At 39.7% G+C, this 133,256-nt stretch overlaps 1 protein-coding gene, 1 long non-coding RNA gene and 1 other non-coding gene across 10 annotated transcripts; all 3 read left to right on the top strand.

Annotated features, from left to right (window-relative positions):
- The first annotated feature begins 10,825 nt into the window (after positions 1 to 10,825).
- GAS1 (growth arrest specific 1) lies at positions 10,826 to 13,949 on the top strand. Its single transcript, XM_039875615.1, has one exon. The coding sequence runs from the start codon at positions 11,638 to 11,640 to the stop codon at positions 12,670 to 12,672; it is 1,035 nt and encodes a 344-aa protein (XP_039731549.1). The 5' UTR covers positions 10,826 to 11,637; the 3' UTR covers positions 12,673 to 13,949.
- A 50,658-nt stretch (positions 13,950 to 64,607) lies between these two features.
- On the top strand, positions 64,608 to 64,726 carry LOC120613017 (5S ribosomal RNA). Its single transcript, XR_005655593.1, has one exon. It is a non-coding gene; the product is annotated as a 5S ribosomal RNA (ribosomal RNA).
- Positions 64,727 to 72,468: 7,742 nt separating this feature from the next.
- Positions 72,469 to 120,220, top strand: LOC120612931 (uncharacterized). Of its 8 annotated transcripts, XR_005655560.1 has the most exons (10): positions 72,469 to 72,504; positions 72,963 to 73,173; positions 90,351 to 90,497; positions 107,264 to 107,523; positions 111,218 to 111,327; positions 111,489 to 111,565; positions 112,062 to 112,197; positions 113,612 to 113,671; positions 116,252 to 116,317; positions 117,155 to 118,747. It is a non-coding gene; the product is annotated as an uncharacterized LOC120612931 (long non-coding RNA). The 8 variants fall into 8 exon arrangements; XR_005655561.1 differs by lacking the exon at positions 72,963 to 73,173; XR_005655566.1 differs by lacking the exons at positions 72,469 to 72,504; positions 72,963 to 73,173 and adding an exon at positions 119,523 to 120,220 and having other exon boundaries at positions 90,341 to 90,497; positions 117,155 to 119,108.
- The last annotated feature ends 13,036 nt before the right edge of the window (positions 120,221 to 133,256 follow it).

Here is a 133,256-nt window from a genome sequence, read left to right on the forward strand (position 1 = left end):
CAGAATTCATTAATTTTGTCATTCTAGTAAGAAATCTTATTTCCCTTTACAAAAGGTATTCCTTAACACTTTTTTTTTTTTTTTTTTTTAAACAATTACTGACCAAGTGGAGGAAAACTATCAGAAAAGGCAAATGTCCATAGTCATCTTGGCACTGTGCTGGGCTTTACAGAAGTGAGGTGGGATGACAGCCAAGTTTGACGAGCTTGGGACTTTACTTTCTGGTTGTTCTTATTAGTTGGTGATGTTGGATCATTTAACCTCCTTAAACTTAAGTGTCTTCAGTCTTTAACTTATTAATTTTCAGTAGACTTAAATAATAATGTTTGTCTTATATACAACAAGAAAAATTAAAATTAAAGCTACAATGAGATATAATTTTCACATATCAGATTAGCAAAGATCCAAAAGTTCAGTAACATGTTATATTTGTGATAATGCAAGGAGACACTCTCATACACCAGCACAATTTATATGGAGAACAATTGACCTATCATAGGTAGATAGAACAACTGATCCATCAGAATTTAAAATGTACCTCCTTTTTGACTCATAATTCTATTTCTAAAATGTATCCTTTAGCTGTATTAAAGTGCCTATGAAGTGACAAATGTGCATTATTCACTGCTGCACTGTAATAACAAAAGATTCTAATTTAAATATTTATCAATGAAGGACTGGTTAAACAATTTATGAAACACCCAAAACAGAATACTACGCACTCATCACAAGGATAAGCAAGTAATATTTTAGCACTTTATGAAGTCATATGGAACAGTGTCCAAAAATATGTACTGTTCACGAAAAAAGAAAGATCATACATATATATATATATGATCATATATATATGAATGCATATAGTAAATTGATGACAGTGGTAAATTGAGGAAAGTGAGTACCTGGATACAAAGGTATATCAAAGGATGCTTTCTGGACACCATGCACTTTTTTAACCTGTGTGTTTTGTTCTACAGTTGACGCTTGAACAACGCAGGGGTTAAGGGTGCCAACTCTCCATGCACTCAAAAATCCTGTTTAACATTTGACTCCCTGAAAACTTAAGCCAACTGTTGATCAGAAACCTTACCAATAACATAAGCAGTTGCTTAACATATACTTTTATGTTATATGTATTATATACTGTATTCATACAATAAAGTAAGCTACAGAAAAAATGTTAAGAAAATCATAAGGTCGAGAAATACATTTACAGTATGAAAAAATAAATTAAAAAATAAAAATAAATAAATACAGTATGTATTTATTGAAAAAAAGCCCACGTATAAGTGGACCTGCCCGCTTTAAACCCATGTTGTTCAAGGGTCAACTGTATATGCATGTATTTCCTATTCAAAAATAAATTAAAATTTTTTTTAAATAAAATAAACTGGAACACACGCAAAAAAGTGAAAGGGGCTTTGATAATTAAATATATGTTTATGCATGAAGGAAAGGTCTATAGCCACCTATCACAAACTTCCCTGATCAGGGAAGTTATCCATCCCAGAAATATTTACTGACCCAGGTAAGAGCTCAGTAAATATTTCTGGGATGGATAACTGACTATACGAATGATTATATCAAAATAAATGGTTCATCATTTGGGGAGATTGTGTACAACTTTTAGATACAAAATGGCATGTATGGCCTCACTTTATTTTTTAATGGACATAAAAGAAATACTCAATGTGGAAGCTTTAAGTAATGAAGCAATAAATGAAAAGATTTAACTTAAGGCCCCTTCTAGGTTGACACAGAATGTTTTCAGGAGGTTTTCAGGGTAGTTAAACCATTCTGTGTGATACGATGATGGTGAATACACGACACTCATCAAAATTCATAGAATGTACAACTCAAAGAGTGAACCCTAATGTAAACTATGGACTTCAGTTAATAATAATGTATCAATATTAGCTCATTGATTATAACAAATGCACCACAGTATTAAAAGATGTAAATAATAAGGGAAATTGTACAGGAGGAAGTGAGAGGGGATACGTGGAAACTCTATACTTTCCAACCAATTTTTCTATAAATATGAAAGTGTTTCTAAGAAATGAAGGATATTAATAACTGAAAAAAAAAGGGGGGAGCATGAAATTATAAGACAAAAAAAAATTGCTTCAGCTTCCTAGCACATATGGCAGGCTCTCAATAAATACTTGTTGGTTTTAAATGAATCAAATTCAGTGAATTATGAGCAGATAAGTATGAAAACTGATTCAAAATGTAGGAAGAGTGTGGCCAGCGATGTGTTTGATAAAGTCCTAGGATACACATTTCATGAAAAAGAATTAGATAACTTGTCATCTTTATCAGTTGATAAGATCATAGGTTTTTTTCCCAAGATACTTTATGACAATTATATACTTTCAGCAAAAAAGATGTAAGCAGCTCTAATATGTTTTCCCTAAATTGTTTGAGAAGCATTAACTGCACACTTACAAATTATACCAGCTTGTTGATAGGTATTTAAGTATTTTTTGTTGGTGACAGCTTTTTCTTTTTTTGTTTTTTTTTCGTTTTGCTTTTTTTTTTTTTTTGGAAGCCTATTGTCTTTATATAGATCTCAACAAGATAAAAAGCTAAGTTTTAAAGACAATTCATAAGTTCATTTATAAATTGTGTTATTTTTATTTAGAGAACAGTTTATCCAGATTTATGAAATAGTTATGAAAAAGTTTCTTTTTGATTTCAATCGTGAAAAACTAGATCTTAACACCAGGCCTGGCTTTGAAACATTCTACAATACCTATTGTAGAATTGGCCCCGATTAACTTAATGTCCAAAGGTGTACAAGGTTTGAACTTGGGAAAAATTACTCTTTGTAGTAAACTGTACTGCCAACTGTAAGCCATGGCAGTTGAAGCCTGTTGTGCCTCAAATGGTCTTTGCTATTTGGGCTTTCTATCTCTGTTTCATTAATATCTCTTTTTCACAGAGTATGAAAGTCAAATTTCCTGAGAATTGGAGCCCCTACTGATTTTGTGGGATTTCCTCTTGTTATTAGATTTTGAAACCCAGCCAGGATCTTGATCTCCAGAGTCTCAAAGCAATAGTGTGGGGCGTGTTTTTCTGCCCCCTAGAGAACAGCTGCTCTGTCTGTTCCTGTGCACATCACTAAAGAGAAGTTGTGCTGTTACTTTGCATCCTGGAGTTATTAACGGCATTCTTTGAAGAACCAAAAGTCTGTTTCTTACGTTTTTATTAATCTTCGCATAGTAGTTAACCCTTAAGTTCCTGCATCTAACAATTTGTTTACTTTTTAAACTGAAGAAAATAACTACTGGTAATATACAGCACAGCACGGGGCTTCTCCAATTATCTGTGGTGAAAGACCAGATTACTGTTACCATCTAGTACAGATAGGTACTTTAAAAAAAAAAAAACGGAATAAAAACAAATTACCAAAAAAATTAAGTGATACCTACAAAATAGAAGCCCCAATTTTTATTAGATTCAACAGACAAAAATTACTCTTCCAAATTGCTATAAAAGTATCCAAATACTGACTCTGACGTTTTCATGAGCCAACGCAGAGCAATCCATGGACCAGCTCCAACCCACAGAACAGACTGGTAGATCCCTGGTGCAGTAGATACCTTTCTTCTGATGACAGCCTTGGTCTCCCTTCAGGGAACATCCTCTGCCTCGCTCCTAGGCACATGGGCACACAACCAAATGAGGTTCCAGGACTTTGCTTAGAACTTACTGGGGGAAAAAATAATTATTTCTATTGAGATTGCCAGAATATACACAGCACTCACATTTTAGGCAACCTAGTGGGTGCTAAAGTGGTATCTCATTGTTTTCTAATTTCCTTTCACCTGCCTACTAACATCATTTTGCTTGTTTGTTGACATTTGAATTTACATTTCGGTGTATTGTCTATTTACATCTTTACCCCATTTTCTCTTAAATTATCTTCTTCTTATAAGTTTGTAAGAGCTCTTTGCTTATTAGAAAATCAGTCTTTTGTCACCTACTCTATAATATTATTGCTATATCCATATGTCTATTAACTTTGTCTCTGGTATATTTTCTGTATACAACTTCTTAATTTTTTCATATAGTTAAATATGTTCTTCCATATCTTTTGATTTTCCAGTCTTGATTATAAGAGTGTTCCAAAATTCTAGGTTATATATGTCATAGTGTAGATTTCTTTACTTGATTTTTTTACATTTTTTGAATTTAAGTTTTTTTCTGAAATTTATTTTTACATTTCCTTCTAAATGAATGGTTAGTTTTGCCAGCATCATTTATTTAAAAGACTATATTTTTCCCACTGATTAAATCACAACCTTTGTGAAGTTAATGTATGACAAAGGTTATGGTTTAATTGGCTTTAATAATTAATTTAATATAGGAATATCATTCTATATTTAAAAACTTCAGAACTTTTCCATATTCTTTGACCTCTCAAGGTCTCTGTTCCCTTTTCTATAGTGTAAATTATTTGGACTAGTTCTGAGTTGACTGATTTAGAAGACAAGGAGTAAGTTTTGATTTTCATTCATCCAACTCATCAAATATTTTACTAACTGCCTGTGATTGGCTATCAGTTGGATATGGGATGTAAAGAAAAGGAAAGAGTCTTTAACCCAAGCCATTGGATATGATGGAAAACATATGTGATTATCTACTGTCGCATAAAACTTAGTGGCTTAAAACAACTCTCTTTGTTATTTCTCAAGATTCTTTGAGTTGCCTGGACTAAGCCGTACTGTTACTGCATGGGGCAAAACCAGAACTAGGTTTAGGTGAGTCAAGTGTCTAGGATACAGAATCTAAGGAGGCACTCACTCTTGAGGTCTCTGTAGTAAGCAACCACTATGAGAATGTGTCCTTAAATTTTATACCTAGGTACCTCGCTCACCTTACCCTATCTGACTCTGACCCTGAGTTGGGCTTTCTCTCGTGTATTTTCCATCAGATGGCAGCTGGTACTGGAGTCATCTGAAGCTTCCATTAGGTTGGACATCCAAGATGACTTCTTCATTCACGTGGTTGAAAAAGCTAGGAGCTGACCAAGTATCTCTTTCTCTTTCCATATATCCTCTCCACATGGCAAGCTCAGCCTTCCTCACAGCATGGCAGTTTCAAGGTGGTCAGATTTCTTACACAGTGAATGGCTCGTCCAAAGCAAATAGACCAAGAGGCCCAGGTAAAAGCTGCAAGGCTTTTTGTGACCTAGGATGGAACTCACAAAATGTCAATTATTATCATTACATTTTATTGGTCAAAGTCACTAAGATCTGCCCTAAATTTAAGGAGAAGGGAATTAGATCCTGCCTCTTGACCTGAGTAGCATGGACATAAAGGGAGAGAAGAAACTGATGAAAAACAATTTTGGAGAATGTCTACCACAGAAAGACAGAAAACAAATAGGTTTGAGGGGTGGGAAATTATAAGTGCCCTTGAGGCAAGTTAAGTTTGCAATGTCCGTCAAACAACCAAGTAAGTATACACACGTGAAATCAGAGAAAGACTGGAATCGAAAATATCAAATTAAGAGATGTAATTTAGAATCAAGGCACTGGATGGGATCACAATCACTAAGGAGTCAGTTTAGTGAGAGAAAGAGCCATGAGGAAGTAAAATGGGAAACAAGGAAGTTTGAAGCCAAATGAAAAAGCACTTTGAAAAGAAGAGATGATCACTCATGGTGTTGAAAGGTCAGGTAAGATGAGGACTGAGAAGTGACCATTGAGTAGAGCGAGATTCAGTCATTAGTGACGATGATAAAAATGGCGGGATGAAACTTGATTATAGTGAATTGAGGAGGGAATGGAAAAATTGAGTAAAAGCAATTTTTCAAGGAGTTTTCATAGAAATGGAATAGTAACTGATTAAGGACTTGGTATCGAAGAAGAGTTTGTTTTTCTTTGTTTTGGGGTTTTTTGTTTTAAGATGGGAGAAAGTATAATGTATTGTAGGTGAATGGGAATGAATGATGTAGTAGAAAGGGAGCTGAGGCAGCAAAGGAAAAATTGCAAGGCTAAGTCTTAAGTAGCTTAAAAGTGACAAGATTGAGATAGGAGAACTAGAAAGATAGGAGGTGTTGGCCAGTGAAATAATGTTCAATTCATTTTGAACATTAGAAATTTTGATTTAGAGATTTTAGGTATGACATGATTATGTCAATGCCTAGGTCTAGAGTAAGATTACAAGTTGGTGATTGAAAGTGAGGAAGTCAAAAAGCTAAGAGGCCAAGTTTGTCATGAATGATGAGCAGTCTGGAGAGAAAAATAGCCAGCAAGACAGATGCTGAAACAGTGAGGAAGTACACACCTGAGAAAAGTAAGCCTAAATGCCCAAAGGGATCTGTGGTGGCCTGGTACTATGTCAACGGAGCTGAGACAGAATGATGTTTCCCAGAATTCTCCTCCCCGCGCACTTCTGTGTTAGCCACAGGGTAAATTTTGCATCAGATTTGGAAGAAGTGAAGCAGCAGCCACATTATTTTTAGCCCATGAAGGTGGTAGAGGGCTCCAAGCACTGTGACAGCCTGCACCAGTCTTTGTTGATTAAAAGTTCCTCTTTGTTGGGATGGGTCAGAACCTGGACCTGACTTTCCCCAGCTGCCTCCAGCTCTCTTCCTTCAGCTTCTCCAAGTCTTGGACAAAGTGCATGTCAGCTCCACAGTGAAGGGTGCCAGCTTCCCCTGAGGGTCACCTCCTTTGACACTAAGGTTGGAAGTGATGAGGGAGACACCAGTTCCAGTTCACCCCAACTAGTGCTAGTTTTCTGGTTGTCTTACCTCTCCTTCGCAACTGCCTGTCTGACAAATCCATAGTGAATTTAGGCTCAAAAACAGAGGCAAAAGTAACAGACCACACTACTTGCTCTCCCAGCTCTCACAATTGTGGGAGGTCTCCTCTCCATAAGAAATCCTTCATCTACCTACTCACAGACTTCTATGGTCAAGCTCTGGCTGATACAGCATCCACTGTATGTGGTAAACTGACCACTCTCTTCTGTGTCCAGAGTGGTGGTGTTTATGTACCATCTTTGAGAAAATTAAGGAAACAGGCACTCATTCTATTTTCTTCTTCTGTGGTTCTCCTATGCAATACTGGTTGAGAAGGGCTATAGATGGAAAAAAAGTCAGTAGGTGACTGTTGGAGCATGCCATTCAAGGAAGCTTTACATTTCCAGGGAGGAGGTAAGAGAATGGTTTGGAAGTGATAATAAGAGATGAATGAGAAACCTGTGTATCCCACAGGTCTGGTGGGATGTGGGTTATGGAAGAAAAATCAGACAAGACTGAAGAGGGCTAAAGTAGAAGCCGTGTCTACAAGGGCCAGCTGGGTTGTATTTGAGAAATAATTGACATATAACACTGTACAAGTTTAAGTGTACAATGTGATGATTTGATAAACTTATATATTGTGGAATGTGTACCATAATAAGGTTAGTTAAAAGATCCTGGACTTCACATAATTACTATTTTGTTGTTGTTATGGAAAGATGAAGGCTCTACTCTCATAGTAACTTTCGAGTATACAATACAGTATTGTTAACTGTAGTCGCCAAACTGTACATTAGATCTCAGAACTTATTCATCTTATAACTGAAAGTTTGTACCCTTTGATAAACATCTCCCCATTTCCCCAAACCCTCAGTCCCTAGAAACCACCATTCTACTGTTTCTATGAATTCAGCTTTTAAAGACTGAACATATAAGTAAGATCATACAGTACTTGTCTTTGTCTGACTTATTTCACTTAGCATAATGCCTTTAAGGTCCATCTATGTTAACACAAATGGCAAGATTTTCTTCTTTTTATGGCTGAATAATATTCAATTACATGTATATATTTTCTTTATTATTCTCCATCCATCGATGGATACTTTGGTTGTTTTTATATTTTGGCTATTTTGAATAATGCTGCAATGAACCTGAGAGTGCAGATATTTCTTCACGTAATGATTTCATCTCTTTTAGATATATATCCAGAAGTAGAATTGCTGTATCATATGGTAGTTCTATATTAATTTTTTGAGAAACCTCCTATTTTCATTGTGTACAAATTTACACTCTCACCATCAGTGCACCAGGGTTCCCTTTCTCCACATCCTTGCCAGCATTTCTTATCTTGTTTTTTGATAATAGCCATTCTAATAGCTGTGAGGTGATACTTCTTTGTGGTTTTGATTCATATTTCTTTGATGATTAATGCTGTTGAGTACCTTTTCATGTATTTGTTGGCCATTTGCATGTCTTTGGAAAATTTTCTGTCCATTTTTTAATTGATTTTTTTTTTTTTGGTATTGAGTTGTATGAGTTCCTTATATTTTTGGCTATTAATCCCTATCAGATACGTGGTTTCAAATATAATATATTTTCTCATTCCATAAATTCTAGCCAGGTTTTAATTAGGACAAGAAGGTGAAGATCCAGCTCCAAAAGCAGGTTCGGGATATGGAAGGTTTTGCTGAGAACAAATTGAGAGCTCCAGTGAAAGTCAGGTATTTTTGTTTGTTTTTGGTTTTTGGTTTTTTATTTTGTGGCAGGGAGGACTCATACTGGGAATTAAGTCAGTTTAAGAGATGTACAGAGTGATGTGGGGATTAGCATCTGGGTGATGAGGGATGGCTTGGCGGTCTGGTAACTATCAATGAAAACCTAGATATGAAGCATGGCGTTACTTATGGTCCCTGAGACTTATGGAGAGGGGGGCTCGTTTGTTCTATTTCATCATAGATTCCTTCTCAGGCCTATATCAAGCACCTGATAACCCAACAGGCCTGACATTTCATGAGACTGGGGTGCCGAGGTGTTCTGGGAGCACACAAAACTCTTGGCCCTTCCTTAAATCCGTCTAAGAGCTGTATCAAGGCCAGGATGGGGCAAGTTTTACAAATAACAATAAAAAAAAAATGTGGTCCTCTAGAGCAGTGGCTCTCAAAGTCTGGTCCCCAGACAAGCAGCAACAGTAGCAGTATCCCCTGAAAACTTGTTAGAAATGCAGATTCTCGGGCCCCACCAGTCCTCCTGCATCAGGAACTCCAGGAGCAATCTGGGTTTTAACAAGGCTACCAAGCAAGTCTCATGCTCACTAAGGTTTGAGATTCACAATTCTAAAGGAACTCAACATTAGCTGAAAGAAATGCAACTGAATGTTGACTTTGTTCTTATGAGCCTAAAATCACGGAGCATTAAAGATGAAAGGGCTTCTCCAAGTGTCTAGTCTAGCCTTGAGCCTTACATATGAAGGATCCAACTCACAGAGAAGGAGTGTGACTTGTCCAAGCCCTTCTGGCAGCTGGCAGGACTGAGAATACAATTCCAAATAACAACAACAAAAAAGAAACAAACAAAAAACCTGAGACATTGGCAAATGGTTGTTTAGATGGGCCACACAGCGGCAGCCTTTCTATTTTTTTAAATATAGATTGATGGGGGGTGTGTGTGTGTGTGTGTGTGTGTGTTTCTACGATTCAAGTCAATGAGAAAAACCGATCTGCCTTACCTCAATCTGGTTCTTCTAAGGTTTGTTTTGTTCTGGGGATTGCAGGGGTGCCGCTTCCTAAGGCAGACTCTGCGCCTCTGAGGAATGCAGCAGCCTCCGCAGGAACAGGAGGCTTTTCTGTAGCCTAATGTCTGCTGAGGCTCTGTTCTCACTTTTGCCATTTCAAATTCACTTGGCCTCCGGGTAGAAGTGGACAGCCCAACTCTGTGAGCGCTAAAGCCTCGGCTCCCTCTGCTTCTGGAGAGGAGATTTAGCTTTAATTTTTGTGACAGATGGAGTTGATAGTCTCTCCACGGAAAGGGGAGGAAAAAAGCGCCAGTTTTTGACAGGCCACAGACGCCCGGTGCCTCTGGTGGTCGTAGGCTGCGTTGCGCCGCAGTTAAGGTAGTTCGCAAACTCCCGCGCCTGGATTGCGGAGTCCACTGTGACCCGGCGGCTTCCTTCAAAACGCGCCAGGGATTGAGACACACACTTTAATAGAAACCTTGGTGCATCCCAGTTTATCCCCTTCCTTTATGTTGTGACTGCGTCTGGATGGTATTGCTCAACATTCCTAAAGATGTTTAAATACTATCATCATTTTTTCATCACTGATCGCGTTAGTAATTTATATTCCTAAAAAATTAATTTGATTGATTGGATTTCTGTCTTGCAACTGACAACGATGTCTGGCTCATACCTGCCAAATTGGCAAACTGGGGCAGGAGAGCTTGCGGCGGGGCAGGGAAAATAGTGGTTGTAAATATCTCATCAGCAACCCCTAACTAAAGTGTGTGTCTCTTTTTTGTGCGTACTGTTTTTTTCTTTTTAAGTTTCACAGTCTTCACATTAAATTCTCTGATTTCCCCTCGCCCCGTGATGATCAGGACACAAAGATGGGGAACTCGAGAAACAAACCGAATTCTGAACCCAGTCGAAGGCACAGATGGAGGCCAGGGACAATTAATGCGACTAGCCCCCACTAACCCCCTCCCACCCAAAAAAGTTAAAAGAACCAAAAAAAAAAGGCCCATGGCCGAGCCGGATGCAAACAGCTGCCCTTAAGCCCTGCCCGCTGGTGGTTCTGAGAGTGAGCTGGGGCTCCATCCGGGAGCTCTGTCAGGCTCCTTAGGCCCTTCCCTTCAACCCTGAAAGCCTGAATGTGAGCTGCCCACCACCCTCCCGCCCTCCCCACTCCGCAACCCCACTCCAGCGGCTTGTAAAAAAAAAAAAGAGAGAGAGAAAAAAAAAAAGGAAAAAAGTTTCAACAACAACAGGCAGGACCAATAGCATCTCGAAAAGCCGGGAAAGGGGGCCGAGCAAAGAGCGAAAGAGAGTGGAGAAAGGAGAAAGCGGGCAGGCTCGGAGAGCGCGGGGCCGGGGTTCGGCGAGCCGGAGGAGCGTTGCTAATGTTTTTGTTTGTTTGCTTTTCCATGCATGCATAATGAGGGGGCACCGCGGCACCACGCGGGGGCTCCCGGCCCACTTTTGTATTTAAAGCCTCGCTGCGAGCGAGTCCGCAGCCGGGCTCAGCGGATCCGCTCCCCGGGCTCCTTGTCACCCGAGAAGCCGCCGCCGAGGGAAGCCCCGGAGCCGCTCCGCGGCCGCACCGAGTTTCTTGCTCTCCCCGCGCCGCCCAGAAAGGGCTCCCCGGAGCTCGGCCGAAGCCGGGGTCGCCGCGGGCGGAGGGGGAGGGGACGCGGGCGGCCGAGCCGCGAGAAGGCGGGCAGCGCACAGACACAAGCCAGGAAGCGGCGCGATGCGAGAGCCCGCGGCGGCGGCACGGCTCTAAGCCCGGGAGGAAGGAGCCGCCGCGGTCGCACAACGGATTTGCAGGCGCGGAGCAAAATGCACCCGCGGCACCCCGCAGTCCTGCAGCCCCGCCGCGGCCTCGCGGCCCGCAGCCCCCCGGGACGGCAGTGAGCGCCTCCCGCCACCGCCGGGGGCCGACCGGAGGTGCTCTTCGCGGCTGTGCATTTCTAGGAAGCCACCGCAGCCCGAGCGAGAGCCGACCTTCTGCAAGCAGCGGGGCACCAGCCAACGGCGCGCATGGATTTATGAAAACACTCATGCAAGAAGTTGGCAGTACTGGGGCAAACTTTTCCACCGGCTCCGTGTCCGCCGCTCCCCGCGCCTCGTCTCCTTTCCCCTCCTCGCCCAGCGGCCGCCGCTGCCCGCGATGGTGGCAGGGCTGCTGGGCGGCGGCGGTGGGGCCCGCGGGGGGACCGTGCCGGGCGCTTGGCTCTGCCTGATGGCGCTGCTGCAGCTGCTGGGCTCGGCGCCGCGGGGCTCGGGGCTGGCGCACGGCCGCCGCCTCATCTGCTGGCAGGCGCTGCTGCAGTGCCAGGGGGAGCCGGAGTGCAGCTACGCTTACAACCAGTACGCCGAAGCATGCGCGCCGGTGCTGGCGCAGCGCAGCGGGGGCGACGCGCCGGGGGCCGTCGCCGCCTTCCCGGCTTCGGCCACCTCGTTCTCATCGCGCTGGCGCTGCCCGAGCCACTGCATCTCGGCCCTCATTCAGCTCAACCACACGCGCCGCGGGCCCGCCCTGGAGGATTGTGACTGCGCGCAGGACGAGAACTGCAAGTCCACCAAGCGCGCCATTGAGCCGTGCCTGCCTCGGACCAGCAGCGGCGGCGCAGGCGGCCCGGGCGCGGGCGGGGTCATGGGCTGCACTGAAGCCCGGCGGCGATGCGACCGCGACAGCCGCTGCAATCTGGCACTCAGCCGCTACCTGACCTACTGTGGCAAGCTCTTCAACGGGCTTCGCTGCACCGATGAGTGCCGCACCGTCATCGAGGACATGCTGGCTGTGCCCAAGGCGGCGCTGCTCAACGACTGCGTGTGTGACGGCCTCGAGCGGCCCATTTGCGAGTCGGTCAAGGAAAACATGGCCCGCCTGTGCTTTGGCGCGGAGCTGGGCAACGGCCCGGGCAGCAGCGGCTCGGACGGGGGCTTGGATGACTACTATGACGAGGAGTACGACGACGAGCAGCGCGCCGGAGGCGCGGCCGGCGAGCAACCGCTGGACGACGACGACGGCTTCCCGCACCCGCCGCGCCCGGGCGGCGGCGCTGCTGCGGCAGGCGGCCGCGGAGACCTGCCCTACGGGCCCGGGCGCAGGAGCAGCAGCGGCAGCGGCTGCTCCGCGCCCCAAGGCGCCTGGACCCCGCTCGCCTCCATTTTGCTGCTGCTGCTCCAGCTGCTGTTTTAGCCCTCGCGCCCCTCGCCTTGGGCTGCAGGAGGGTCCGCGCCAGGGGGCACCTGTGGCTTGGGGTCAGAGGGGAATGGCTGGGGATATTTGCCAAAATGTTTTCAAAGTAGACTTGCCTAGCTGATCTCCCCGCTACTGCTCTTGGCACTTTCCCCATCTTCTCTTCCGAGCGTTACTTCTTGGACATCCTCCCCTGTCCCCATTCCAGGCTCCAGAAATTCCTAACTCATCTGACCTGCAGAAACTGGCCTAACTCTATAGAGTTCAGGACGCCCGGCATGGAACGGGAGTTGGGGGACAACACCGTAGTCCTGGACTCCGAAGAGAGGATGATGACCAGTGGGCCTTAACAGTTTCAAGGGACTGGGCTTGGAGCAGGGGTTCAAAAGGGGATTTATATTTGCAGAGGCTGTCTGTTTAGGAGCATTTTTCCTCTGAGGGGTGAAAAGGGGACCGGTATCGACTTTTATTGTGGCCAGTGAGGACATTGCAATCGTAAGTAATCAGAGAAGTCCCACTTACCGGTTCATACATTTACTTTTGGTACTAGCGCCCTGATTTTTATTTTATTCTATTTTATTTTTTTTTGGAGGGAAGGTGGGGATGGGAAGAGGTTATCCACAACTTTGAGCCATTGACCTTAATTTCATTGCCACCAATCTGATGTCTTAGCACATTTCTTAGGATTAAGGGTCAAAAAATGATCTAATGAGTTGACTAGTGATGTTGAACAATGTAAGTTTGTATTAAATGAGCTCTGCACTGCCATCTATGAAAAGCCTCTTCATGACGTTTGTTTTGTTGTCATTTTTGTTCTTTACATCAAGAAATTGTATGTAAAATGCGGAGAACATTTATTGCTTCAGCTTTTATCAGGGTACTAAACCCTGGTACTTCTTATATAAAATGTATTAAAACTGGATTTGTTACCAGTTGCTGTACTTTGTATATAGAATTTTTATAAATTGTATGCTTCAGAAATAATTTATTTTTTAAAAGAAATTAAAAATTTTAAATCTGCATCCATATTACACCTTTCTTCCCTGAAATGTATAGAATCTCTTTGTCACCAGGGATCGAAACCCACAGTTCATTGTACAGAGTGCTCTATCTAGAATAGTCTTAAAATGTACAGTGTATTTTATAGATTTGAAGTTAACGTTCTTATTTTCAAGAGAATTTATGGACATGTAGAAATGTATAAATGCATTTCCAAACTGCCTTAAACATTGTATTTTTATAGACATCCTTTAAAAAAAATTCTTATGTTTAAGTAATTATGGCTTTGTGTATTTCTTTTTTTTTTTTTTTTTTTTTTTTTTTTTTTTTTTGGTTATTTGTCTTATTAAAATGTGTACATCAGTAAAGAGTTTTAAATAATGAATATGGTGTACTTACTTTCCAGAGTTACTTTGTGGTTAACCCAATAATGGGTGAGGAGGGGTGTGGAGGGGCCACTGGGAATCTATCAACCATCAACTGAAATTAAAATATAGTACAAGACAAGAAATGAGGGCTATTATTTCTGCCTTTAATTTAATGAACAATTAGACATCTGTAAATGAGGCAGCTAAAAAGATATAATTGACTGGCCTCCACTGGTTTTTATGTTTGTGGAAAGCACAAAATAGTGTCTCTTATACATAATCTGGGGGTAACCCAGACATCTCTTTCTCCTCTCCCTTTTCCAGTGGGGCACCCCCACTCCCACCTCCAGGAGTGTCCTCCCTGGTTACTAGACATTCTCATACAATCAAACAGGCCAATAACATCTGTTACCAGTAGGTATTAGGAAACTTGCAAGAGTCAATACTTCATTTTCACACTTTGAGTGAAAAAGTACAAAATTTTGTTACGAAACATTAAGGAGAGCGAAAGTAAACACACTGGGGAGTGGAACAATTACCAGAACTTGTATTATTGTTGTGAGGAGTTGTTTAGCAGTGGGCTGAAGGCTGGGTTCCTGCCAGAGCTACTGATCTACACTCAGACGCCCTTAGATAAATAATTACACTCTTAAGCTGTGTCGAGTGCTGATACACTTGACCTTGTAAATAGAAATGTTTGCAGTAGGAATAAACTCCGGCATTGGAAAATCTTTTAAACATTAACACAAAAGAGAGCGCTCTGTCCTCTGGGGATTTGAGTCTGAACCTCGCCAAGCTAGGCACTTGCAAGGGGGAAAAAAAGTTTATTTATCTTCTATTCCTGGTGTTTATTTAAAGCTTTTCATTTTAAACGCAGTGATTGGAAGGCAAGTCAGGAGTTTAAAAGTCACCACAAATAAACTTTGTCTGAGGGGTCGACAGATTAGCAAGATCTCGTGTCTCTTTATATGATATTAACATGTGCTGAGAAAACATAACCAGATTTCTCTGCTGCCTGAGATAATTAACAAAGCTATGGCCCCCTCCCAACTTCCTCCCACCCACTCCCACCCCCTAATTTCAAGGTTTCTTTTCCTCTAACTCACTCTTTTCTCAGCTTTTATGGAGGGCTTCGAGGAGCTTCTTGCTGGATCTAAAACCAAGAGATTCCTATATGCGTGGCATCAGAAAGTCTCAGATAGTTGTAGTGGCAGAGAAGAGCGGTGTGTGGCTGAAATTCCCCTGTCACCTGAATGGTTGAGTAAACATATTGTTAAAACAAAGTTGAAAATGTTGTTTCTTTGGGAAATGAACAAAGGGTATTCCAAGAGACTTGTAAATGAAATCAGCTTTCTTTACAAAACGTGGAGTTAGCAATGCTCCTGCATTTGTCCTTAAATATATTTAAATCATCTCCATCTCATGTTACTTTAACACATTCTTGATTAAAAGTTAAGTCTTTGTCCCAGTAAAAAGGCCCAGTTTTCCCCAGTAAGAAGTAAAAAGGCATTAGCACTAGAAAAGGCCTGATAATTAACTGCTACAATAAACTCACGACTTGATTTTACAGGGTCCTGTCAAAAGCATCTGCCTGGAATAAATCAACACAGCTCACTCTTAGCTCTTGGGGAGAGAGGACACGAGGCTTTACACTTTCTTCCTTGAAGAGAGTGAACATAGATCTGTGGTCCATTTCAATTTAAACAATTCTACACTGGAGCCCAGGAGCCCCCTCATCCTTTTACAGACCTAGTAGATACCAGAACAGGTTGGTGAGATGTTAGGACCTTTAGTTTTGGTTATGGGATTATAGGTTGCCATCTGCTCAGAGACAGAAAGGATTTTTACAGATGTTGACATCTGTAATATCTCACACTCTCTAGGGAGCCTATTGGAATTTTGGACACGTGAGGTAGAAAATGCCTGGAAGTGCCATTACTGGAAGAAAAGATATCTCTGACTTTTCCTGAGGTTTATCAAAAAGCACCACACTTCTCACAGATGTCTTCCAGGGTGAGAGCACCTCCTTTTGGATTTCATGTAAAATCGTGGATTTTCACAGCTGGTCTCTTTTCCCCAGTTAGCAGGTTTGCCTTCTCAGTGACAGTTTATTTGTCTTTGGAGGCACTTCAGTGACAAATGTTTAAGGGAGTGTGGGACAATGGTGGAGAACAAGGAGGCAGTTCATTGAACTGACAGTGACCATACAGTAAATAGAAGGAGGTTCAGGCTTCACTGCTCACCCAAGCACACAGCAACGCTTTTGTATATGACCACAATGGGCATAACATAAGGTCTCTGTTTATTTTTAACAATATATAGCAATGTATGTGAGCAATATCCATGTGTAAAGTGGAAAAATGTCTGGAGGGAATTGAATTCTCATGCTAAGTAGCAGGACCTCCCTTTGCTTGAGCAGGTGCCCTACAAGTATCCAGAAGTAAGGAAGCAGCTCCTGATGTCCACTGCCACAAACTTAGGGCTTCTAGGCTCTGACACATCTGGGGTGCACTGAAGCTCTCCCAGTGGGATCTGTGTGAGGAAGACACAACTCATTTTCTTTGAAGAGTCAAGAGAAACCTCATGGAGTGGGATTCCCTTCCTCATCACTCTCTACGTTCCCACTCTGAAATGCCACGAGAACTTTCGGAGCCATCAAACTCTGCACTGGAAATTTTTCTACTTTAACCTTTGGCTTTGCGTTACTACCTTACGGGGTTCAACTGTGGAAGTCCTCAAACAAAATTTAACGTATCCCTTTCAAGCCTATGAAAAGAAAAGCATAGATTATTTGTTTTTTGACCTCTTACACCAAGGAACACAAGGAACACTTGTCAGCTGACCCAGCTTCTCCCAGCTACCCAAAGCAAGGTTGTTGGGAAGCATCACATTACAAATGCCCGGGTTGCCAGTGGGTCTCGCCACCTTGTGAATTAAGTAAAGTTGGACTTTACTGTACTCTATATGAGGGCTAGCCTCTGCTGGACAGTTGAAAAGGTTCACCCTTGACTATCTGAATGACATAAGTAATGTGCTATTAGCATAAACACCTTCTAAGGCATCCATTTAATCAATTTCTTAAATCACAGAATGATCTACTACAGAATAGTGGACTGTATACACTATATTTTGGCACAAAGATGGTCATTCTCCCACTAGTAACCAGGGGTTCTAAATAAATGATTTCAACAATGTTTTATTAAAGGACGACAAGAGCCCTCGAGCTGCATTAATCGGGGAGAAGTCGAGTGGCACTTTTGTTATGGAAATGTTAAGCACATAATAGCACTACCGAACAATGTGCAGCCACTTCATTCTTTCAGCCATGCTGACACCTCTTAAAGAGGAACTGCAGGGAAGGATGTGGGAAAGATTTGCTTTCCGAGGAAGCTTTCAGCTAATATTTTAGAGAGCTACCTCCAAACCTTGTGTATTATGTATGCAACAGAAGCGAGAAGGGCTGCTGAAATGCAGACAGTATTTTCTTCCCTTATTTTGGTAGCTTGAGTTCCATAACAAAACCAACGCCTACATTTTTTGACTTGGCATTTGTCAAAACTACATGTTGCTGATTTTGTAGCACTACAAGCTCAATTTTATAAAGTGGATCAAAGTTTCAGTTACTCTCAATAGTGTTGACATACTACAAATAGCTTTGACAAGTGCTCCTCAAGCAAACAGAGTGTGTCTTAAAGTCTGCAAACAGGTAAATACACACAATGTCATAAAGGACATCTTCAATCTGTAACAAAAAATAAAATAATACTGTTTCTAGACTTTATAGACACCTAATGTTTCTTGTTATCAATATCTATTCTTACAATCTAATTTCTATGTTTAAATTTTATAAGTTCTATAGGATATTTATGGGTTCTTGGATGCCAGAATGCAATTATATCTCACAACTAAATCTTATTGTATATTTTATCACTGGTCAGATGTTCCTAAACACCAGAATGAGGAACATTTCAGTGAGGTTTGAGGCCTTTCTCATAAACATCTCTTTTATCAAAATGCCAGTTATCTAAACTTCAATTTTAACTACCATCACGTTTTACCTGTTACTTAGTTGCACCTATTTGGATCATCCTCTGTAGCAAACACTGAAGTAAGCTTTTATAATGACTAAAATATGTCTGTAATCCTGGACAGTTGAAGAGGGGTGGAGCAAAAAGAGTCCATTTTGGTTCCATGGGCATCTGTTGAGGTGTGTGCAAGGACCAATGTGAATGTTTCTTGTCCCAGGACAAGCCAGTAGACAGGATGGGAGACAGATACACAGATACTTTCAACATCAAACGGTGAGCAAAGAGGAAGATGACTGAATGCTTTAGCCTAAGACTAGATTTAAGAAAAGCTTCTTGGAGAAAATAACACTGAAGCTAAGTCTAAAGACAGGAATGGGAGTTAGCAAGGAGAAAGGTGGAGAAGACATTTCCGTCAAAGGAAACCACAGAGGGATGGAACAGCATAGTGTGTGTGTATGTGACCATTCATTACCGCCAAAGCATAAAGTAGGAAGCAGCAAGGGTGGAACTTAGAGAAGGGTTAATACGAGGTCACAGCAACCTTGAACTTCATGCTAGGCATTGACGTTAGCCTGCACAGTGTACATGATGAGAAACCTCTGGGAAATCTCAGCTTCTAGCTCAAAAAACTGGGTGGATAGTATCATCATCAATCCTAGAAAAAGTGAGTTTAGAAGGCAAGTCGTGTTTGAGGATATACAAAATACTCAGTGGGCAACGCACTTCAGAAAACCATGTCTAAAGTTCAGGGCAAATGTCAAACTTGTATAGTGGTCACCTTGAAAACTCAGAGTGGCATACCTAACAAGAGTGCAGAGGGAAAGGAGTGAAGTGGGCAGAAAAGGAGGTGTCCAGAGAAGGAATCCCAGAAAGCATAAGAGAACGCCAGAGAGGTCGGAGATGGAGCAGGAGCAAAGCATAACAGAGTTTCTGGTCAGGACTCCTAACTATTAAAACGCTTAGGAGACTAATACTATGTATAAATCTTTTTTTGTTACATATTTTTTAATTTGTGTAAATCTTAAAGATCAAGACAAATTCACTGAATTTCTAAGAAAATATAAATGAGCAAAAGAGACTTCATTATAACAATGGTAGTAATCATCACTGGAATCACAACAAAAATAAAAATTACCAAAATTATGCCATAGCATTAAAATAATAGTAATTATAATAAGTAATGAGAGTTAACATTAGTGAGTGATTATTACATGTCATACGTAGTGCTGAGCATGTAATATATATTACATCATTTCATCATTACATCTTTGCATTATTTTTATTATCACTGTTTTACAGATGAAAGAACTGATGTTTAAATAAGCTGACCATGGTTATTCAATGACTAAATTGGTGAATATATAATCTAGGTTTGCTTGTGTCAAGAGATTGAGATCATAGCTTTTATACTATATTGATTCTCAAAATGTAAAAAACCTAAATAGGACATGAACTTTTGAAATATTGTGCCAAATTCAAATGATTTTCTCTAACCATCTATCTATTAGTAGGAAATTTGCAAGTGTTAGCAGTGCTGGCATTGTCGGTAATTACCATTTCCTTCCCAAGTTTTATTAACAAATATATATCACCCTGCTTTTGTAATTAAAATGTTTTTAAATAATACTATTCAGAATCATAGGAAGAAATAAGAGGGTATAGGTTCAGCACCTGTGATCACTGCTTCCAGTTACCCACACTTCAGAGGAACATGCCCTCTTTTCCCTCATTTATTCAGTGTACCTCAAATTTCATGAAAAAGAAGTGGTATGTTTTGGAGCCTAAAATAATTCAAGCTGTAAACTTGTTCTATTCGAAAAAGATAATAAGTCATAAAAACAGAAAAATGTTAGAGCAACAAGGGTCTCGAAAGATCTTTTATTCATCCATTCAGGTTTCCTTTCATGCAAATGTTTACTGAGCACTTACTATGGGCCATGTGACTTGCTAAGCACTAGGAGTAGAGCATGAACCAAAAAGTGAAATTTCCTGCCTGCAAGAAGTATGGGCCATGCTAGAAGCCTGTTTTCCTGACTCTCATTCCCTGTGTTCTGTAACAAGACCATCCTTCCTCCAGTAAAGAATGATCACGCCTTTCTCTTAGTCTATATCTGTTCATTAAGCTTTTTGTTTATCTTTCATTTCTCAAAAAGTGTTCATGTCTCACGGACATGTGTGGGAAAATATAAGCTGTCATATATATGACTGATCATCTTGGTTTTTTTGTCTTTTACAAGTGGAAGAATTAAATCTTATAATTTTTCAGTTCATCGTATAGTTGTCTTCTTCCAGCAAAGTTCTGATAGACTAACTAAGGCAAAAATTGTTATGGCATTTTTAGGAACTAAAATGTGCCCTGATTCTTGACATGTGCCTAAATGAAAATGAACTGTTCTATTCTAGAACAAATTATCTGTAATGACTAAATTAACCATAAAATTGCATATTGCATACTATTTTAAAAATAAACATCAGTGAGCTCTACATACCATGTGACCCATAAATCACATTGCCGGTCTTCCTGGTATAGGCAGCCCCCTCCCTAAGTTGTGGCCAACCCCATCTTAAATTACATCTTTTCTATCTCGTTAGCCCAAGACCTCCGAGCAAACAAAAATTACCTCCTAGAAGCTGAGGGCAAAGGCCAGGCAGACAGACCTTTTGTTGGGTAAGATTAACTTCTTTACGACATAGTGGGTTATGTATATACCTGTTTACTGTATTAAAAATTAAAGATGATAAATTCTTAAACATATAATAATTTAAAAATAATGAACCAATTACACGTTAACATAAATAATATATTTTTTATGAAGAAGAAATCTGTTTTCCAAAACAAAAAAATTTAGTGAGAAGGCAGCTGGATTTTTATATCTGCTTCTGCATTCACTCTGTTCTAATATGATATATGTTATATATATCATATTTATATATATATTATAATATTATATATAATATTTATATATATACTTAGAAAAGGCATGAATAATTTAATAATCTTTTCTGATACTTGTGGACTTTTTTTTTTTGATACACAACAAGACTCAGCAAGCGGTAAATTTTTTAAGGTTAATCGTAAAGTTTGTCTTTCAGTCATTTTCTCACATAAAAATGGTCTTCCATGGAAAAAGTGGCTAGCTTAGTTCATTATTCAAACAACAAGTGTTTTTTCCTTGAGATATAGTAGAAATGCCTTAAGAATATTTCCCATTTCATCATACAGAATATTTAAAAGACGTCTACTCACAGGTCAAGATTAAATACAATTTTTATTGTTTTATTGACGCCATTCTTAGTGAAACTGTCAAATTTTTATAGTGTAAGTAAATTATAGTGAAGAACTAAACTACTGGAAGAGTTTTGTTGACTGCCTTGATTTGTGATAAATCACCATCAGTTTTCCTCACCTCTACCTTTGCTCCAACAGTGCCAACAAATGTCAACACAGAGCAAAAGGAAAATAGTGACTTGGGATTATTATAAAAACAGTTTTGACCTGTCTCGTGGATGTTCTACCAGTCTATACATCATTCTTTGAAAATTACAGATATATTTTTTCTTTCTAATATTTATAATATTTGCCTCATCATTACTTTTCATGTCGTATCGCCCTGGCTAGGATTTCTCCTCCAGTGTTAAATAAGAAGACGTGGAAATATGTGGCCATTCTTCTTGTATTCTGCCTCTGGGGATAATATTCTTATGTTTCTACCGTGATGCTTGGTATAGGTTTCTAGTACTTGCTTTATTAAATTAAGAAAATTTCTTTTCAGTTTCTCTTTTGTTTATTGGTCTATTAAGGAATTCTACTTCTGGAGCTATTGTTCATGATTTATATTTTTATAAAATAAAATCAATTTCATTTAGATTTTCAAAATATTACTATTACATTGCACAAAAAATTTTATTTTTAATCTTAAATTCTGTGTTTAAATCGTCAGTCTTAATCTTTTACATACCTTTTTCTTTTGAAGTTTTGTTTATATTATTAGTCTTTCCAAGCAACAAATTTTGAGTTTCAGCTATGAAATCGACGCTGGGATTAATTATTTCTTCTGTTGTTCATTTCTACTGCACAATTATTGATTTCATTCTTCATTTTTTTATTTGTTTGTTGTTGTTTTTCTTTTCTTGAGCTCCTGCATTTAGCTCATTTATTTTTATTTTTTATGATTTCCAGCACGTTGATTTCTGGATACTATTTTTCATCTGTGTAACTTTTAGATCACATCCTACAGAATTTGATGTACTATTCTCTTATTGCAATTTATTTCCAAAGAGTACATACTTCTTATTTTGATTGGCTCTTTAACCTCAGAATTATGTATATTATGTTTTTAAGTTTTTAGGTGTTATTTTCTCACTTTATAATTTTAGTCAAAATCATTAATAAATATTGCCTTTTCACAACATAATGTTATCTCATTTATAAATATTAATGTGATCAAATTTTGTATATACTTTAGACACATTAAAAAAGTGTAATCTCTGATTTTGTTAGTGTTCTTTTTTACAACAGTATATCAATTTTCTACATTACCTTTTCTGTTGTTTTCTTAAAGAAATATATTAAAGTCTCCTCTTATGGATTCTGTTGAAGTATCAGAATTGATTCATCAATTGATTGATTCATCAAATTGATTCATCAATTTCTCCTTTTATTTCTATCAGGTTTTGCATATGTATTTTGAAAGTAAGTGTTAAATGCATTTTGTTACATGACCATTTTATCTTTATGGTAGAAAACATAAAAACATGAAACAGAACTGTTTGCTCTTATAATAACTTTTGTCTTTAATTCTATTTTGTCTCATAATATTGTTGCTGTACCTGCTTCTGTTTTGCTAATGTATGCTATTTTTTTGTAAAATAAACTTCAATTTGCTTTTTTTTATTACAAAGTCATATATACACATTGAAAATTTAAAAGATATAGTAAATCAAAAAGAAGAAAATAAAAAGCATTCATAATAGTAACACCTAGACATAATCTATGTACATTTACATATAACCTTCCAATATTTTCTATATATTTAAATCAAAATGTACATTTTATTTTCTAATTTGTTTCATTATACTCACATACTCTTTAACACTACTTCAGGGAATGATATAGCGCTAGTCTTATATCTCTTCATTTTCAATATTTTTCTGTCCTTTTATTTTAGTTCTTATAAAGAATATCTAGGGTGGGTTTTATTTGATTGGTACTATTTTTTTAAATCCAATGAAGCTTTTCTCTTTTCATAGGCAATTTAAATCCATTTATATTTACTGGTTACTGGTTTGTTTCCATTTATTTTTACCTTCTTACTTTTTGTTTTAAATTTACCATGCTTCCCACCCCGCCCCACCCCCAAAATAATCCCACTTTGATTGCCTTTCTTGGATGGATCATGTCTTTTTCTTACTGGTGTTTTTACTGCATGTCTCCCCATCCCTACTCTCCCAATCTCCCAATTGTTTGGAAGTTATAAATTGCATTTCTATTTTTTTCTAATGTTTATCTTAAAATCGAGCCCGTATATTTATCATTTTTCTCTCAATATCTAAAGTAAATCAGCTTCTATATTGCCCTCCTAAAGAAAATAACAACTTTTCCTAAGCCTTTCTTCCTTCCAGCATCCCCACATTTTCATATTGTATCATATAAGTTGTTTCTTCTGATTTGTTATCAATATGTTTTCTTTGTAATTCATTTTTACTTAGAATGCTTATTACTGGTTTCTTTGCAGAGAACAGCAAAATAGAGGTCATCAATTATATCTATCATAGAGAATTGTTATGAGGTGAAAAGGAAGTAAGAAAACTTATTTTCTCAGCTAGAACCAAAGTTCCTCTTAGGGAAGGAAGAATTTGTCTATTCAGGAAGAACCTCGATAAGTTGTTGGGTAGAGGCATGGAGGGAGGCTCTGAGGTGAAAAGGTTAATTGGAGAACACAAAAAGAAAGTGCATGAGAAGAAAACCATAATTAGTGGTGAGGAAATCAAAAATGAGAGCAGGAGATAGTGAGGAAGAGGGGAGTGAGATAAGACATAGCAATACGGCAAGAGATGCAGGCCTGGGGTGACAGAAATAGTAGATAAACTTAAACAATCACGTTAAATTATCTGCTGTATGGAACTAACATATAGAACCTTCACTGTTGTCTATGAAACTCCTATAAAAATATACCTTTCATCATTACTCTTCATTGATGCTCTTGATTTTTGTAAGTGACGGGGTAGGTGTGATTTAAGAAGAAAGAGGTTTGTCTCACAATGGGTCAGTGCTAGGGTAGAAATATGATGCAGAGTGTGGAATGAGCATACAGGAAAATTAGATTCACAGGAGACTAGGGGAAAAAAATGATACCCTGGGAATCGAGTGAGAAACCTGGGACTCTATAGAACCAGAAATGGAGATTCCATATCTAGAACATGGGCAGATGGTCAATGAATGGCAGCTGTTATTATCACTGGAAAATGGAGACAATGAGATCAACCTCACCTTTGGCAGAAGGTAAAATGCAAACCAAATGAGTTCATCCTATGAAGTTCATCCTGTGCATGGAGACCTATTCAAATATGAGGTGCTATTATGATTATTGGACCCACGAACCATGCTACTCCCATCGCAGGGATAGAGTCTTCTCAAATACATCAGGCTCTTGGAACTTCTCTGCTTCAGTTTCTAATATAAACATTTCAGGACTGGTTAAGATAGCTTTCATCAATGATAAAGTCTGAGGATTCTTTATGTGTGACTCCTGCATTTAGCCTCCCTTGCTGACATTCATTTTAATATTCCTTTTCATTTCGACTATATAAAATGTTCCATAGTCAAGCTAAATCCAAGCTAAGTCAAAATTTGGAACAAATTCTTTTTGTCAGCTAAGCACATTCCAGGCATGCCGTCTGACTTTAATATGTTCGTGATGTCACCAGTGAAAATGTTTCTCTCAGGAAGCAAACATGCTTGGTCTTAAATGAGGCTTTAGCCCTTTCTAGCTATTCATTCAACTAATATTTATTAAGTGTCTCGTATATACCAGGAACTAAGCTACATGCTATGGAGACATGTTATAATTATCATTCCCAATGATTGTCATCATTGGTTAGTGATAAGTAGCAGAGTCAATCAAGGGATGGCGTGGGGGGAAGGGTACTACAGCTACTCCCACAATTCTATCAACCCCCCTCCCAGTCATTCAAATAAATGTCGATATGAGCTACATGAAAATGATGGTTTGCTTGCCAAGTCAGCATAATTTCAAGACAAGTTTCCCAATCTCCCTTATCATTGGTGCCCCTGCTCTCCCGGATATAGAAATTTTGAGATGACATGATGGCAGCAATTTGTCTGGCCTCCTCCTTCGTTCCTCAGCTTCAGCTTTTGCTCTTCTGGTTTCCCCTGTTCCTCTTCTGTCAGCTCCACTCTCCAGTGATGTCTCTTACCCAAGAGTTCAGGCTGCAACTCTAATGAACGATCCGCTTCACTCTTTATATGGCTGCTGTCACAGGGACATTTTTGTGCACCCCACCTACAGAAGGTGACAAACTGTCCAGGGCCTGACATGGGCACACCCAGCTCAAGTGTCCCTGCTGCCTATTTGTCCAGGATGGGGGATGTTATGATTGAATCATATCCCTCCCTTCTAAATTCATATGTTGAAATCCTAACTCCCAGTACCTCAGGATGTAAACTGATTTGAAAATAGGTTGTTGCAGATGTGATTAGTGAAGTTAAAAGGAACTCATACTGGAATGGATCAGCAAGACTGGTGTCCTTATGAAAAGGAGAAATTTGGACACAGTCACATGCTTACAGGGAGAACATGTGAAAGATGAAGGCAGAGATCGGGCTGATGCTTCCACAAGCCAAGAAACACCACAGATTGCCAGAAGAGGCACAGAACACATTCTTCCTCACAGCATCCCTGCCAAAGTCTTGATCTCAGACTTCTAGCTCCTAGAACTGTGAGTTTAGAAGGGTGACAGGATTGTTGTCAAACTTCGTATTTTTGTTGTTGTTTTTGAGAATATAGTATTGTTGGTGTAGTCTTTAGTTAGGCTACATTTTAAAGAAAGATTATCCTCCCTAAGTGTCGGGAGCCTTAAGCCCGCACCCGAAGATAAGAACCACATCCTGTTATCGAGAACAAACTCTGCTAGCTGTGACCTTTGGACAGCCATGACACTGTGAAGCACCCGCCATTTCCCGTGTCCTTGTTCCCCATTCCGCCACCTGCAGAGTGGGAGCCTGCAACTGCTGGCACAGCCCATCTGTTTCTGACTAGCCAAGTAGAAATCACCTCATCTGATGGACACCAATAAGCTTGTAACGAATACTCTCTGATCAGTCCCGCCCCTGCCCTCTCCACTTGAGTGTATAAATATAACCGCTCGAAAATAAAATTTTGAGGCTTGATCAGAACACTGTCTTGCCTCCATTCTTTTCTCCCGCCCATGTTTTCTTCAAGGTACGGTCCTCCTCGGGTTCTACGCAATAACTAGGTCCTGCAGGTCGGGACAAGTGGCGCCCAACGTGGGGCTCGAGGCACGGACCTTCACCGGACAGCGTAACTCGTGAAAGGCGTGCACGCGCATAACTAGGAGTGCCTTCCCGGCGGCTGCGACCCCCAGACGTCAGAACGGCGGGTAAGTCATTGCTGTCCCATTTTTAACATGGGCCAATCTATCTCCAGAGAGGAGTCTTTTGTCAAGGAGATCAAACGGTCTCTAAGGGAGAGAGGAGTAAGGGTTAAAAAAAAAGGATTTGGTTAGTTTTTTCTGTTTTGTTGATGAAAAATGTCCGTGGTTCATTCTTAGCGGCCCAGATATTCATCCCTTGAGTTGGCAAAAAGTAGGAAAAGATTTAAATAGATTACTAGAAAAAGAGGGACCAAATGCTGTCCCCGTTAGTTGTCTCAGTTATTGGGGACTCATTCGAGACATCATTGAAGGGGCCGAAACTGATAGTAATAAGAGACAGCTGCTATCTGTAGCCACTGAAACGCTCAAACAGCTCTCTCGCCCCCCATCCGTTAAAGGTGGAGCTACCTCTTCCCCCTGTCCTTCTGTAGTCGTGGACGTAGAGCCCTCGCCTCCGTTCGGAGACTCTCTTCCCCAAATATACCCCATAATACCAAAACCCGGCCCTGAACCCCTTGATCCCGGAGATGCAACTGTTCTGGAGGACGAGGCCGCCAAATATCATGAGCCTGTTTGGCCTTCATCTCATACCTTTTTTGCTGCAGGGAGGCCTGCCACACGCCCCCCTCCTTACAACCCCCTCCATATCCCTCAGGCGGTTCTTGACCCCTTTTTGGAGACAAAGAAACAACTGCAACAACAAATTCAAAGCCTCAAAAGCGTCTTTACTTTACAGAATGAATTGGCTAATTTACAATTAGAAGTCTCCGCTCTACAAAATTCTATTTTTTCGGGGCCTCAATCTAAGCCCCCTAAGGGACCCCGGGCCAAACCCTTTGTTTTCCCCATCATGACTCGATCCGGTACCAAACCCTCACAGGACCCGGATACAACTCAGGAGGCGTCTACTGACGCCCAAGAGGCCCCTAGAGCCAGCACACCTGATGACCCAGCTTGTGAGGATGTGGCACAATCTGAGGAAGAAGGGAAAAACCCACATAACGATTCTGAAAATGAGGGAGACTATCAGAACCTTTTGCCTACTGTAAAACGGATAAAATTTAAAACTGTCAAAGATTTACATAATGCCATAAAGAACTATGGCCTCACAGCTCCCTTTACCTTGTCCATACTTGAAAGTTTGCCTGGCGATGGCTTTCTGTTGCCGGGAGAATGGACAAGAGTGGCCCAATCTGTGCTGAGTAGGGGAGAATTTTTAACTTGGAAAGCAGAATCTTTTGACAGGGGGGAAACTCAGGCAATGCGCAACCAGAAAAATCCCCGGTCTCCCATGGCCACCTGGACTGCTGATAAGATATGTGGGAGGGGAGACTTTGCCTCTGAGCGTAAACAACGCAGCTTGTCCGCTGGGATCCTTAGTGAAACAGCGGCCGCTGCTATGGGGCCTGGAGAGCCATTCCTCCAAAAGGTTCGGTCACCACGCCCTTGAGCAAAATAGTTCAGGGGCCCCATGAACCTTTCTACCAGTTCGTTGCACGTTTACAGGAAACTGCGGAGCGCGTCCTAGGGCCAGAAGACGGGGAAGGGAAACTTGTAAAACAGCTTGTTTATGAAAATGCTAATGCTGCCTGTAAAGCGGCTTTAAAGGGGCACCTCCAAAATCTCGATATTCATGGGATGATTCGCTTGTGCAATGATGTCGATTCCACCGCCCATCAAATAAAGTTGGCCATTGGGGCTGTAATACAACATGCTAATAGTAACACTCCTGTTCCCCTCTTATAAGATTTCAGCCGCCCTCTGTTTAGTGCAGGAACAATTAAGGGCTGGCCGTTTGGGGCCCTCTTTTTCCAGTAATCTCAAGAATGGTACCTGAAGGCTTTTACAGGACCTAAGAAAAGTTAATAAAACAATACAAATCATGGGGCCCTTACAGCCTGGGCTGCCTTCCCCCCGTTGCTATTCCCAACATAATATAATATGAATATGAATGATGTAATAATATTATAAATGGTGATGGATAGTCTTGTAAATAATATAACAATGTTATAGATGATAATAAATAATGTTGAGTAATAGTGGAATGATTAAAATATTGACTGGATAATAAATAATATTATAAATAATATAATGGTACTATAGATGATAATAAATAATATTATGGATAAATAATATAATATTATAAATAATAATAAATAATAATATAAATAATATAATATTATAAATAATAATAAATAATATTATAAATAATATAATATTATAAATAATATTATATAATATTATAAATAATATAATATTATAAATAATATTATAAATAATATAATATTATAAATAATATTAAATAATAATATAATATAAATATAAATAATATAAATATAATGCTTCAGCCACACAAAAAACACACTGGTTACCCCACAGGCTAATTAAGCCATTTAACCCTACCCAGGGTGGCCCCTGAGAAGTTTTCTCTGCTTACTTTCAGAATGATGTTCCTCCTGCTCATGTTTCTGCTGCCCTCCTGCATCGCTCATAGGATATTCAACTTTACTTGGACTGTCGTCAATGAAGCGGGTGACATTGCTTATACTACCTCAACCTTGGCAAGTACAACCCCATGGCCTACACTCACTCCAGACTTATGCAGCCTCGCTGCCGGAGCATCACCAGCCTGGGGACTTCCAGATGTTTTTCTCCCCTTGCCTGACAAGCCGCCCAATAACCCCTCTGTAGCAGCCCGCTGGAATGGGGGCTGTGGTTCACAATCCGGGAGACGCTTCTTTAAGGGGCCCTTAGGGAAAAACGAACCTACAGGCCCTGCTCTTTATGTTTGCCCAGGCGGGCACAGAAGCCGGACCCTTAATCACCAGTGTGGGTTTAGAGAATCTTACTATTGTGCCTCCTGGGGGTGTGAAACCACGGGCGATGCCTACTGGCACCCTGTCTCTACTTGGGATTATATAATAGTCAAAAAGGGCTGGAATAATTCCCAGGCTGATGAGAACGATTGTGGACAAAAGTGGTGTACTCCCCTCCTCATTTCCTTTACTGATGAAGGGAAAAGAGCGCCCCTCGTGGGATGGACAATGGGACATGAATGGGGCCTAAGACTTTATGTAACTGGAACAGATCCAGGGTTCACATTCAAGGTAAAGTTAATTCGCTCCACACCTAATATTGAACCAAAAATTGTTTTAGGCCCAAATAAAGCCCTGTCTCGGCCGCAAAGCCCCCAAACACCCCTCCGGGAGAATACTCCTCTCCCTCCCCAGAGCACTGCCTATCAAGCCCGTTTGCCCCCCGTTAGGCCTTCCACAGGTGAGGCCTTAAAGGCCCTAGCTAATGCCACTGCACAGTCCCTTAACACCTCGACCTGAGGATTGTTGGATGTGTTTTTCCCCTGTTTCCCCTTTTTATGAAGGCATTGCTACTGTCTCGCCAGACATGACCTATACCAATGATTCACGACAGACACGCTGGGTGGACTCTCCTTTTTCTGAGTCCTCTCCCGGGCTCACATTGGCCCAGTTATCAGGAATTGGCCTCTGCATTCATAGTACCTCATTGCTTCTTCCCCCTGAATTGTTGCCTATTTGCAATACCTCCCATACGCCTCTAACACAACACCATTTCCTTGTTGCTCCCCAAGGAATGTATTTTGCTTGCTCTTTTGGAATAACCCCGTCTATTGTCCCCCAGTTATCGGTAGAAAATCATGAATATTGTGTCCTAGTTGTGCTAATACCTAAGGTCTCAATACATCCTCCTGAAGATTTGATTCCCTTTTATCATAGCGCCCCGCGTGTCAAAAGGGAACCTGTAACTGCCATCACTCTGGCAGTCCTCTTGGGGTTGGGGGCCACCGGAGCCGGGACCGGCATTGCCTCTATAATCACAACAAATCAACAATTCCATACTCTTAGTTTGGCTATAGATAAGGACATTCAAAATTTACAGGAAGGCCTCGATAACCCAATGGAATCTGTTGTTTCGCTTTCCGAAGTGGTTCTACAAAATCGCCGCGGTCTTGACCTCCTCTTCCTCAAAGAGGGTGGTTTATGTGCCGCTCTTAAAGAAGAATGCTGCTTTTATAAGGATAAGACAGGCCTAGTCCCAAATAGTATTGAGAAAATAAAGAAAAACCTAGAGACCCGACAGAAACAAAGAGAAAAAGAAGAGGCCTGGTATAAAAGTTGGGCCTCTAAAACCCCCTGGCTGTCCACCCTACTTCCTACTATTCTCGGACCTCTAGCAGGGCTCCTCCTTTTACTGTCGATTGGCCCCTGGGCAGTGCAAAAACTAACTGCTTTTATTAAAGCACAGGTTAATCAACTAACTAAACCAGCTGTTGCCGTCCACTACCACCACTTGACAACTCAGGATGATGACGATGTGGAACAAGATCCCCGGCACCCTAGAAATCTTAACCCCTCTAATACACCCCTGCGCCTGCATCGACTTCTTTAAGGCCTAGCTCCCCGCCACACATGGGGCGGCATGAAACTAGAGACATGCCTACCTCACCCTTGGACGAGGGTCTAGAGGTATGGGCACCGAGCAGAGTGACGGGCAAAGCACCGCAAGGAAGGGCCCTTCTGTGCCTTCTCTAGTCCTTCCTGAGAACATGCCTGACTTGCACAGAGGTTGGTATCATATTAATATTACACAAACCGGCTCTGCCTCTCCTCCCCAAAAGATACCAAGAGCCATAGCTGGTGGGTTCATTAAAAGCTCACAGGAGGAGTCAGGCCTCTGTTCCCTCTCTTGGTCAAAGCCCACCTTTCTAAAAAAGAAAGGGAGGAGATGTCGGAAGCCTTAAGCCTGCACCCGAAGATAAGAACCACATCTTGTTGTCAAGAACAAACTCTGCTAGCTGTGACCTTTGGACAGCCACGACACTGTGAAGCACCCGCCATTTCCCGTGTCTTTGTTCCCCATTCCGCCACCTGTAGAGCGGGAGCCTGCAACTGCTGGCACAGCCCATCTGTTTCTGACTAGCCAAGTAGAAATCACCTCATCTGATGGACACCAATAAGCTTGTAACGAATACTCTCTGATCAGTCCCGCCTCTGCCCTCTCCACTTGAGTGTATAAATATAACCGCTCGAAAATAAAATTTTGAGGCTTGATCAGAACACTGTCTTGCCTCCATTCTTTTCTCCCGCCCATGTTTTCTTCAAGGTACGGTCCTCCTCGGGTTCTACGCAATAACTAGGTCCTGCAGGTCGGGACACCTAAGGTAAATATCATGTATAATAATATCACATTATATCTGACAACAGCTCACATTCAATTCAACAGGTGTCAAAACTTATAGAGTGCTTCCCATACTTTTGTGTGCATAAGAATGATCTGGGGAGCTGGTGTTAGATGCAGGTTCCTAAGCTGCACTTTTATAATTACTGAATCAATGTCTGAGGGTTGAGGCATGAGAATCTATGTTTTTGACAGGCATCTCCAGAGATTCTATTGATCACACTTTGAGGAATAACAATATAAGTTGAAGGAATGGTGGGATTTTGTGCAAAGTCTATCAGACGGAATGGAGGTATGTTTTGGCGTAGTTTTATGGCAAGTTCTTAAATCTCACAACAGAAAAGGTAACCTTTCTAGCTAACATTTAAGAGAATCTCTTCGAAGTACTTTTTATGCATCTTAAATTAAAATGATCTTATTATAGAACCCCTCTCCACAAAAACTATGTCATCACAGTATAATGAAGTAGAAAAGTACTTCTAATTGGGTTTGTTACCCCAAGTAAACGCAAGAGTAAAGAAGAGCCAGAAAATTCCTTCATTTATCCAGTAAATGTTTAGCCCCCTTCTAGGCACTGGAGGAAAAAAAGCAATGATTGAACTGTCTCTGCCCTCACTGAGCTTACACTCTAGAAGCAAAAGCAAACAAGAAGCCACAACCAGATGAGAATCCTGGCAACAACTGCCACTTACTCCCTTACGCCATGAGTCTCCTTTTTCTCTTTGTAGAAAATGGGTATGTGGTGATACTAAAAAATACATCATCAATGTATTTATATGTGTAAAACTCATGCATTTTTAGAGAACAAAAAGATGATACATTCGTTGGATGACATAAATGCTATATTAGAGATTTAAAGCTATAGTGTTGCTCTGAAAAATGATACTGCTAATGTTCTATATGACTTACTCATTCCTTCATTCACATTTATTTTGAGTCTTAGCTAGAGGAAGTAAAGATTTGTAGGTTGAATAGTATTAATTGCTCCTTTTAACAGGCAACACCCAGGAAAACAGATGTGTTTCTGATTTGCTCAGTTATCCTAACATTTCTTCCAGGGCCCCAGAGAGATTAAGTTTCAAAAAAGATTTGATCATAGGTTTTCACACAAGATGGAAAGATGTTAATAAAAGAGTTAACATTCCGAACCACATTAAAAAGTAAAGAAAATAAGAATTCCTGTTAATAACAACTACTAAATAGTAGTTTTCCATGTTTTTTGATAAAGTTTGGGAGATAGTCAAATAGCAGATAGAGGGTAAAATAGACTGTGTCGTCAATTTAAGGGTAATTCAATTTTGACGGATGGTGCCAAAATGTAAGTTCCCCCAGCAAGCGCTGTCTTAAAACCTCACACAATTATAATTGTATAAATTGTTTTGCCAATGTTTACAGACATTTTCTTTTAATATCCGTAAGTGTGTATTTCTCAAAACCGAATGCTAGACTTGAAAATAGAACTTTGGGGAAGAAACAACAACCATCTACTACCATGTATCCACTACAAACAGGAAGAGCCAAAACTATATAATTTAGCAGCAAAGCTTGTTTTTATTCTGAGTTCCCAGTCTCTTATTTCAGGGTTTTGTGTGGAGTTTTAGAAAGAATATCGAAGACACGGTCCCTAAACCTACGGACACTTTAAGAGGATACAACATGCCTATTAATAATTGTATTACTTCTCTATTATTGCTAAGAATAATGATAGGCTGTAAGCATTGGCCCCTGAGCTGAATTTATCCTGAAATGTTTTCAATTAACTCTTGGCACCGGCAGGAAAGCATCAAACCTTTCCCAGGCTGAAATATGGAAAATCTGCAGGGAACATCTCAGCAGGAGAGGAATTTCATTAAAATGAGCACATCATAATCCAACGACTTCTGCTCCCCCTCTAAGCCTCCCTATTGATAAGGAGTCCGAGGCGATTTTTATGGATTTGCAAAGAGAAATGATTTCATAAGATCTTTTTAGAAAAGTTGCTTTGGCCCGGGCCTTTGAATTATTATCTGCTCGCTGATGAAAAAATGGTCAGACGTTTGGCTTAACTATGACTGCTCCCTAAGAGGCTGAGCTGAAGGGGTTGGGGACATAGCATCAGCCCCCAGACAGCTTCTTTCTGCAATCGCTGTAGAATCTGACAAGGGGACAATTTTCCCAGGTCTCTGTAAAGTGACATATTGTTACAACCTGCATTTTGAATGACCTGCTTGGATAGGTAAGAAGCAGGCTTCTAAAGGAATGGAATCAGAGCCACACAACCTACCAGCTTTCAAAGGTATAATAAATCCATTTTAGAAAAAGTTCAGTTGCCCTCATGTGTGTGGGGGGAGAGGCGGGGGGAGGGTGGATGGGGTGGGGTGGAGATTGGAAGCCACTGAGGGAAGCAGTACAGAAGCAAAGAAATTTATTTATGGGTTTTTTAAATGTACAACTTTGTCCTCCACCTCATACCTCAACTCAGCTTTGGATTCTCTTTTTAAATGTGTCCTGGGAACAAAAAGAAGGCCTCAATTTCCTTACCTGTGAAATCATAAAAATGATGATACTATAGAGACAGAAGATACTGTGAATATTAGAAGAGATACCATATATGAAATGCTCAGCAAGTCTTAGTTGTTATAATTTTTTTTTTCCGTATTGAAAAGTAAAACATCAAAATACTAGACTGGTTATCAAACTGTCAAGGTCATCAAGAACAAGGAAAATCTGAGAAACTGTCACAGCTAAGAGGAGCATAAAGAGACACGACAAGTAAATGTAATGTGCTATCCTGGATGGGATCCTGGAACAGAAAAAGAATTAGGCAAAAACTAAGGAAGTAAGAATCAACTATAGATTTTAGTTAAGGATAATTTATCCATGTTGGTTCATTGATTGTAACAAACGTACCACACATATGTAAGATATTGATATAGGGGAAACTGGGTGAAAGGTTGTATGAGAACTCTACTATCTTCTCAATTTTTTTGTAAATATAAAACTGTTCTAAAAAATAGTCCTTTCAAAACAAAAATAAGGCATCAGTTGAAATTATAATGTGACCTTTTATGAATAGCATTCTATCCTAATAAAAGTGAGATCATGCATGCATTTTACAATACATAGATAAAGAATGTTTGCCTTTCACCAGACACATGCACACACGTACACATGCACATGTACACAATACACCACACACACCCACATGCACCATGTACACAGACCACACTCACCACATACACACGTACATACACATATGCACATATAGAACTTACTCCTGCCACATATCTCCAAGGCTGGTTATTTCATTGTGGCTTACATTTAGTAAGGGTTCGGTACATCCATCACTTGACTATCTATGCATCTCATGAACTCAAGCTATTTGAGCTGCCCGCTCCCTGTGGACAGTTCCAGGCCTGCCTCGTCTGATCTGTATGTCCAGTTCTCTCCAGGGTGCACCTTCTCAGCTTTATCGCCTGGACTTTGAAACTAGATGGAAAATTCTGAGTGCATCCTCAGTGTGTTTCTGCACAGCATACACCCCTTTCTAACTTCATACGACTGATAACTATGATAGACAGTAACATGCCAGTAGGCTTGGGGCAGGCTCATGAGGAATGTTCAGAAATTTCTTTCTCATTCTTTCACACTTCCTGTCACCAAAGTCATGCATTTCTTTCTTATGGATGTCATATTTGTCTCTTCTATCCATTTCACCTTATTCTAGCCTTCCTTCCCTCCTTCTTTCTTTCAGCATTCAAAGTTTGAGCAGTGTATTCTCAGGGTCCACATCAATCCCATAGTCCACCGAACTTTGTTGTTCGTAAGTTGTGTGTGTGTTTTATTAACTCTCTTTCTCATAACGACCCCATGAAAGCAGCACTACTGTGATCCCATTTTATGGGTGACCATACACAGAAAGATAAGTCACTTGCTCTTGGTCACAGAGTGCAGTCTGTGCTAGAACTGAATTTGAACACAGGCCACCTGTCCTTAGGGTTCATGTTTTTAACCTTGACACTTTACAGTCTAAGTTACACCTAAACACACTATGTAGTGCTCAGCCCTACCCATATGAACACTGCTTCCACCATAATTACCTCATTTGAGCCTTATAGCAACTCCATGTGGCCTGCAGGATGGACCCATTTTGCAGATGAGAAAACTGAGGCAAAGAGAGGGAAAGTGATTGCTCTAAGGGCTCAGGTTAGATTGCTGGTTGAGCTGACACTCAAGCTGAGAAGCTTCTTATGCCTAGTATTTCTTCCAACATATACATTTTCCAATAAATTCATTATTTCATATATATATATATAAACTTTATTCAGACAAATTTCACATACTATGAACTTACCCATTTAAGGTATACAGTTCAATGGCTTTTAGTATATTCATATAATTGTGGAACTATCATCACTATCACATTTTAGAACATTTTTATTACTCCAAAAAGGAACCCAGTACCTTATTATCAGGCATTCTTCATTTGCCCCAACACTCTTTTCTGCTCTAGTTCTAAGGAACCACTAATCTACTTTCTGTTTCTATGATTTTGCTTATTCTGGATGTTTCACATAAATAGAATGATATAATATGTGACCTTTGTTTCTGTCTTCTTCCATTTATCATGTTTTCAAGGATCATCCATGTAGCATGTATCAGTACTTCATTCCTTTTTATCATCAAATAATATTCCACTGTATACCTATACTCTGTTTTGTTTTTCCCTTTATCGGTTGATGGACCTTTGGGTTGTTTCCACTTTTTGGCTATTATGAATAATGCTGCTATGAATATTCAGATACGAGTTTTTGTGTGAAATATATTTTAACTTCTTTTGGGTGACAAGTGGAATGGAAATGCTGAGTCAAATGATAACTCTATACTTAAAGATTTTAGAAACTGTCGAATTGTTGCCAAAGGAGCTACACCACTTACCATTCCTACCAGCAATTTAGACAGTTTCACTTATAGAACATCCTCATCATCACTTGTTACTATCTGTCTTTTTTATTTTAGCCACCTTAATGGTATGAACTGGTATCTCATCACGGTTCTAATTTAATTTCCCTAATGACTAATGATATTGAGCATCTTTTCAGATAGAAAGATGATAGATAGATCATTTGTACATCTTTGAAGAAATGTCCGTTCAAATCCTTTGCCTATGTTTTAATTGGATTATTTGTCTTTCTATTGTTGAGTTGTGAGTTCTTTATATATTCTGGACACAAGTCTCTTGTACTCAGATTTGCAAATATTTTCTCTTACTCTATGAGTTGTCTTTTCAATTTCTTGATGCAATCGTTTACAGCTCAAAACTTTTAATTTTAATTAAGCTGAATTGATCTATTTTTAACGTTGTTGTTTATGTTTTGGGTGCCATACCTAAGAAACCAGTGCCTAACCCAAGTTTGTTAGATTTACTTTGATGTTTTCTTTTAACAGTTTTATCGTTTTAGCTATTACATTTAGATGTTTAATATATAGTCCCTTTTTGATATAATTTTGTGTATGGTGTAAGATAGGGGTCCAACTTTAATCTTTTGCATAGAATATCTAGTTGTCCTTGACAAATCCTGTAAAAGGTATTCCTTGTTGTGTGTAGTCACTGAAGTCTTTGCTTAATTAGCTTATTGGTCAGCTAACAATTGACTAGAGATTTCCTCGCATGCCTTAAACCCAAAAGTCTTCCATTCTTTGCTGAAGGACTCTGAGTGTATGTTGGCAAACATCTTTGTTGTCTTCACTTTTTACAATTCTGCCTTAGCCTTCATTTCCTGCTTATGTAAGGCCTCAAGGTCATCCAGAGGGGAGAGTTTGGGGCTTTCTCAGACCTTTCCTGGTCATGAGCACAGACCTACATGTGCAGCTCTACATGTACACAGCCTTTTAGATCCTCAGGAATATGTCAGAGCTTTTCAAAGCCACCTGTGGATATCTCATTTCCCAGGTCTTTGTTTTAGGTTTTGTTTGCCCGAACTGGTATAGCAGCCTCAGGTAGCTGCAATGGTAAACAATAGACTCTGATTATTTTCAATAAATGCACTGGGGATAGGGTCTTTCTGGTGGAGTGAGTGCTAGGTTGGGTGAAATAAAGTCACAGATCTGAAAATGGTGTTTTGCCATGGAGCTGCAAGTGACAGTTCTCTAGGGACAGAACTGCAAACCTGGCCTTCGTTCCTGGTGGCTGCTACAATTGTTGTGAGGCTACAGGTTTGCAAGGTGACTGTGGAGCTGGGCAGGAGAAAATGAGAGCATGTAAAGTTAGAAATAACACAAACTCTGCTGTTATTAATAATTTTCAGCAGATTTTTTTTTTAATAAGAATTCTTAAGATTGTTGCAGGCCTTTGATTAACTTCTAGAGTTATGAAAATGCTGGTTTTGACAATGTTTTCCAGTGTTTTATTGCTTTTGTGGAGGAATAAATTACAGAGGTCCTTACCATCATTCTGTAAATCTCACCATCCACTGAACTTTTGAAAGTTGATTTTTACATCTGAATGGGATTAGATGAGCCAGAGTAAAATAGCTATAATAACCAACCTGTTCTCTAGTACTGGTATTCTTATTCTGGTTATCTCCATTAACAGAATTAGCCAGTAGAGCTAGATAGTTCATTCTGTTGTTATACACCAAGGCAGGAAATGTCACCTTCAGTTCACTTATCACAGTGAACTAAAGTGAAGATATCTCTGCTAAACCTTGAAAGCCAAGGCACTACTTTGAAGCCAGTTGAGTACTCATTAAACAGTCTTGAAAGGTGGCATATTTTTACTTTTCTTTATTGGAAAAGAAGTAGTAGGACTAATTAAATTAAGGTAATAGGGTAAAGAATACATTTAACGTACCAAAACCTGTTTGATAAAGTAGTGTTTTTATCAGGGGTGTGTATTTTACTTTATGTACCTATCATAGGCACATAAAAGATATCCAAAGATATCCACATTCTAATCCCTGAACCTGTGACTATGTTATCTTACATGGCAATAAGGACTTTGCCGATGTGATTAAGTCAAGAATTTTGAGATAGGGAGATTATTCCTATCCAATGTAATAACAATGTAATAACAATGGTGCTTATAAATTAAAGAGGAGGCAAGAGAGGAAAAATCTGAGGAAGTTAGAAGCTGGATCATTGAAGATGGTAGGGGGCCATAACCAAAGGAGCGCCTGCAGTTTCTAGAAGCTGAAAAGGCAAGGAAGTGACATCTCCCTTAGATACCCACATCCACTGCAATCTTGTTTTTAGCTCTATGAGATTCATTTCAGATTTCTGACCTCCAGAACCATAAGATAATATTTTTGTGTTGTTTTAAGCCACTATATTTATGATAATTTGTTACAGCAGCAATATAAAACAAAAATTACTTTACTTTATGCAGAGAATTCTAAATTTATTTGCCATACAATAGTTTTAGTCCCATATACTGGTGATAAAATAACTGTAGGGAAAAGCATATATATATATATATGGAAGGGAGAGCTAAGGGTTGAATGGCTTATAAGTGTAAGTAAGCTAAAAGCATGCTGTGGAGTTCAAATGCATTTTTTTTTTTTGGTAGCAGACTAAATGCTTTCAATAATCTTTTTGTATTTAAGGTGGATATAGAACGGAGTGTAAATTTTGAGCCGAAGACTATTTATAAAATATCCAGAGATGTTTCATTTATTTCTTGAGAATTTCTTATGCATATAAAAAAAAAATCCTGCTCTGCGATTTCTGCACTTGGTTTGCTAACTCTGCAAAGCATGGCCAATTTGGGTCATTGCTTTCTGTTTTATCAGGTGTCATATCCACCACTGTCATGTCGATAGCCTTTAGATCATCCCAGAATTTGTGCACTATATTGAATCAGATTTTTTTCGGAATACTTTTTTCATTGCAAATGCTGTGTAGACTTTGCCTGTTGTCAAAGACAGAAATTGCTAGTTTCTGTTGACATTGCATATGGGGGGATGGGAGACTACTCCAAACTACTCCTGGATCATCCCAGAGACAATAGAGTTGCAAATCATCCCTGAGACTAATAATGGTCCCTATTCAGTTGAAAGAAGGTGAATTTCCTTTCTAAAGAAAACACTGTTTGCAACACTTAAGAATTTAGTTACTAAAGACCACATGTGTGGGCCATTCTTGGCTCCACATCTATCTACTATTTATCATTGGACCATGTTGTTGTTTCTCTGCTGTGCCTAGTTGGGGTCTTTGTCACTAATGATAGCACAAAATTCAGCAGGGGGGGTGGGCGGGGAGAAGGTAACTTGAAGTACAAAGGTCTGGGATAAGTACAGGGGTGTGATAAATTAGAGGAAGAAGAAATAATGTAAAATGGCTTTTGCAGAAGGAGACTTTTCTTTAGAAGCATATGCCCTCTTTCTACCTTCTGAGCTAAGAATTACAAAAGCATCTTTCTGTTACACAAGTAACTTGATACTTGCCCTCACTCTCATTTTTCTTCTTTTTTTTCCCCCATCCTTCCCTCTGCAAACAGACCTCTGTGAAACACACGTATAAATACATGGTCACCCCACATTTATACCTCTGCCAATTCTCCCCTCATATGTAAACTTTAGGTAGTTCCACTCTAAATAGTTTTCAAATCCAAGCTGCCACTTTGATTTCATCAAATCAAGTCCTCGTTGAGATCAAACCTTTGAAATGAGAAAAGATTTTTAATCCATTTACACCAGACGGGGTCCAACTCTCCCATCTTGAGAGCTATACAGGATTAGGAATTCTGAAACCCTTTCCTTACTCCTACCTCCCACATACTCAGAATCTTTTACAGATACTTTAATCAAATTGTATCAGCCCTTGCATTTGAACAAAATCAGAGAAAGAATGTTCTTTATAAATCAGCCTTGCTATAACTGTTTCTGTACTTTAGTGACAAAACGTTGCCTCTTTCTACAAGGATCAGCAAATAAAAATGAAAAAGGGCAATTATGGAAAATAAGCCTGAAGCTATGCCGTTCAGTAATGGCTAACAAAACTAAGAAAATGGCTGAGAGTATAATAGAGAGGTACTTTTGTAATAAGCTTGAAACCTTTATGTGGAGGATAAATTAAGAAAAATGGCAAGTTTCTTCATAGATATGTAAATTTTGAACTTAAAAGTCAGTCGAAGATAATTTTGTGTTGATTTTCATCAAAACAGAATATTGTTTATGACAGAATCTGCCTTCGATTTTATTTTCTAATAAATGATACTTTAAAGAATTATGAAATTTCTTATAGTTGTCTCTTATCCTGCAAAGTTATTTCTCTTTTCTTCTGTTGATACCTACAAGACAAAGATTACATTTTATGTTCTCAGATTCAAATTAAATCATAAGGTAATTTGTGAGGTTATGTGCTACACAAACAAAGGTAGATAATCTACTCTTGGGAACAAAGTCCATGGGTATGAGGAGTCTGGGTGTTGCAGTGCGTGGATGGCATCACACGCATTCAGAATCTATGTGATAAGCACATGTGCCTCTCTGGAGCTTTCTTTATGACTCTTGAAACGTAATCAAGGCATTAAGTGTGAGAATGGGCACTAAAAGTTGTAAAGTCTATTTGTCATTTGTGGCAACTACAGCTGGATCTTCTCCAATGTCATCTCAAACTGAAGCAAATATATACTAGATTTTAAAAATATTTTCGTTTAGTGTTTGAGGGTTAAGAGGCAGTTAGTATTTGCATGTAACAGGTAACATATGAAAAATATTATTTCTTCGAGTTATAGAACCTTGACATTTGCTGACTAAGAACAACAATATGAAGAGAAGAGAAATGAAGCAAATAGCTGGGCAAGCAAAGCGGGTATCGACAAACAGCACTTAGCACCTGACATCTTAGGTTCTCTTTGTGGGAAGAGTCCTGAGGAACTTTATCGCAGTGAGCACTGTTCTCCAAAAGTCACTCCCATCTCTCAGAAGGTCAAGATGCATAGGAGACAGCACCGACTGAGTCAATGCTCCGCCCACTTCCCCTCGGCACTTTTGGCCTTTTCCTGTTGAAGCCCTCCAGCCTGGCTGCCAGGCTTAATGCTTGTGTCTTTGCTGTGGAGCTGCTGGAACCCACTTTACCTGCAACAGTGAGCCTGGGAATGATGTCCCTTCCAGGTGCCACCTTAACCAATGACACGAAAATATGAGACATAAGTATCACAGTACCTCTGCCCCTTGGTTGGGATCACTCTGCTGTATTTTATAGCATTCCTGGAGCTTTCTGGTGAGGATATGCCCTCAATATTAGCTGACTTAATAACGCACTCCTTATTTTGTGCCCTTTCTTCCATGTGTCACCTCCCCATTCCTGCTGCACATCCCTACATCTCCAGAAAACAACAAAAAACAACTACAGTCCTTTAAACCATGTCTCAGGCTCTGCTTCTGAGAGAACGCATCTAATAGAGAGAACCCTTTTGGAGTCATTGCAAAGGAAGATACTTGGTTCCTTAGTTCTCAAGTTGGTAGCTAGAACTGGGGTAGAAATCCCATCTGGGTGTAGTGGAAAGACACTTTTCTGAGATAAAACCCCACTCCCATTCCTTACTTAGGCAGATACCATGGGCAAAACCCTCCTTGTCACTGAGCCTCAATTCTTAAGTATAGAGAGCTTCTCCCCTTGGGAGCCACATGAAATGATACATTTACAAGGAGCTAGGTTCCAAGCAGGTGTGCAATACCTGATGCTCCTTCTCTGGCTCACTCCACACATCTTCACTTTGGCTCTGGGCCCCACCTATTCTATAGTGGTTTATTTGGCAAATGCCCAGCTCAGAAAAGCAGAGGAATTAACATGCCTGAAACAACCCTCGACACCTGGGGGAGATGGAGCCTGTGGATCAGTGTCCCTTATCTTCAAGCACATAATTCTGGGAAGCACTTTAGACACGTCTCAGGAATCTTAGATGGAACTGAACTGTGTCACCCACAGCAGCAACCTTGACAAGTCATCCTTGTATTGGCCTTTCTTCCTTTCTTGTCTCATTCTTCTACTCTTTACCCCCTGCTTCCTGGGATCACACCCAAATAAACTGCCTGTACCCCTGTCCTTCTCTCAGGGTCTTCTTTTAGGGGAATCCATGCTAAGACATGTGGATTGGCAGATTTTTTTAAAGTTAACATCATATTTGAGATTGTGCTGATAAACAGGCATCAATAAAATCCTATGAGAACACATTCATTTAAACAAGAGATCCACAGTCGTGGCTCATCCGAGAAGCTTTGCATACTTTTCTGATTTCCTTTTTGGAAAGTCTACAAACCCAGTTTAGGAGCTGCATGAAGACCTTAGAAGCTAACTCTTTAGGGAAAGGAGAAGGAAGGATAAGGTTTGTGCAGAGTCATCTGTGCAGCGCCCGGCCTCCCTGCCACTTAGACAAAGGGAAGGGTGACCTCGTTCACACTTATTACTTCTCCATCCTTGGGGCTGAGCTTCAAGGAACCACCTACTGCCTCTCAAGAAATACAGAACCACCTTGCAATATTACCTCCATTCAAAACTCCTAATTATTGACTTAAAGAGTATTTTACTTTCAGTTCACAGACCAAGAAAATCAAAACTTTGCTCTAGTTTTAGATGTTCTTTCAAAAGCACCTAATAAAAAAATAGTATAAAATATGACAGTTTTAAATGTACTATTAGAGTTCAGTCTTTACAAAACCTTTATTTTTTCTATTGTACGGTGATCACATCTTCCACTTCGACAACTACTCTCAAAGTCGTGAAGCGATTTTACTTAATTTGTGGATGTTCGCAGGAAGGACTTGCCTCGATGTGACTGACCTAAGCAGTGAGAAGAGCAGCGAGGGAGTGGAGTAGTGTGTATGTGAAAGGAAATTTCTGAAAAAAGAGATCCCTTAACCCATAGACAATGCTATCCGGACTGTCATAAAACCAGAGGCTCATGTCTTCCTTTCACCTCAATGAAGTAACATGATAGAAAGGTTTCATTTCTCACATTGCATTTCTCCATCTCCTGGGGAGATGCAAAGTATGTGCAAATAGGGAAAAAATGTGGCTTGCTTTATTTAGATTGCCTTTTTATATTTTTTAAGCGGAGAGGCTTACATTTGAGGTTAAAGTTTAATTTTATCTTTCTCCCTCTGGACGTGAATATTTACTACGTGTTGAGGAGCCATGAGAGTTATGAAGAGGTCCTATATGTATGTGTCACGTTTGTGCATTAGGGGAAAGCACGGGGATGGAGAGTGGATGCTTGTAATTTGCTGGAACTCTCTTTATATCCCCTCTCCCCTAAAGAGAAAAGAGCGGTAGCCATAGCCATACCAGTTTTTAACTTTGGAAGGAAACTAAGGCTTGACCGCTGCTCTTGACCTGGGAGGGTCAGCTCCAAGCCTTCTGGCTGTCCAGAGGAAGGGGGTGAGTTAGGACCATGGGGGAGGAGGGCGGAGGGAAGGGGACAGTTATACATTTGGTGAGGGGTGCTGCTTGCATCAGTTTGGGGGATTCGGCTCAGGTCGTAGGCAAGAGGGAGGGGAGGAGGAGGAAGAAGAGAAAGGAGGAAGCAAAAGACGTGGGAGGTGGGGTGGGATGGAGAAGAAAAGGCACTTTTTTAATAGCTCTTTTCTGAAAGGCCCATCATCTCCATTTACTGTGTCTCAATAGCTGGAGCTCAAAGCACAGCCCCGTGTGGGCCAACGTCTGCCTCTCCTGGGATGGTCACTTCTCAGGAGGAAAGTGAAAGAGCAAAGGGGACATAGTAAGAGAGGCAGGGAGGAGGGGAGGGGGAGAGGGAGAGGGGGGAGAGAGAGAGAGGGGGTGGGAAGGAATAGAGAAAAAAAGAGAAAGGAGTGGGGGAGGGGAGAGAAAAGAAAGGGGCGAACCCCCTTGCTGACACGGGGCATAACTTAATTTTCACGGTGCTGGGACAGCTGTATCGTGTAATCTGCCATGGCATGCCATTAAAGCTTCAATGACTTTACTGACCCAGAAGGGAAACTCAGACCGTGGAGAGGCTTTTGAAAAGAAGTGGTGATCTTTCACGATTTATGAGCTTGTCTTAAAGAAACAGACTCCACTCACTTTAAATTAATCACCCTTTCCAGGGTGCATAGAAATCGGGGTCTCTGTGCTGCGCCTTGCAGAGGCCTTGAGAGCTGGGTCCGCTTCGACCCCGCGGCTCGGCCAGGGGCGGAGGTGATGGTGCCGGAGGAGGTAACAGCAAAGGTGGAGGTGATGGCTGCCGAGGAGGTGAAGGCGGTGGATGCGAGGTTTTTCTATGCTGTCGCCTTCCCGAAAAGGGAACCCCCGCAGAGGCCAGGAGCAGCGCGAAGAGGCAGCGGAGCTGCAGGACCTGTAACTTGCAAAGGAGGGGCGCAGTGTCCTCGGAAGGGAGGCCGGGAGGTCAGAGCAGGGATAGCTGGCAGGAGGTGGGAGGAGGGCATGTGTGTGGTGGGGAAAGGCCTTATTCACGTTCTTGGACTTGCATTCATTGTGCAAGAAGAAAAAAGAAACCAGGAGAAATATCAGGCATTTCACACTCTGATGAAATGCGAGACCTCCCGTGTGATTAAACCGCTGAAAGGAAAAGTGAGGTATTAGCAGACCCACTTTCTCCTCCCTCGTTTACATATTTTTGAGAACAAAGGGTAAAAACCTCGTCCTAATATGCATACTTACTGTGCAAATTTTGGTTAAGCTATATTTCCCCAAAAGGGACGTTTTGAAGAACTGACAATCATAAAATAATTAGCCATAATGCCCAAGTGGGAAATCCCAAAGTATTCTTTAACTTAGTATAACCAAACAAATGATTGGACTTACCTACTAAACACCTTTGCAAACCTAAGAGCATTATCTGGGCAATTCAATAACTTCTGCAGAAGACTAAAATGTCTATAGTTTGGTGTTCCGAGCATAAGGTCTTTCCCTTCGTTTCATTTGGGCAATCCCTTTGTACGTATTCTGTATATCAGAGTGGTGATGTAACATATTTTGAGCATGGTTTCACTAACTGGTTACCTTTGAACAGCTTCGGATGCATGGAAGGCTACTCAGCTCCTTCAAAGATCTTCTCAAAAAAAAAAACAAAACCTTTTCTGGTGATAGAAATGGTATCCAAAGAAAAAGACATTTTGAGGACAGAAGATAGAGTAAATCTGTTCTTCCTATTTTTGGTAAATATTGTGTCTGGTCTCTGGTAGTGATTAGAGCAAACTTTCTTCATAAAAAGTGGTATTGGTCCATATTTTAAAGTTTGGTGGCAGTCCCTGGACTTCTAAGAATTCATGTACCGAGATAATTGAAGGGAGCTAAGGTGGCGGCCTGCTGTTGGCTTTGGCGGACGCTCATTCATGGTCCAGCTCAGGTAACTGGCACCATCTATTGTTCCTTAACCCTTCAGAGAGCATCAGCCAGGTGATGCCTCCCTAGGGGATGCCATTAGAGTTCACATATTGTGCCCACCACCAGTCGGGGTTCGATGATTTGAATTTCTTGAACACAAGCTGCAGTACCATCACAGCATTTTATAGAGTTTATACCTTTTATTCAGATTTTATAATTACTCCACTTGCATTGCAGACTGGGGGAGATTTCTGATGACAGGTTTTCAATCCTGACTGAACATCAGACTCACCTGGGAAACTTCATAAAATACAGAGCTTGGCCAAACCCACGCACGCGGGGTCAACTCATTTAGGATGAGGCCCAGGCACACATCATTTTAAAACATTTTTAAAAAGTGTTTTGAGGTGAAATTCACATAACATAAAATAAACTTTTTTTAAAGCGAAGAGCTCAGTAGCATTTGGGATCTTCCCAGTGTTGTGTCACCCCCACCTCTACACAGTTCCAACACATTTCACCACTCCAAAATAAAACCCTGCTCCCCATTTCCCCCTACCTCCAGCCAGCCCCCAGCAACCACCCATCTGCATCCTGTCTCTATGGATTTACCTATTGTGAATATTTTATATAAATGGAAACCTACAGTATGTGATGTTTAGTGTCTGGCTCAGGCATGCATGTTCTTAAGAGGTGTGTTCTAGTTGAGGGAGTCACAACGGTCCCTCTAAGAAGAGATTTGGCTCTTTTTCCAAAAAAAATCCAATCTTAATTATCAAACCACTTTACAACATCAATCATCAAAAAATTAATAATTGCATCGCTTTACAATCCATCTTACAGAGACAATTTAGATTTCTTTGTGGTCTCGATTTTTATGCACCTAATGTAGATTTAACTCTATTGTAATGATAGACTAAATATTTTGCTCTACTTCAGATGTTATTGTTTTCTGTGTACTTTTATGTGTGGCTAATATTTACATTTGTTTACCTCTTTAGGCTGTGTAACATGCCATTGTAGTACTACAATTTTCAACACACATTTCTATTTTTTCCCGCTTTTCAATATTGCCACTGTGAACATCTTTGTGAAATTGCTTGGATGTTTTGTATAACGGTATTTCCTTAGGATAGATCTTCAGAAATACCATTATTGAATCAAAAGCACAGATCAAAAAACATTTTTTTCCTCATTAATGAAGTAATTCATGGTTTTTTTGCAATCACAGCTCTCAATTGAAGAGCATTCGACACTTACAGTAGAATAAAAGACCTCAGCCTTTTTGTGTGGGCTTCATCATGTCACACATTCAGAACAGAACAGTTTCTCACACCAAAGTGCAGAGATTGCTGGGCAAAGCATGGTCCACAATGGGCACCAGTCTGTCTGTGCTTGCCATAATCTTACACCATCTCCTTGTGATCAGACTCAGGAGACGGGATTTTTTTAGGGGATGAGCTGTATCAGGAGACCCTGTGGTTCAATATTAGAGAGAAGCCTAGAAGTACTTACTGAGGCTCACATGCCACCTGACAGCTAGGCCGCAGGACACTGCCATACATAGTCGTGAATGAAGATAGTGTCCCAGTCTGCATGCGTGAGGCCTTTTTATAACATCATTAAACCCACTGAACATCACTGAAGAGCAGAGTTCAAGTAAGACTTCCTTGAGAGTTCCATAATAACAACCTCATTACAGGAAAATAAAAAGTTATTTTTTTATATTCACGGAAGGGAAGGTGAGACCCCAAATTTGCTTGTGAAAGAGTAGATCAACACTATCAGGAATATACACAATTGAAGAGGATCCAAAATTTTGCTTTTTGGAATGTTGATTTTTAAGCTGGTTGTTAAGAAAAGACTCAGAAAAATACTTTGGCCCTCCCCTTCTTTCCTGCCTAAGAGATTCAGATGGAAAAACTTGCTCCAGGAAGGTAGCCTTAACACAATCACCTTAGCATTTGATAAGAAGACTCCAAGCAGGACTTTGTCCTCTAGAGGCCATCCCTACCTCCGCCCCCTCCCCCATGCTTTCTGGTTGCCTAGCAAAAATTTACCTGCCATGTGTGTTCTGCTCTCCCTCAATTAGCTGCTAATCGCCCATTCTCACTTTTGAAATCTCAGACTCCAATCCCCTCTTTCTCCTTTGTCCAAAATAATGTATATACTCAATTTTACTTCACTGTCTTTGGAGTTTTCATGCTTATATGAATTCCTCATGTACATATATCAAGGCATGTTCTGGGGACAATAAGCGACTTATTGGAGATGCGAATGTGCATGTGGCTGGAGAGATGTCAAGGGCTAGGGCAGGAGGGTCTCATTCCGCTTTGTTAAGTAGTTTGAACTTCAGCCAATTGATTTGCATTTTCCAATAGGTGAATTGAAGACCCTTCTAGGGGATCAGGAATGTTTTCCAGGAGACCAAGTAATTGAAGGTGTTATAGGGTTTATATAAAGTTCTATTAAAACAACCAACAAATGAGATTTGGCTTTTATTCCTTTAAAAAAAATAAAAGACAGTAAGTGTGCATAATAATTGGTAGAGGCCAATGACCATGCTTAAAATTACCACTTTGTTTTAAAATTGTTCTGCTTTTTAGTCATACAAAGTTTTTAGATTGTTAGTTTGAGGAGGAATCATAAGGAACAAAGGTTTCAAAATACAAATTAGTGAGAAATATAAAAGTGAAAATGATCCTCAAAAAGTGCCTCCAGAGCACATGGTGCAACATTTACTGGAGGAGAGTGTGATATTAGAAAATGTCCCTGACCTCCTGCTTCAAAATGGATTGAAATTACACAATTATATGCAATCAGTTTCCGACTGACTTTTGTCCTACTCTCTGGGCCAAAGATGAAGCCAATGGAGAAAGTAAAATTCATGCTGTTCACATACACCCCTGGAATAACTTCTGACAAAGGATATCTTTTATGGGTGGAAGTTGTAATGGTACCCCCAGGAGGTAGTCTCTACATTGTCTGGGCCAGAGAACCTGTAGTTCATGTGGGTTTCGGTATCATTTAGGAATAAGGCCAACAGATCAAGAGATGAGTATCAATGAAAAGATAGTTACTTATAATTCCCAAGAAGAGGAGGCATGCCACACCATGCAGGGCCACATGAAGAAGCACTAGGGTCAGTCAAGAGACAGCAGAAGAAAAACATGAGCAAGAGCCTTTATTGTGGTTCCTTTTCTCTCTTTTTATCCCCCAGAAGTTCAGACTAAGCTTATTGGGCTTATGCTCCAGGACAAGGGAGATAGCATGGTGGCTTCTGAAAGAAAGAAATGGGCAAGACAGGGTAAACAGGTTGAGGATTGTCTGATTTGCATAATTTCAAAAGTCTCTGGGTTGTAGGGAGTGTCTCTAGTCATCTGGAACCAGGTCCTGGTGTGATTAGGGAAGGGGAATAATGGGCTGGAGTGTGAGAGTTCAGTAAAGGAGGCAGTGGTGGTGCTGGTGATGGTGGTGGTGAAAGTGGTGTTAACAGGCTCTGAACTGGCTGGTTTGCCTATGACAGTTGCATTCACTGGTGAGTCTTTTACTATCCGTAAGATTTGTCTAGCCCTGGGAGGGACAGTCCCTCCAGGGTCAGTAAGGCCTAGGATGGATGTCAAAGCATCAGAAATACAGAAAATAAAAAAGACATGATTAATACAACTGTTCACTTTAAAGCCACTGAAGAGATGTTAAATCTGGTGATTTGTAACTGATATGGTGGGGGAAGGGAATGTGGAGGCAGATCCTGTAAAACCTACAAATTGCTTCACGTTTTCCACAAATGCATGTTAAGCTGCATGACGATGTCAGGAAATTCCACTTTCTTTAATAACATGCGACCCAGAATCTCTTAGTGAAATAGAGAGAAAGATTACACTGGTCAAAAAAAGGAGAGTGGGCCACGTAGAGCCAATCCTCTCTCGAGGTCTCCCTCTAGGATTTACATTCCTTTTGGTATGTGCTTGATATTTTCTGCTACCTCCCTGTTTGGTTGGAGGAGTTGCTGGTTTTCCTTTAATGATCTGGTCTGTGAGTTCTCCTCCTTTATAACTGGCTGCAGAGCCAGAATGTTCAAAAAGACTTCTCAAGATAAGGACAGAAGAAAAAAAAAAAAGAATAAAAAGAAAAGAAATAGGCAACATCTTATGTTTCTGGATTATAAAATGAAGATCACTCATCTTTAGCCTATGATGCACCTCCAGGGTCCCCTTCTGTCCAGAGCTCAGACTGTGCCCAATGCAGGTGATCATCTCTAACCAACATCACCCAAGAGCAAACTAGACATTCAAGTTTTTCAAAGTAAAGATCAGGAAAAGGTTCTTCCGTCTATCTTAGTCTCAGTCTCCCAATTCTTGTTTCCTGTATAAGGAATCGAGTCTTTTTCTGGGTGAATTACCTCACCCTTAGGAAGATTCTTCACCCACAGGGATTTTACCTCACCAGTGCAGGACTCAGGGGAACAAATGCATCTCAGTAACACATAAAAATTCAGAATTCTAAGATGGCCCCCAAGATTCCAGACCCCTGGTGTAGGTATACATCCTGTATTTCTCCTGGGACTTGTAACTATGATGAAAAAGTCGCCCCGTGATGAGGTTGTTATACGGCACAGCTGGCATTAAGAACTTGGTTGACCTGACCTAATCAGGCAATCCCTCAAAAGGGATTGGGTTCTTCCTGGTGAAATAGATTTGAAGAGTAGCAGGGATACAACATAAGAATGAATCTCCATTGCTGGCTTTGAAGACAGAAGGACCGTATGGCATAGATTATGAGCAGCATATAGGAGCTGAGAGTCACTTCCTGCTGATAGCAATGGAACTAGGAACTCAGCCCACAACTGCAAGGAACTGGGTGTGAGCTTGGAAGAGGGCACCAAACTCCAGTTGAGAATGCAGCCTGGTTGACACTGTGATTTTAGCCTCATGAGACCCCGAACAGAACACCTAGTCGCTGTGCCTGGACTTTTGACCTAAGAACTGTAAAATAATAAATGGGTGGTATTTTAAGCCACTAAGTTTGTGGTTCTGATTATGCAGCAATAGAAAACTCAGACAAACTCCAACCTTCTTGAGAGGCGCACATCTAATCAGGGCGTGATGTCTACACAGTCCATTGCAGGAGATTTAATGGTAAAAGGTTCTGTTGCAAGATGACTCAATGTGCCCTGGAGTCTGCCATGAAAATGACAGCTGAAAACTATTATTTACGGTACAAAACCCACCGCCTCTTAATACCGAGTCGCTTGGGTGGATTTAAGAACAGGTAAATCACCCAAATGGGCATCACTATGCACCTTTATTTCCAAGGAAATGGTCAAAAGGATGATAAAGAGTACAAGGAACATCCTGAAGTGAATTTTTGGAGACTATTCATCAGACTGACCAGATTTCTCATTATTCTCTAAATGGTGAACAAAGGCAGTGAGTCTTATCAGATTACTCATCAGTTGATGCCTTAAATCCACCTCTTTCCAGACAATGATGAAGTTAACAAAGTATTCTGGGTGTTGCTGTTTGCTTTTAATCCTTGCCCAGATTTACTAGGACACCTGCCCCAGAAACTAAGAGTTGGGTTCCTGATGCTATAAATGAATTCAAAAGGTTCTGCGTCATAAATGAGCCACAGAGTAAATGAAACTGTGTGGCATCACCACATTGACCAGTGGCAAAGAGGGCTCTCCTAGGTGCACTTGATAATAGAGAAGTAGTTTTCAGTCTCTCTGGGCCACCATACATTGATTGACCTGGTGATGTTTGCATGTACAACCTAGGTATACCCAGATGCTTTATGCCTGAGGCAAGGCTGAGATAGTTCGTAGGTTATGTTCAATTCCCAGTGTTAGTTAAAATCTCAGCCCATTGAAACTGCTACTTTAAAGGGCAATATATATATACATACACACACACATCCCTTACTGTTGAATTGTACACCTGAAACTTACTGGATTTCATTAACTAATGTCACCATAATAATAATTGTAATAAAAAGAGCAATATGGTATTGGTTCTTAGCTAGACTGCCTGAGGGTAAACAAAATGAAAGAAGCACACATATTTTTTTTCTTGACTACTAAGGAATCTGCTGACAAGGAATCATCTTGTGTATCTACACTTACAATTTCACAGAGACGTTCTCAAGGCTGGTGAAGAGATTTTGAGTTAAAGGGGAAGGATACCATGTGTGCTGTCTGTTTAAGTTCAGATATGCTGCACAAACTGCATCAGCAATAACATCTATGATGTAATACCACAGAGAAAGCTGGGACCTTCTTAATGTTTCCTGACTTCTTTGAGCTTTTCTTTCTAATATAGAAAATAAGGATAATTCCTATTTTATAGAATTGTGAGAACTGAATTAAATAATATAAATAAAGTGCTTCAAACAGTTCCTGGCACATATTAAAAATAAATGCGAGCTACTGTTATCACTACCATCACCACCACCATCATCGCCAATACCATCTTCACCACAATCACCATCATCACAAGTACCATCATCATTTCATCACTATCACCATCACAAGCACCGTTATCACCATCATCATCATCACCATCATCATTCTCACCACCATCCCATCCTCATCATCACAAGCACCATTATCACTACCATCATTACCATTGTTATCAACATCATCATTGAAAACGGAACATTTTTAGTGAAAGCTTGCTACTCTTTAATCTACCTTATTTTACCTGACTTCAATGTCACCTTAAGTACACCTTTATTTACATACTTAAAAATGTAAAATCAGCAAGAAAAAAGCTACAGTCAATATAATAAAGCCCTCATAGCTGTGGTTATGCTTTACCTAACTTTCCATTCCAAGGTCATTGCTATGGTCTAAATGTTTGTGTCCCCCCTGCCAAAGTTGATATGTTGAAATCCTACCCCTCAGTGTGGTGGTATTAGGAAGTGAAGCCTTTGGGAGGTGGCAAGGTCATGAATGGGATTAGTGTCCTCATAAAAAAAACATCTGAGAGAGTTTCCTAGCCCGTTCTGCCGTGTGAGGACATAACCAGTATCTGTTTTCTTGTTTTATTTTGTATTTTTTTGTTTTTTGAAGAGCATTAATTTTTTAGTTTTTACAATGCGTGTTTTAAGTCTGCGAACCAGGAAGTAGGCCTTCATCAGATACCAAATCTGCCTGCAATGTTGGACTTCCGAGCTCCAAAACTGTGAGAAATTTCTGATGTTTATAAGCCACCCAGTGTATGGGTGTTTTGTTATAGCACCCTATGTGAACTAAGACAGTCATAAAATACTTTGCCTCTTATTAAAAATAAGTAAATAAATCTCTCCCAGGGCATGCATGTCCACAGCATTCTTATATAAAGTCACTAATATTAGAGTAATCATCTTTATATGGCAGTTTGTTCTCCATCATTCTTGAGAATATCTATTTTATAAGTTTGTTTTTAGATACCTGCACCGATGTCCACTCCTATCCCTGCTTCCATGTAAGCATTTAAGACAAAATTATAGAAAAACAAAACCTGTATCAATGGAGACAAGACAGCAATATCTTTCTCATGATAAAAATCTTTTCTTAAAGTGTAGTGTATGCAGATTGACTTCTATATAGGTTTTTCTGAACTCTGAAAATATCTATTCTCTTGTTTTATTTTGCATTTTTTTGTTTTGGGAGGAGCATTTTTAATTTTTCTTTACATTGCATGTTTCAATTAAACAAAAGAAAGCTGGGGAATGAGAATAATGAAGATAGGAGAAGCAGAAGAGAACACAGGAATAGAGGTTTTGCACACCTCACCATTATGATTCCCCTGTGCAAATTGGCACTGATGTCATCTTTATTTAGTGTTCTCTCTTATAGCTTCATTTTTTTTGTTTTGCGCATGATACACAAGTCCGAAAGATACAAGAGGGTGCACAGGGAACATTAAGACTCGCTCTGTCCTGGCTACAGAATTGCTCCTTTCTACTTCCAGAGGCAGCTACTCTTAGTGAAGGGGACCAAAGTTTTGCCACCCTGAAGTCACCTTTTGAATATTGATTTTAAGCCGGTTATTAAGAAACAAAGACTCAGAAAGAATCTTTGACCCTCCCCACTTTCCTGCCCAAGAAATTCAGATAGAAAACCTGCTCCAGGAAGGAAATCCTAGAATGTTACCTTAGCTTAATTTGAATTAAGTATGGTAAGTAGGAGGGCTTCAGTCAGGGACCATTTAGCTAGATAACCCCTGTGTCCCATGGTTTCTGGGCTGCCCAGCAAGAATTTGCCTGCTGTATGTGTTCTGCTCTCCCTCAACTACCTATAAATTGCCCATTCTCACTTCTGAAATCTAAAACCCCATTCCCCCACTTTGTTTCTTAGTCCAAAATGTTACATATACCTAATGTTGCCTCATTGTCTTTGGAATTTTTATGCATTTGTGAATTCCCCATGTGCAGGTTATTAAAATTTTTATTTTCTTCTGTTAATCTGTCTCTGTTAATTTGATTATTAGCCCAGCTAGAAGAACTTAGAAGGTGAGAGGAAAAGTATTAATTTTTTTTTTAATTCCCATGGTTACTATGTACATCTTTCCAGTGCCTGGCAGGTAGCAAATATTTCAAAAGCCATAGCATATATTAAGCACATCATTCTGTACCATGCTTTCTTCACTTTGATAATGTACATGCAAAATGGCCTTGCTCTTTTTAATGGTTACATAGTATTCCACGGTATAGATGGATCATAATTGAATTAATGAATCTTCATCTGATGAATATTTATATTGTTTCCAATGTTTTACTTTTATTAACAAAGCTGCTATCAGTATCATTTAGACACGTTATTTTGGCAAGTTATTTTTAATTTTCAAGATATGAGCATGTCATTGGATCTCTGGCAAATTCGGTCCCCCCAAATTATTTTTTATTATAAAGCGTTAAGTTCCTTAACAAGAAAGTCTCATTTAAAGGTGTATTTTTAGCCTAAAATACTGGCAATTACTGTCAAGAGGCTTTTTCTGTGTGTGAGAAGAGAAAATATTTCTTTCTCAATGTTATCTTAAATTTGATTCTGTATTTTGCAATGCACAATTACTCTCCCAAATCTGTACTCCATAGTTTTTCCTCGCTAAACCATCTCTTATCTCCCAGATTTCACATTTTATTCTTAAAACTCGCTGTCCTCCTGGGGTTATGCCCACTTATGCGTGCTACACAGTATTCTTAGACCAAGAAAAAAATTAATAATATTACTTGCCTTAATACTAACATTATATATAATCAACTAAGATTTGCTTCATAATCTGTAAATGGGATATATGTAAATTATGATCCTCAAATTCATTTGTGAACTATCTGCTTGATAGTGAATGCATACATGCATAAAGACATTACATGAGTATATGCCCACTGGACAGCAGTCTAGAAGATAATAATTAGGATGAATGGTGCCATGTCACAGACTATTTTAATTTTCACTCCAGAGGTTGTCATCGAACACTTCTCTGTGTTCACTACTCCTCTCCTATATCTAACTGGCTGCTTTAGAGATATGTAAAGTTATGTGAGTCTAATTTAACTTTTGGCCATGTACCGTAGAGTGGCAGAAAATTCTGATATATACACCAAAATTTGGACTACTTTTCTCATAGTACAAACAGATTGGTCATTAATTGAACCATCCTGCATTAGCATGACTTATATAAGACATGTAAGATTGTGAGGTTTAATGGAGATTCAAGATGATCTCCTATAATCTTTCATCTCACTGGTGAGAAATCTAAACTGTGGAACGGATTGTTACTTTCCCAAGATAAAAGATCAAAGATGAGAATTCTTACTTCCTAATCCCAAGTTCAGTATCTTTTCCTTTTTAAAAATTTAATTGACCATCTTGTTACTTTATCTACTTTTAGTCTCCTAGGGATAGCCAATCTCTGTATTATTTGCAGTCATGTGTATATAGTATGTGTGTCTACATAAAGTTCTAGAAATATTTAATTCCTGGATAATAATTTAAAATCACTTGGCCCATGGTTTTGTTTTTTTTTTGTTTTTACTCTTATAATTATCAACACTATTCTCTCTTTTCTGTAGCTGTTCTGTTCTCTCAGTGACCTCCCAAACAAAATATAAATGTGACAGGTAAATTACTGAGCTATAAGAATGTGTGTTTGCTATATTTCCATTTCAGTATCATTTCTTTTGTGTTCCAAGAAGGCCTTCTGACTCCCTTGCCACAGGAGAGCATGGAAAAGCATAGTCAGGGGGATGGAAGGAGGTTTTCCCCAAAAGTAAAGAGATGGAACTGCCGTGGCTTCTTGGTCCATGGGCCCTGTGGTGGGGGTGGGGCAGAGAGAGGAAGGATGACTGTGGGTGATCCTTTGGGGGTAGATAAGCCTCCAGCTCATTTCCTACCCAAGGAGAAACTAAAGATGCTAGATTTCAGAATCCCTTATTGGCGTGGCCAGTGGGACCTCAGTTTTAACCAGAAGCCCAAATATCAGAGCTCCTTCCTCCTAGTATTTAGCTTTGCTTGAGATGCCTAAGATGTTTGTACAACCCTGCAGGGTGTCTGCAAACATCCCAGGCATCTGAAACAGAGCTAAATAGTCATCCTTTCATTCTTTGCCCAACCCCCATTACAGGGCCCAAGGATAAAGAAGGCCTTGCGTTATTTATCTATTGTTGTGTTCCAAACCACACTCTGACTTAGTAGCTTACTATAACAAAAAGTCATTTATTTTGCTCATGAATCTGCAGTTTAGGTTGGTCTCCTCTGTGCTCCTCCCAGGGTCAGCTGGAGCAGCTTGACTTTGGGCTAGAGAATCTACTGTCAAGATGGTTTATGCACATGGTTGACCAGTTGGTTTTGCTGTTGGCTGGGAGCTCATATGGCCATCGGTTAAGATTTCAGATCTAGATCCTCTCCACACAAGCCTCTCCAAAGGCTGTTTGGGCCTCCTCTTACAGCATAGTGGCTGGTATCCAAAAGACTTAAGGAAATCTAACTTCAGTAGTCACCCGGTATTACTTCTACCTCCCAAGGTTCAGAGGGAGGGACAGGAACCTCATCATTCAGTGGGAGATTGTCAAAGCCACACTAAGTGGAGCAGGTGAGATGATTGTTTTCAGAAAGTACAGTCTGCCACACCCCACAGCTCAGATTGAGTTTTGCACCAGCCCAGTATGGGGGACGGGTGTTGAACTTGAATTTAAGTCATCTCATTTCTTATGCTTTCCAGTGTGTACAAAAAGATTCATGTCACCTCGATTTGTGCCAATGTCATTTTTATTCTAATTGTTAATATAATTATATTTATGCATAATGATGCATAGGAAATATTTCAGAGGTAATTTTTCTTCATTTTATATTTTTTTCCTATTGACTCTTTACATTTTTCTTTCCCACAGATTTCTCAATGGGGTGGTTATTATCTTTAATCAGCTAACTCAGAAGCCCATATTATTTAACTTATAGTCTGCTTTTTAACATTTTTTTTTCTAAAGTTGAGCACATCTATAGGTCAATTTGAAGATGACTGGAGAGTTAGCCAATTATAAATCTTCCCCCTGGCAAACCACTTCTGGCATATTTATGAAGACGAAAATTCTTAAATTAATTTACAGTAAGTCACAAAGCCAATGTGTGGTAGTTATTTACTTTGTCTAGGCAGCCTAATGGCTTTAGGACAAGTCCTTATTTGGAGAATGATCCCGTGAGGAGAATGATTTGAAATGACCCCACGAAAGACCTCTCTTCCTTTACCCGCCAAACCACCCCACCTTGAAATCCCTCTGGTGGTCTCTCCAACTTTCTCAAAGTTTTCCTTACAAATGGAAATACAAGAGACTGGAAGAGACCTATTCCGTGAAGTCCCTAACAACTTACTGGGGATGATTTAAACCTCTGGGAGAAGAAAAACTGTACAGGCGTGGTGTTTAGGGTGGTGTAGGGAGATGGGTGCAGGGAGATGACCTCTGCATTTGTCCTCTTTGCAAGACTCCTAATTGCTTACCACTTCCTCTAAATAGCACTTATTTCTAAAGAGCATTTTTAAATCGCATTTGTTAACCACTGCTGTTGATATGTCTTGAATTCAGATAAAGACGTAAACACACCCTGTATAAAATTCACATTTTATAAGAACCAGCAGCTTATATTTATACTTCCTTATTCTGACCTGAATGGAAACAAACAAAAAAATATATATCTGCTAGGCTTTGATAAGAATACTTAAGATGCTGCTTTAACTTCACCCTGGTGCCTAATTCACAGGGTGAGTGATTTCAGTGGCCATTTACTTTCAGAGGCTGGTTCATTGAAGGGAACCAAAGTTTTGCCATCTTGAAGTTGCATTTTTGGAATATTGCTTTTAAGCTGTTTATTAAGAAGCAAGACTCAGAAAGAACCTCTGACCCTTCTCCTTCCTGCCCAAGAGATTCTGATAGAAAAATCTGCTTCAGGAAGGAAATCTTAGGATGTTTGCCTTAGCCTAAATAGCCTAATTTGCATTAAGTGTGGTAAATAAGAGGGCTTCAGGCAGGGGCCTGTTAGCTAGATTCCCAGTGTCCCAATGTTTCTGAGTTGCCCAAGAAGAATTTGTTCCTCTCTTCCTCAGCTACCCGTAAATCTCCCATTCTCACATTTGAAATCTAATATCCAGTCCTTTCCCTCCTTTCTCTTTTGTCCAAAAATGTCATATATACCGAATTTTGCCACCTGTCTTTGGAATTTTCATGCCTGTGTGAATCCCTCACATGCGTGTGTTAAAATTTTGATTTTTTTCCTGTTAATCTGTCTCTGTTAATTTGATTATTAGCTCAGCTAGAAGAACTTAGAAGGTGGGAGGAAAAGCATTAATTTTTTCAGCTTTCATATCATCAACACTAAAAATCCTCTGTACTCTCTAAACCATCTTCTAGTTGCGGACAACATACTGCAAGGTATGACTTCCAAGGTGAGATATGATGGCAATTTCCAGGATAACTGCTCTGGACAGAAAATAATTTGAGAGGAGGAGGCTCTGTGGATACCTGTCCACCCCAGGGCCTTACCCCAGGAAAACTGGCCTTGGGTCCTGGGTACCTAAGAATCTGCCACAGTAGAATAGCTTAATAGATGATTAGAGAACTCTTCCCAAGCAGTTTGTCTGCAGGCTGGCCAGCAGGCCCTAGAGGATCTACCCAACAAGAATAAGTGACTCTGTTTATAGGATCAATTAGAGCTGAAGGTGAGGGGAATGGCGAGGCTGACTTGCCTCCAAAACCTGCAGATAAGAGTTAATAACCCAGAGGAGAGAAAATAGAAGTCATTGAGTTAGCAGAAGCCTCAAGTTATGTGGATATTCGAGGGATCAGAAAAGCCTAGATCTGTGTTTCTTCAAACTTTAATGTGCAGTCATAACATCCAGGAATCTTATCAAAATGCTGATTTTGATTTGATAGTTCTGAAGTAGGGCCGGAGACTTTGCATTTCTAACAGGCTCACAGGTGACTGCAGATGTTATTGGTTCACAGACCACACTTGGTAGCAAGGGTCTAGACAAGCAATAATTCTCAACTTTGTCCGTTCACTGGAAACCTGGGCTATGTGTAAAAATACAGACTCTGGGGATGGGCACTGGGCATCAGTCTCTTAAAGCCGCAGGTGATTACAATGTGCAGCTAAGGTTGAAAATCACTGCCTAAGAGGGAGATTAGTTGGTGGTTGAGAAGCAGTTGACATTAAACCAACCCCGTATCTGAGTGTTCAGAGAGAAACAGCGGGTGTCCGAGCACATGACTTCTATACTTCCTATATCTCGTGAACATATGCTCTGGTTTCAGGAGGCATCTGCTTCTGTTTTCATCTCCCTAACCCCAGGTGGCCTAATGTATCTCTGTTCCTGGCCCTATGGAAATATTCAGAGATAATGGCCATGGGAATGGTCCCTTCCCTTCATCTACAAGTATAACTGGGACTGGAAGGTGTCTATTTTAGCAATCCAAAGTCTTCTGGGTAGCTGTGTCATTTCCCCACAGTTCTGCATTCGTATGGCCCCTCGTTGGAATTCTATGCATTGATATGTCTTCAGAAATATCCCTCATCTTTTTTTTTTTAAAGCAGGTGAATAAATGCTTTAAGCCATGACATAAATCTGTATACTTTTAAGTTCCCGCCTAGCATGCCATTTCATCGTGTCTATTTTCTGACACTTCTCAGCAGAAGAAAACATCTCTAACATTCCAAAGGAGACAGAGCCCAGAAGTGCAGCTGCAAAAGCATTTTGAGAACCTAACACGAAATACACTGATCTTTTGAAGCAGGAACAAGTTTCTCCAAAAATAACTGAGTATATTTGTTGAACTGGGAGTAATTATGCCAAGGGTAATGGGAGGCTGTGTAAGATAGTGCACTCATCTTTCAGGAGCTAATATTCAGACGGTATAGAAACAAAGGCATCTAAGTGGCTTATGTGGAGAAATAATTTAATTTGGGATGAGGCAGAGAGCTCAAGTGGTGAGAAATAATTTGAGTCTTGATTTTTCAGCACCTGAAATCCCAGGATGGATGCATATTCATTAAGAACATAATCTCCAACATCAGATAGATCAGAGACCTAAGCCTGGGCTTCCACTTGCTATCTTTATAAATTTGGGTCACATCAGTCTCTACCTCTGTAAGTGAGCCGAGTCCATTTGTCTGGGGAAGTAGCTGTAAGGACGAACCCAGGCAGCGCCAGGCACAGAGCAGGTGGTCAGCCGATAGTAGCCAATGGTCTCCACTATTGAGAGGTGGAAATTTACTGAAAGCTTTCAAGCAGGGGAATGATGTGAGCAATAATAAGAAATTGTTTTAAAAGATAATGGAGCAGCAGTGTAAATTCTCTAGAGGAAGCCGTGCTGGAGAGGAGATGGAAAACGAAGAGGCAAATCTAAAAATCCAAGAGTGGAACATTGAAGACAGGATTAGTGAAACCAGGGGCATGTGTGGAAGTGAAAACAGATGGGATGATAAATCTTCTTCGGGAGGAAAAGTCAAAGATGATGTTGGGATGCTAGTCCTGGGTGGCCACCGGGACGGACTGTAAAGGCTTAGAGGAGCCGGAACACACTCCCCTTACCTTGTCAGCGTCCTCTCTCCACAATGCGCACAAACTGGAAGATGCTGGAGAAGTTTCTATATTCAGGCACTTCCTTGAGTCACATCCATGACACGTGTGCTGCATCACTGAATCATAAAACCCTGGCTACAAAAGGTGTTTTAGCTTATAGTTCACACACCTGCAAATATCAGAAAAAAACATGAATAGTATGACTTCTGTTGTTCTTCCACAATAGAAAAAGGAATTTTAAGGTATAAGCAGAAAATAAAATAGATAGATAGATATAGATAGATAGATAAAAGAGTTCCAAATAAGCTACTTAGATGCCCAAAGAGCTAAGCTTTAGAAAATAAAAATTTTACCCATTTATTAGTCTTCCTGCAGAGTAACAATCAAGTACCAATTTTGAACCCTTTCTCTATGCTTGAAATTCCCCCAAGATGATGGAATTTCAAAGATTAACCATCTTTGGGGCTGGCTGGCCAAATGGGAAGTCAAGAAATACGTACTTATGTTTCGTCTTCCAGCACAGGAAATATCTTTTCAATAGTTCAATAGTTTCCACCTCAAGGTAAATGTATCCTGTTATCAGTAGTTTCCCTTTGTATTTGTTTTTCCTGAAGTGCTTTGTGATCTCCAAAACAAAGTGTTAGATGTGAATGTTGTAAATTCTTAGCACTGTTCATAGCCTTTATACAATGATGCTCCATTTTGGACTTTTCCACCTACTATTATAAAAACCAAGTTATCGACTTTAATTTTTTCCTATAGTTGCCCTATCATTTTTAATTTAATCAAAATACAATATTGATGGTTTTGATAAATTCAAGAAATATTAATAATTTGTGATTGCTTTTCCACACAATAAAGTAGCAACAATTATTTTACAAGAGTGGAATCGAGTGAACATTAGTATAACCCACTGTGCAAAATGTGTAAAAAGAGCAGGGGACTATGGAAGGAAATTTTATTTTCCGTACTTCTTATTTTAATGTTATAGAAGCATAGATAGGAGAGTAATTGGTGGCCAACATTAATTTACCAGGAGTAGAATATACACAAAATTAAGAGCAAAGCAATGAGGAACTTCAATGGCGAGAAATTTTTCAATATTTATAGCATTATAAATTCATATTTCCATTGAGCAAACAATTCGCCTTGGAACGTTTCTTACACATATAAGTGTTTGAAATGCATTGACAAGTAACCAGAGTGTTCCAGCTATATACTGGGTAATGTACAGGCCACAGGAGAAGAAAAGGGTAAACTAGTGTCTCTCTAGTAAGACGGGATGGGGAGGTGGTCTGCAGGAGGGGAAGAGAAGAGTGGATGGAGGAAGATGAGGGCTTTCGAGGGAAGTCACAGGTTAATGCTGCACAGCACCAAAGGTCTGAACCTCTGGGTAGAAACGACAAGGAGGCAATTTTAGCGTGTCTCTTGAAATAACCACTTCTTCCAGTTTCTGCATTTGAAGCTTTGACACCTGGGGCACTGCAAGGTCTGCCCCTCCTAGGGCTAGCTAATTCCTAGAGGTAGCAAATGATTTGCCAGTGAGTGTGCCTTTCATATGCAAGCCAACCAATCCAGAGCCTGCACCCTAGCCACCTCCTCTGTGAGATTTTTATACTCTGGGCCACTATCTACCTGCCCTAATCACCCCAGGACCAGGTAGCAAGTGTCCAGAGATAGCCCCTACATCCCAGAGCCCTCTGAAATTATTCAAACGAGCCAATCCTAAACCTGCTAACCCTGCCTCCCCTCTGCCTGCTTGTGGAAACCACAATAAAGCCTCTTGCCATGTTTGCTCCTCTTTCCCTGCCTCCTGACTGACCCCGGTGCTTCCCCTGTGGCCTCGTGTGACATGCTGTGCCTCCTGTTTCTAGGGGTCTGTGAGTACAAACATTTCTTCCTTCATGACAGTCCTTTCTATGTCTGCATGTCTCACCATGCCTGATTAAAACAAATCTCAGGCACATTTTAAAACACTCCTGAAAAGAACTTTTAAATAATTAGAGCTCTTTGTAAATGCAATGGACCGCTGTGGATACAGCAGCTCCCAGACCTGAAGAAGAGTAATCACAAGCCAGCAGTCCAGAAAATGAAGTTAGACAGATTGTGTGTGTATGTGTGTGTGTGTTTTGGGAAGTGGGGAGAAGTTCTCATCGTAGATAACTTTTAACTTTCCTTTTGTCTGTATTATTCTATATAATCAGGCACATCCAGTATAAGTCCTCTGTTATGCTTCTTATTTCTGTGCTTTGCACTTATATTCAGCTTTGTATGCCATGTTCTGGGTGGTGCCTAACACGTTGCTGATGCTTTTTAAAAAATTAAGCCTCAACCAAATCTGGATATCATGATCTCCTGTCATGAGTAGCATATAGCGTGTCGTTTTGTGACTGTTCCTAATCTCCTTCTGTCTGGCATGCTTGCCTCAAAATATTGGCGGAGTGAGTGGAATGAAGGACTCGATGGGGAAGGGAGGCCAGCATTAACTAAACAGCTTAACTTAACTAGCATTGAGTTAACTAGCATCGATGTTGGATTCCCCTCTGATCTGGAACTACTGTGAGGAACTTCTTACTGTTGGTTACAAAAATCACCTTCAAGATACAGGATGGAAGCTCTGAGTCAAAGCCAAATCTGGATATCATGATCTCCTGTCGTGAGTAGCATATAGCATGTCATTTTGTGAATATTCCTAATTTCCCTCTGTTTGGCATGCTTGCCTCAAAACATTGGCAGGGCTAGTGAAAAATCAAAGTACAAACAAGAGAAAAATGTGGCCGGAGTTTGGAAGCCAGCAGTAGGATTTGGTGGGGGTTTCAGAGCTGAGCTTTGGAACCTAACTGGAAGGAGATCAGAGTAAATATAGGTTAGAAGCTAGATAAATACATTCTTGTGAAAATTATGAAACAACCCTGGTGCTCCCTTGGCTGACGGGAAAGTATGTGATTCCTGAGGGTGTCAGTTTGGCTCAAAGAGTCAATGAAGGCAAAGTCAACCTTTGTCTTAGGCTGGGGTCCCCTGAGAATACATTCTGAGAGAGCAGGAAGCTTTTTGGGAAATGCTGTCATGATCAACATCTCTAAGGATGTGCAGGAAGCAGGAGGGGACAGAGAAAGAAGTTGAACTGTGATACGATTGCAACCAAGGCCACAGCTAATCCTACGAGTAGTTCTGAAGCTGGGGCGGTTGCTCAGAGCTGTCCACACGCCAGGCAAGGAAGCTGGGCTTTTGCATATTCTAGGTGGATCTGAACTACTTGGGGATGACAACCTCACTCCCACCAGAGGCAATTTCTGAGTATGCAGCTATAAACATCAGCTTCCACCCAGCATCCCATCAACAATGGCACAGTCTACAGCCATGCCACCCTGAACATGCCCGATCTCATCTGATCTTGGAAGCTAAGCAGGGTCGGGCCTGGTTAGTACTTAGATGGAAGACCACCTAGGAATACCAGGTGCTGTAGGCGTTAAAAAAAAAAAAAAAAAAAAAACAATGGCACATACTGTTTCCAGAACTGTGGATTTCACAGCTAAAGTCTTCCCTGTTATCGCAAAGCAATGCTGTCGACGATGGGCTCTTATAGCTCCTATGAAGGTCTGCAGAATCCACATAGGATGGCCCAAGGAGATGTTATGCTAACTGGTAACTGTGGATTCAGCTAAGTCGGGCAGCGCCACCACGGTAGATTACATTGCTGTCTGGCTGAGAAGTGACTTCAGTTAATAGAAAAGCTGAAAGACCCAGGTTGGGCACCTAAAGTGTATTCATCGGATGCAGTTCATCCTTCCTGAAAATCTTTTGCACCTTTTTCCAGATCCCTCTGACTTAAAAGTGGGATGCTTTAAATCAAGACAGGTGGAAGCAACACAAAATAATCAGTTGGATCTTCTCTGTTGTCGCCTTCTTGCCTCCTGTCTCATCCTCCCAGCCCCCGTGCAGACAGACACACACAAGTACAGTACTGTTCTCCCATAGCCTTCATTTTACAGATCTCCTGCTGAAGTTCCTGACTAATGGTAAGTTATTTGTTCAGAAAGATTTTATGGCTCTCATAAAATGTCAATTACAGTTTTTAAAATAACTTGTAGTTTTTCTGTAACATGATGCTGCCATCTTGGTTCCCAGAGGGTGTATTAAATTCAAGTAGCAATAACAAATCATTTAAGCAATAAATAAATAACCTGAGATGGAGCGTTGTTAAGAGTTAATAGTCTCCCATACACTCAATAGAGGGTGAGGCTCCACTCAATTAAAGTGACCCCAGGAGGAGGGGGCGCAGGGGCCAAACTGCACCCAATCGTTTTGTTGAAGGTATTCAACCCGCACACATTCATTTCCTTCTTTATGTTGTCTCTTTTCAGCAGGGAAGGCTCTCTGCAGCCCCTGGGCCCAGAGAACAATTACGGTACAGTCTCAGAGAACAGAAAGAAAACTGGGGTCATAAATATGTTAAATGGGTGCGTGGGTTTAAGTGGCTTTGTAAACGAAACACGGAGGAAACCTCAGACTAATTAATGAATATGAAGCAGTGGGAAAGCTGGAGGGTTTTGGGGGGACAGTCTGGTCGTGGGGTGAAGACGCGACATCTATATAATTCTTTCTTTCCAGGAAGGTATACTTATTTATTTTAGATTTTTTTTTTCCAAGATCTCAGCGCTTTGATGGAGAATAACAGATATAGGTTAAACAAATTTTTAAGGTAAATCTTTTCTAAATTGTAGTTTCTCTAAGTTATAACTTTGGCTTGAAAGAATGATTTTACAGATATTTAAAAATGTTGTGTTTGTATTTTGAGAGGGAATATCACGCTATCTTAAAAAAAAGAATTATATACTTTTTATACAGAATCATAACTCATTCAATGGCATTTCCATGTGTTCTAAAATATTTGTTTTTCCCTTTGGAGAGTTTATTATTTTTCCTTTTGTTCTTTACTTTTTTCCCCCCATTTTAATAGCACAAATAGTTATCTCTATATGAAATTAAAGATTGCCTGCATGTCTCATATAATGCATTCTGAACCCACAAATGACTTCCTGAGATTGCTATGTGATGCAAGCCAGTACTGGCACTCTGAAAAATGTCCCTGAACTCAGAGAATGCTCACACTGAGGGCCCGCCATAGACCAAGGACCAGAGGTCACGGTAGAGGTGCATATGGACAAAGGGGTAGGAGAGACAAGGGGCGGGGGTAGCAGAGGGAGAGATTGAGAGAGGGGAGAGAGAGGAAGAGAGAGAGAGAGAGAGAGAGAGAGAGAGACAGAGGCTCAATGGGGGATAGAAGTAGTCAGGTACAAATAAAGCCACAGAAGGACACCACGATAGCAAGAGGGAAAAAAAAACAAAAACAAAAAACCCAGAAGCAATAGAAAAGTGGCTGGCCCAGACATCCTTGTTTAACTGATTAAATGGCCAAGCTGTTAACAATGGATTAAATCGAACCATTGACCTAATTTAGTTGTTCTGATATTAAAATGAGCAGGCTAACTTCTTCTTTGAGGCTGTATCAGTGGTCTTAGTTGCAACAATAAAAAAAAAAAAAACACCTTTTCCGAATCCTGTCTATACTGACTCAACCATCTCATATTATTTTTATTACATTAAAGCTGCAGAATCATCTAATTATAATTCTTAAATGTATTTTATAAACGACATTTATTATTCAACAAGTTTTATTAAACATCTACTATAAGAATGGCAAAGGATAAATGTTTTGTGCAAAGAATACAAAAAAGTTTAAGAAATTATAATTTTCCATAGACGTTAAGGAAATACATATTCAGGGTGACATGTTAAACACATCAGACTGAATTATATACAGATAAGAACTAAACAGGACAAGAAGAAAAACGCAAGAAATACACAGGAGAAAACTCGATAAATTGCCCTAAGAAGGAATACAGATTATACATGTTTTGAGGTCTGAAAAGAGAGAACTTCTTGGGAGTTAGCATAATCTTTGCTAGTTCAGTGAAGATAGATGACCTGCTTTGGGTCTTCAAGGCCCGGTGATTCACCACTAAATGGAGAGAAGAAAAGGCCACCTGGAGACATTTGATTTATATGTTATCAATTTTTCTTGTTTTACTTACAAATGGAAATGATGAAATACATAGATGTAGCCATATGATACAATTTGTACTTTTTCCTAAAATTTCAACTTATTATGTCACAAATTCAAAGAATAGTTCCATTATTCCATGGAAGAACATGGGGTTGCAAATTGCTGTTAAGTAAAAAATGACAGTAGCGCCAGATACCTTTCTCTTTTGTCACCCTATATACAAACTCAAAATCTCACCTTCTTCACGAAGCAATTCTTCTTCCATCAGACTGGAATTATAGCTCTGTCTTCTGAATATTTTGTGGCTCTCAGAATATGATTTGAAAACTCAAATGTGTCTTGGATAGAAAAAGGAAGCAGATCAGTGGTTGCCTGGGGCTAAGGGTGGGAGTAGGGAATGACTGTAAATGGACATGAGGGAATTTTTGGGGTGATGAAAATGCTCTGTAAGTTTTGATTGTGGTAATGATTACACATCTCAAACAGTTTACTAAAATCATTGAATCGTACACTTACTATGGGTGAGTTTTATGTTACGTAAATTACCTCGATAAAGCTGTTTTTTTTAAAGTGTCTACCAGGCCAGGCTGGTAAGGTAAAAGGGGTGCAGGTTATAATTTTTGGATGCAGATACACTCTTTTTGTATAGTAAATGTTTAAAAATATCCATCAACCCCGCAAAGAGATAGCTACTCCCATATTTCGTGACACATTGAGATTTCTCATTCTATTTTTCATGTCCTAATTTTGATGGAGACATGAGTATAGAGAAATAGTTCTTAAATAAAAAGAAACAAACATTGTGATCACCTGATAAATGGCAATTAAAGATTCCCTACTGTGGGTCCATCTGGAATAGACAGTGGTGGGACTTGTGGTGAACGAAAGAGGCAGGCCCCATACTAAGGGGCCAGCCACCATGAGGCTCCACCGGTTACCATGGGAGAATACCAGCCCAGTGTTGCCAGATTTTCTATTTGTCCAAGAGAATTTTATAATAAAATCCTCCAATTTTTAAAATGTCAGCTCAGACTTTTAAAACAAAACACTGTGTGGTCCAAACAAAATGAGATCAATTCAGTAGCTAAGCTGAAAGTTTGCAAGCTCTGCTTTATAGTCAGAACCTTAAAGTTCAGCACTTAATTGTGGATTTCCCACATTTGTTCACTGTTGTTTTATGGGGGCTAATTTTTACTCCTGAATTCTTTATAGTTCTTAGAGCTGGAGGTTGGGATAAGGGGTTGGGGTCTGATAAATATATATGTGTACGTGTGTGTGTGTGTGTGTGCGCACGTGCGCATGTGTGTGTGTGTATTCTGGCCTCCATAGAGTCCCTACATTTGTGCCTGATATATATTACAAATTCATAATCAATATTATGAATTTCATTAATATAATCAAATGTTATTTAAACATTTCTTTGAAGGCTAACTCAAATACGCATACTACTTCACTCATCTAGCAATAAAGAGCCTGATACTCAAACCCAAGTCTAGCTAGACATTACTTTAAATGATAAAGAATGACTCCTCACATCATGGATTGTATAAAATCTAACTTTTTTAAATTTAAGAAATAAAGAAATAGATTTAAAAAAAAAGAAAGAAAGAAAGAAAGAAAGAAAGAAAAGAAAAGAATGACTCCTCAGATTTTCCTTGGTGAGATCTAGTTTATAAGGAAGTAAAAATGACATTATATATTGGGCCATCATATTATTCCCAGAATGTGGCAAAGCATAGATAGATTTGTTCTTTCTTTCTGGGTACATATATTTCCCAGTCTCCTTTGCAGTTAGTTTGAGGTCATTGATTGCATTCTAGGCAACACGGTGTGAGCAGATGTTATTTCCAGGACTGGTTATGGAAATTCCCTGCACGAACCTCTGCACTCCCACTATTTCCATGCTGCAGTATTTTTAGAAGCTATATGTTGAGGATGGAGTAGTCACAAGATGAAAGGAGCCTGGGTCGCTGAGTCACAGCTTGCAGGAGAGCCACATAGGAAAGCCATCTAATCTGCAGCAGACATCACATGGGAACACAAGTGAGAAATAAACATATTTGTGCCAAACTACTGAAATTTGAGCATAATTTGTTACAGCAACCTGCACTACTTATCCTGACTAATCCATACAACCTATCTTCTCAGAGATAGTTTATAAAGAACTTGATTACAAATAGATGGTTCAGATCCAACTGATGTAATCATTAACAGCAGATTGCTAAATGATTATATACTTTTTGTAATTAATAAAACTCCTTTACACATTTTGTTTGATGTTCACAACACAACCCTGTGAGGGTACAGAATAAGGCTTATTATCACAACAGAGGTAAACAGCAAGATCAATAAAAGGAGCTGGGATTTAAACTGGAGTATTTTGAATCCTCATTTAGTCCTCTATTCATCTACCACAGTTTATGTTTAGCAGAGAATATTCAAAGAAATGGAAAGGATGCTTAACTTTGTTATCTGATTATTTTCTCACATCCATATTTCAATTTACTATTTACACTCAATATCCATGCCAAGCTTTCAGTATGGCCTAGGTTCTTGTGCTAACGTTAATTATTATTTCTTCAGTTAAACTTCTGTAACAAAAGGAAAGCGTTGTGTAACTTCAGCTACTCCATATTATAATTAATGACATATAAAAACTTGGGTTTTTACAGTGCGATGTATCTCCTGGGAAAGCATAGAATTGCTCGGAATTTTTCATACGTAAGTAAAGTACATTTTGTATATAAGCACAATTAACTGAGTTTTGTGATAATTTCTCAATTGGTGTTGTACAAACTGACAAAATTTTTTCTTTCATGAAAGCAAAATGAAATATAGTCCATGAATATGATGCATTAGAAAAAGAAGTTAAAACATTTTCAAAACCATATTTCACCAAAGGGAACAAATGGAATATTATAAATTAATGAGCTCAGGAAATTTCCAAACTTTTATCCTTGCTCCTCTCAAATATGTTATTTGAAATAACACATTTCAAATCCATTACAAAGGTATTTTTTTCACTGTGCCCCTACTCATAGTCTAGTGTGTACCTCATGCCTGTGGTTCTCAACCAGGGGTAATCTTGTCCACCAGGGAACACTTGGCAATGTCTGCTGACCAGGACCCGCTCAATGAATGAGCAACCTATGCATTCTCACAGGGCTGTATGTTTAGAAGGACCCCATATCTGGTTTAATGCTCTGCTGTCACCTTTATAATTTCTAATAATTTTACCTTTGCACTTGCATTTTGTAAGTGAAGTCTGATGGGACGATGTAGCATGTGTGCAGTATGTGTGGCTGCCTTTCCTTGTTATCTCAATGTTATTTGCAGGCCCAATGCCCCATGAGCACAGTGTTCTGGTGGGTGTGCTGTAAGTGGGAGTTCAGCAAGACTCAAAGGCAGTACAAGTTCAGTGTGATTCACCAATGACTGAGTAAGCAAGGGCATGCAGAAATCCAAAAGGCCACACTTCCTGTTTGGCCTTTCTTTGAGTGCAAAAAGAAGACAATGGCATTCTAAGAAACACAAGTTCCTGAGAAACCCTATCATATTCTTTCTTATTCATGTTGTTTACCTGGATCAGCCCACCATTTACCCTGCAAATAATGACAAAAAAGAAAACGGAACATTAGAACAACTATAGTGCCCCTTCTTTTCAGACCTTCTTGCTCAGCCGTGGGATGAAGGTAGAGAGAGTGAGTAGATATTTTATGCGGCGTGTTCACTGTCCTAGTAGGAGTGAAATATGAAATATGTGTAATTTCAGGGTTTCTGCATATGACATACGTGCTCTATATAGTTGCATTAAAACAGGTATTCTGCAGTATAAAGATAAACAGTAAAATTCATCCTAATAATTCAAAGTTTTAATTTTTCTTGTTAGAAAGACATTAAGTAGCAAATTTTTAAAACATGTGGTATGTCAGGAGAGAAAGGGAGAGAATGTGGAAGAAAAGAAAAAGCTGTGTATTATGTATTTTTAAATGCCCTCTCCTTGCTTTTTGAATAAGGGACTCACATCTTCATTTTGCACTGAGCTCTGAAAATTCTGCAGCTGGCCCTAATGAGGACATTTTTAATCATCACAACTAGCCTTAGAGGGGGTGTCTACTGGTATCTAGTGGGTAGAGGCCAGAGATGTTGCTAAACACCCTGCAATGCACAGGACAGCTCCTTACAACCAAGCATTATCTGGCCAAAAATGTCAATGGTGCCGAGATGGAGAAACTATATGGCATTTGGGTCCATTTATAACTTCTCCAGCTCAATGTCAAATCCCTTTAGATCATGGGCCATCTTTTCTCTTTCTAATTCACATAATTCGCTTCCTAGCACAAGTAGCAGAATCTAATAAAGAGTGATCAATAAATACTTGTTGCATTAAAAAAGAAAAAGGGCTAAACTTTCAATATTCTTTCTTGCTATCATGATCCTGTTGTGTAGACTTATTAAACAACTTATACAACTTGCAAACAACTTACAGGGATTCAGACAGTGGCAGAACTGGAAATGATAGTCTAGTCTCTGACCTTCATTACACCATAGATTTATTACTTCTCTCAGAATTGATGTGTAGCTATAAAGACATAATTTAGAACTGAAAAGATTTTTGCCAGTATACTTAGGGGGCAGGAATTAAGGAAAGGAAATTCTAACTTAGTCCCTGGCTTACAAGCATTAATCTGGATGCTTTATATTTAATAATATGTTATAAATGGTTATCATTCATCCCATTTCATAAGTGAGCAATTTGAGGCTTAGTGAGATTAAGTCATTTGCTCACGTTCATGAATCTAAAGAATGTCGACAAAGCCAAAAATCAAACTCAGGTCTGCATGACTTTGAAACATGTGACACAGGCTGGTCCTCCCTGTGGCCACATTTCACCACTAAGGGCAAGAATGTGACCCCGAAACAGAATTCCATTCCCATTCCACGTCGGTGAAGTGCCCCTTTGTCCCGTCCAAACTAGGATACTTTCGAGAGCGAAAGAGGGGCTGCTAATCAAAATGCGAGATAACAGATGTTAACAGATGAAACATGGGGACCTGAAACAGGTACCCTCTTCTGGAGGAACCCCATCGAAGGGCAGCATGCTGGTCAACAGCACCTGCTTCCCCACAGCGCCCACTCACACATCCCTCACATTTATTTGGTGGAAGGAAGTAAAGAAGGTAAGTAAAGAGAGAGGTTAAAAAAAGCATGTGAGGCATTTTACAATTCATCATAAAATGACTACTGGTGTCACCTATTTTGCTTCAAAAGGATTAGTCAAGAAAATTTCAGGAGCAGTCTTGGTAGCCTAGAGCACACACACATATAACGGATCTGAAATGTAATAGTTTCTTATTCTCAGAAGAGCCCTGATACAGACCTGTGCCAGGTTCTCCTCATCTCAGTGTCTCTTAGGTTGCATACATGTGCCTGCTATTGAAATGAATGCCAAAAAAAAAGGATTCTGATTTAAACAGCCTTTGGAAGGTGTGAAGCTGATATTCTGAGTTTGTGCCATATCCATGGTGTGGTGGGTAATTAAATAGGCTAAAATCAAAAGAACCATAGCTCTTTCTCTCAAAACACTTTGTCTTCTCTTCTTTTTTTTCCTTGTCCCCCCCCCCACCCCCTTATTCAGCTCCTATGAAAAACACACATGCAAATTAGACATGCATTACTAGAGGGAACTTGAAGAAAAGGAGCTACATGGCTCCAGTGGGACAGAAGGTTCAAGCCTGGGGCAGAAATCCAGCCCCGCATCATTCCCTCATTCAAATACCGCCTGCTCCTTACATGCTACTCACCCCCTGCTCCCAGAATTTCTGCTGAGCACCAGCCAGAATCCAAAGGTATGAATCTAAATTTGATGGTGGGCACACATATTTGTTTGCATTCATGAAGATTGATGACCACTAAGACCAGAAGTTAAAATAGCGTCCACAGTCCCTTAATTTGGACTATTTTCTTGCACTAGGTCAGTAGCACTTAGATGGCTGGATTTGCAATTTCGTGTGTGAAGGACTCCTAGTTTGTGGCCCTGTTTCCTTCCGGGGCTGAGGAAGGCAGTGGGTCAGAGACCTATGCTTTTGTTTAAGATCACACAGACTGTTGGCAGCAGACCCTTCGGTTCAAGCTTGCTCACTTCTGGAGTCCTGCCAAGCCTCACACTAAGAAAATGAGGGCATTTAATTAGGGGGGAACACCTCGCTTTACATGAAAGAGAAGGGTGAAATGGGAAAAATTAATTCATTGCTGTGTAATAGGTGTAAAACACTTTAAATATGTAGAGATTGCCGTTTAGTTAAATAAATAAATTTTCAAAAGCCAGTTTCTTATTAGAAAGCAACCTAGTATTATATTGACAGCTTTTGCGTCGTGGTAGCAGCTGAAAGCAACATGGAAGCGAGAAAGCCATCACAATAAACCTCTGAGCTTTGCCCTATTAAAAATGTCAGACTAATAAATCACATTTTTAATGACCTAGGAGGGGGGAGATCAATAAGTTTGGGGAAGCCATCTATAGAAGTATCATATGGTGTTATTTAAAGAAAGCTCACCAGGGCAGCAAATATTTCACAGCAATCTAAAGTTCAATGTTAAGATCCAAATTAGAACATTAAGGCCAGAAATCTTAGCTTAATCCCTCCTGTTTTTAGGCACTATTTGGTCTTCAGACTGTATATGTATTTTGAAAATAAATAGCCCTATACCTTTCAAATCGTTTTCTATCTTCAAAATCTTTAAACTGTAAAAAAAAATTGTCAGTTATATTAACCAGAGTTTTTAAAAAGCATTCCTAAATTTGGCGATTGCTTAGTACATTGAAACAACAACAGGAAGTCAAATTAAACAAAAGGGTGAAATTTACTGTTACGGCAATGAATGTAAGAGTATACCCAAAGATCTGCAGGCTTCAGTGCTAGCGAAGATCAAACTGTCAAGTGTAAAAGAAAAATAGATCCCATAAAAGAAATAATCCTAGGCTAATAATTATTTTCTGTGGCTTTTCGTTTTCTCTTCCTTACGCCTCCCCAGCCTGGGTTATGTATGCATTCACAGATATTCTCATGGCGGGGAAGCTAATTTTGCATCTCTTATAAGTTATTCATTTTGGTAAAAGTTTCAAAATTGCCTTATTTAATGAGTTTCTCTTCACAAGTACAAACGTTATAAATAAGGTGCGGTGATGGGCAGTAAAGGAAACTCTTTTGAGGTCTTAGGGAAACAGTTTAGCAGGGATTGAAGACCACTTCTGATGCTCACTCTAAAAGAAATATTTTAAGCAAACCATAAAAGTGGGCTTGACCCTTCCATGGGCCCGTCATAAATCAATTGTTAAAGCAAGGGTGAAAACTGGGGAGGAGGTCAGAGGTGGGAGAGAGGTCACGGAGAAAGGACAGTGTGAGAACCTAGAGCAAAAACCAGAGGGAAATGGGGCAATCTTTTGGCTGAGTAGCATCATTAGTTCACAGTTATGTTGCTTATAACTAACTGTACATTAATGAAATTATAGTCATGTGAAAAATTCCAGTAGCAGAACTTAAAACCTAAGGTTGTTTTAGTTACAACATTCCTGTTCAGCAAAATGTAGGTTGAAACGTGTTTAAAAGTAAATATCAATCCACCGTCTTTAAGTCCTGAGGAAAGTTTCTCAAAATACAATGAAAGCTTATACCTCTGTTTTCTATTTATCATTAGAAGACAGATCTTAAAATATGCAAATGGTAATCAAACATAACTGCCTTATTCACCGTTATCTCAAAGTGTCATTTTTGCTATATTCCGAGAAAGACAGCCTTTAACTTTTTGCCAAGTTGATCTTATACTCACAATGAAAGCGTTATGACACCCCCTTTACTAAGAGAGAATATTGAATGATGAGTTAGTTTGTTGACTAATCTTGAAAAAAACTTGCTTTTGTAGAACATTTTGTACCAAATGTAGAGTTTGAATGATCTATATATCTCATCATTTATTTCCGTGGGGGTGGAATCAAGTTTGAAGCCCAGACAATTGAAGTGATTCACATTTAAATGATTGATTTGTTACGACACAATTTATTTGGTAATAATGACATTCCCTGAGTTCGGCCAGGAAAACAAAGGTTGATTTATTTCCTAATAACAGAGACAAATGGCCCTTCTGCTCCAGCTTCTTCCTCATTCTCAGTGGCTCAGGGCCAGGTTGCAAGTGGACTCTGGTCTGTCCTCCCTCCTGCTAGAGGCGAATTCTAGACAAAATCTTTCAGAAACATGCACTACAATGGTTCTGAGAATGGAAACTGGACATCTGTACACCTGAAAATTTTAATGACACACATGCTATTTTTTTCCTACTTGCAATTTCACAAGTTGGTATTTAAAACAGTTAGGCCAGAAAAATTATACATCTCATGCAAAGCACCTTAACATTTGCATTTGTAAAGATACAGCTCTGTCTAGCATATGTTTTTGAGACAAATCTTAGAAGACTCAGATAAATGGGGCAAATATTATGATGGCATCATTATTACAATGACATTGCTTATTTTTAAGAATATTGTCTTTAAAAAATCGGCCAATAATTTATTCAGGTGGTTCCCTTTAAAAGTGCTTTTAAAAATGCAAATGTAAGGGAAACGACTGGGGAGTGTCTGCCTAAGATAATAAGGAATAATAAAAAATAATATGAGGGCAAACAAATTAATAAAATAATCCATTTTTAGCAAATATGTGGTTTCTATTTTAATGTAATAAAATTACAGTATTAAAATTTTTTGAAAGTTTCCTATTTTATTTAATGTTTTAAAGTGAGATATAATTGACATATAACATTATATTAGTCTCAGGTGTTCAACATAGTGATTCGATATCGGTACATATTGTGAAATGATCACGGCTATAATTCTAGTTAACATTTATCACCGTCCATAGTTACGAATCGTATCTTCTTAGGATGAGAACTTTTAAAACTTACTCCCATAGCAACTTTCACACATAAAATGCCGAGCATTATTAACTATAGTCACCACGTTGCACATGACATCCCCAGGACTTATTTTATAATTGGAAGTTTGTACCTTTTGACTCTTTCACCCATTCCTCACTTCCTTTTTTATTTGAATATGTTTTTAAGTGTTTGAAGAAAAGCCAGGGCACTCAGAACGTTTAAGAAACAGATCCCTTGGGTGACTTATAGGATCTCCTGGGACCTGCTGGACAGAGCAGGACTCCACAGTATGACAAAGTCCCTGGCCCGGGAAAAGAGGTCAAGTCAGTTGAGTGATGTCCTAGTATGAGTTTCAGATGACCTTTTTCCTGAGTAGGAAAAATGGAATAATACGAAAATCAAAAAAGAATGTATAGCCTCATCTTTGTTCCTTTCTGAAGAGCAAAAATTTTTCCAGTTTAACATTGAAAGAAAGTTGGAAACTACTGCAGGCAGCTAGCCGTGTCTAAGGGCCGATAGAAGAGCTAAGGAAGAAAATTGCCTTCTGCTTTACAATGCAGCTTTCATTCATTCAGTAGGCAAGACCCAGCTGTGGACCAGGCAGTACCAGAGAGCTCCAGCTTACAGTAGAAGGCAGGCTAGGTCTTTGACCTCCTAGAGTTTATATTCCAATGGAAAGGTGGGAGGGCAGATGATTAAAAGATAAGCAAAAAGGACACTTCCACTTCCTGACAGTGATAGGTGTCAAGTAGGCAGTAAATAGGGCCATGTGATAAAGCAGGGAAAGTGAAAGCTCAGATGTGTGGTCAGACAGGTAATCTACCAGTGAAGTTGGCTGGGGGATACTGTAGAGGGCAGCCTGCTACTTAGTGCAAGCAAATGCAAGATTAATGTTTTAATCTTAAAAACTCAGAGAGGTTCAGAGTATAATAAACAAACAATTACATACCTAAAATTCATAATTAATAAATCTAGCATATTGTCATTTAGGCTTCAGTTTATTTTTAACAACGACAACAAAAATATTATGGCTGAAGTCTCTCTCTTTCTCTCTCTCTCTCTCTCTCCCTCTCCCTCTCCCTCTCCCTCTCCCTCTCAGCCTCCCTACTCCAATTCCCTTCCCCTCTTCCCTCCTTCCCTCCCTGCTGGAGGTGATCAGGTAAGGGCTAAAAAAATTAATACTTTTTCTCCTACCTTCTAAGTTCTTCTAGCTTGGCTAAAATTAAATTAACAGAGACAGATTAACAGGAGAAAAACAAAATTTTAATACATGAGTATGGGGAATTAACATAAGCATGAAAATTCCAAAGACAATGAAGCAACATTGGGTGTATATGACATTTTTGGACAAAGGAGAAAGCAGGGTAGGTGGGTATAAATTTTAATAGTGAGAATGGGTGATTCACAGGTAGTGGAAGAAGGCGGGGACACACATGACGGGCAAATTCTTGCTAGGCAACCTAAAACCATGGGATACAGGGGTATCTAGCTAATAGGCCCCTACCTAGAGCATTTTTACTCACCATACTTAATTCAAATTAGGCTAATCAGGCTAAGGCAAACATTTAAGATTTCCTTCCTGAAGCAGGTTTTTCTATCTGAATCTCTTGGGTAGGAAAGGGGGTCAAAGGTTCTTTTGCAGTCTTTTGTTTCTTAATAAATAGCTTAACATTAGTGTCCCAAGGGCTCCTTCAGGGTGGCAATACTTTGGTCCCCTTCACTCTCAGGACGTGGTGCGTTGCTCTTCCAGTCCACATGGTACACTTTTCCTACATGTACGTATGCCTAAGAACGGCATCGTTCCGTGTTTTTTGCATGTACACAAATCACACACATCGTTTTATATGTCAAATTCTGCTCTTTGCTTTTTTTATTCTGCATTGTTTTAAGAATTATCCAAGGCAATACTGATGGTTCTATTTCTTTCATTTTGATGAAGATAGAGTATTTCGTCATGTATCCTAATTTATTCACCCTTTACTGCATTAATAGACATCGAGAGTTTTGACAGATTTTACTATCACACACCGTGCTTCACTAAACATTTTTATACCATATCTCCTGTGCACAGATGCAAGAGGTTCTTTAAAAAATATATAGCTAGAAATAGAATTGCTAGATGGAGAAGGTGGAAGTGGGGATGCATCAGTATTCCAGATGTTGCCAGATTGTTTTCCCAAGTGGTCGTACACATTTGTAATCCATTAGGAGTGTGTGGCTCCTCCTCTACCCCATTCTTGCAAGCATCTGGTATTGTTGGCCTTATTGTTACCAAACGATATCTCCTGTTTTACATTTGCATATAAAATAATACTATTTCTCTAATTATTAATGAGGTAAACCATTTTTCATACATTTATTGACCATTTGGTTTTCCTAGTTTGTAATTTCCCTGCTCCTATTCTTTGTGAAATATTCTACCAGGTTTTGCATTTGTCCTTATTGATTTGTGGCAGCTATTTATATTTTTTGGATTCTGACATATGTACACATACATATATATGCATATATCAGTACATATCTGATATATATATTTATATATGTATTCAGTAAGGTGGGCAACCACAGAATTAATATACAACATTAATTAACTAAATTAACAGCATTAGTTCATATATAGAAATAACTAGTTAGAAGATATAATGATAGCCTCATTGCAAAGTAGCATAAACATACAATATTCTTACCAATAACTTTATTAAACAATATAAAGACATTTTAAATTTATATTCTAAATTAATAAAAAGGCATATCAAGTCCTTAGAGAAGAAACTAACATTGTAAAGATATGAATTATCTTCAAATTAGTCAATAATTTAATTCTATTAAAAGTTCAGGCAACATTTTTCATGGAACTTGACATGAAATCAACATATCAGAGTAAAAAATTTCAAGAATGAAGGCAATGATTAAAAATAACCATGAGGAGTATGTCCTACAAGGTGGCAAAAGTTATAAAATTGTAGTGACCATATGCACTAGCACAGAAATACACAAATAGACATTGTTCTTCATTGTGTCTTGACAATTTTTTACATAAAAACATCCTTCTATTGTTACTTCTGTCATCACTATATAATTCATTCTCTAATTTTTAATAAATAATACTTTAAGAGGCAAGAGAATCATAATAGTCTGGCTCATGATTTAAAGCCTGTGAGATAGGAAGATCTCTTAAGCTAAAGAAAAACCATTTTCTGGGAGCTGATTCAAGAAATGCAGGAGAAATTAACAAGCTACTCTGACATTGATGTCTTTACCTATAATAGCAAGCTGTACGCAAAGATATTACACACATGGAATCCTAAGAGTGTTTAATTTTAGAGTTTAAAGAAACCAAAGTGATCCTTTAGAGCACGTGGCTTATTTTATGAGATGACGAGGCCCACTGAACCCAATGGTAACAAAATCACTTAGCTTTTTTTAGTATGGTTCTCATGCAATGGAAAACGCCAGGAACCAGAAGGAATCTTTAAGGAGCCCCCAGCGTGAAATCACAGCAGGCCTGACCGTGCCAGCAAATGCTGCTGGAGACAGGTGGAGACCGTGAGACAAAATTCATGAGAGCTGCTGGGTGCCTGGCACCCCTACCTGAGCCAGCTGTATCCGACTGTGTCCCGTTTTCTCAGCCAACTTGACTCTTGAGATGCAGAAGCAGTCTCTTTTCTAACTATGATTCTCCTTGGAATGCTTTCAGAGCATTTTTGCTCGTCTTCCCCACATACCACTCTGCTATTTAAAATTAATCGACTTGAATGACAAGTGCTTGGACCAGAAGCCAACATTTGGGTGATGATGCCCCACATCCTAATTTGCATGTGGTTATAATTTAATAAAACTTTATTCACTTAAAGAGATGTAAAAGTTACCTTGCAGTTTAAAAAAATGTTAAAAAACTTTTAAAAATATTATCTTGCAATGTCTATACTAGGAACTATATGTTACTATCTCCATTTAACAGACAGGGAAGCTGAGGCTCAGGAAAGCAAGTCACCTTCCTAGGACACACGGAGATAGGACAGCAGCAGAACTCCCAGCCAGCCATTTCCAGTAGACTCCAACCCCACTACACTTATCATCTTGCTTGATGCCAACTGTCAACTCAACTTACAATAACTCTGGGCTAACTTGGAGAGTTATTGTAACTTGATGCTGATGACTTGAAGTTCTGTAAAAATTCCAAAAAAATATAGGATACGATTACCTAAAATTTAGAGCAGGTTACTCTGTGGCCACGTGTCATAGGATTGCGGAGCCTCTTGGGCTACCTCATTTCACTGTGTCTTTGGAGGATGTTAGCAGCATTTCATTTTGTTGCTACATAATTTCAAGAAATTCACATACTTACATCAATCATTAGATAGTCCTGGTGATGAAACAGGTATAGTGTCATGTGCAAGAATAAAAAATTGATGTGATGGTAGGAGGATCTAAAGCTTGAAAAAGCTACAATCGTGAGATAATGATTGATATCTTCTACGCCATTCTTTTCATTCACGTAGTTCCTGGTGTCTTTTTGATTCCTTTATCATATGAAGTTCTTTCCTGTCTCAGTAGGGTCTTTACACTGACTGTTCCCTTTGCCTTAAAACCTAGTCTACCACTGTTTGCATGGCTGCCTCTTTTCCTTTGGGTCTTATACTTGGAAATGCCTACTACTATCTCCTATCTAACAAGGCTCCACAGGTATTCTCTATCAAATCCCTAGTTTGTTTTTCACATGCATTGTTTCAATCTGAAATTATCCCATTGATTTATTTCCTTGAGGATGGAGACTCTTCTTGTTCATTATTGAATCTCTAGCACCCAGAACAGTCTAGAAAATGGTGGTAGTTCAGTAAAAATTGATCAACTCATTGAGTGAATGAGCAAGCTCGTAATAGAAACAGTGAAAATGATCAGAAAACACTTTTCAGCCACATTTCCCTGAGAGAGATTTAGCAATAAAAACGGGGGTGGGGGAGGGGCTGATCATACTTTTATTTGGTTCCAAAGCCTTGATCGGTAAATCCTGACTTTAGAGAAAAAAGGACTCTGAGACTTGACTGCCTCTGGGCTTTGCATCCCAACTAAGAAAAACCCCTCCTTTAAGCATAACTGGGTCTATTCAGACCTTACTCCCTCTGTTCCTTTGGCATGTGTTCTGGTCCCAGCAAAGTTTGCTATTTACTGGGTTTTGTAGAGCCAACACAAAGCAAATATTTTCAGTTCTTGAATCCTAGTGAGAACCGGGAAATATCAAATGACAGTGCCTGGGAGTCACCTCAGCCTCATGCAACAGCAGGCTGGGTTCCATGCGTACTGGGAGCTCTTGGACTAAGAACACATGGCAAGGGCGGAGTTCCTGCAGCCACTCTTCTACATGCAGCAGAGTTAATGCAGCTATAAGGAAGAAATCGATAACAACAAATCAAGTGCCAGGTGCTGTCAGGTCCACACATTCTCTAAGGCTTGTCAATACCCCCATACATAAAGAGATGCGGTGCACTACAGAAATGCAGAACAGAAGGGTGAGTGGGGAGAGATGCCCGGCAAATCAAGAAGAGCAAAAATGGCTCTGCTAGATGATCATTAAAGCCTCGCTAATCCTGAGCTCAAGTGTTCGAAAATCATACTTGTCCAGAAGTAAAAATCACTGAAACCTGTGCCTATTTGTTTTTTTCCTGCAAGAGAACAAGATTCTGTTATCGATTGAATGCTTGAAGGGCGATCTGAAATGAAACCACATTGAGGCTCAGGGAGTCACATTGCTACTCTTGTGCAGGGTGAGTGGCAGCTAAGCCCTCCTAGATGCTCTTTTTCTCTTGGCCAACTGAAGAGAGCACTGGGGCTTGCCCAAACAGGCCCCAACAAGGCACTTTTATTTAGCTTCTAGCATGATTAATCTAATTTGTTTTCAGTTCTGGGAAACTGGCTATCCTACAAGGTAGCTTTCTGGAAACTTACAAAAAATTACATCCAAAAATTCTTGAGCAAATTAGACGTTAAGGGGCCAATTGTATATGTTTCAAATCAATAAGCTGCTACCTAGGTGAAATTGATCTATCTAGAAAGGGTTTATAGTTTAGGGAAAATTTGGTTTTGAGAAAATAGCATATGTTCTTTTCAAGCTTTCTTTTTCAGACTCACTTTTAAAGGATCATTGGAATCCCCCATTAAGTAAGATACTAAATCTATCATCAGAAAGGTATCAGACAGTACTTCTATCTGTTGTTGTTTTAACATTTTGAAAAGATTCATAAGAGTGGAGATGCTTTTCTCTTACAAGCTTGCAGGCTGCTCTCTGTTCCAAGTGCAGGTAGCTGGGATTGTTCTAGAGGTGGGGCACAGCCCGAGGATGGGAGCATCCCATCCTTTCTGTGTAGAAGAGAGGACTGAAAACAGAGTTCAGGCTCTCATTTTTCCAATGAGAAAACAGACTCCTAGATTAGTTAAACAGTTTTCCTAAAGAAACATGGCCAATGACCTAATGAGAAAGCCAGCTCGAAAAGTTCCATCTCCTGGTTTCCGGTCCACGGCCATCTCTATTCTGTTGCACAGGCAGTCAGTAGTTGCAAAGGCACCTTTAGAGGCCCTTTTCCATATTGAAACTGGTTCATGAGGGTAGTTTGAGGACACAGAGTTTTCAATCCCAGGACTTCATGTCCAATCCCTGCCCTCCCAAATCCAGAAACTGGGTTTTAAAAACATTTATTTCTATCTTCTAAAGGTGAATTGTAAGTCCAAGCCAAACCTTTAAAATAAGCCATAGTCCAAAGCATTCTCTACTTGCCCTAGACCTTTAGTGACATTAGCTATATGTGGAAGTCATCTAGGCTTTTCAGATGCTTAAGAACTGTGCCATGCTGGGAAGTGATGGTCCAGGAGAAGATTATTTGTCAGGTGCCTGTTAGGTTCAATTTCATGGCTGCCCTCCCCAAATGAGTTTATTTTTAAAGAGTCAAATTTTGTGTCATAATTTTACCAGGTATATCGTCAATGTAGCTGTTCTTTCTCAAAACAGCTTTTTCTATTTCATAAAGAACAAAAATTTAACCTTTCTTTTCTCCCTGTGAAACAACTAGAAATAGAATTCTTTTGACAATGGAGAGCTCTGTTTTAAAGTAAGAAAAATCCTATCGGCTACCCATGCTACAAATAGAAGAGATTCTTTAATAACACTTCATAGTATTGAATGTGGAATGTAATGCTTATTAAAATTATTTTTCATTTTTGTTCATATGCATATTCTAAGAGAGAGTATTTGTCATAAACAAAGCATTGTAGTAGCTTTTATTTGGAGGATCTAGGGTTAAATGCAGTCACTTACCCTCAAGATCCACTAGTTTATTCATGTAAATTAATGCTCTCCATGGGCTTCAGTTTCTGGTCAATCTGTCAGAAAGCTACCAAAATATTTGGAAAAATTATTCGAGTAGTGAATTAATAAATTTGTAATATCTGAGTTAAAGATATGGAATCCTTGAAATAAAGAAAAACATAGCTACCATGAGAAATTTGTGCTTAGCACAACCGTGAGATCAAGTTTGAAGAACACTTTTGCATCGAGACTATTACTTCCATTGAGAAGTACACGTTCAAAACCATGAGGTTCTGTGGCCCTCAAGTGGTATATATGCTCAATCCGGCCACAGACTAGCTGGCAGAACTAGTTTCCAATCATCCATTTCAACCAACTTCAAGATGAAGTAAGGAGATCAAATCAAGTTCAATTTACCTGCAGAATCTCTGTACTAGAATTCTACAATGCACTTCAGTTGCTAAGTTCATCTACTTGTCTACGTTAGCTCATTCGGCTAAGAAAACAGATGAATTTTAACCTCTCCTATAAGAACCTCAACTGTAATAAGTTCCACATCGTGCTTGTATGCATACTAACTTTAGTTCAGACAATTTTTAATAGACAAGTTCTTAATACCTACTTGCTAGTTTTACTCTCCTATTATGCATGTTGTGAATTTCAGGAAAACAAAATAAAACATGTATCTAGAATGTCAGTCAAGATACCATCGTTTAGAATTTGAGGGGAAGCACTAATCTGTGGATTTATCTGAAGGAGTTGTTTGAAATGAGGAAGCTATAATAATCTTATTCTAAAGACTTTATTTTTAAGAAATAGTTAAATGTTGATGGAGTTTTACTTCACTTTCCCTCACTAGAATATAAGCTACAAGAGAGCAAGAATCTTTTTTGTTTTCCCCCACTGCTAGTTCTTTTCTCAGAAGCTAGATTAGTGACTGACATATACTCAATAAATACCTGGTGAATGAATGAATGAATGAATGAATGAATGAATGAATGGTCAAGTGTGGAGTTTCCAGTGCGTGTGATTGATGAGGGAGTTCTATCCCCACTGTTGGAATACCCTGCCGGGGAATTCAGCCAGGCTGGGAGATTTTCCCCTTGAAATCTTGGTGAGTAGAGAACAAAGGAAAGTGTGCATCCCTTTGGCTGCCATTTTTATTTCTGATATGTGTTCCTAGAAGCTTTGCTAGGTGCTTCCTTTCCTTTACTCCTAAACAGTGAGAATAGACCAATTTTATGGTGCTCACTTTCAAGGACAGGGAAAATATCTCATGTGTCTTTGAATTTCCCAGGGCTACCTACATTAAACAAAGGAGAAAGGCAACTCATACATCTTGGTTTGTTTGATTTAGAAATATATTCCCAGCAACTATTCTCTATGGCTTGGAAGTCCACTGGTTTGTTTGTTCATTTGTTTGTTTATTTGCTTTTTAAACTTCCTCTACTCTATCCCCAAATGGAAAGAAGCAAGAAAGAAATAAATGCCACATGATTGGTTTTGCTGGGTCTGTCATGATTTGGCCAAGATAGATAAACTCTTGCATTCTCAGTCTCCAGACCCTAGGAGCGGGTACCACACGAACGGGCTTTCCTGGTCAATGCTGGCCTCTACTGGTGTAGAGACAGAGGAAATCAGGATGCCCTTGATGTCCCCTTCAATCCAATGAAAATGGCAGCCTGTGTAGAAAGAGGTACCACCATTCACTTACCTGAGAGTGCCTTGGTTCACAGCACCCATAAATGAAGATGCACCTTTTATCATCTCTTGTTATAGTATGAGCACACTCAGGTAGAGAGGCAAATTTGATTTACTGAATCTTCCCAAAGTAACCAGCTGGTCCTGGTTAGGAGATGGGAACAGACCAAGGACTATTTGACTTTGGAACCCACTTGTCTTAGTAGAGAGCCTGCCTGGCATATTAACAGGTGCTGGCCAAAGTTCTTGAATGCCAAAGTGACCAGCTAGTCCTAGTTTGCCCAGAACTTTCTCAGTCTTAGCAGCGAAATTCCATTGTCTCAGGGAAACCTCTGTCCAGGTCAAACTGGGATGGTTGGTTACTCTGTTCAGAATACCACAGTGATGCTCATTGACTTGCAGAGTTTTGAATTAAGGTCAGTTCACCTCTTGTAAATCTGGGTAGCATCAGGCTCATCAACTTGGGGGCACAGGGTTTGCAAAAGGCAAAAAACAAAAGTTTTCTATAAAAATATCGATATATTTTTGGACTGTCTGAAAAATTCTTTCTTTCTTTTTTCAAATATCTATCAGAATAATCAGCTAGCATGAAAAACTAAAAGGTTGCAAGTAGAAAAGAACAAAATCAAATAAGAAGCATGACAAATCATTTCGGTTACAGGATGCACATATTGCTTTTTTGCCTCCAATTATTTGCCAAGTGACTTACTACAGAAATACTGGTCAATACAAAGGGATCAGTGTTCTAGGCTGGACTTTTTGGGCAATAATAATAATAACAATAACAACAACAACAACAATAATTTGAAAGAAAATGAATGCTCAGGAAAAAAGGATCATCAAAATTTTCTCATACTCCCTTTAAAAAATAAGAATAGAGCTTTATCAAAATAAATATCCCACCATTTAGTAATTCAGTTTTAAATCCATTTTGTACTTTCAGAATTTCTCCAAATGAAATTCCCCAAAGAAGAATGCACATTTTACAGTCCGAAACATATTTAATATACTGTTTTTACAACAGCTGTTGCTTTCACAGAACTTTAACCCTGCTGTGTAAATGCATCACCAGGAAAATACTCAGGTTGTCATGGAGACAACCTTAGCACAGAGCCCTTTGCTCCGTTGAACTGGTGTCAGCTTTCAGCCTCCCTGCATTCCAGTCTGGCATCAACCCCAGGCTACAACTCAAGACTTCATTAGAGGCCCTGATGAAGAACAGCACAGGAATCTGAGGCAATTACTAGAACTGTATGACCACTTTCCATCAACACACCTGATGAGAAAACTGTAAATTAATTCCAGAGGGAATGATGGCATTAATCAAGATTTTCTGGCATCTTCCTTGAAGAACCTCTGATAGACCCGGCTGTCTTTTTCTAGCTAATTTTAGGCCTATCCATTGTTTTACCAGGGAAAGATATCATTACAACTGATATTTGGAAGATTATTTAAAGTATCATGTGATGAGTGCCCCAAGTGTTAGGCCAAATTTTCAGGGTTGCTAAAAGAGTTGTTGAAATTTCTATCACCCTTTGAAGAAAACACAGAACTATAGTTGCATTGAATCCTGCATGCTGATAATTCTTGATAACGTTTTCTAAAATATTTTGAATGTTTGACTTTAAACAAAATTGAGCTCAAAGGAGTCACAGAAAAATATAGAATAAAAAAGCAAAATTGACCATTGTTTGGTTCATTTTGTAAAGCATTGCAAAAGAGAAAAAAAAATGAAGTTCTAGCCATGGCTAATCACTTCAGAGAACAAATTAAAACAAAATTTTTCTAAAGCAGCTAGGTTTTATGATCTTGCAAGAGTGTATGTGCGTACATGTGCATACACACACTCACACACACATATTATGTTCTATTATCCCTGAAAAGTTCTTAAATTTCATCACAAGAAAATTTTCAAATGGTTTATATTATAAAACTTTTACATATTTGTGACTTAGCCAAACAAAGCACCTCATTGACTATAAAGGAAACTTAGCAAAATTGTTCTCTAACCCAAAATTTAAAGACACAAAATTAATTCAGTGCTTTAATCAAGCCATCATCAAAAAACCTTATGTGCTGGCAATTCTAACAGAATCAGGGACAGAGAGTGGGCATGTGTAAAACTAAGTTTATACTGACTCATCCTTAGAAATCTGACTGAATCGGGCTTGTATTTAGACCACAAACACATGTGCGTAAATAAACCAGAAATGTATGACAGTTGCCATGTTTAATAAATTGATTAAAGGCTGAGGTGGAGTTGACTTTAATTTGCTTTCTTTGCCTTTTCTCCAAAGATCAGTTGGAGTCCATACTCTTATAGGAAATCTTCACTCAGGAGTCCAAACGGAAGTGTTCTCTCCCTTCTGCTCACTTCCTTAAGCCCTTATTTATTTATTCACTCAACAGTAGTTTCTTAAGCACATACTATGTGCTGGTGACTGTGCATGGTATATAGTGGTGAACCAATATGTGTGATATTGCCCTCATGGAGCTATGTTTTTCTGAGCTGTTCATTTGGCACCATAATATTTTCTCATCTTGTGACATGTTTGATTCTATATTTCCATATTTATAAATGCCTCAAGGGCAGGAAGTATGCAACTAAAGTTGTTTTTAACGAAGTTTTTTAAAATGAAATTGTCATCAGAAGGAATTTATGAGGCATTCGGGAAATATGACATCTCATTTTGGATCTATTTTCTTAGTTATTAATAAAATTAATGTCAAAGAAGAGTGTCACTTTAAATAATGGGCTATAGGTGTTATTCCAAACAAGAAGTTTCAAAAATCAGTGGCAGTGTGAAATAATTGTGAAATATTAAGCAATGTGTTGTTTGTCTTCTCTTCAAATAGCTTAAGTTCTGGCTCCCTGTTCATTGCCTCCAGCGAGAGAAGTGACAGGGCTACAGCAGAGAAAAGATGTTTTCCTGGAATTAGCTTTCAAAATCCTTGTCTCTCAGGGGAATACAGAAGGCTTCCACAGAGAGAAAATGTTTGGGGAAAACATGACTGTGAGCAGAACTTCCTGTTCCCCCCGGCACTTCTATTTCCTTGCACTAAGGTGAAGGAGGTGATGATAGCAGAGAGGTGGGTAGGGCTGGGAGAGAACAAGCTGGTTTTAATGGGGCCTGAGTGGAGCGAACAATGACCATCTCAACAAAAGGCCACCATGAGAGGCTTCATTTAAGTGTTCAGGCATTGGGTGGAACTCAGAGACCAAGTAACTGAATTATTACCTAAGGACCACTTAGCAGGAGTAGCACTCATTTGAGTCTCCAAATTTCCTTTTTCTCTGTCCAACATACTATTTGGAATAGGCTTAGTTTTGCTGCAATAACAAGCAGCCCCAAACCTCATTAGACCTTTATGTTCTTCTATTCATGGTGCCTGTCCATTGTGCACTGCTGGACATTCTGCCCATCGTCACCTTGGCCCTCTTTATGAGAACCCAGAGGGATACACCAGTTACTATCTGGGCCCAGGGCAAAGGGAAACAGACAAAGCCCAAAATGACTGGTAAAGCTCCATGCAGATATGATGCATGCAAGTTTTGCTCACATTTCATTGGCCAACACAAATCATGGACTAAGCCCGATTTCAATGGTGTACCCAGGGGAGGGCAATGTATGTCAGTAACCACCCATACAATCTACTACACCCACCCTGTGTAGTATAAGAAGCCCTTTGCAGTATAACAAGAGAGATAGCATGGGCCCAGGACACCTGGTAGGTACACCTGTATGGGTGAGTTTGTGTGAGGAGGTAGGATGGTGGTGGGTGCACCTATGTCTGCAGATGAACAGAACCAGCCTGAGATACGGCCAAAGCTAGATCAAGACTTCACTTGCTCCTAGGACCAACATGCAATGGCAGCCTCATTAAGAAAAAAGCAAGTGTGCTTCCTGTAGTGGAAATAAATTTTATTTTTGTTTTCTCATTCACTCAAATGGATTAGTTAAACCAGAAAAATATATGATTAATGTTCTTATCTAAGAAATGACAGAAGCCAAAATTGCCTAAAATAATCAAAGTTGACACAGTGACTGGAATTAATTATTAATCTTCACAATGCCTGGTTCTTTATTAATGAATGTATTTACCAGGAAGAAAAGTTCGAGAAACATCTAAAAATGCTCATATTTTGTCGTAAAGAATTTTCTTCTGCTGTTAGTGTTTCTTTCTTTCTTTTTTTTTTTATACTTATCTCACTACGATTGGGAAATATAAACTTGTAACTTTTGGGATAAAGAATCATATCGAAAACTCTCAATGATATTGTTTGGCCACATGTTGTTTTTAGCATTTATAATTTTAGGAGAGAATCATAAAAGCCAGAAGATGATAATTATCCCCGACTTGGTTAAACTTTGGGGTTTACCAGTTGAATCGAAGAGGTCACCTGCAGTAGCTGACCTAGCCTTACTCATTTCTGTTTGCCAGTCCTGTTGATTATTTCTGCGAAACATCCATCATCCCAATCCTTTTATATTTTTCTTATTGATTTATAGGAGCTCTTATTATATTAAAAATATCGATCGCATCATTCCTGAGGCAAGTTACAAGAGTAGCATCATGGATTTCTCTTAGATACAGAGATTGTTAAAACAAGTGAAGTATTATGCATAACTTTTAAGATGGTCGTTCTAAGAGGGATGACTGCATCAGACTGTCCTGCTTTGAATCATCTCCAGTCATCTGCCTAAAATGCATTTCTCTCCTGAAACCTCATTCTACAAAGCATTCATGCTTTTCAACCAACCTGTCTCTCTTTCTTTAGGCAGCCTTTTCCCATCACCTTCTCCATGTTGCATGCTGCCCTCCATTTCTGTAGCACTGCCAGTCTGTAGCCCTCCATTGTGGCATTTGGTCACAGGCCTCCTTGCATGATTCTACAGGTGCTGCATGTATTTATGTCTCTAAGCCAGAGACTGGGTTTCATGCTTCCTACCTGTCCTCCACAAACCCACTATACTGGTAGTCAGAGACGCGTGTTCCCAAAGAGACAGTAGTCTCCTTGAAGACCAAGTCATGTTTCCTTTTTCTCCTCCATGTTTGCTGCACACAATGCTGGGCCTGCTGCTCGGTACTTGTCAGTGGATTGAGCGGAAGTTGTGAGAAATGGCGAGGGACGGACCAATGCGCAGCTTCTTCCACTTGTCACAGAAGGAAAGGCATGAGAACATTCGGCAGCCTGCTCGTGTTCTGCACAATGGACTAGCATCGAGAGGATCCCTCATAAAAGTTAAGTATCACAATAATAGCAAAGAGCTGGAGCAATCTTTACTGAGTTTCTGTTACTTGTAACCAAGAATTTTGAGTAATACTGTGATTTTTTAGTAATTATCTAATAAGGACAAAGTAGAGGTGACACATCACTTAAAAAATCAGGATTGAACATGCCGTACCTATAATTCTATTAATGTTTTTTCACTCTTAAAATACTATAAAAAGATTCTCACACCGCCAAGGATTTTTCTATGATATTTTATTAGTTGTGCCATTATTCAATTTTATGGATTATGATTGTTGAATGTTCGAGTTGTTTCCAATTTTTCAAAATTTTAAACAAGGCTATAATGATCAATCTTATTTACATACCTTCGAGTAACATTCCTGATAATCTGATAGGTATAAATTTTCAAAAGTAGAGTTTGGGATCAAAAGGCATTCTTATTGTCAGATATTGATAAATTGTGTTTTAGAGAGGTATATCAGTTTACAATCCCCTTCCAGCCCTCCGTAATGCTTTGAGGCTCATTTTTCCACACTCTAATCAGCACTACTTCCTTATCAGGATCTCTGAAACTAGACTACAGTGTTTCAGTTCTGGATCCTCTACTTGCCAGGAATGTGACCCAGCCATGTGACCTCAGGCACATCACTCAACCTCTCTGGCCCCCAGTTCCCTCAGTTATGAGTGGAGATAAAATACTCACATCACCTCTTCCACTTCAATGTGTCCCATGATTAAATAATTCTTATCTTAAAATAGTGAGTGAGCTTCCTGGTATTTAGATGGATTCGATCATTTAAAAGGACATTGGCAAGTTATTTGGATTAGAGACACAGCTATCTAGGAGTCTAAGGTAGAAAGTCATACAAAGGATGGAGGTTTATGCATCTCAGGGATGGGGATGGGGATGTCGGGGTCACTAACATGTGTGAGCACTTACTATGTGCCTGTTGTGGACATTATTAGTCTTTTGACCACCCATCACCTGAATCCTTTTTCTGACCTGGGAGAATTTCCTACTTTGTGCATTGTAAGGTCAGAGACATCTCTCACCATACAATCAGAAAATGCCAGATAATCATTCTTCCAGCCTCCTTTGCTAGCAGTGTAGCAAGCTCCAGCGTCTAGGGCTTGGTGACAATGACAGCAGTGTCTCTATCGAAACTGCTCTCTTTTGTGGTGCCTAATCTCCTTTGCTGAGACAAGTCTGAGCCTTGTTCTCCAGCCTTCATAGAGAATCTGATTTCTGTTTTGCTTTAACATTTTATTATAGAAAATTTCAAGTGCCTGCATGCGCACACACATAAGAACAGCAAAATAAATCATTCACGTATTCATAGCAATAACTAACATTTTGCCAGCCCTGTTTCTTCTATACTCCTCTGCCCCAAGCCCCTGTCCCCAAACACAACTTCTTTCCCAGGATTTTTTTTTTTTTTAATTTAAAACTCAGACATTGTATTTCTTCACCTATAAATACCTTAGTGTATTAGCCTCCGATAAGGTCTCTTTAAGAGTCATAACCTCCATAACTATATCATACCTAACAAAATCCACAATAATTCTTTAATGCCATCTAATATCCAGCCATATTATAATTTCTCCAATTGTTTTCTTTTACAGTGGGTTTGCTTGAATCAGGATCCAAATAAAGCCCACCAGCTGCCTTTGCTTATATGTCTCTTACGTCCGTCTCTTTGATTCGACAGCATCCGCCATTTCTTTTCCATACTTTTCATTCATTGGCAAAAGAGTTCATTTTCCCTGTAGGACCCAGTATTCTTGTAATTAATTCCTTTTCTGTTTCAATCAGCCAGAGTAGACTTCAGTTGATTGCAACTAAGAATTGTGAATGAAACACAAGCTTTGTAGGGGTCCTAGTTTTACAGAGGAGGAAACTGAAGTTCATGGGGGTTAAATAACTTGCTAAGTTTTCAAAGCTACTAAGTATCACAGCTGGAGTTGAAAGTCAAAGCTCTGGCTCAACATCTCTATGTAGTCATCATGCTCTTTCCCAGTTCCCTTGCACCTCTAGCATCCTAATACTTCATGCCTCTTTCCTCGACCCCAAGCTTACTTCCACCAGCAGTGCACCCCAGGAAATCAGAACTCCTTGTTTCTCACTGCCAGTGATAATCTCTGTTTAACTCGACAAGTGTTGGCTTTATTCAAATCCATTACATTTCCTGCCAGAATACAGGTGCAGATGTGAGTAAATACAAATGTGTTTTACATATATATCTTTATCTTAAATGCACTAGGCCACTGGTTGTCAAAAGTGCAGTCCCCAGCCCAGTAGCACCAGCATCACCTGGGAACCTGTTAGAAGCCCCACCCTAGATCTATTGAATTAAAAACACAAGAGCTGGGGCCAAGCCATCTGTGGTTTTAACAAGCCTTCTAGTAATTCTGACACTTGCTCAAGTCTGAGAACCATTGCACCAGGCACTCCCGCCTACGCATTCCCGTAACATCACGTTAACATAAAAAAGTCCCACATGGTTATTCTTGCCTGCTTACATACACCTCTAATACCGCATGTAGAATGCCTTGTCTTCATTGGCTGGACATTTTTCTATCTACTATTGAGTTCTCCAGTGGACTCTTTGGTATTTAGGGAAAGGTTATTATTTTTTAATGTTATAATTTAACCTCACATTCCTTATGTTAAAATCACGGTATTGAATGAAATCTCACCTTTCAGATGCTAAAACCTCGTTCTTATCCTGTGAAAGTAATATTTGTTAGAGTCAGAACTAGATAGTTTGCACCCAGGCAAATGGCTCAAGATTACCTTCAAATTACAGAAGCTCCCAGAAGCTGAGGGGGTGTTCTAAAGGGTCAGATTGGGCTCCCGTCGGGGACGGAAGCTCCCTATCCCTGGCGTGGTCTCTGGTTCCACTTGTCTCCGCAGGCCAATGGAAGGACTAGAGAGGCTCCAAAAGCTTGAAGAGACAATAAGGGTAGGTAGGGATACGTGCTTGCTGGGTAGGAAGAAGGCTTAAAACTTTGTAAAATCTTTAAAATTCATTCATAAAAATGTCCGGGTTCTGTTTTTGTGCTCTGGGCTAAACCCCATTTGCCCTGTTTTGTTCTATCCTGATTTCCTTACCCTGAGCCATCTGGCTAAAAGTCCTGTCACTGGACTTTTGCCATCTCACTCACAATGGATAAGGACAGGCACTTGGCTCGCCATCCTCTCAGGCCTCCGATGTATGTTCCTGGTGGAGCAGCATCTGATCCTTGCCCTTCCCCTGGTATCGCTGGCCGTCAGCCTCCACGCCTTCTGACACAACTGGGTCCTCGTCCCTTGCGGGCTCGTCATCAGTGGTGTGCTTGCTCCCTGCTCAACCTGAATTCTGCATTCGCATTTTAAGCCCTATTGGGAGACAAAGAAGAACTGCAGGACCATTCGTGCAAGCCACCATCTGTTTTTCCTCTCCTGTCCTAGCTTTTTTTTGTCTCCTAATTTTTATTCTTTTCTGGGACTGAGTAATACTTGAAGACATATTTAACACTTTCTTCTCAACCTCTTCATAGAGTCTCCCTCCCCCTCTGCAACCTTCTAGGCCATACTAAATTTCCCACCAGTGAGAAACAGGCTGATCTTACTAAAGTATGTTCAACTATAGCTGTGATGTACGTACGTACGCTTGCACACATGTGTGCGTGCGCACACCACACACACACACACACACACACACATACACACACACACAGAATGTCTTTAGGTTTGCTTCTCCAGAAAGTTAATGAAATATCCCCATGGCAACTAAAACCACCAACACTGATTTTACATAGTAACAAATTGAAAATTTCTGGAAAGAGTTTGCCCTATAATGTTTGCACTTAATGTTTATAATTTGTGTCAGATCATGTCTTATCCAAGACATCACTCCCCTTCATTAAGTGAAAAGTAAATACATCTCCAGTGTTACAAAAACAAGCTGCTGTTTACCCAGAGCCAGTTATCTGAACCCAAACCCTCTTTCTTGGAGACTGAAGGGGGAGATTGGCCTGAGACCAGTCTTTTCAAAGTGAATAGGCAGCGATTCATGTGCCATGGTACCTGGCCTAAGAGAGGAATAAAAAACTCTTTTAACCCCCACCCTCACTGGGTTTCTCCATTTCTTTTAACACTGTCATGGGCTCTCACCATGATACAAGTATGTGCCTGAGGATCACTTACTTCTCTTGGCATAGGAACATTTCAGGGATTTATGCTCTCCCATCAGCCTCTCCTTCCCCTTGGCTCCTTCTCACCAGGCTCCAGAATGAACAATGAGAACACTCCAATCTTGTATATTAAGCCATAACTAATTATTATTAGATCAGTTTTCACTTTTTCCCAATGCAACTGTCAAAGGCAAAGGTCTTAATTTACTAGTTCCAGTAGGCCCGAAGCTAGGGTAAAAAGGAGGATGAGAGGTTCCAGGGGTGGACTGAATTCAACTGGCTCAAAAGCTCAGTAAAAAAGCTTTACGGCTATTGAAAGGAATGGACTCCAGTCTTCTTGCTGGAATTGCTGCTCGAATGCTGTAAAATGTTGTTGATATTCTCTGAACCAAAGAGAAATGCCTGCAGGGAAGATAGAGTCATTCTGAATTCAGCTATGAGACCACATAAAAGCTGGGCACTGGGGATGTACAGCCACCAAATTTCACATGTGGAAGAAACCCCTGGTGGTAACCTGTGAGTGCCACAAACTCTTCAAATCATGAGTGAGGAGACCAGATTTGAAAGACACATCGACACACCCCTCCCAGCCCAGGCCGCCTCTTTCCGTGGCAATCTGGTGATCGTGTCCACCATTTTGTCATCACGGGGCAGTGAACGGGCCATGGATCAATGAAAAGTGCGAGAATAAAATCCAGAGGCCCCGTATCCCACTCCTGTGTTTTGGTGCGAAGAAAAAATTCAAGATGATTCAAATCAAGTATATTAAGTTCTTCCAAGAGGCATGTCAAGTCTCAGAATCCGAGCAGATGCACAGATACCAGGGATTTGCATCCTGTGGCTTGGGATGGGACAGCCTAAGACTGAGCTCCAATTCTGTCCTTTAGAAATTTTAACCTTGGGCAACCTCATTATGGCTAAAAGCTGTTTCCTCATGGTACAATGGAGAGCATAGCACCTCATTCATGGAACGTCTATGAGAATTTAAAGTGTTTAATGTAGGGGAGGCAGATGGGGGGAAAATTTAAATCATTTCTTCAATTAAAAAATTTTTTTTTAATTTTTAAAAAGTGTTTAAAAATTTAGTTACTAGCACATAATAAGCCCTCATAAATATTGGATAATATTTTTCTTGCACTGCAGTTAGTAGTAGTTGTAATATTGGAAAAATCATTCAGGGTTCTAAAATTTCTAGAAAACTGTTAGATACTTAAAATGTGAAATTAAGAGAAAGTCATGAATTCTATACCATCATGGGACCTTAACTTTTAAGACTCACCTCATCTAAAGGAAATGTCAAAACTGTATTCACTAGTGCAAGTGACTTCCTTTCTCTAGTCTATTTCTTCATAAAAGCTCTTTGAGTGAAAACCACATCCTTAGCCCTCCCTGGCCCCTTAGCCTGGTCTCCCTTGTGGTGTCAGTGTCCTGATGCAAGCCACCACTGTGTGTAAGGCTGTGGGAACCTAAGGTACCATCCTCATCCTGCCTTTTCATCCTGTAAAATGGCATTACCTGAATTTCAGCTACTGTTTGCTGAATTATTATAGCCAGGATATCTGTGACTGCCTTTGACATAGCTCTAGGACAGGAATGTACCATAGAGAGAGGGTGGAGACTTCTTTGCAAGGATAAAAGGTAAAAGAAAAGATGTGAAAAGGAGAGGGAAATGAGCAGGGGTGAAAAAAGCATGGAGAGATGAAAAAGAAAACACAATTTGCCGCCTTGCCAAATCAGGGAGGGATTTGCTTATGATCCTATAAGTTTCGAAGAATTTTGTTTGTTAATTTTTTTTGGCGGGGGCAGCAGACAAAACCACTTGCATTAGAGCTGGGAAAAGGCAGTTATTAGGGTGTAGACTGTGGATTCTAGAAAGTCACGGACAGAAACCATCTAAGATGGGAGCATCAAGAAAGAGTGTCAGGGGTGAGAAATTTCAAGAGGAAAAAGCTTCCTGATTTTTGGTGATTCCAAGTGAAGTGACAGTTCTCACAAGGTGAGAAATCTGAAGCATGAATAAGAGAAAGGGGATTTACTAGCTTCAAAGGGAAGCCACTAAATTAATGTTACATTTTGCATTTGTATTGATAAATTCTGTTCCACTGGTGCTTAAGACTGGAACTAAGGACAGATTTCTGTTTTGAGAAGTTACTATTTTCTAGAGCTAATAGATCTTAGAAAGATTAGGATAGAAACTTGCACATTTGCTCAAATCAAATGTATATAGGCATATTATATAAGTGCATATTTGTACATGTTTTTTAATCCTTAAAAGATAATCAAATTGTGGTTTTAAGAATGGAATCCTTTTGATATTATAACTTCACACTCCTTATTCTTATCCCAAAACTGTGAGTGCAAATTTTTTTTGGATAGATAGTAAGTCCCACCTCCCTCAAGTTTAGCAGGGTTCATATGGGGATAGAGAGATTTGACATCTCTGAAAATCAAATCCCAGGTCCTGAATGCTAGCTCTCAAATTCAGGACTCACCTAAAATGGACCATCAGAGTTGATATCTGTAGTACACACAAGTGCCTAGGCTACACTGCAGTGCAAACAACCTAAACTCTTAATCAACACATGTGTACAGTATTTTTGATCCATGCATGGGAATCCTTGTGTGCAGAGCGCCGACTTAAGTTATACTGGATTTGCTACTGCGTGGGTGGTTAGCAACTCTAACTTCCATGATGTTCAAGTGTAAGTTGTATTTCTTGCTCACTCTGGTCCACTCAAGGTCTTGTAGGCAATCCTGGTAGGTATTTTCCATGTGAGTCTTGGTGTTGCTTCTTCATGCCCCACTCCAAGTCAGGTAAAGAGAGACAGAGTTCAATGCTTTACCTGGAAGTGAAAATGCCATTTCTGCTCACACTTCATTGGCTTAAGCAAGTCATATGACCATGCCTAACTTCAAGGGAAGGATAAAAATTTCCAGAAGGAGAGAACAGCAGTAATCCTACCACAACGTCAGTCATTCTGAAAATGAAAAAGCAAACAGCACCATTGTCCTATCTAAACAATCTCATACTTCAGAGGCATTAGTCATTCATTAGTCCACCTGACTCCTCAGTTTATGTGGCCACCCTTCTTATCCATTACACATCATACATTAATTATCCTGACAATAACCGACTCTTTCCTTAGATGGTCAAATAATACACCTCGATTAAATTCAAAATTTACCCACTCTTGCTAGATTTTCGACATAGCTTAATTAGAAACTTAGAATTTTATAAATGCAGAAATTAGCCAAATGGCCTCAGAATTCTGATATCATGTTCACACATAACCTCACTGCCATCAAGTACGTGAGAGTAGGCATTATTCCATTGACTTAGGTTTGTGAGAATAATGCTTCTGAGATTATTAATTTTCTCCTAAGAATTTCATCAAACTTTTATTAAGCTGCAACCTTTCGACAATGCTTTCTGAGTCATGACTTCAAAGAACACAGCTTTTTTCCTACTTTATTATAATTATTTTTTCTTTAGTAATATAATTATTCAAAATACATACGAATAACTATTAACTAGTAAAATAATAGTTTATTTGTCCAGATACAATTTTCTTTGCAAGCTTAACTATTTAAGAATCTTGAAGGAATTTGAAATAATAGCATCATAAATAGTTTAAAGGAATGTCACAGAATATATTTGCTCTTACTTTTCCAATAATCTCAATAAACTTCATACGATTACTCAGGCATACATTAAGCTGGGGATTGGAACTGAATCCCTGCCTCACAATATAAAAGCAATAAAGAAGACAAAAATGCACAAAAAAATGAACCTAAGGATTTAAAAAACAGTCATCTTTAAGTGTGATCCTGTCCACCTCCACATCTTTGAAGGGCAATGCAACACAATAAAGATATTGTTTACATAAAGCTCTCAAACAACAGTTATATAATATTAATATAACTGTTGTAATTGTTATATTAATATTATATAACAGTAATAATATCCATACTATTAAAAAAATGTTACCACATATTATATGTGTAAGATACCACATGTTATTAAATATGTAAGGTACCTAGGAGAGAATTGAACAAAAGATTTGCAAGGCTTAAAAAAAATTGTAAAACTATGTTGAAAGGCATCAAGAACCCCTAAATAAATTCAAGATTTTTAACAGCAAAAACCTGGAAATAACCCAAATATCCAATGAAAAAAGAATGAATGGGGCATATTATAGACATGGATAAGAAGACTCTATCATAGATATACCAGTTCTCCTTAAATAAACTATCAATCCTGCACAAATTCGTCCCAGGACTTGAGGAACTGATTCTAACATGTATGTAGAAAAGCAAAAGGCCAAGAATAGCAAAGACTCAGAAGAAGGAAAAAGTGAGGGGAGATTGCACCACCAAAATCTAGGTTTATTGAAAAGGTATAATAAATAAGTCAACATGGCATTGGTGCAGATATAAGCTAATAAGCCAATGAAAGCAGAAGAGAGATCCTGGGAATAGATCCAAGCATAAATGGAAACTTTATATACTGCAGGTAGCACTGCAGATTACGGGGGGAAAGATGGATTAAGGAACATATGGTGCAGAGTTCATTGGTTATCCTTGTTGAAATGAAATGAAATTAGGTCCCTACCACGCATAGTATATATACTACACAGTATCAGGTGGACTGAAGGATTAAATATGAAAAGCAGAACTTCAAAAGTTTTAGAAGACAACATAGAAGAGAATATCTATTGTTTTTCTTTTTTTTAATTTCACTGTGGGAAAAGATTTCTTAAGCAAAACAAAGAAAGCCAAGCCATAAAAGAAAAGGTAGAAAAATTAGATATATAAAAAATATAAATGTTTATCAGAATACAACTTGAAAAAAGCATAAAGAAAACCCATAAACTGGGAGATGATACTTGCATCATATAACAAATATGTGTGTATACATATATATCAAAAAAACAAAAGCAGAAAATAGAAAATTATCAAAATGAAAATAGAAAAGAAAATAGAAAAATAAGCAAAACAGGAATAGGCATCTCACAGAAAAGGAAATCCAAATGGCTAATAAACATACTAAAAAACCATTAGTAATCAGGGAAATACTAAAATGAAATCACATGTACCTTTTATATTCACCGAATAGACAAAACCATCAAAGGAAAGTGGTTACAGAGGAAGGTGGAACAATCACTTTAGAAAATAATGTATCATTACCTGGTAAATATGAAGACATACATGTCTGATGACCCAGCACTTCCGTTCCCAGGGGCTGCACATCTGCACCAGGACACATGACTAAGATGTTCGTAAATTTATTGTTTATAATAACAAAAATCTAAAAATAGTAGCAGGGAAATGAATGAATGAATTAAAGGATCTCTATCTAGCTATCTATAAAGAGCACATGCAATATGATTCCATTTATGTGAAATTTCAGAATAGAGAAAACTAATAATATCTTGTTTAGGGATATATTCGCATATAATAAAAGCTATGAAGAAAGACAAGAGAATGATTTACACAAATTTAGGAGAGTGCTCAGCTCTTAGAGCAGGGACACAAATCCAGCCTGGGAGCGGCACACAGGGGTCTTCAGAGGAATTGGTATCATTCTATTCCTTAAGCCTAGTGGTGAATATATGGGTTTTCATCTTCTTATTTTATATCTTTCATGCAGTATGTATATTATTTTCTTAATGTCTGCACGAAATATTTTATAATGTCACTGCCAATTTCCAGAGGTTGTTTTGTATAAGGATAGTATTAAGTTGAATAATAATAACTTTTAGAGCATGTGAATAGGACAGACAATATTTGTTGTCACTGTCAGGGATGTGACTAATTGTATTAGTCACATCAAGGTTTGGACTGAGACCATCACTTTTACGATTACGAAAATATTCCTCATCTCTTTTAAAAATATGTATTTGTTCTACTAATAAAAAATGCATAATCCCTAGCATGGCACTTAGAGGTCATTTAATAAATATTTGTTGTGCAACTGAGCAAATGGATGGAAATAAGCAAATTCTTCCATGTTTTACAGTTATTTTTTGTATAATGGTGTCAGTTACCACCCACCCCAGGCCCACTCATGGTTCAGCCATAAAATCCTGCTATCCATGCGCTGAATATTGCTCAGGCCCTGAGTCAATGGAAGCCTGGATAGTTGAATAAAATGGAAAATTTTCTTTCCACTGATGACCCGGGGTCTAGCCAATGTCTGCTGTCTTGACCTGGTGTCAAGTGTGCTTGGGGCGAACTTGGTGTCAGGATACAGCACCAGACATGCCCAATTTTCCGCCTGCTAAGCACACTCCCTCTGTGGAGGCCAGAGTCTGCCCAGAGACATGGAAAGGGTCGCGCTGTGGACCAGAAGATGTCATATCTTACAGGGTTCCTGAAGTCAAAGTGGGGAGCCCTTGATGCAAACGAGCAAGGAGAATGAGTCTGCTGTCTGCAAAGTACTAGCTGAGCAGAGGATGTCGGCTGGGGGCTGGGCTTCCATTTTAAGGCAGCCATGGTGGGCCACATGCATAATAAAATGCAATAAGCCTACGCAGAGAGAACGGCAGATGAGCAGAAAGAAAAAGAGTTGAAAAAAATACAGGGAGAGAAGTTTAAAATGACTTCTTGGCTCTTATGAAGTTAGGTGACTTAATAAGCCCTGAAACAACATAAACAAATAATAATAGAAAATTAATGGAGCAGCAATACTTACAAAGTGTTTACCCTGTGCCTGCACTTTAAAGGTAATTCACTGAATTCTTGCCTGTGAGTTACAAATTCCCATTTTACAGAAGAGAAAACTGAGGCTTAAATATTTTAGCTAATTTGCTCAAGCCGAGCATGGAACAATGCCTTGAATCTAGGCAGTATAGCATGGAACAATGCCTTGAATCTAGGCGGTATAGCTCCAGAGGCCATGCTCTTGATCTTGATATTCTCCTGTCTCTCCAAGGGTCTTCATGTGAGTTCGTTTACTTGCAAACAGTCCCTAACTGAGTAAGACAAATTCTTTTGAGAAAACCACACTGTTGCCCTGCTCTGTAAGCTCTATTGTGAACAATTAGTTGTACGGACGGTCTGCCTGGGCTCCAAGTCCTGAACCTCTTCCCGTTGTCTGAGGACTTGAACTTACACTACCATTAGCCCAGTTCCCTGAAGACTTGACCCCTTCGCATAGTCCCAGTTTACCCTTATCTTTAGTGCTTCAGTGTCCACTGTTCTGAAGAAATGGCTCAGAAACTCAAAGCTCTGAAGTTTTCCCAAACTCATGTTCTTCAAAATACTATTTCTGAAGGATGTTAAGGGTTCTGCAGAACAAACGAATGAACAAACAAAAACTTTTTAAAAACTGGGCTAAATGTCATTCCAAGAGGCTTGTCTGCCTGTGTCCAGCATCTAGACCAGAGGGTGGCAAACTGCAGTCCTTGGCCCAAAAACAGCCTGCCACTTGTTTTGGTAAATAAAGTTTTATTGGCACACGGCCATGTCCATTTGTTTACATATGGCTGCTTTTGTACGAGAATAGCAGAGTCGAGTATTTGCAACAGAGCCTGTATGGTCTGTGAAGTCTGAAATATTTACTATCTCTTTAAAGAAAAATTTTGCTGACTCTTGACCTAGATGCATGGAAAAACAGTCATCCTCACAGTATGATTCAAAAAGTATGCTTTAAAGTTGGGCAGCTCCAAAACCTCCCCTTTCTTGCTGGTACAAAGAATGCATTTCCACCAGCATTTCCACCATCAGGTACTCACACATGTGACTTTCTCTCCTAGTGATAGCATGCTAATATGTCATTTTGCGCCCAGACTGGTTGCTCACGAGTTTCCCTACCCTAAATATATTGCGTTTCCTTTACAAAAACCAACACCATAAATAGAAAATGTGTGCTGTGCTATGCTCTTAGCAGACATGTGTTACCTTATTTTATTATGAAAATGATTTTTTTATTTTCTGCAACAGTTATTCAGATTTCCTTCTGGTTGCTATAATTCACTTCGTTTAATAGAAATGAAATGTACCTAGCCAAAAACAGAAAGAGAAAAACAATATTTAATACTTCAAGAGGCAAATGTTATTATTTCTATTTTTCAGAGGAGGAAACTAAGGCTCTGAGAGATTAAATTGCATGCCTTAAAATTATAGAGATGAAAAAGGCAGCAAATGCTGTGTGTGAAAGGCTCTGAGAAGTCATGGAGTAAAGAAATTTGACTAAGCTTTTTTTAAGCCATCATTCTCCAGGTTTTTTTTTTTTTTTTTTTTAAGATTCTTTATGAGATCCTAAGAGTTGGTTCTCTGAGGAAAAGCACTAGGAGGTTGCTTCTCTTCAGAGGGGATGTCACGACTAGTCACAGAACAAAAACATGCCCATGATTGAAGACACACTTGACTTTGTGGAGCTCTTGAGGTCTGGAGGGAAAAGCCTGCATGTCGGCATTACAGAGATCAGGCACCAGCTTGCTACCAGGAAAGAATTTTAAACAACCCAGGTTTCAGTTCCCTCCTCTGTAAACCCCATGGGGTTATGGAGACAGTGACATGAGATCATCCATTTCAGCCTAAATTGAATGACATACAATAGGCACTCGGAAAAGGGGGGATAATATTATATTTCATAGGCGCAGGTAGAAAAAGTAGGGAGTAAAAATGAATCAGAAGCTCTGCTAAAAAGAAGAAGGAGAAACCTTCTGTACCTGATTTCTCCATCTCGTCTGCCTTGCCCAACTCAAATCACGCCCGTTGCTCCACCTACAGCAGACAAGAACTGCCATGGTGGAAACAGAGTACAGGGATTGCACATAGTTACATCTAATAACTGTATTAAAAACCAAGTAAACCCTAGAGCGTTTTATTGTTCCCTTCCCCATTTGTGTCCTCAGCCTCTAAGCTGGGATGTTTTGCCCTTCCTGACCCTAAGGACAGTGCATCAGATGAACTACATTTTCCCAGGGTTGATGGAATACAGGAGGGGAAGCGGGGAATCTCACCCTTTTATTTTGGCAAAGGTCTTATGAGGACACACTTCTTATGCTCCCTGGAGGCGGGAGCTGCCTGCCAGCCTGGAGGCTGGGACCCCAGTCTCCATTTCACCAATCAGAAAGACTGAAACACTCAGGATTTAAAGGACTAGTTCACTGCAGGCCAATTTCTAGGCTTCTACTGGCTTACAAACCAGATCTCTGGGGGTTTTGCCTTTGTTCCTGAGTCTGCTAGGATTCTGGAAAGACAGCTCTTGTGCGATGGAACAAGCCCATGATCTAGGACAGGGGTGGGCAAACTTTTTCTATAAAGGGCCAGAGAGTAAATAGTTCATGCTTTGCAGGCCATATGGTCTCTGTCACAACTACTCAACTCTGCCCTTGTAGCAAGAAAGCAGCCATAAATAATATGTAAATGTGGCTGAGCTCCAGGAAAACTTCATTTGCTCCAAGGAAACCTCATTTTTGGACACTGAAATTTGAACTTTATATAATTTTTTTGTGTTACAAAATCATCATCTTCTTCTCCTTCTCCTTCTTCTTCCAACCATTCAGAACTGTTAAAACCACTCTTAGCTTGTATGCCATACAAAAACACATGATGGGTATGATTTGGGCTGTGGCTGCCATTTGCTGAGCCCTGGTCTAGAAAATCTTCAAGGTTCTGGATGAGGGACTTTGGACAAGCCTCTTACATTCTGCAAATATAAGTCGGAGCATACACCAACCAGCAATGAGATAACATGAAATAATGTCTGTGGGATTGCTCTGATAACTATAAGGTGTATTTAATCAATTAACATTAATATTACCAAGTAAGTCTTCACTCAAAAATGTTGATTCCAACATAGAAAAACGTGTAAATTATCCAGGGATCATTTAAAGGAGGAGAATTTCAACCTCTGTGGGGGAAAATACAGCTCAGATGATCTTTTCCAAGTGTTTTGTATTTTGAACAAAAAAAACACAACCAAAATGTGACTCGTGGTTTTGGATGTTGGAGGGTTTTTTGCCACCACTTATATTATTTTAAAAGTCATAAAAAATCAACCACAAAATATCTAATTTCTCAAATTATTATTTATTACCATTTAATTAATTACACGGTAGGTTGAAGCTTTTCTTCCACAGTTTCTCTCTGTGTAGCAGAAACCTTTTCTATGGCTTCTCTCTTTGCTAAGAACACCTGAAAGAGGGCAATAGTCCTTGATGTCAATGGAAACAGAAGCAAATGCGATGCTTTCGGGACATGAATGATCTCCCAGCTTCGGGCCTGTGGGGTAGGAGAAAATAAGTAGAAAAGTGAGTCTCCAGCCAGAACCCTCAAAGTCTTGCATTCCCCTAGCTTTCTTCCAGGGGGTGTTTTGAGTCACATTCACACTGGCCGCAATGGAGAAAAGCCTGTGGTGTTCCCCAAAGAACGGGGCTTTACAAGTGCCCACTGAGGAGAGGCCTCTGGCCCAGACATGGGAAACTTGTTCCTAAAGGCAGGGTCCCAGAGAGCATTCAAAAACCATGGCTTCAAGAGGACATTAGCAACTCTGATGAAATGAAGGGAAAGAATCGTGACAGGTGTTGCTACGCAGAGAGAAAGGAGAATGCCAGGGAGGAAAGAAAAAGAAGCTAAAGAAATTTGGTGCGCTTCATTTTTTAATTTAATTTAATTTAATTTAATTTAATTTAATTCTATTTTCTTCTATTTTATTTTCTAAAAATGAGAAATGTAGAAGCTGACATTATAAATGAGGTAGTCAGCTAGGTAGGCATATGCCGCTGTAAGAAACAACCTCCAACTCACAGTGACTTAATACATAGTGTTCATTTCTCACTCATGCGATGTCCCCTGCAGGTCTGCCGATGCCCAAGGACAATTCACCTTGATGTGGAGACAGTGATCCAGGCTTCTACTATTCCATGTCTCCTGCCTGAACTCCTGGCTCCGTGATCCCTTCAGAAGGGAAAGAGAGAGCTGGCAAGTCACATGGGATCTTTCTAGCTTCACCCTGGCACTTGCACTTACAGTCTATTGGCCTGGACAGATCACGTGGCTCCACCGTTCCTCAAGTGGGCAGAGTCCTGAGCATTCTTGAATCATAGTTTTAAATTCACCTTTTATACATAAATCAGATTCTTCCCTTTGTGATCTCATTGTGTCTGGCACAAAGCCCTGCTAAACTCCTTCTCCAGTTTTTCCCCAAAGTGCAGAGAGCTGAGTAAGCCAAATGTTGCTCCATCTCACTGATCTTTAACTTCACTTGATATTGCGTTTTCTCCATTATTACAATGTAATCCATTGCTATAACAATCAGAAGTGGGCTACGCCCAGTATGACTATTGCTAAAGATTTAACCCTACTTGGTTTAATGCCCTCTGTGTTCTTGGCTCACCTCGCTGTTTTAGTTGCAAAAATGCAAAATATTCTACAGTCTCTTCTTTTGTTTGTCTTGCAAAATATTCTACAGTCTCTTGTTTGTCTCTCCCCAAGGCATATTAGGTACCCTTTTCCCTAATTTGTAAACTTAACTTCTTTCCCCCCCGCCCCCCCTCACTAAACTTGACATTTTCCCCCTCCACTATTAATTCCTTCCCTACTCCTTCCTGAAATTCCCCTCTACCCATTCAACTTGGGACCATCTAGCTTGTCATCACCTCATTAGTCTGGACCTCAGTTTCTTCATCCATAAAATGGAAAGTTAGAGTGAGCTGTGTCCTTCCAGTTCTGATGGTCTCACAGTGAGCATAGAACCTTCTCTGTTTGTCTCTTATGGGGTGTGCTAATGAGGCAATCAAAACCTGACATGTTTTAAATAGAAAAAAATAAACTCTATGAATTGAACTTTGAATTGGAAATTTCTTCAGTTTAAAAATTTCACCTTTCTTTAATTTTCTCAAATAGCTTTTTATGAATAGGATCATTTGAAATTATTATTTAATTTACATAATTCATTATATGGTTACTCTTAGATTTATGCAGTGTTGTGAATCATAAATAATGAAAATATCAAGTTCTCCTAAAAGAATTAATGGAGTTGATTCCTATGTATTTTCCTTTCATGGTGTTTATAAAGACCAGAAGGAAATAAAAATATGAAGTTAATTTCGAAGTTAATGTCCACCTACATTGATGAGATGCTTATATAGAAATATGATCATTTACTTGTAAAAAGGTATGTTTCTTTGTTTTAATTGCATAAAAATATAACAATGATATAAAAGATTTTTTTCTCAGGAAATGATATTCCTTGGTCATTCCTTTTCAAGATTAAACATTGAAGGAAAAAAATGGATTCCTCCTTAGTTGCTATGCTTGCTTATTAATCAGCATCAACTTTTTAAACCATTTAGCCAAACATATTGCTTAGGCCAACAGCGATGAATGCAACGCTTTCCTCCTGCAGCTAAGGATGCATCCACGGACGCTTGTTAGCAATGACTGGTGGTCCAACTGTCCCCTTTACCCAGGAGCTCACAAAATTTCTTTGTGAGCTTTAGTTATAATGTAGACCACTAACAATGAATTCTGTACTGGTCTGGGCTTTTGAAAGATGGCATAAGGAAAGCAGATGGCAGGTAGACATAAAATGTACAGATACATGGAACACCATTTGTCCAACAGCTTCTTATCTGTTTTGTTCTAGGTTCTGTTGCTGTTGTTACAATGCAGAGAAAGTGCCTCTGTGCCTGAAGAGAGTTGAATTTTCCCTCAGCCAGTGTACTCCATTCCGTATTATCTGCGTCACTGACTTCCAATTAGTGCACGATTTTCACTTTGGTGCTGATTGAAGTTTTGAGGGGAATGTTAAACATAATTCCACACTTTCAGTTGCAAGAGTTTACTCCAACCCTGTGGTTTCACTGTAGAATGCCCCTCTGACATTAGGAGACAGGTCTGCTGAGGGTAAGAGCCCTGAACTTTGAATCCAGGTCTTAGGGTTACTTAGCCCTGATCATGCTTCTTTTTAGCAGTGTGGGTTGAATAGTGTTTTAGCCTCTCTGAGCCTCAGTTTACCCTTCAATAAAATGCTATAATGATTTACACTTTTCAGGTTGTTATTAGGTGATTATATCACCTATATGATTTTAACATCATGCCTAACCCACATCTAGGCAGTCATTAATGGTGGATATTAATGCCATATTTTGTCAATTTGAAATGCGTGTCTCCTTCCCCATTTTAATATCTCTGAAATCAGGATATGTATTGTAGTTGATGACATCTCAATTACTGCAGGCCAGGAGGCTGGTGGGGGTGGCTGCCTTTGCCTGCCCATGTGTTGTTGCTCCTGGTACCTTGATGGTTAGTCCCGATGGTGCGACTATACCGTAGGCTAGAAGTTTCAGTCAATCAAATTTCTAGGTATGTTTGAGAAAGGAATCTGAGTCCCTATTGTAGTATGAACATCTTCCATTGATATGTCTAGGGAAGACGAGGAACGCAAACACCAATCCTTTCTGAGTGGGCATCAAGACTTGAAAAAAGTCCTGAAGAAAAAAATGGAGACCTCTTTATGCAGTGCTGCATCACCAGGGCTCTCTTCTTGATGACCCAGAGGATGATCCTGTGTAGAAAACATGGAGATTGACAGGCTGAAGTCAAAAAAGTTATTCAGATGAGCACATTCTGCATGTGAAGAAAGTTTAAGAAGTCATCTAACCTGTTTCTATTCTTATGTAAGCAGAAGAATGATATAAGATGATCACTTCTATCTAAATAAGTCAAAAAAGCTCTTTCAACAGTATTAAATATAAGTGATCTGAAAATGTAGTTATATTTGAATAGGGACGATTATTTTCTTCTAAGTGTGTCCTTGCGTGGCCTCATGAAGAAAACAAAGTCCCCTTTGCTGCTTCAGATGCTGCAGGTGGGTCAGAAAAAGAAACTCAAGGTTTCCTTTTGCTGACGACACTTTTCCTGCTCCTGTTTAAACAGTAATGAATCTCTTAAAGACATTTCCAAGCCTCCCTCCTATTCTGAGTTTGGGGCAGTGTCTAGTTCCAGCTGAAAATGAAACTCATGCGTTTTAGATTTCTGCACTCAGATCTCTTGTCCTTTTTATCAAGGTAAGATGCTATGAGGGAGGGAAAGGTGATTTCAACAGAAATGGCTTGTGCAAGATTTCAGAAAATATCAATCACAAGTAGGAAATGATAATAATAGTAGTAATACGAATAGCTAACATTCCTCAATATTTACCATATGCTAACTACTATTCTAAGCATTGTATATGTATTAACTCATCAGTTCTCCAAACAATATTAAGAATTTGAAAAAAAAAAAAAGAATTAGATACTAATTATTATGATCATTCTTCAGATGAGGAAACTGAGATACAAGAAGGTTCAGAAATTTGCCCACGTTCACAAAACCATGAAGAGACAGATCCAAGATTTAAATTCGTTTAGCCTGGATCTACTAAGCACTTAAATGCTAGGATATTCCGAAATGATTATAGCTTGAAACTGTAATTATTTAATTTGGAGGAAGAGTCAAAATGCCTATTGGAGAAAATATCCAAACATAACTAACATATTGGTTATTAAAATGGTAATGCATAGCCAAGGAAGAAAGTGAAACTGCTTGTAATAGGGCAGATATTCAGAGGGAATAATAGAGCAGAGTAATCTGCCCTATTACAAGCAGTTACTCTTTCTTTCTTCCACATCGCAGCTGACAAGAATCATGGAGAAAGGTGGAGATGCTGCCTAAGGGACCATCAGCTTGGGCAGAGCCCCAAAGAACAGAAAGTTCAGTGGGCCTCTGGGCTGGCATTCAGGAACCCTCCTAAGGGGCAGGTGTTCTATAACCTCTGTGTATATCTGATTTAACTTGTGTTCCCATAGACCTCATCACAGACTAAAATTCCTACAGGGTCCACACAGAAAGTCCTGTCTCCTTCCCCTCTCTGCCAGCCCAGAATGCCTAACAGAAGTCTGAGAAAAGACCAGTAATAGCCCTTTTGGAAGGGGGCGGGTACAGAATTAGCAATTCAGGCAGGCAAAAGGAATGGTGTGCCCGTTTTCAAAAATCTTTCGGGGTACGATGATTTCCCTCCAGCCCCCTCCAGAAAGTATAGAATTTCAGAAATATCCCGCTAATGCTTGTAAATCTTCAAATCTTTTGAATGTCAACTTTAAAAATATCATTTCCAAGTGTCCCTGTCCTGCCTCTCTCGAGCATTGAATGCTCCAGCAGAGATAATGCAGGCAACTGGGCCCACTGCTCGGGAGAGCTGAACTGCCGCTTCATAAACTTGCCATGTGAATCCATGATGTCATCTGTTCCCTCAGACCCCAGACCACCCACGCAGGCAGCCTATTCTCTCCCGGGCGTCGTCGGGAGGGACCTGCCTTTACAAATGATTTGAGGTCGAAACGGAGGAGGACGTAGCTTGAATTGTTACACAAAAGTGCTGCCTGCGACAGTGATAAGCATTTAGACATGACGATGCGGTGATTTTTTCCCCTATTTGAACGCCGAAATTCTCTTTAATTATGGTGGAAGGATCTGAGAGAAGAAAAAGGCAAAGGAGGTTTCTGAAACAGGCCAGAAAATTCATAATATAACAGTGAGCAAGAGGGAAAATATGGAAAAAGCTGGGGACCCTGGAAATATTGGGGCAAGAAGTAATCAGATCATCGACAATGTTAGATTCATGTGTAGATGACTTTTTTCTTCCCTGACTCTTCATTATTAGAAGGAAATTGTAAGAAGCAGGGAAATGTATACAATGTTGAGAAGTAAAGAAATGCATTTTTCAAAAAAATTTGAAGGAAACTGAGGCATTTGGGGCTTTTGAATACTTTTTACTAATCCTTAATCGAGAAGGGGAAAAATGCTCATTTGAGACCACAGACGGTGATAGGGCCTTGATGGCCTGTGTGTGCTGAACCAATCTGCCTCAATACCAAGGAGCCCTGACATTGAGGCCCCTGGAATGTGGCAAGAGAGGGACAATGAAGGGTCCTGTCTGCTATTTTTCTTTGGGATAGTCGGAGGGCAAAGTATAAGGGCGGGGAGGAAAGGTAACGAATCCTAAATGTACAGCACATTATGATACTGCTAAATGGAGAGAAAAATTAATGTGTAGACTAAAACACCAGTTTTGTGCCATCTTCAAAGAAACAAGCCATTCTAAGACTGCGAGGGGAAGGGGGTCTTAATCTTTTCTGAGACACGGATCCCTTTAGCAGTCTGCTGCAGGCTATGGAAAAATTATTGGAAGAACATTTTTAAATTAATTAAGCAAAATACAGAGGATTACCAAGGTAATCCATGATATCAAAATGCATTTATCAAAATATTTCTAAAATGGTCATTAACATATTAATATGTGTATTTCTTTACTGACTCTTTAAATAACAAGATCCAATGGTGAGTTTTGGTAACTGCTATGATTCTGAAGGTTGGCATAAACAGTAGTTCCAGATATCTACAGCAATGGTAGGTTATATGTAGGCATCTGAGATGTGCATGGGTGATAGAGTCACAGGTAGTGCCCTTACAATTGTGACTGGGTTCTTACATTTGTAATTGAAGGAATATCTCCGTTTCAACCGGAAGTTGAAAATAATCTTTTTTTTTTTCAATCAAGTTCATGGATGCCCCCTTTAAAAGCCCCCATCCTAAGGAAGACATTTCCAGGCAGCCAAGTGAGGACCGGTAACAAAGACTTGGGCATTGGAGAAGAGTCACTTCTGACTAGTGAGTGTCTGACCTCAGATTTGTTCCTCAAATCTGTTCATAAAAACAAACATTGAAAGAACCATTTCTCTAAGAGTTCCTTATGACATTGGGGCACAAGGAAACATGCTTTGAAACCTCTCTGAAGACTGTAAAACAAATGCATACTCTTCTCTTTGCAGCAGAATGCCCTGATGGGAATGGCAGTGGAGCCGGATGGAAGATGATGGGCTGGTGATCCCTGATCTCAGTGTTAGCAGTATGTAGCCAATAAGACAGTATCCAGTGAAGGTAGAATAGGCAGAAGAAAAGAAGGAGATAGGAAGGAAAAAAACCAAGGCTTCTTTGTTAGGCTGATTGGGCTGGTTCGTGAATCCATGTGAGCGCTCTTCTGGTGGGCGGGGGTGGACTCAGAATTCATGGGGTAACGAATTAGGTCCTGTATTAATAGAAATAGGTGGCAGTCAGGGAGTGCTGTGCATAAGCTTTGTTGGTTGCCTACCTGGCATCCATCACCCCCATTTCCTTTCTTAACAGTGCCCAGAGCCTCATATTGCACCCACCCTTCCTCCTTCCAGCCCATGTGATCTCTGTTCCAGGGGAAAGCTTCAGGAGATTTATGCTAAATCTTGTGTTCTCTTTTTCTGGCCACAGCCATTGGTCCCGGGTAGGCATGCCACCTAGGCTGAGGCAATCAGGTGACTTTCAAAACTCTTGTGGGGAAAGCTAGGACAGAAGGATTCTTTTTTCCTCAGAATTGGCAGGGTGAAGCCTGAACCAGCTATGGTCATTTTTTCTACTGGAAGGAAGGCCAGCCTGGGATGAAACCAACACATCAAACAGGACACGGCCAAGGGAATCTCAGAGAATGAGCGGGGGACCCTGGATGAGGTAAACCTAAAATCTTGGCTTACAGCTAGATTTCCAATTAGGAGAGTTAATGAATTCCCCCCTTGTTTAAACCAGTGTGAGTTAGGCTTTCTGTTACTTGTAGCCCAATACATCCTAAATAATAAAGCATCACATTCTCCAAGGAATCCCCAGAATTTCCTGAAGTTTTACCCAAATATCTACTGTTTTGTCCACACTTCTATGTTGCATCTTCATAGGGCTGAAGTAGGATGTATGTCTCAGAGTCCAAACTCTCAGAGTAAATTCTCGACTCAGTCACTAACTTATCCTGTGACCAAGAACAGGACACATCACCTCTCTGAGCTTAAATGTCCTTCTCTGTAAAATGAAGCCACAAATATAAATGGTTGGAGAAATTGATCCCAAAACCTTTTTTTCCTAACATTGACCAAAGTATATTATAAAGAGGAACATGAGCTTTAGTAGTCACTTCAGTTTGACTGATGGCTTGGAAAAGTGGTTATCTCCCTAGGATACATTCATAGCTGTGTCACTATTATAGAACTCAGGAATTATGTGATCACGAATGTTAGTAGCCCAGGGAATATGTTGTATTTAGAGATTTTTTTCCATCATTCATTTAGTAATTCCTATGTACCAGGAATTGTAGCAGGCAGCAAGATATAGAAGTAAAAGACGCAGTCTTTGTCTTTAAGTGGCTCACAATTTAGCAAGGAAGACAGCTAAACTGCTGCGTATGGTTATACAGGTTGTACATTGAACAACTCTGGGGTTGCCTTTCATGCCAACGTCAATATGACAGCTCAGGGAGACAAACAACTAAAAAATACATATATATAAAGGGCAAAATACTAGACAGTATGTACTCTATGATCCCATCTGTGTAACAAAAGGATGGGAAGACATGTAGATCTATATCTCTACTTCTAGATAATTTCTGTAAAGACAGAAGTTAAATCTGGGAAGTAGGACTGGCGGGAAGTGGAATGGGGAAGAGGGACACTTTTGTTGTGTACTTTATATCCTTCTGTCTTTTTTTATTTGTTTTCTATAAGAAAAGTTTACCATGTATCAAGATATAACTTTCAAAAGTTAGCAGTTATAACTTAGTTGAGTGTTCAGTAGAGATATTTCCGATGCAACAACATCATGGAGGTGAGTCCAAGGTTGGCCAATGTGATGGTTAACTGTACGTGTAATTTAGCTGGGCAAAGGGAAGACCAGACAGTTGGTAAAACATTATTTCTGGGTGGGTATGTAAGGGAGCTTCTGGAAGAGATTAGCATTTGAATCTGTAGACAGTAAACAAGATTCCCCTCATCGATGTGTGCGGGCAGCATCCAATCGTTGAGGGCCTGATAGAACCAAAAAACAGAGGAAGAAGGATTTTGCTCTCTCTCTACCTGAGCTGGGATATCCATCTTTTTCTCAGACATTCAGACTCAGCATTCCTGGTTCTCCAGCTTGCATAATCTCACAGCCTCCATAATAAGTAAGTAAGTAAACAAACACACAAACAAACAAACAAATATTATTGGTTTGGTTTCTTTGGAAAACCCTAACTGGTACATCTGGCATGATAACCAAATGATTACCAGAGGAGGTGATGTTTTGGTTCATCCTTAAAAGATGAACAGGAGCCATTCAAGTGAAGGAGGAAGGGAAAACTATTTCAGACAGAGCAAATTGCATGCACAGAGGCAAAGGAAGTGGTTGCTTGTTCAAAAATTGAGAACTTGGTTGATAATATTATAATAACTATGTATGGTGTCAGATGGGTACTAGACTTATCAAGGTAACCACTTCATAAGGTATATAAATGTCTAATCTTATGTTGTCCACCCGCAACTAATATAATATTGTATGTCAACTGTAATTGGAAAATAAATTAATTTTTAACAAATTGAGAACCTGGCATAGCTAAAGCATGAAGGGTACGTGGGAAAATGACAGAAGTCAAGGCTGTAAAGATGGAGCATGGCTCAATGTTTAATAATAGTAAGGCAGATAGTTTGGATCTACTGCAAGATTTTAAATAGGGGAGTGACAAGTTTGTATTTGGGTCCCAGATAATTCTCAGTGTAAGAAGAAGATTAAAGTGGAGAATACACAGGTGGCATGCATACACGCACATATGTATTCAAACACATACACACACGCATAGCACCTGCATCAGGAATGTTATGAAAAGTTTATCTATCTTTTGTTATTTTCTTCTTCCTTTGCTTTACTTTCTTTTTAACATGCAAATCTGCGATCTACCTAGAATTTGTTCGTTTATGGTATTAAGTAGCTTGGCTTTGCTTTCAAATGTTTCAATTGTCACAATAGTATTAATTGAACAGTTTATCCTTTCACTTATCTGAAATGCAATCTTTGTTCTATATTAAGTTCCTACAGCCATCAGAGATGGTTTTCTGAACACTTCCTTTTCAAGTAAGTGGTCTACTTTATGCCATGCTTTTCAAAACACTATAACTATAATATTTGTCTATATCTGATAATTCAAATGTTCCCTTATTATCTTCTTGTTCAAAATCATCCTAACCAGTTTCATAAATGTATTCCCCTAGATTAACTTTACCATCAATTTGCCAAGTTAAAAAGAAAAAAAAAATCTCTGAAATTTCTTTGGAATTACATTCAATATATAAGCTAAATTGGGCAGAATTTAGCACTTTTACTATTATAAATTCTTAATTTTATTAAACCTGAGATAGTAAATGAGTCTATCCCTCATTTAAAAAAAAAAATAACTCTTAGAAGTGCGTTTAGAAGTGAGCAGGGACGTAGCTTACGTATTTGCTTCCACCTGCCATTATGTTTAAAATAATCCTTTATCATAGAGATTCTGTGTGAAAAGTCCCAGGACTTTGTGAAGTAACAAACACAGAGCAATGATAATTCCATTATCACCATGACACGTTTCCTCATAAAGCCTTCTTGGAGTCAGCAGGACATCTCCTGAAATAGTCTCATTTACTTTTGAAGTAAACAGTTCTCCAGCAAAACAAAGCCACCTTACTAAACTTTGGGGTGAGAGTTATTCTTTTTTCTTTCTTTTCTTTCTTTTTTTTCTTTTTGAGGGCAGCTCCTCCATAGAACTTCAGAGTACATAGTGTCTCCTATGAATTGGGAAGTCTTAGCAGCCTGGGGACAGAGTCACCCTGTATTTTAAGAAATATTATTACAGTTTTAAAGCTAAGACAACTTCATTCCCTGTCTAGCAAGCCATAGGGAAGGCAAAGGTTCTCTTTAGGACTTTAAGTGTATTACTGAATGTAATGATATCTGCCAAACGAATGTTGGGAAAAGCACACTGCAGCTCCACAGCCAAATTCCATGGCAACAGCTGGTGAATCACAGGTGTTGTCAAGAAAGACTCCAGCTCAGCTTAAATGTTCCAGAGAGTTCTTTATTATTTTAAGCACCACGTTTGGAGAGTGTTTAATTTGCTCAAATTCAAAACATTCCTCATGGGCAAAATGCAATGTAAACAAAGTACTAGGAGAGAGTCATGTCGACCTAATTTTTTATTTGCAAACAGGGTGGTTTAAAACAAAGTATTTCTTTTCTAAGAGTGATATTGCCACGTAGGCATTTAGGAAGGTTATGAAGGAAAAATGTTCTATTACTCCAGCCAACCATAATGTGAGCTCTTCGACATTACCTGGGGGAGTTGGAGACATCTAGACCGATTCAGAGCATCTGCCTTGGCAGGGGCAGTGTGAGGAGGGGCTGGGTCACAGCAAGAGACTTGAATATCTGACAGTCAGATAGGTTGAAACCTTCGGGGTGCAGAAGTGTTTCGAAGGTACTCACGTCTGCCTCATCTGCTTCATTCCCACTCTCTCGTGGTTTAGAAAGTGAAAAAGAATCACCCAGCAGCTCAGAGCCTCTGCGTTCTATATTCCATTTCACATAAGAATGTATCTGAGATGATGTGCATTGTAGTTGTGCCTGAGTTTACCGTTTAGAGACCTAATTTAATCTGGCCCCTACTGTCACATGTGAGTTAACTCATTCGTTCTTTCATTTATCAAATATTTAGTGAACCCTTACTGAATTCCAGGTCCTGCGCTAAAACGAAGACACAAAATCGGAACCAGATACCATCCTCATCCTTGATGGGCTGAGGGTAAGTGAAGAACAGATGAGTTATAACAGTTACACTTCAGGTGAATGAGTGCTCCCAAAAGACATAACTGGGAAGGATGGTTCATGTCACAGATTTCTCCATTAGCCATGTCTCTGCCCCCAACTGCACCTTCAGGAATGGCCCACGGCCTCAGGGATCAACCTGTGTCATCCCTCTGACCAGAGTGACTGGTCTAAGAATAAACCTGTTACCCCAGCCGGGAAAACTAAAGCTGGTAGGGAAGACTTTTTTTCCTCCCTGCTCACCATCTAGGCCAGTGACATCACTATGGCAGGAAAGAATGCTACCAACTCCCTGAGAGGAGCAAAGATGAGACAGACGCGCAGCTTCCCAACAGCACTGAGGCCTGGGGCCAGCCCAGCTCTTTTCTGTGGCTTGACTATTTGATCCAGTAAGCCCCTCCTCCTTTTATTTCATTTTGCTTGTGCCTTATTTGCTTTATTTCATTGAGCTAATTCGAATTGAGACTCTGTCCCTTGTCACCAAGAAAGTGTCATTTACTCTATATATCAAAATAGGGGTGAATAAAGGGGCTGTGAGAGCATACGGGTGGGTGGGTGCACCGAGCCCCGGCTAGACGCCTAAGAAAGGCTTCCTGGAGGAAGTGATACCGTAACAGCAGATGTAATAAATGACAGCTGGATCCCCAAGCTGCTCTGCTCCATTGCTTGATTTCCCTTTGTAAAACACTTCAATCTTTTTCTTTTCTCCTCTGAGAAAAAGTAGGATTCAAAAAAAAATTAAAAGTTGACGGGACCTCGTAGGGGTGGTGGGCAAGGGTCGTGGGATGAGTGTCCAGCATCGTTCTCTTTGTAGATAGGAATGAGCTGCCTAAGGAGTAGAAGCATAAAAGGAGGATGCCTCAGAGTTCAGGGTGATGTAGGTTTTGCATAGCCGGGGTGCTACTGACACCTCCACGGACAGTTGAGACAGCCGAAGACCTGAGCTTGTGCTGCCTTAAGCAGACCAGGGGGTGACCCCATCAGTCCTACTGTAGTCACCAGCCCAGTCGAGCCCTTCGCTCCCAAGGACTATGCTGCCTGCGCATGTCCTCACTTCCCCCACCACCTGCCTCCATCATCCTCCTGGGGAAGATAGAGAGGCTCTTTCTGAATGTTTCAGAGTCTCAGCTGCTGGACAAGGCAAGGAGGATATTTTACTGCAGGGAACCAGAAGCACCAAGACACGGGACTGCAAAACAGCACCTTGAGCCCAGGGAACTCCAAGTAGCACCGCCACTAGGCTGGAGAGTAAGTCTCTGGTAACCCATGTGTACATGATCTTGAAAGGATGTATCAGGGGAAAGTGTTTTGCAGTTGTAAAGTGCTCCACAGACGCTATTTTCTGTTATGACGCATATCGCAGGGTTGCTGTGAGACCCAAATGAGATCACACGCCCATAAAGTTGCTCTGGAGCCTGGAAAAGCACCACGCACGTGCTAATTAACAGAGTTCGAGTTTGGCTGCATTACGTCTCAGACCACAAAGGAATAGTAAAAATTGAAATAACAGAGAATTTCTCTCGAATCCACAGTATTAAATGTCTTTGTAAACTGGGTGTTTTAATTAAAATACTTCCTATCACCTCTTTACAGATAAACGAATGATTTCATTGTCTATTAAAAATAATTTCCTGCTAACAATTAATTAGACCACCAGGCTTCAGGCTTCGAGCCTAAGATTTGTTTTTGTTGATTTACCATGTCACCAAAAACACTCAGTAGGGCATCTAAAATATACATGTATGTATGTATGTGGGTATGTGTGCACATATATTTTTTTTGTTTTCAAATCTGTATCCATTATCTTAGTTAAAGACATCATTACTTCACTCCTAAAGTGTCGTAATGTTGTCCTTACTGCTCCCTCTGTCTCTAGCCTCTCACCTCTCTGCTCTCAAATCCATCATTCCCACAGCTGCTCAGAAACTCAACAGCATTTAAATCATTCCACCCAGTTTGGCTGTCATGTGGCTTCTTTCATTGTGAAAAGACATAAAATAGAAATAAAAAAATATATAAGAAAAGAAAAGAAAAATTATCTTTTATTCCAGATGGTATAATCATTTACCTAGACACCCAGGAGAGTTAGCGAAAACATCACTGGTCCTTATAGGTAAATTTTTTAATGTTGCTATACAGTAATTACCAAAGGATCATTGTTTCCCTACCTAATTGCAAAAACCAGTCACAACATGTGATGGGAAACAAGACACCCATCTTTGGGGTATCATATAGATGCTGAGTGTTGTCGCTTGAGATTCCAAAAAATTCTTATTGTTCTAGCAGCCTCACAGAGTCTCCTGTGAAAAGAGTTTCTGTTTCTAGGCCCTTTTCTCTAACCGCAAATGTTTCAACCCAGCTCCAAGGTCAAGGTGAGAAGACATTTTGCTTCATATATCTCCAAAAGCAGCTAAAAAAAAAAAAAAAAAGCAATGTAGAGATGCTTCCCTGCCTCCTTCGTAGAAATACATTTTCCTTCTCACTCACAAAACATTGTCAGCTCCTTAAAACATTTTTATGCCAGTGCAAACCCTGGCTCTACACATATCTCCCACTTGGGGTGGTTTTCTTGGACAAAGGGATGGTCTGTCCTTAAGAAGTATTTAAGTCTCTACCTCCCACCAGATAACAATGTTTGCAGTTTTTAATAAAAGATTGTTTTCAATTTCTGTCCACCAGGTTCGCAAAATTCTGAAGTACCTGCATGCCCTGATATTGATGGAGGGACTTCCTTGAAGTGCAAGGCCCCAGTTGTCTGCACTTTCCTGGTTTGAAACTTGTTTAAGCTGTGATCTGAAGGGAAAGCAGAAGTTCACCTAGGCGGGGTGTAGGAGGGGATGGAGAGTGTTCCTGGCAGAGAAGACAGTGTGGTGGGGTAAAGCAGGTATTAGGAGAGAGAGATCACTAGGAGGCGTGTATAGCTGAAGCACGGAGACTGGGATGGAGATGCAGGAGGGTGGCTGCTGAATGAAAGCGACAAGGGTATAGATTGAAAATATAAATAGTAGGTCCAGACCACAAAGTTTAAGAAAACACTAAATTGTCACTTCCCTTCATCATACTTGTTTCTTATACCGTGTAAGTTGTTGGTTCACAGGAAGAGGTCAATGGGAAAATGCTCTTTTTCTGTCCAGATTCTAATTTGAATGAGACCCGTTTTGTTTCTGTTATTCTCCCAAAAGTTAACATAGGTAATGACAGCTATCGGGAGACCAAGAAAAATCCCATCCACTGCAAACCCCATTCTTCATATCCTAGAATTCACAGCTCCTGCCATTATACTAAATCCAGAAAAGCGACCATGGTCAGAAACTTCGGCATAAGTATTAGTGACTTCTCAACCTTCCCATGGGGAATTTGGCGGGGTTTCCCCTACAGAATACAAACTTTTCACTGCAAGTGTTCGTCCTCACAGACGCCTATCAACTATGGGCCAATGATAGAATCAAAATACCCAGGTTCCAAGTTGGCAATATGCACCAAGACCGTTAATATATTTATCAATTATGTTAAATAGAAATTTTAACCTAAGGCTATTAATTACAGCAATATATAAACATTTTTTAAAAGGAAATGATTTAAATGTCAGCCAGCAGGCAGGTTTTTAAAAAATCTATCTTTCTGATGCAGCCCCCCCAAAAAAAACTAAAAATCTTGTTTTTGAATAATATTTAACAATATGGAGTAATTCTCAAAATATATCATGTGAAAACCTGATTATCAAACGATCTACTAATGACAATTTTCATTTTTTCATATCTGCACTATGAAGATATAAAACTTGGAAGGCAAGACTCTAAAATATTAACATGTGTTTTCTCTGAAAGATAGGGCTTTGGGTGGTTTGCTTTTCTTGTCGTCCATTCTGTTTTTTTTTTTTTTTCCCGATGTTTAAAAAAATGTAATATTGTTAAGAAGAAAAAAAAAAAAAAAAAAATTCAGAAGAGCCTGTGTTTTACATGGCAAAGTGGATCCTGACTGGGTGAGCATCTGAATCACACAGCAGTCTTTGTGCAAATAAACATGGTCTGATTTCTCTGAGTGTCCCAGAAATATGAAATGTTTCTGCGAGATTTATCTGTCCATGTCTTTGCCTGAGCAAGGAAACACAGACACAAATACACATGTTTTTTCTGTTGCGCTGCCCTAGAATATTTGGGAGTTTGGCTCCAGGTCCAGAATTCCAGTTGTCTCCTCCAAAACTGGGAGCCTCTTGCGTCTGTGAAACGCAAGCTGCAGCTCCCAAGGGAGAAGACACTCCTCAGCTTCCTGCCTCGTCGCAAAGAAAACCGCCCTGTGTGCACAGGCCTCCCCACTAGGGTAGAAAATGAAAACCGCTTGGAAAAAGAGCAGAATGCTTGCAATAGTTTGTTTGGTGTCTTAGAAAATAAAATTCATCTTTCTTCACCAGATGAGAGCCGTTGTTTTCAGATGGCTTGGAGGGAGAATCATTCCTTGCACGGAAACTAGAAACCTGGCTAAATTTCCAGAACTATTTTTCATGGACAGGATCGAGAATTTGATGAGAAAATGAGAAATACGATTGTAAGGGCCTTGGTTTCCATTGGATTTTTAGTTCCTGTAGATTCTTCCAGATGTTCATGAAACCTATTTAATCAGAATCTCTGGGGACCAGGTCCTGGCCTCTCTATTTTAATAAGGGTTCTAGATGATTCAGATGAATAGCAAAGTTTGAGAATGACAGCCGTAACGATACACCAAAGGGGACTTGCATAGAAAAACATCTTTTAAAATACACATGGCGTTGGCACTAGAGATATTTAAATGCAGCCTTAAAAAATATTTTTAAAACACACATGGCATTGGCACTAGAGATATTTTAATGCGGCCTTAAAAAACATTTTTAAAAAAGACTGTCTCCTTTGCTAGAAAGGATTCCTTGCCATTATTTCACCTCAGTCACAGATTCCTCTCACAATCTGAATAGAAACAATGGAGCAACCCAAAGGCACACTCAGTCACAGCCATAGGATTCCACATAAATCAGCTCAGGGCAAGCTGGACTAAGTGAGGGTGAGTGCTGCCGAGGCAAAGCGGCCCGTCTGGTGACCAAACGCTTTTTGCCTATTAACTGCATGTGTTGACTTTGTGTGGGGACCTGGAGAGTCCAGTCACCACAAACCCAAGGGTCAACAGCCACTTGGCAGACCCTTTGCACTGAGCAAGTGCTGAATTAAATAAAACCAGCATTTAAACCGCTCAACATCCTTTTAGAAGTTACTCTTCAATGTTATGTGAACACATGTCCTGATTTGTAAATGGGGTTTAAGTCCACTACCCAGGTGTAATGTTTAACAGCACTCTTTTCATTCCCAGCCTTATCCCTATTTGCGGATAAATCCTACGATCACCTAAGGTCGAGACGGTAACATGTTAGCCGAGGGGAGCACTGAGAGGGAGAATGATTAGTAACCTCCCTAGATAGTCACGAAGCAGTAACTAGTGTTTCAAGGCAGCCAGGGCCCCTCATTTGGCAAGCAGCAAAAATAACTGCTTAAGAAGCTTTCCTCCATCCTTTCTCTCCACCCCCCTCCATTTACGGTCTATATTTTTAACTCTTTCGGTTTCTTTAATATCACCGAGCAGCTCAGGGCAGTAAGTGTATGTCAATTTTCACTTTGCAGCATACACACTTTATTCCCAAATTACCCCAGTAACCCAAATAAGAAAGGAGAAAATGCACAAAGAATTACTGTGGCCATCTGGAATGCATAATGTGGAAAGAGCTGCAATACATTACATGGTCTGGAAAGTGGCTGGTCGAATTCCAGAGCTAAGGCAGACTTCAAAGTCTGGCCGTACATCAGTGAAACTGCTGATCGGCTCCGATATTTAAAGTGGGTGTAGATGAATGAATTTATTACAGTTTTTATCTTCTGGGCTCAGATGGGGAAATGGGATCATAGTCAGGTTCTCCTTCAATTTCATGCTGAATTTTTTTCTTAGATGTTATTTTTCTCCCCCTTGACGCTGTACTATGTGCTGACTTTTCTCTTCGGATTGCAACATCTCTTCCTTATCTCTGCCATGGTCCTGAAAACTGACTCATTTGTACGAATCGCTTAACTTTGTAGAGACTGGTGGCCTGATCGTGAGATGCTTTGCACAAAGGTCCTCAATTAAAATATATGAATATGTATAAATATACATATATAAATATAAAACTTCATAGTCTTTTTCCTGTCCCTCTAATGGAGCAAGCCTGCAGTTGAGATCTGAACTGCATGAAATTTATTTCTGAAATTGAATTTGAGTGATATCTAGTTGTATTCCCTGATTAGAAATATTTTATGAGGAAAACCTGGACTCAAATATTTGGAAACATTTGATTTGAGGACTGCTGTCAGAAACTCTGTTTTAGGAAGGGATGAAAGAGCAGTTCTTTTTGTCAACAGCCTCGAAATCTCTTTGAGAAACAAGCATCTTCTAGTCTCTGCCAACTGGATTGCTTTTATCTTCATACAAATTTATCTTGACCTTTAAAAGAACCTCAACAAATAGAATCCTAAGCCAACTCCATAGCAAATGTCCGCACTCCTCCACCTTCAAGAGCTCATAAGGTTCTATTTCTAAACTCTAAACAACCTCATTAGCAATAAAAAACAGTATTGCTTTGGGTCTCTTTTCAAACTGGGAAAGAATTATTTTCACACACGTAAAAGAAAGAAGCACACCAAGAAGAAAAGGTTAACAGTCTCCTGATAACCTACAATGACTGCGTTTCTCCTTTATATGGCAAATATGCATTTGAAATTTCCTAGATTTCTATGGTAATTAGATTATTAAAACAGAGCCGAAGTTCCTACTAAAATATTCAAGACTGGCCCAAGATAAGATGGTAGACTAAGGTAGAATTTCACTTCAGGGTCCCCTCAAGTTTTTGGCCCCTTTTTCATTTTAAGGACTCTTTCTTCACCTCCTTCCCCCAGTAATCAAAGGACAAGATATTAATTCTTTAATGAGTTGCCCCTCTCAAGAACTTTTTTCATTTTAAAAGAAGGTTGAGACATGGACTATGTTTAACCCAAAGAGATGACTCTCACAGTAGGATATGGAAAAAGAAAACTGTGGGGAGACAAGGGCCTCTGACACCCTTCAAGTTATATGATGACGGTGTTTTCCTATACGCAAAGCATGCTATGAACCAGAGTAACTTCTGAAGGTCAGTGAGTTATTTAGATGTTTTTCAGAGGAAAACGTAATTCAGTATGTCTTCCACCCATGGGTTATATTCCCAACTCAGTTCTAAGATAAGACATTTTCCAAAAATAGCGAACATTTGCTTTTTATTGGTTTCCTAGGACTGCCATACCATCATAGTACTAAAAACTACAGAACTTAGTTGTATCACAGTTCTGGGGGCTAGAAGTCTGAATTCATGGTGTGATCAGGGCCATGTTCCCTCCAAAGCTTCTAGGGGAGGAGTCTTCTATGCCTCTTCCAGCCCTGTGTTTTTCTTGGCTCGTCGTAGCATAACTCCAACCTCTGCCTCTGTCATCACACGGCTGCCTTCATACCACAAGTCTCTACATCATCTTCCCTCTGTGTGTCCAAGGTTCCTCTGTTTACAAGGACACCAGTCATTGTGGATTATGGAACACTCTAATGAACTCATCTGAACCTGAGTATATCTGCAAATATCCTATTTGTAAATGAGGTCACAATCAAAGGTACCAGGGGTTAGGACTTCAACATATCTTTTGATAGGGACATAATTCAAATTATAACATGCTCCTAGACCAGAACAACTGAAGAAGATGAAGATAAGGATAATCTCCCAAGGGATGGCTCCTAGCTCTTCCTTGTTGGAAAGATGTAATTCAACCTTGAAGATCTGGTGACAAATGCTGAGATAACTCTACAGACTCTAGATAACTCTAAAATAGTGAGAAGACAGATCATTCCACATTTTCGACATCTTTGTGCCTCAGTCTTCACATGTGTAAATGAGGGACTATAAAATTTATCTGTCCTGCCCATGTCCACAGAGCCATGTAAATGTGAGTCATTATAATTGGGACTCACCTCTAGGATATCTTGAGACAGGCTAGAGGAGTTGACCCTGGAATCCTAGTTTTATCACAAGTGATTTCAGCACAAAGAACTCGGGTTTATAGATATTAAGTCACTTGCCAAAGAGGAACAGATGGGGATTTGAATTCAGGTCTTCTGCATCCAAACTGGGAAGTCTTTCCATCACACTGGGGGTCCTCCAGGAGTATCCCCTGGAGGGCTTGTGAAAACAGACTACTGCCCCTACCCCCCAAAGCTAGGATGCAGCTGATCATTTCCATTTCCAACAAGTTTCCAGGTGATGCCAATGTTGTTGGCCAAGGACCACATTTGGAGGACCACTGCACACTGGCTGCACATTAGAAGTCACCGGAGGAGCTTTCAGATGTCCCTGGTCTGGGATAGAGCATGGCCCCCGGCAGTTCTAGAAGCTCACTAAATGATTCTAATGTGCAGCCAGCTCCCCACGTGTATCACCCCAGTCACTTCCACATTTTTTTCTTTTAAGAGAAGAGAAAGAGACCTCTAAGAACACGTATTTAGATTCTGCGGGGAATGAGACAGGATCTAAGAAAGAATATCTGTTTCTCCCATGACCCACACAAACGTGTTCACTCCCTCCTCTAACTAAACTCTTTCTTCTGTCTAAATTCACAAAAGACCCTTTCTTGTGCTCAATTTGTAACTGACAAATCTCTTCATATCTTGGTGTTTGTTCCATTATTTCTATGTCCTAGGACTTATTTAACAGAGCAGATACCTAATATAATGAGATTTTAGGGCTAAATCCTGACATATGCACCCAATTTTCATCCCTGCCAGGTCAAATACACATTTCGACTCCCTGTGACACACAAAACAAAACTTTAGCTTGATATTCAGGCCCTCAATTACATCATCCCTACCTGACCCTTCTGCCACTGTCTTTGCATTGTCTCATGTCCACTACGTGCTGGTAATGGGGATTACGCCTCTTTGCTATTCCACACATATTTGCCCCCCTTCTTTTGCTAAATGCTATTCAAGTTGTTCCCTTTGCCGAGAATAGTTTTAATCCCAGTCTACATATTTAAATTCTGCATATTTAAACCCTGAGTACCCTTCATGATGCACTCAGATTACCCTTCCCAGACTCCCAATTAGAATTAATTTATTCCACCAATCAATCACTCACAGCATTTAGTTCTAACCTAACTTGTTCTATCTTAGTGGAGTAATTTATGCTTATCTACCACCACCATCTTTTACCACTGTCAAATCCTAGGAAATGGAATCTCAGTTTATCCATTTTAGAATCCGCCCCATAAACTCTAGCTCAAAGCTTACACATAAGAAGTGCTCATAAAAATTCTAGTCCAGTACTGAATAAGATTCAGCTTACGCTTTGATCTACGTTCTTATCGACATTTTATTAGTCATTTACACTTTAGTATAAATGTTTCCAATTCTTTCATGAGACTGTGTTATAAGTATTACAAAGCATGAGTGTATGATGACAAAAGTGCAAAGGCAGATTTGAGATGATAAAGGGTTCCATTGATCAAATTTCTCCTGCAGTCTCTTAGGAGACATGAACTTTGTTGAGGTGTGTGGTAATTCTGATGCCTATGAATCAGAGAAGAAGGTGGATTCAAAACTAAAAGTTTGCATAAGGAATATTCTTAATAACTACATTTTGGTATCCCTCAATAGCCCCCTTAATGAACATTAGGACCCAAAGAGTTCTCACCTAACAACTGATTCTTTACTATTCGAAAAGTTCTCCATTTGATCCTCATATGGTTTTTGATTTCTGCACATTTTCTGTCTTGTGGCTAAAGCCTTGCTGATAGAAAGGGAGCCTTCCTGTGGAATTGCGTTCAACCTTTCACATGATATCATGCCCTATAGTAATTTTAAAAATAAAGATTCAAAGTGCTCCCTATGTTCCTAATTATCCGGTGGTATAATTCACACACATCTGTTTCCAAAGCCGCCACATTTGGGGGCCAAGGGAGAGTCACATTACCACACTGAGTGTTCTGGTGGAAGCACCAAGGACTTCCAGAATGACAACGCCACATGATGGCAAAACACTCAATCTGCTTTCCATCCAAGCAGCTTTGAGAGAAGTGCTATAAAAGGGGCTTACCAGCTGACGACCCTTTCAAAGGCTTAGATCCCTGCGTTTTATCTCATTCCAAGTGAATTCTTTTCTGAGCTGAACACATTCAAGTTTAAACATGGAAAGGAGTTACAGAGATCATCCGGACCAGACCCATGTCATCAGATGATCTCCAAAACATCTAGAGTTCCTAGCTCAGTGGGAAGGGCATAATGCTTAGAGCCAGTCACAGCTTTAGGGCCTGTGAACTTCAATTGTCTCATGTGTGGGGTGTGGATAGACCAGGACACTACAAAGCTCTGATAAGAATAATTATGTACCTGGTACAAGCCCAACCCATATTAAGTGCTCATAATATATTCCTCCCCGTTCATTCTGCTGTTCCTTTTCTATTGGCATATAGGAATTCTACAGCTTCATTTAGAAGTCTACTTCACAATTTTACTCTCCTGTTAAGAGAGTTTTTGCTTTTGTCCAACTCAAATCTCTCTGTTTTATGTATTTAAGTTCTGCTTTATGTATTTAAGTTCAATCGGAATCACTCGTCTTTTCTTCATTCCTAAAACAAATGACCACCTCAGCATCTCTGGGTGGTCTGTGAAAAACATGGAAAATCATTTCCCCCTATTTAATCATATATTTATTAGATTAAATTATATGTAGTATATGCAAATACTTTGGAATTTTAGAAGAGTCAAGGCCAACATATTACTACCCAGCATTACTACCTAGTAGAATTCTTTATGGCCTCCTATCTGGATGCAGCAAACACTCCTCATCGGTCCCTCACACCTACTGCTGTTTCCCTCCAAAGCATGAACCCACCACACAAATGCCAAAGCCCACTGTCATTAATTCTCTCCTCTATTCCTCAGGCTTCTTGCCACAGCTTAGAGGGGAAAAAGCTAAAGAAAATATTTCCGATGTAAAAAACTGGCAAAGGGTTTTTAAAAAATAACTGTCAATGCTGTTCTATAGAACTTTCGACAATGATGATGGCAATGTTCTATATCTGAACCGTTCGAAGCAGTAGCCACTAGCCATATGTGGCTAGGGGGACTGAAATCTGCATTTTTATTTAATTTAATTCTTAAATGATTATTTTGCTTAATTTTAATTAACATAAATTTAAATGGGTTAGTGACTATCATATTGAGCAGCAGAGATATAGACCAACATTTCTCAAGCTCTAATGTACATTAGGACTCATAGGGGTCTTGTAAAAAAGCAGGTTCTGATTTAGTAAGTCTGGGGTAGGGCCTGAGATTCCACATTTTATCACATGATGTGATGCTGCTGGACCAGAGATTATTCTTTGAGTAACAAGGATCTATCCTAGATTGTACACAGATTTTTTTTTTTTGCAGAAAAAAATAAAGACAGTTACATAAAACAATGATAAAGAAGGAATAAGCCATTTACGAAAAAGGAACCCCAAAAGGCTATTAAGCATATAAACATGTTTAAACTCATTAGTGATCAGTAAAGGCCAAATAAAACAACAATGTTATGTTGTTTGACAACTATGAGACTGGCAATGATTAGAAGGCTGGATATCACCAAGTGTTAGTGAGGATCATGTCCTGCTGATATTTGGTTAGGCTGGTGTGGCCCCGTTCTAGAAAGAAATCTGGCACTACTGATTTAAAGTAAGTAGCTACATACCCATGACCCATCCTGGGTTTGTACCCCAAAGAAGTTCTCACACGGGTCATGTAAGAAGGTTGTGACAGGGAAGAGAGCCAAGACAAGAATCCATCACTGGGAGAGAGGATGGTGAAATGTGGTGGATACGGAACATGGGACACTATTTAACATTTGGAAGCAATATCTCTGATGTGCACGTGGCAATATCAATGGATCTTATGATGATAGCACTGAGTGAAAAAAATATGAATCAGAATGAGACGTATAATAATACCATGCTCAATAATTAAAATACTGTCTACAAAATAACAAGTTCTGTCTTGTAAAAACATCTATAAATTTAAAAATACATTTCAAACACTTTAGATTGATTGCATATGGTGGGAATAAGGTAGCAGAATGGGAGTATGAAGTGGAGAAACAAGGGAAGAAATGGAACAAAATGGGGTCTTGCATGGACTGTGAAGATGTGGCATGTGGCAAAGGAAATGTCTATAATTTAGTACCCCTAACAAGCTGACCTCAGCCTCATCTCCTACTGCATCTTCCATGTTAACTCTCCCTAGGCAGCTGACAAATTGGTCCTATTGCTCTCCTCCAGACACACATGGGCCATTCCTCCACAGACTCCTCCTCCCAGCATGGAATTTCCCTAAGCCCCTGAACCAAACTACATCCATGTGAACCCTGGGCTATTTCCTTTGGGAATTCTCCCCAGTCATCAAAACCAAAATGAATACCTCTTCCTCTGACATCTGCCACACCCATGCTCTGCACCTCTCCTTTGGCACTGATCACATACTGACTCGAATCATTGGCTGCCATTTTGTAAAGACGTGAAACAACACTTGACAACAACCAGAGCATCAGGGGCAAGACCAGTCCTTGGAACATGTAAGCTTCTGAAGCATAGGATCAGGGTCCTCTTCAGGATCCTCATCAGAATCTATAACCGTATTTTTCAAAGACCTGATTAAAAAGGGCTGACTGACTTAGTTTACCGTCATCTTAAAAACTATTCCATTATGAAAATAAAGTCCAGTATTCGCTTCTCAGCTGGAAGGCAATATACTTGAAAGAAGAATTCAGAGTGAAGAAGTCAGGAGCATGTGGAAAAATAAGGTTTGTAGACCAATATCACTAGTGACTCTTACAAATATTTTTATATTCATTAAACTAAACAATAAAGATAACACACTCGGTAAAGATAATATCAACAGTACTTCATATATCCTAAAATCATCATAATGAACATTGTTTAGTTAATTACAATTTGCCATTGCTTATTGTCCAGAATCTCTTCAGGATATCTTTTTCAGTGGTTTTAATGTGACGCTTATAAATTTGGCTTTGTTTGTTGTTACTTATAAATACTGAGGATGATAATAAGTACCATTCGTTGAGTATCTACTGTTTCTAGCTATACACACTTTAGCTCATTTTTCTCCTCACAGCCCTGTAGGCGATACTGGAGGATCCCCATTTTATTGCTGAGGAAACAGAGTTAAAAGCAATAAAATAACTTCATCAGAGTCCTCAGCTAGTGAGTAATAAAGCAAACCTAATTTTAAAGCAGTGAAGCAATTCATCTGACTCCCAAACTGAAACCCTTTCCACCATCCATTTCTGCCAAGGAGTTTTCTAATGTGGTGGATTCTCCTAGCAAATGTCTATTTGATATTATGACTGATCATCTAAGTCATGAAAAGAACTGCCTATGATTTGCATAAATCAATGGTTCTCAAAGTGCATGCTTTTTTAGAACCGCTGGTGATTACTACTGAATTGGAGGTGGCGACTGAGTATCATACAGCTTTAAAAACTTCTAAGTAATTTTAATGCATAGCCAGGTTGAAAACCACTGGCACAGACTCAGAACACATGCTCAGATGCAGGTTGACATGTGCCAGAACGGAAAGGGATTTGTGTAATAAAGTTGCCCTCAGTCCTTTTTTTTTCTTCTAAATTAAGTCTCTGTAGGGACAAGTTTTCCATCTTTTTGTCCAACACATTTATTAATTCTCTCTCATCTCTTGCCAGCTTCTTTTTGCCTTTTCGGAACACAAATATCAAAACAGGAAGTAAATATTTTGTTAAGGGTGCAGTAAGTGCAAAGCATCATGGCACCGATATTTGCAGGACTGATTGGTCAGGGTAGGCTAACTGCTTAACCAACCACCTTAAGACTTGTTGGCTTAACATGGTAGAATTTTGTTTCTCACTCTCATAACAGTTCAGCAGGCAGCCTTCCTTTCAAGTGATTCAGGGACTCAGGCTGTCTACATCTTGTGGCTTCACCATATTCTATGGCCTCTCACTCTTCTGCTAGATCTTTTCTATCTGGCTGGCAGATGCGGAAGATAAATATAGTGGAGAATTCCACCTTATGAGGGAGGATTTGGCATTTCCTTTCTGCTTGCATTGCTGTTTAATTCAACTCGAGGTCACTATGACCTTCAGATATTTCCCTGTGACTTATACCCAAGTTGTCTTATCTGCTCTAAGTGGGGATTGATATAACATTTATTGAGGGCCCACTATATTGCAGGTCCCAGCTAATTAGATTACATATGTTATCGTATCACATTTTCAAAAAAATCCTGTGAGAAATATTTTGGTAGTGGGCTGTCATTATTTCCATTTTACAGAGGACAATGAAGCCAATGGAATTTGGACGACCTGACCAAACTTAGATACCAGATATGAGAGCTCAGTTGGAGCCTAGACCTTGAGCACTTTCCATTGTTGTGTTTGGGTTTGATCTTTAACGGCATTATATTAAGAAGTTGCTCACGATGTAATTTGATGTAATGTAATCAGGTTACAAGAGAGTAATTTACAGGAGTCTTGTCTTGCTTCCTAAACTGTGTAGAGTTCCCTGGCTCTCTTCTCCTGCTGGAGGCATCAAAAAAACTCATATTTTGCTATTCTTTAACATTTGTTTAAAAAGAAAAACAAAGAGCTTTTGGTATCAAAATCTGGTTTGTCTGTTGTTAGTTATTAATTTTCATTTTGTCAAACACAGACTGGTATAGGATTAAGGTGGATTGTCTCAGTCTTTCAACATCTAAAAAAATCTAGGTGACTATTTTGGTCCTGTTAACAAGACATTGCTTCATTCCCAGAATAGAGAGTTTCTGTATTTCATCTGCCAGAAGGAAAGTTCCAGCCTGGGAACATTCTCCCACGTGCCCAACCAAGTTTCTCATTTCAAATCTGTTTCTACTCAATTCTTAAATATCCAGACATTGAATCCAGCGTATAGATCCTCCAATGTCTGCTTTTGTACTTCCTAAAAAAGATGCTGTTGGACCTTCTATTTATTCATGTAACCAATTTTAGTCAAATGCCACTTAGAGACAGGCACAGAACTAGATGCTGGGTGGGATGCAGTGATGAAGAAGGCTCCCAAAATCACCTTCAGTGAGCTCACAATTTATTGTAGGAGAGGAATACACAATTCACCATCGTATACCATAATACCCACTTAACGATAAATGTAGGCTAAGAGCTGTAAGGACATAGGGGAGGGAGAAACTAATTCTGCTGGAGAGGAAAAGAAAGGAAATAGCATTAGGAGTGGCGTTTGAAGTGAGCATTAAGGAAGAGTGGGAACTTGCAAAGCAGAGAATGAAAGGAAGGGCATCCCAGGCAGAAGGAATGTCATGATCAACGGCTCAGAAGCACATTGCCTGGAATGGCCAGTAACTGGGTGAGGCTCAGACATGGCGCTTAGGGAGGAGAATGGGAAGAAATTTTGCTAGTGGAAGCAGTGGGAAGTCATTACAGTTTGCTGCTTATGCTATTATTTTCTTGTTATTTTTTTAATGTTTTGTTTTAAAGAATAGATAGGACAAAAATACATCTGTAGTTAAGAAGACCAACCAATAAACTGCTTCAATAGTCCTGAAAAGGAAACAATGAAGGACTGAACAAGATCTGTGGAGCCAGGGAGAATAACAAGATATAGGAGACATTTCAGAGAAGAATTGAGAAGACTCGATGTCTCTGAGGGATGAGGGAAAGGGAACAGCAAGCAATGTGTGCCTACCACATCTAGGACTGGGCACTAGAAATGTGATGGCACCCTTAACCAACAGAGCTTGTGCCAGGGTTGGTCAGAGCAGAGAGAGGACTGAAATCAGTGAAGGCAGGACTGGGGATGTAACAAGAGAGCATGCTTGAAAGAGTTACCACAAGTTTCTGGGTGTAATCTGTGGATGAGAGCCCTATTGCAACAGATACTTGAAAGCTAACTGTGCCCTTTGCTGATGACTTAGTGATGAGACAGGCAGTAGCACTTGGCTGTAAGACTAGGCATCTGAGGACTAGTCTTACTTAGCTCAATCTACCATCAGCGGTGTGACTGCAAGAGACTTGCCACTTAATTTCTGTGTTTCAGAATATTCAACTTCGAATTAAAGCTGTTGTAATAAATAACCTCTAAGGCATGGTTCTAAAATCCTTTTCTGAGGTGGGTCTAGTTTATAATGAAAAGTCCACAGCAAAATGAGAAAAAAATAGTACAGTATTGTATGGATAAATATTTAAGTAGATATAAAAAAAAAAAAACTAAATAACTAGACCGAAGGAGAAAAGATGGATGAATGGATGGATGGATGGACGGACGGATGGTGAGAGAAAGAGAGAAAAGGACCTGTAAGGCTGAAACCGAAATTTTCATTTTCTGAAAAGGACTTTCCTTTAATCCACAAATATATCCTTACTTCATTTGTAGTGTTAAAATGTTGTTTCTTTGTTAAACAGTGGTGAGAGTAGTTGTTTTAAATTTTCATGAAAACCTTTAAATTTTTCAGACTTCAGTAGTTCTCAAAAAATTGTTTTATTGTTAAAAGTTCTTAATCTGTAAAATTAAACAGCCTGGGAGCCAATTTCCTAGCCTCTCTTCCAACTATAGAGGCATTGCTTTTTTTTTTACGGATCCCGACCCCGTATCTCATATTCACCTTACCCGTGCAAGTGGTGGTTGTCTCCCAAGCACCACTGACCCACTGATGGGTGAAATGTGACCCCATCCAAATCCAGAAATTAGGGGATTCATTTCTGGGGACCTTTAAAAAGAATCTATGTTCCTTTTCTATCATTTCTCCTTTATTCTTTTTATTATCTC

This window comes from Pteropus medius, unplaced genomic scaffold (genome assembly GCF_902729225.1).
Source record: "Pteropus medius unplaced genomic scaffold, Ma_sr-lr_union100, whole genome shotgun sequence".
Classification (NCBI taxonomy): Eukaryota; Metazoa; Chordata; class Mammalia; order Chiroptera; family Pteropodidae; genus Pteropus; species Pteropus medius.

What these genes read in the sequence shown, in the direction of transcription:
- GAS1 (XM_039875615.1), top strand. Translation starts at nt 11,638, where the DNA reads ATGGTGGCAGGGCTGCTGGGCGGCGGCGGTGGGGCCCGCGGGGGGACC.